This window comes from Lepus europaeus, chromosome 9 (assembly GCF_033115175.1).
Source record: "Lepus europaeus isolate LE1 chromosome 9, mLepTim1.pri, whole genome shotgun sequence".
In the NCBI taxonomy this organism is placed as follows: Eukaryota; Metazoa; Chordata; class Mammalia; order Lagomorpha; family Leporidae; genus Lepus; species Lepus europaeus.
Genome location: NC_084835.1, coordinates 106,408,968 through 106,541,204, shown reverse-complemented (window position 1 = coordinate 106,541,204; position 132,237 = coordinate 106,408,968). Strand labels below are relative to the sequence as shown.

General features: G+C 51.5%; 1 protein-coding gene and 1 pseudogene across 15 annotated transcripts; both read right to left on the bottom strand.

The window, feature by feature from the left end:
- Positions 1-11,047: 11,047 nt before the first annotated feature.
- On the bottom strand, positions 11,048-129,446 carry ZNF532 (zinc finger protein 532). 15 transcript variants are annotated; one of them, XM_062201739.1, is made up of 12 exons: positions 129,241-129,296; positions 128,595-128,725; positions 127,733-128,335; positions 127,534-127,601; positions 76,083-78,445; positions 64,180-64,361; positions 57,780-57,956; positions 47,548-47,710; positions 43,855-44,136; positions 16,066-16,178; positions 14,378-14,525; positions 11,048-13,123 (listed from the first exon to the last, which is right to left on the bottom strand). In XM_062201739.1, exons 3-12 carry the CDS (start codon positions 127,744-127,746, stop codon positions 12,629-12,631), a joined length of 4,005 nt encoding a protein of 1,334 aa, XP_062057723.1. In that variant the 5' UTR covers positions 127,747-128,335; positions 128,595-128,725; positions 129,241-129,296; the 3' UTR covers positions 11,048-12,628. The 15 variants fall into 15 exon arrangements, with proteins under 15 accessions (XP_062057723.1, XP_062057722.1, XP_062057727.1 ...); XM_062201738.1 differs by lacking the exon at positions 129,241-129,296 and having other exon boundaries at positions 128,595-128,771; XM_062201743.1 differs by lacking the exon at positions 129,241-129,296 and having other exon boundaries at positions 127,534-127,643; positions 127,733-127,783; positions 128,595-128,771.
- On the bottom strand, positions 109,639-109,806 carry LOC133767408 (U2 spliceosomal RNA; annotated as a pseudogene).
- Positions 129,447-132,237: the final 2,791 nt, after the last annotated feature.

Sequence of the window (132,237 nt, the reverse complement as noted above, 5' to 3'; positions counted from 1 at the left end):
CTCTCTCTTTCTCTCTCTCTCTTTCTCTCTCTCTCTTTCTCTCTCTCTCTCTCTCTCTCTCTCTTTCTTTCTCTCTTTCTCTCTCTCTCTCTTTCTCTCTCTTTCCTTCTCTTTTTCTCTCTCTTTCTCTCTTTCTCTCTCTCTTTCTCTTTCTCTCAAATATAAAAAAGGATGATCCTCAGACATCTTCAGTTCTTGTCTCTGTCCCTGTCACCTTCGGTCCCACATCCTTGAAGTCATGTGACATTGAAAGTACTCGCTACAGTAGAGTAGTCTGTGCCTGCTCTCACCCTGAGTCATTCAGCTGCCTTCGAAATGAAACCTGAAGGTCTCACCATGCACACGCAGCCCTCTTTGGGATCCTTCCTACTCTTGCCTCTCTCCCATCTCCCAGAGCCAGCCCGCTCCCATGGAAGCCCGGCATATCCAGCCCTTGCTTCTTGCCTCCCCTCTGGCAGACGCCCTGATCTCCAGGAACATCTGTAGCTTCTCTCTAGGCTTCGTCAACAGACACTTCCTCAGGTCCTACCTCAGCAGCTGTGAGCAGATTGGAGGCAAGACCCCATGCTTGCTCTCGGAGGGTTCCAGTCTCTTCTTCCCCCTGGAACACGAGATCGGGCTGAGACCGGATGTTGACATAAAGCAGAGTAAGCAGACGCAGAAGGGAACACGACTCGGCTCTTAAGGGTGTTTCAAAGATGAGACCTGAGAATGGGTTTCCACAGGTGCGCTTGGCAGAGCAAGGACAAAGCTGGGAGTGAGAGTAGATTTTCAGGATCAGGACCAAGGCGAAGGCACTGGGAGTGAGGAGGCGGGAAGCAGTTTGGGCTCATCTTTCTCGCACTTTAATTTTAACTGATGCCTAAAAGTTGCACATTTTTTTTTTTTTTGACAGGCAGAGTGGACAGTGAGAGAGAGACAGAGAGAAAGGTCTTCCTTTTGCCGTTGGTTCACCCTCCAATGGCCGCCGCGGTAGCGCGCTGCGGCCGGCGCACCACGCTGATCCGATGGCAGGAGCCAGGTGTTTCTCCTGGTCTCCCATGGGGTGCAGGGCCCAAGCACTTGGGCCATCCTCCACTGCACTCCCTGGCCACAGCAGAGAGCTGGCCTGGAAGAGGGGCAACCAGGACAGGATCGGTGCCCCAACCGGGACTAGAACCCGGTGTGCCGGCGCCACAAGGCGGAGGATTAGCCTAGTGAGCCGCGGCGCCGGCCAAGTTGCACATATTTATTAGGTACTATGCAATAGCCCAATACCTGTATACACTGTGCACTGTTCAGTACAGGGACAACATAACCATCTCAAACATTTATTATCTCTTTGGTGGAAACATTCAAAATCTTCTAGCATTTTGTAGATAGATACACAGTATATTGTTACCCATGGTCCCCTGCTGTGCAGTAGAACTCCAGAACAGCCTTTTTCTTTTATTTTTTAAAAGATTTATACATTCACTTGAAAGTCAGAGTTACACAGAGAAAAGGAAAGGCAGAGAGATCTTCCATCTGCTGGTTCACTCCCCAGTTGGCTGCAATGGCCAGAGCTGGGCTGATCCAAAGCCAGGAGCTTCCTGGGTCTCCCACGTGAGTGTAGGGGCCCAAAGACTTGGGCCATCCTCCCCTGCTTTTCTGGGCCACAGCAGAGAGCTGGAACAGAAGTGGAGCTTCCGAGACACAAACCAGTGCCCGTATGGGATGCCGGCACTGCAGGCGGCAGCTTTGCCTGCTACACCACAGCACCGGCCCCTCCAGAACTTCCTACTCCTGTCCAAGAACCTGGGACCTGTTCCTCCTCAGTCTTTGCCACCCCTCCCTCGCCTCCGCTCTCCTCAGCCTCTGGGAAGCACCACACTCAACCTCTATGATAATGGTGGCTTTGGATTCCACGCATGACTGATCATGCTGCACTGACTTTCCTGGCCCTGCTTAGTCACTTAATGACCTGCTTATTGTCACAGGACTTGACCCTTCTTATGGCTAGTAATTTTAGGAGAGGACATTTAGCCTAGTGGTGAGGTAACAGTGTCCCTTATGGGAGCACCTGAGTTTGAAACCTGGCTTCTTCAGACAGAAGCTTCCTGCTAGTGTGGACCCTGGGGGTGGGCAACAGTGATGGCTCAAGTTGAATTCCCAGATCCTGTCATTGGCCCAGACCATTGCAGGCATTTGGAAGGTGAACCAGTGGGTAGGACCGATCTGTCTTGGTCTTGCTCTCACTCTGTCTCGGTCAGTCTTGGTCTCAGTCACTTGAGCTCGCTCTCTAGGTCTCTTTAGAGCTTTCTCTCAGGGCTCACTCTCTCGCTCAAGGTCTCTCTTGGTCTCTCTGTCTCTCTTGCTCTAGGTCTCTCTTTCTCAGTCTCTGTGTGTCTCTCTCTCTCTAGGCCAGTCTCTCTCTCTATCTCAGTCTGCCTGTCTCTAGGTCTCTCTCTCTCTCTCTCAGTCGCTCTCTTGCGGTCGCTTGCTCACTCACGGTCACTCCCTCGCTTGCGGTTGGTCTCTCTAGGCCTCTCTCTCTCTCTCTGCCTCCCCCTCCCCCCCTTTCTTGGTGAGTCTCCAGTTTAAAAAAAAAAAACAAAACATCCCATCACAAGTACATACAACATTTTACTCATCCACAGATGGATACTTGGGTAAATTCCGTTTTACTGTCTTTGTGAGTAGTGCTGCAGTGAACGTGGGAGTACAGAAGTCTCTTCAACAGACGGATCTCATTTCCCTCGGGTGTGTACCCAGGAGTGGGATTGCTGCATCGTATGCCAGTTCTGTTTCTAGTCTTCAAGGCACCTCCGTACTGTCCTCTACACTGCATGTCCTAAGTCACATGCCCACCAGAGCATCACCACCAGAGCCCACCAGAGAACCAGTGCAGGTTCTCTCCTCCACCTGCTCGCCAGCCCTTGTTTTCTTCTTTTGTCTCCAATCTAGCTGGGGTGAGAGGGTGTCTCAGGATGGCTTTGATTTGCATTTCCCTGATGAAGAGCGATGCTGAGTGACTTTTCCTGTGTCTGTTGACCATTTGTGTGGTTTCCTTTGAGAAAGTCAGTGTAGATCTATTGCCCACTTTTACATTGGCTCATTTGTTCCTGTACCGTTGAGTTGAGCAGCTTAGATGTTCTGGCTATTAGCTCCTTGTCAGATGTAGTAGTGTTTGCAAAGATTTTCTCCCATTCTCTTTTCTCTTTTGATTATTTTCTTTGCTCCTCTTTTAACTCTGTGAAATTCCTCATGTCTATTTTTGCTTTGTTTCCTGTGCTTTTGGGGTCTTAGCCAAAAAAATAAATCCATGTCCATTCCAACAACTGGAAGCATTTCTACTGTATTGCCTTCTAATAATTTGACAGTTTCAGGCCTTACATTTATGTCTTTAATGCAAGTTGAGTCGCTTTTTGTATAGGGTGAGAGAGAAGTGCCGAGGTTGATTCTTCACGTGACTATCCAATATTCCCTACACCGTTTATTGAAAAGACTGCTGTTTTTGCAATGTGTGTTCTCAACACCTTTGTCAAACTTTTTAAAGTTCCCTTGTACTGGGATGAATGATGGTTTAAGAGGGGATTCGTGATGCTCGCGTGGATGGCGATGCAATTGCTGGACTCTGAAAGAGGTCCTCCGTGAGGGGCTGATCCACGCCCCCAGGGGGAGGAGAAGTTACTGCAGTAGGGCTCATGCACATGTGTCCACCATGGGTGTTTAGAACACACATCCGGGGAAGGAAGTGATGCTGACACCCACTTGAAGAAAACCTAAAATATGTCGATGTGGATTTCTCACGGTGCAAATAGCCCTCTCCAGAAAGGCTTCTGTAAACAGTAACTCTGCTGTCTGCCTTGAAAATCTAATGATGGTGTCTGAAAATCTCATTCAGACTCCAGAACACTTCTGATCCTGGGAGCGGCCCTGGCTCGGTTGCACTTCTGGCTGCCTGTGGCCACTGCCCTGCTCCTCGCACACGTGGGGCTGTCTCTCCATTGTTCTCTGTCCCTGCCACGCCCTGTGTCTGGGGCACCCTTGTCCCAACCCACTTCTTCCGGGGCATCATCCATCCCCTCCTCCTCACTCTAAGTGGGTGTGGCTCTTGGGGAGATTCCCCACTGCACCTGCGCTCTGGTGCGTGTGGGCTCCCCGGGCAGCCTGGCCGCTGCTGCCCGGTCACTTTGCATCTTCCCCTCACCTCCCAGTGCTGCGGACACTTACTTCTACCTCGCTCTCTCCTGCAGACCTGCAGCTCCTGGGAGGGGGGGTGCAGGCACTGTGCTCTGTGGCGCCGCATGTTAAAGCTCTGGCCTGAAGCCCCAGCATCCCATATGGGCGCCAGTTCTAGTTCTGGCTGCTCCTCTTCCCATCCAGCAATGGCCCGGGAGGGCAGTGGAGGATGGCCCAAGTCCTTGGGCCTCTGCACCCTCGTGGAAGACCAGAAAGAAGCTCCTGGCTTCGGATTGGCACAGCTCTGGCCACTGTAGCCATCTGGGCAGTGAACCAGTGGATGGAAGACCTCTCTCTCTGTCTCTACCTCTCTGTAATTCTGTCTTTCAAATAAATATTTTAAAAGTAGGGGTATAAAAACCTAGAGGTTGAACTAACCTGTATACTTACAAGTGATTAGAAGCCTGGATTTATTCCCAAGTCAGTTGCTGATGTCCTGTCACTGAACATAAGGATGATACTGCTTTTAGAGTTCAATGTCAAATATTCTTTTGTCAAATGGAAAAATAAGAGCAGAACCCACCTGCACTGTAATCATTTGTAATCAGAACTATCTGATTGTTTTAAAATACCACCTTAATAAATCCACCTTAATAAATGGGAAGAAGCTCTGCTGTGGCCAGGGAGTGCAGTAGAGGATGGCCCAAGTGCTTGAGCCCTGCATCCCACAGGAGACCAGGAGAAGCACCTGGCTCCTGCCTTCAGATCAGCACGATGCGCCGGCCGCGGCGGCCATTGGAGGGTGAACCAACAGCAAAGGAAGACATTTCTCTCTGTCTCTCTCTCTCACTGTCCACTTTGGCAAAAAAAATAAATAAAAATTTAAAAATATATATATATAAATAAATGGGAAGAAGGAAATCCTACTTCCGAGTTGTGACTGGAGACTGACGATTGTCCCAGCCCCTAAGAGATGACGTTATGCCCAAGCAGGGTTCGAGGTATGTTTATGAAGATGTGTTCAGAGATATTTTGGGCACCTGTGTCATACAAGGCAGCGTGCTGGGCATTATTAAAAATAGGACAAGAAAATAAATAAATGGACCTCATTCCCTGCACGCAGGCCTGTCACTTCCTGAAGCGGCAGCAGTCGGCTGCCTGGGGCCATTATTAATGTCACAGTCGCTTTAATCCAGGCCATCCCGGCCCCTCCTCATTGGGCGATGCATTTGAGAAAACAAACTGGGCTGATGAGTGAGGATCAGCTTGATTGGGGGTGGGGTGGGAAGTAACGAATACCCGAGGCTCTCAGACCGCAAAGTGAAAAGTGGCTCTCGCAGCGAGAGGGCATGGGGACTGCAGATGAGCAGGTGGGCGGGGTTCACAGAGCCGCCGGAAATGCTCCTCTATCAGAGGGCATGCGAATGCCAGGCCTGGACCATGCCGGGAAGCAGCGTGGTGCCAGGAACAGATGGTGACGGGGATGTGGTGCGTGCTGCTGGGGGCTGGGCTCGGGCAGGTGCGTGTGTGGAGGTGATGGGGAAAGGGTCCCCAAGCAGGGGCTTCTGAGCTGGCCTGAAAATGTGAAAAGGCCCTCACAAGAACAACTAGGGGAAGAGCATTCCCCAAGAGGGAACAGCAAGTGCCAAGGTCCTGTGGTGGGGATGTGACCAGCGTGGCAAGACTGAAAGCAGGGAGTGAGGGGTGGGAAGAGGTGGTGGGAGAGGAGGCTGGGGAGGCGGGTCTTCTAGGGCTGGTCCTAGAGATCCTGAAAGGACGCCCTTATATTTACCTTGTGAAGTCTCTTCTAGAGTAACTGACACTGGTGTGTTGTTTGAACACTGTCTTTTATTTTCTAAAGAGAAACACACAAAGTTGCCATGTGCTAGTTCACTCCTCATATGCCTGCAATAGTCAGGGCTGGGCTGGGCCAGGTCAAAGCCAGGAGCCATGAACTCGCTCCACATCTCCCAGATGGGGGGCAGAGACCCAGCTACTCGGCCATCCCCTGTTCCATCACAGGGTGTGCATTGGCAGGAAGCTGGAACCGGAATCTGAGCTGATATGGGAGGCAGACATCCCACGTGGCAGCTGAACCGCTTAGCCAGACACCCACCCGAGATGGTCTCCTGCGGCGTCCCACCGTGACGTGGGCACTCGGTCCAGCACGGTTCAGCGCTTCCCAGAGGCAGACTTGACTTCTCTCTCCTGACCCGACAGGTGGAGCTCTCTACCCAGGCACCACTGTGTCACTGGCACAGGTGCACTGAAATTGTCCCCGCTTGCTTCTGACATCTCTCGGGCATTGGTCAAGCATTGGTCACCCTGTGCCCGGGGGTCAGGCTGCCAGGGGGTCGTGGCGCATGACTTTGTGGCTCCTGCAGTAGGAGCAGGATGTGTCTCGGGCCAGGATTCTGTAGTGGTAGATGTCCAACACTTTGGATGCTGAACTGGCAAAATGAAGACCACGCCCATGACCCCCGTGTACAGATGCACCCTCTGCACTTTTCCAAAGTCTCAGAGACACAGCTCTCTGTGGACACTTTTCATCCTTGTTTTTTAAAGGTTTGTTTGTTTGAAAAGAGTTAGAGAGGCAGAGAGAAACAGACCTTCCGTCTGCTGTGCCAAATGACCACAACAGCCAGAGCTGGGCCAATCTGAAGCCAGGAGTCAGCAGCTTCTTCCGGGTCTCCCACGCGGGTGCAAGGACCCAAGGACTTGGGCCAGCTTCCACTGCTTTCCCAGGCCACAGCAGAGAGCTGGTTCGGAAGTGGAGCAGCCAGGACTCAAATCGCTGCCCATATGGGATGCTGGCACTGTAGGTGGTGGCCTTACCTGCTACACCAGACCACTGGCCCCTCTGTAAATGCTTTTCAACACCACGCCATCTTCTTGGTCAGCTGATCTGCGCCTGCCTTGTTCTTTTGCATAAAACAAATGGTATCATCCAGAAATGACCCATCCAATTAAGCCCAGCTTGATCTAGAGGTCAGAAAATTACAGTTGGGGCTAAACCCACGCTTCGTGGAACTGAGCTGGAGATACGCTACAGCAGACTCTAATTACAGACCCCCGTAGATAAAAACACGGCCTTGCAAAAGAGTGTGTTTAGAAGCAGGTCTGCCATGGCAGAGTAATTTACCGTCTAACTAGAAGAACAGCTTGAGAATAAGCAGCTTGCAATCCAACGGCAAACTGAACGATCAGTTCCCTTAAATAGATGAGACAGTGCTGCGTAATGACTCGGCGCTAACCTCATACGTGGAATTTAGAAAAATTTAGAAACTGGTAAGGAATGTTTTTGGAACAATGCTATTCTGTCTCCTTGAGAAAAAACTACGAGGGAAAAGGTGTCCTTGCAGGTTAGTCCTGGTGGGGTACCAAGAAAGCGGTCAATGTAGATCCCACGTCTTCCGTTCCACCTGACAGCCTGCCCGAGAGAAATGCATGTCCATGGTGAAACGTGAGAGGCTACTGGCTCATTCTGACCCTGCTCTGCACCCCGGATCTCCCCACCCACCCTGCCCTGGCCTCTGTGCCCGAGGTGCTGACGTCCACAGGCTGATCCCGTGGCTTCCTCGTCCTCTGGTCTTTATTTAGCTTATGGGTGGGAGGTGCAGGCAGGAAGTCGGCTTCCTGGTCATCGTCCTCCCACAGCCTCCTGGCACCACTGCGGCTCTGGCGGCGGCTCCATGCACAGCCCCACCCCCACCTCCACACAGCTTCTCGGTGAGGGTGGCTCTTCACTCCTGCTAGCCCCTGGGTGCCGTAGCACCCCGTGGTCCAGCCCACAGCTGTCTGTAGTCCCTTCCTGCACTTTGAAGTTAAACCTCTCCTGGTGTGCTATCTGCAGCCTGTTGGGACTGATTGAAACAAGATGAGGCCTCCCAGGAGCCTGTGCCGCCCAAGAATGCGGCAAATACAAACGAGCACGTTCCTAGGTACGGATCGGTGACAATCATGAATGCGGTATCATCTAGTGGATGTGTCTTTTCTAAAATGTTCACAAAAATCCCCAAGGACTGTACAGACGGGAAAACGCGTGTGAAAACAGTGCTTTGAGCCAGACAGCGCTAGGCGAGTTGCAAGGTCAGCCTTGCACCCCGGCCGCATCCCGTAGGTGTTGGTGTACCTCTATCTTTCTGAACCAATCAACGTGGATCAGAAGCCATGTTGTTTAATTTCTTACATATTTGTGAATTTTCTAAAGTTTCTCCTAAGACCTCTAGTTTTATATCATTGAGGTCAGAAGATACAATTCTGGTTTCAATCATCTTTAATTTGTTCAGTCTGATTTTGGGATCTAACGTATGATCCATTCTGGAGAAAACTTCGTGTGTACATAATAATGTGTATTCCGCTGCCCATGAACCACGTTCGGTCCATTTGGTCTGAAATGTAGTTGAAACTATTTTCTGAATACTCTATCTGGGCACTGTGTCCACTGATGTGAATAGGGTATGGAATACTACTACCACATTGCAGTTTCTCTCTCTCTTTGGGTCTATCACTATAAAAATTGAAGTGCTTTGATGTCGGGGAGGGGTGTGTGTATATATACTTACAATTGCTGTATCTAACTCGATCCTTAATTATATTTGTGTGTGTCTCTCTAGTGTTTGACTCGGAGTCTATTTTGTCGGCTGTAAGTAGCTACCCCGATGCCTTTTGGTTTTCCCCTGCGTGAAATACCTCTCACCACATCATCTTTCATTCTCTGTGCATCCTGAAAAGTGTGTCTCCTGTAGGTAGCACAGAATTGAGTCTTATTTTCTTAAGCTATTACAGGGACTCTATTGGAAAACTTATTCCATTAGGTTCACAGTAATTATTGACAGGCAAGAACTTACCACTTATTTTCTAGTTACTCGGAATGGACTGTTCTTTGCTTGCTGTGTTTGAGAGCTGGCTTTCTTTAGTAGTGTGCCTTGAATCTCTTCTGCTCTGTGCTTCCACTGTAGACTTCTGCGTGTGGTTACCATGATCTTTGCAGGTAAATAAGTTCACGTTGTCGTGTGCCCAAGGCTTGCAATTAACTTGGCAAGAATGTGAGGTGCAGCAAGGAACACACAAACCTTCCGGGAAAACAAGAAGGTGCAGGACCCGTTTTAGCGCAGAATGAACTATCGCTGAGTAGGAGCCAGATGCTGAAGGTAACGGAGTCTGAGTTCCTTCTGTAGAAGAGAGCCACGATGAAGGGCTGCAGGCTGGGGCCTCGGAGTAGCTGGCGCCACGTGTGCCCGTGTGGAGTCCGTGGCGTGAAGAGCTCTCCACGCTGGCACGCTGAGTGAGGGAAGGGCCATCCTGAGTAGTACTGTATGACGCTCTTCCATTTTCCTTCCCCCCCCTCCCACGTGGGCATGGGACACATGATAAACATGTTAATAGGGGTTAAGATACGCATCTTGGCTGCCCAAAGTGCTCAAGAGAAAACCTTGCCGTTGGTACAAGCCCCGGGCCCCTGGCGAGGTGCACCCAGGAGAGCCCCAGGGTGGCTGTGCGCGTTGTTCCACTGACCGGCCAGAGGGGGCAGCCTGCAGGAGAGGTGCGGAGGTGGAGGCAGTGGTCTGTGCCACTTAGGACATTTCCCTTGGCTCATTTTTAAGTAGAATTTTACTGTATTCTTTATGCTTTGCTCTTATTTATTGATAAGCAAGATAAAATCGCCCAGATACTCAGGAATGAAACACAGCTTGCACGTTTATCTGACCGAAACTCATTCTCTACCCTATAGCCATCTCCTAACTTTGATTTTTATTTAAACCTTGAGAAAAATTTAAGAAATCGTCTGAGCTTGAACTTGGAGCTCAGTTCTTTCTCTGCTCCTTCACAGGAAATGCTCTCGGTGCCATTTCTGAAACGCCAGTGACCACCGAAGCCTTTTCCTAAGCCACTCCCACCGCTCTAGGGCAGGTCCTCACACTGTCAGCGTCACGGTGCGCCTGCGTGAGTGGTCTTCCTGTGCTGGTCTCTCGTGGAGCTTGCCTGGCACACGGGAGGGCGCCGCACTTGCTGGCCTCCTTGTGACGGGGTGGGAGCCTGTGACAGGTTGTGGCCAGTGACTGTGAGCATTGAACTGTCATCTCCCTTTGCCACAGGCACTTGTAATTTTCACGATAGGGGGAGAATGGCACTAGGAGATAAGGAGCCGTGCCTCCAGCCGACCCACGAGGGACCGTGAGTGTAAGCAAGGAGTCATGCTCAGCCAGAGATGACTCCAGTCTGTGACTGCACCATGGCCTGACCTGTCCTAGATGCGCTCGTCCACCCTCCCTGAACACTGTCGCCAACTCGCTGGTCTCGCACCTCCGTCCAGGGACCTCCTCGCCTGCCACTTCTCCCCTGAACGGTAAACGGCCCCGTAAGCACATTGCACACACTGCACAGGGCCGTGCCGTAGGCCCAGTGCCGTCCTCCCTGTCGTGCCCATGGTCGGCATGGACAACAGGTGCACAGCAGACCTGAAATCCCAGCGAGGATTTCTGCTCAGTATTCACCGGGGCCAGGACTTTTCCACGCTGAATTGTCCCAGTTCTATTCTCTCTCTGGGCCTCTTATTAAACTTGAATGGGATCTTCTCACTTTGTCCTTCTTGACAACTGGACTGTTGCATGAATTCTGTCTCCTGCTCTCTGAGCTGAACTGCGGGTAAGGCCCTCACGCCCCCTGCCAGCTGAGCCACTCCGACTTCCTTCCAGGGCTGCAGTGTCCGCTACTCTGGATCCCAGTTCCTCCATGTTTGGACCTCTAGTCTGGGAAAGCTCCTTGCTCCTTGTGCATTCAACTGGACCCTGAACACGTTAACTTCATAGGATCGAGCATTTCTGGGCAGTAAAGAGTAGGAAGACTATCAGGTTATCCCAGAAAAGCCCCAGTGCCAAAAACAAACTTCTGGTACTGTGTTTTGCACATACGTTTTATTGTCGCATAGCTGAATATTTGCCAATATGTACATAACCACATAGAGCGAGCACTAGATTGAGAGCAAAGTATTGGGTTCTCATATGCAAAGCCACTGACCGCCTGTGAGGGGTTAGGCAAAGCAGTTCATCTGAGCTCGGCTCCCTTGACCATAAAACGAGGCTCTTCAGACCTGTGTGGCCCACCACACGGGCTTATTGCAAAGTCCAGATGCAGAGACATATGAAAGTGCTATGAGTACAGCTTGGAGCAATACAGGGAACTAGAACAAGTAACAGCAATTGACTTTTCAAGTTGAGGAATGCTTATCCCGCCCTTGGGTTGTACCGATGTCCTGGTGGAGCCGACGAGCGAGTGAGGAAGGGCTGGTTACAGAGAACGGAGGTGCCCTCCTTCCCCGGGGCCCGGAGCAGGACCACCGTGGCTTCCTAAGCATCACGGAGGTGCCAGAGACCCGCCAGCAAGAACGCGCGCTCAGAAGCACAAGGGCCAAACGTCCCACGTTTATTTACATCTGAAATGTGTTTAATACAGTTACGACGGGTGTAGTGCAAACACCTGACAGCAGCAAGACCTTCTGAGGAACCAGATGTTGGCTACAGTATATCATGCAAGGATCTCTATATACACAAGAGGATGTCTTACAAACAAACAGAGAAGTAGAAAACGTGTTCCGGGATAAATACAAGATACAAAATGCAAAAAGAAAACGCCAAACAAACCCAAAAGCACAGCTCTCACCGAGAGCTGCCGCCGAAGGGCTGCGGGAGCTCAGCTTATCCACGGCGGGGGCGCCGGCTGCTGCATTGATACGTCGGTGGCTGGAGGTGTGCATCCCAACTCTTAGGTTCCAGAACATTTGGCAGTAGCACCCACAACAGGAATTGCCAACTGTTTGGACAGCAAAGGGTTAAGTTGACTGCGACTTGTATTTCCTGTCAAGAGCCGGAGGAATACTGGATATATTCTTAGTTGTGTCTCTGTAGTAGTTAATAAATTACGTGACAGAAACCTGGCTGCAGGCAGCTCTGGGTCTAACGACGGGGTTGTAGCCGGGCGTAGTCCAGCCCTTGCGGCTCCGTGTCTCTGTGGGCTCCGGAAGCCAGCCTCGCCCCCTGCCTCGCCACCGCGGGCAAGGTGGCCAGCGGCCGGCCAGCTCCGGCCTGGCGGAGACACGGGGAGGGCCTAGTGTTTGCCGAGACCCGCACTCGCCTACAGGGGATGTAGTGAATTCCAAAAAATTAAAAACACTAAAAAAGGCCTTTATTCTAGCCTGTACGTGGTGAACACATCCAAATCCATAAGGTACAAAAGGGTGGATCTGAATTCAGGAACTGCCCGTTACCAAGAACGCTGTCGTAAAGAAACCGTACAAAAAAAGAACCCAAAAAAACAACGGAAAACGTGTTCCACTAAATACTGATACAAACATGTAACAAAGAGTATAAAAAGTTATTCCTTTGAATATATACAAACTCTGACCACGACCCCGTCCCGGCCTGTGCCCCGGGCGCGGCCGAGGAGCGACCCCGCAGCCGCAGCCCGGGCGAGGCCTCGGCCACGGCTACTTCTCCGCCGAGCTCATTCTTTTGGACTTGATGAAGGCCATGCCGTGTGTCCGCATGTGCGTGTTTAAGGCAGCTTCCGTTTCAAAGGTTTTCGCACACACTTTGCACTTCCTGTCTGACATGGCGCCGTCCGCGGCCTCGTCGTCGGGGCTCGGCTTGTTCTCCTGCTGGGCGTCCTCGCCGGCCCCGTTCTGCTTGGCCACGGGCTGCGGCTCCTTGAGCTTGTGCACGATGAAGAGGTGGCGCGAGAGCGAGACGTGCGACGTGTAGCACAGGCCGCACTCGCGGCACTGGAAGGAGGAGCCGTCCGAGCGGTGCTGGGGGATGTGCTCGTGGAACTGCAGCAGGTTCTCGGTGGTGAAGCCGCACACGGCGCACTTGTGCACCTTAAACACGTTGATCTTGAGCTTCTTGAGCGGCTGCGTGATGGCCCCGCGCGGAGGCCGGAACTCCAACACCGGTTCTTCCAGCTTCCGCTTGGGACTGGGCACCTGCGGGGGAGAACGACACCCGAGCCGAGACTGAAACGGCACTGCCAGTGGCTGACAGGTGACCCGGGCTGGGGCTGGAGCCCGTGGGGGGGCTGGGCCTTCAGAAGCCATGTGTTCCCCCCACTCCCTCCACCTGCCACCCGCCGCCCAGGACCCAGGTTCCCCAGAGTCACTGCAGCCACTGGCACGGCAGCAGGCAGAGCGGGCTGATAGGTGACACTGCGAGGGGGACCAGCCCCAGTGAGGGGAAGTGCTCGGGGGAGAGCAGGCCTGGGTGCGGGGCAGACAGGAGGGCTGGGGCATTGGCTAGGCTGCAGGGTGGGCTGAGACCTGCTGGGTGCACCGCCGCTGCCCGCCCCCTCTCACGTACTTGACTGCTGTGCTGGCCCCGCCTTCCTCTTCAGCTCTCTAAGCCCCGATCCCCTCAGACCCCCTCCCACGTGGCGCCTCTCCTCGCTCTGCGGCTGTCTGTTCTTCCCTGGGCCCAGGGCAGCTGCCACCCCGGCCTTGGCCCGAAGCTCCCTTTGCGTGCTCATGCCTTAACTGCCCACAGAGCTCCGGTGTGGAAAGTCTGCTGGAAAAGGCAGCCATGCCCCTTCCCAGGGATTCCCAGGGACGCGGCACACCTCACCCGGGGGCTGCAGGATCTTGGGCCTTTGCCACCTGCAGCGCCTGGCACACACACCTCGGTACAGGCTCATAGGTGAGAGGGGGCTTCAAAGAAGACGTGAAAAACGTGGACTATCAACTCCATTGTTCCACTCTGAAGTTGTGAGAAGTTTATGCAAGGACGTGAACTTTTGAATCAAAGCCGTCTTCACATGCACTTTTTGAAGACCCCTTATGCTACTGCCTGCTTGAAGCCCACTGTCAGCCACCGGAGCAGTGGAGCACAAACTTGACTTCTACCACTGCCAAGGGCATGAAGGAACCGGTGCTTACTAGGTGGCCCTGCCACGGTGCCCATGGAAACAAGCTAGCTACGTTCATTCCCTCTGGCTAAGAGCAGTTCCCCAAGTCAACATACACTTGGGAGAGCCAAAATCGCACACAAGCCCTAAAGCTGCTGCTGGGAGGCCTGAGAACAGGGCCTTCCGGAGCAAGACAAGAGGCCAGCGTGGGGGCGGCGGGCGTGAGCCACTGCCGTGCACCTCTACACGTGGTCTGAATTTTAAGACTGGAGCTGTACTAAAGGGAGGTGAAGAGAACAGGGCGGGGAGCGGCAATGTGACCACCGCAGGGTCACTGTCTGACCTTGGCGTCCTCCTTTATTCCCGTCTCCTCCTCGTTGGTGGCCTCTGTCATTTCCTTCAAGTCGGGGTCCTTGATCCCGTGCATGAGCTGGATGTGCTTCTCCAGCATGAGCCGTTTGGTGAAGGTCCGCCGGGAGTCCGGGCAGTGCCTGTGCGGCAGGGAGGAGGCCGGTCAGCCCCGCAGCTGGCGCAGTCCCGCCACGCCTCCCTGCCACGCTCAGAGACGGGCTGTCCACACCGGGGGTGCCAGGGGAAGCAAGCAAGGGGGCTAGGACTCGAACCTTCCGGCTCGGGAAGGAACGGGACACTGTGCTCCCCCTAGGAGCAGCCTAATTGGGCTCGGATGGGATGTTTTCTAGCTTAGGTTACACTAGTACTTAATGTCTAATTCCAGGTGGCTGGCGCTTTAAGGGAGAGAATGTCGGGTTTCCAGGGTATTCTCAGCATTTGCGTCATGACGGATGCTCGCCTTTCACGCTGTGTTACCAGTGTCCGGTTCACTGGCCTCACCAAGGCACCAATGCAACATGTGTGCCCAAACTCAAACACATCTGCTTGTGTAATAGATTAATATCATCAGGCAGCTTCCAACAGTTCACGGAAAAACCATGCATGGACTGCCAATTTTTTTTTTTCTTTTTTTTTTTTTTTTGCATGAAAAGAAACATTCCTTCATTTCCATGAAACTTTTTGAAGTACCCTTGGGTTTGTGAATTTCCCTAAAATTTTTTATTTGAAAGACAGAACTTCCATCTACTGGTTCACTACCCAGATAGATGGCCACAACTGGGCCAGGCTGAAGCCAGGAGCTCCATCCTAGGCTCCCCAACACTTGGGCCATCTTCTGCCTTCGCAGGGGAGCTGAATTGGAAGTGGAGCAGCTGGGACTTGAATTGGCACTTGGCCAATAGAGTGAGCTGAGAAAGGGCCACTCTGTCTGCTGTGGTAGGTTTCAGCCAGGAGGCAAAGGGTCCAGCCAAGGACTGAATCCCTGACTGGGCCCTGCAGGGCCTCCCCTGAAGCCGTGAGTAAAACAAGTGGCCTGGCAGCGCTGGCCGGCTTCGCTGCATGTGCAGGGCCCAGGGGAAGCATACCCAAGCTGCCACCTCCTGTAACAAAACACAGGCTCCTCTGGGCCCGCGCCGTGTGCACTGGGTGAAGTTGCCATCTGCAGTGCCAGCATCCTGTAGGGGCACCAGTTTGAGTCCTGGCTGTTCCACTTCCAATGCAGCTCCCTGCTTATGTTCCTGTCTTCAGCCTGGACCAGCTCTGGCCTTTGTGGCCTTCTGGAGAGTGAACTAGCAAATGGAAGCTCTCTAACTCTTTCAAATAAATAAAAACCAAGGCACAGGCTCCTGGTTAAATGACAAGAGCCTTGGAGCCGGCACAGTGGGCTTAGCCACTGCGTGCAGCACTGGCATCCCCCATGGTCCTGCTGCCCTACTTTTGGATCCAGCCACCTGTCTAACGTGCCTGGCAGGACCATGGATGGCTCGGGTCCCGGGGCCCCTGTATCCACAGAGGAGACCCGGATGGAGCTCATAGCTTCAGTCTGGCCCAGCCCCAGCCAATGTGGCCACTTGAGGAGCGAACCAGCAGATGGACTGTCTCTACCTCTGCCTTTCAAACACAGAAGAGCTTCCGCCAGCTCCCCTGTATGGGTCTTCCGGTACCAGAAGCAGGACTTACGAGCAGGTGTAGACTTTCCTGATGCCTTTGTGCTTGATCCTGTTGTGGCGGCAGAGGCTGTGCGACGAGCTGAACGACTTGTCACACTGGCGACACGGGTGTTTCTTCATTTGCTTTACAGGGAGAAAAGAGAAGCACATTAAACATTAAGAATTCTTTCATAGTGGCTTAAATTAAGTAATTATTTAGGAACGTAACTTTAAAAACAATAAAAGAAGGACTAGGGTGACCATGAATGGGCTAATTTTCATCATTTAGGGCTAACACTGCGGCATAGCAGGTTAAGTCACAGCCTACAACACTGGCATCCCATAAGGAAGCTGGTTCAAGTCCCGCCTGTTCCACTTCCATTCCAGCTCCTTGCTGATGCACCTAGGAAAGCAGCAGAGGATGAGCCGAGTGCTTGGGCCCCTGCACCCATGTGAGAGACCCAGAGGAAGCTCCTGGCTTCAGCCTGGCCCAGCCCCGGCCATTTGGGGCGTGAACCAGCAGATGGAAGATCACTCTGCCTTTCAAATTTCTTTTTTAAAATCACTTCTTAAAAAATCTGAGAGGCAGAGTTAGAGATCTTCCTTCCACTGGCTCACTCCCTAAATGGCCCCAAGGGCAGGGGCTGGGCCAGGCCGAAGTCAGGAGCCTCTTGGTCTCTCACATGGGTGCAGGGGCCCAGGCACATCAGCAGGGAGCTGGAATGGAAGTGAGGCAGCTGAGACTTGAACTGGTGCCCATATAGGATGCCAGCACCACAGATGGCTTAACCTGCTTCACCACAATGTTGGCCCCGAATTTTATCATTAAGATTAAGGAAGCTTTCAGAGAAAACATTTTAAAGATTTATTTATTTGAAAGTCTGTTACACAGAGAAGGAGAGGCAGAGAAAGAGGCCTTTATCTGCTGATTCACTCCCCAAATGACCGCAAAGGCCAGAGCTACACTGATCCAAAGCCAGGAGCTTCCTTTGGGTCTCCCACACTGGTGCAGGGGTCCAAGGACTCGGGCCATCTTCTACTGCTTTTCCAGGCCACAGCAGAGAGCTAGATCAGAAGTGGAGCAGCTGGGACTCGAACCGGTGCCAATATGAGATGCTGGCACTGCAGGTGGCAGGCTTAAAGAAAACTTATTCTTTCTAAAAGTTGAGAGGCCAGCACTGTGGTACAGTAGCTTAATCCTCCACCTGCAGCATCCCATATGGGCGCCAGTTGAAGTCCTGGCTGCTCCTCTTCCCATCCAGCTCTCTGCTATGGCCTGGGAAAGCAGTGGAGGATGGCCCAAGTGCTTGGGCCCCTGCACCCATGTGGGAGGCCTGGAAGAAGCTCCTGGATTCGGATCAGTGCAGCTCTGGCCGTTGTGGCCATTTGGAGAGTAGAAGACCTTTCTGTCTCTTCTCCCTGTCACTGTATAACTATTCCCTCAAATAAATAAAAAATTTTTTGAGGCACAGAAAGAGTTCATTCATTTCCTTACCCAAATGCCCTTAATGGCACCTTTTTTTTTTTTTATTTTTTTATTTTTGACAGGCAGAGAGGACAGTGAGAGAGAGAGACAGAGAGAAAGGTCTTCCTTTTGCCGTTGGTTCACCCTCCAATGGCCGCCGCGGTAGCGCGCTGCGGCCGGCGCACCGCGCTGTTCCGATGGCAGGAGCCAGGTGCTTATCCTGGTCTCCCATGGGGTGCAGGACCCAAGCACTTGGGCCATCCTCCACTGCACTCCCTGGCCACAGCAGAGAGCTGGCCTGGAAGAGGGGCAACCGGGACAGGATCGGTGCCCCAACCGGGACTAGAACCCGGTGTGCCGGCGCCGCAAGGCGGAGGATTAGCCTGTTGAGCCACGGCGCCGGCCTTAATGGCACCTTTTGATACAAAAATTTTTGAAATCCAGGAAGTTTTCCAGAAACCTTTTGCAGATCGCTTCTCTGCAGGGGTTTTCAGTTTTTTTGCAGCACCGGGGTGAGAGCTTGGCACAGCCACTGTGATGCTGTCCGGACCACTCCATCCTGCTGTGGGTGCCCAGACTGCAGTCCCAGCTCCCCTCCCAATCCTGCCTTCCTACTATTGCTATCTGCACCTGGGAGACAGCAGAGGATGGCACATATCCTGGGTTCATGCCACCTACATGTGACATCTGAGTTGCATTATGGGCTCCTTACTTTGGCCTGATCCAGTCCTGGCTGCTAGGGGAAATTGGAATGAACCAGCAGATGCAAGATTTCTCTGTCTTTCAAATAATACGAAAGCAAATGAAGGAAAAAATTTTGCACAAAAGTCTTCCATCACCTTTTCAAGCACCATCATATAAAAGCTTTTCTAGAAGGTTTAGTGGGAGGCCAGTGCTGTGGTGTGGCACGTAAAGCCAGTGCCTGCGGTACCGGCTCCCAATATGGGCACCGGCTCAAGTCCTGGCTGTTCCACTTAAGATTCACCTCTCTGCTATGGTCTGGGAAAGCAGAAGAAAATGGCACAAGTGCTTGGGCCCCTGCACCGGTGTGGGAGACCAGGAAGAAGCTCCTGGCTTCAGCATGGCCCAGCCCCGGCTGTCACAGCCATTTGGGGAGTGAACCACCAAATGGAAGCCTTGCCCACCCACCCACCCCTCTGCTTCTGCATTTCAAATAATTTTTTTTTTTAAGTTTAATGGGTAGGAAAGCTTGATTTTTTTCTCATTTAAATGTTTTCCACTTTGCCCAAGACATAATTATGGTAATTCAATGTGGACACTACGAAGTACTTTAGTGGCTTGACTTGAACATCTTTTGGTATGACATGCATAGCAACTAAACAATGTCATATCATGAGGAAATCAAATTTCAGAGAACGGTCAGCCTGTGAATGGAACAAGAATTGGCTCACCCCTCAGTAAAAATAGGGCCGAACAGGAATAAGCTGTCACGTGCAGAAGTGTTTGCCGGAAGAGGTGGATGCACGTGCGAGCTGAGTGGTGAGGGCCGATTAAGAGGACTTTGGTCGTTCACTTGAGCCGTATGCCGTCCTTCTGACGGGTGACAAACCTACTGAGGGGGCTGGGAATCGGCCCTGGGCACCCGCGGGCATCTGGCCACGCCCTCCTCTACTGGGAGGCGGGGCCCCTGCTGCCGGAAGACAGGGGACAGACACCACTGGGTGAGCGTTCCGGGCAGTGAAGCCACACGTCCACGCTTACTTTGTAAAGGAGGGAACATCACTGCCTTTCAAATACAGCGAACCAGGCCAGCGAGGATGCAGAAGCATCTTGAACCCTGGCGAGGAATTTTCTTCGTTAAAAGCAGTGGTACAAGTTTTATTTTTATTTCCTAAGCATATCATCTCAGGGAGGAGGCGGGAGGCGGTGTGGAGAACAAAGCTGCTAACTAGTTGGAGCCTCCAGAGAGACACTGTGCCTGCCTCCATGGTTGTTGCCTTCATCCGTCTGGTTCACAGGGAACAGACCACCAGGAAGCCCTGGGCCCTGCTACCAGCATTTGCACGGTCAGAGAATCAACCGGCCTCCCTCATGTTATAATAAAACTCTAAGAACAGAATCGGGAAGGAACGGTAGTTCAGAAGTATTCAAAACGGGCTAGGTGCTGGATTCTCATACATGAGGTCACCCCAGGCTGTCGGAACCCAAGCATCTCCTCTAACAGCGCCAGTCTGAGCTGCCAGGGGAACGGACATGGAGCTGAGCACGAGCCGGCGACAGGCCCCAGAGAACGGGAAACTGAATTTTTCTTACGGTAAACAAAAAGGTTTACTTTTCTATTTCTTGCTATTTATAATCATTACTATCAAGACTTTAATAGAGAAATGCCAATGAGGAAATCCTTAGCCGCTTCAGAGGGCAGCTTGGCTGGATCTATAATTACTTTCAAAAGAGCTGACCATGTTTAGGAAGGACACCTTGATGAAAACACACAGAAGTGAACCCTGCAATCCCAACACAGGGCTTCAGTCACCGGTGACGACAGCCGGAGGGCGCAGCACAGTGGCCAACTCGACTGCTGTATTCAGATCGCCTCAACAGTGAGCTGCTCCTGTTTTAAGTGCCTCATTTACAGGGGCCAGGACTGAGGTGCAGTGGACAAAGCAGCTGCCTGCAGTGCCAGCGTCCCATAGGGGTGCTGTTGAGACCCAGCTGCTCCACTTCCGACCCAGCTTTCGCTGTGGCCTGGGAAATCAGTGGAAGATGGCCCAGGTCCTTGGGCCCCTGCACCAGAAGTAGCTCTTAGCGTTGGATCAGTGCAGCTCCAGGTGCTGCTGCCAGTTGGGGAGTGAACCAGAGGATGGAAGACCTCTCCCTCCTCCTATCTGTAACTTTGACTGTCAAATAAATCTTTAAAAAAAAAAAAAAAAAAAACCTAATTTATATTGGTAACTTCTGTCTTCAATGTTATGATTTCTGCTACTATGACAGAAAAATGGCCTAAGTAAAACAAAAATGGAAACAGTGTTAAAATGTAAGGGGTCAGGGCTGGCACTGTGACGCAGGAGGTTAAGGGGATGCCAGCACCCCACATTGGAGCCCCACTTCAGATCTCTGCTAATGCACCTGCGAATATGCAGGTACTTAGTCCCCTGCCACCCATGTCAGAGGCCCAGATGTTGTTCCTGGCTCTTGGCTTCTGGCTGTTGCAGCCACTTGTGGAGTGAACCAGCAGATCTGTCACTGTCTCTTAAATAATTTTTGTAATGATTTGTTTGGCCAAGTCACAGAGAAGGGGAGAGAGGTCTTCCATCTGCTGGTTTACTCCCCAATTGGCTGCGATGGCCGGAGCTGCGCCAATCTGAAGCCAGGAGCCAGCAACAACTTCCGGGTCTCCCACATAGGTGCAAGGGCCTAAGCACTTGGGCCACCTTTCACTGCTTTCCCAGGCCATAAGCAGAGCTGGATTGGAAGAGCGGCAGCTGGGACTCAAGCCAGTGCCCCAGCAGAGGCTTAATCTGCTATAGCGGCAGCCACCTAAGTTTTTTTTTTTTTTTTTTAATTCATTTATTTGAAAGGCAGAGTTACACAGAGGCAGGCAGAGAGAAGTCTTCCATCTGCTGGTTCACTCCCCAAATGGCTGCAATGGCTGGAGCTGAGCTAATCCGAAGCCAGGAGCTCCCTCTGGGTCTCCCATGTGGGTGCAGGGGCCCCAGCACTTGAGCCATCCTCTGCTGCTTTCCCAGGCCATAGCATAGGTGGTGGCTTTACCTGCTATGCTACAGAGCCAGCCCCTCCCCTAAATAATTCTTGAAAAGTGAATGACAATAGATTTTTTTTTTTTTAAGATTTTAAGGCTACCTCCCTCCTTCCGGCTCCAATGTTACGGAAGCTGATATTGTGGGAACCAGGCCTCAGAGCGGAAGTTTCTGTAACTAAAATCCAGGGCAGGTGTTGGGTCTAGGGGTTAACAAGCCTGCATGAACGCCTGGGCTCAAACCCAGCCTCCACGCCCGATTCCAGCTTCCTGCTCAAGGAACAGCAGATGTGTTCAGTTATCCGCTGCTCTGCTGAGTATGCTGGCCAAGACTCCACGGAGCGGCAGAGGAGAGCTAGTGCCATCCATCATTCCCCCGCACGCGGCACCAGTACGCCACGCGGCTGCAGCAAGGGCTGGGGGACCTCAGTGATCCTCAGGATGAAGAGGAAGGCGCACCTGCACACTTGACACACTGGGGGTCCCCCTTGTTCCCAGGGAGACGCTCCAAGCCCACCAGTGGAGGCCTGCAACTATGGATAGTAACGAACCCTACAGACACGAGGCTTTTTCCTATGACCTCAGACTTTGACCTTGTCACTTAAAGGACGCACGTGTCCGGGTCTTGTCAGCCTACCTCAACTGTGGGCATCATCACACTTGCACCTTGGGGCCATCAACTACAGTACGGGTTACACAAACACCAGCACTGTGATCAGTGACAGCCAACTTGAAGCCAAGGCAGCTGTGCAGGGCCTCGGGAGTGGGGGAGCCTACACAGCCGCTACACAGGACAAGGGGGATTCGCACTCTGAAAGCTACCAACTGTGTTTCTGGAATCTCCGGCCCCAGCTGACTGTGGGTAACAGCAGAACCTGCAACCAACACTTGCATAAAGAAACTTCAAGAAACCTAAGAAACTCAGGTAACAGGGATGGCAAGGGTAGTAATCAGAGACTTTTCACTATATTCCTTCCTTTACATTGTTCGGATTTTTTTGCTTTTTCACTTTATTTGAAAGGCAGAGAGAGAAGCAGAAATCTCCCAACAGCTGGTTCACTCCCCAAATATCCATAAGGGCTAGGGCTGGGCTAGGCCAAAGCCAGGACCCAGAAGCACAGATGGGGCTCCCCTGTGGGTGGCAGGGGCTCAGCTGCTTGCCCCAGCACCGCGAGCTCTGAGGTGCGCACGTGCAGGCAGCTGAGCTGTGTGTAACCGGTATCGGCTGTGGGCGTCCTGAGCGGGGTCGCACTGCTGGGTAAGATGCATACCTCTCTTTTGTGTTTCTCATTTCCATTTCTCAAGACTTTTGATATTTTAAGGTTCAAAAAGTAGTCAGTGGGCCAGCACTGGGGTGCAGCGTTAGCCCCCATCTGCAGTGCCTCCTGTTTGGAAGCCGGTTTGAGTCCCGGCTGCTCCACTTCCAATCCAGCTCCTGGCTAATGTGCCTGGGAAAGCAGTGGAGGATGGCCCAAGTCCTTGGGACCCTATACCCATGTAGGAGACCCAGATGGAGCTCCTGGCTTCAGCCTGACCCAGGCCCAGCTCCTGTGGCCATTTGGGGAGTGAACCAGCAAATGTCCCTTCTCTCAAATTCTTTCAAATAAATAAATCTTAAAAAAAAAAAAAAATCAACTAACAGATAAAACGCCTCTTTACAGAGTTTACCTCTTCCTCCAAGACAAACCCTGGCTGCTTCAATGCTTGCCCTGGGCCTCCACTCCTCCACTGGCTCCCAGCGCAGAGGAGCAGAGCGTGCCCCCGTCTGTGTCCCTGGCACATGGCACACCCGCGGCACTCTGTAAGCGCTCGCTCTGGGAGCCAAGTAAAGATAACTGAATACACGGTCGGCTGCCAGGGAAGGAGCCGCAGGCGTGCAGAGCAAGGGTGGGACCCAGTGCTGCCCAGAGCGCGGGCACCGTGCACGGCTCAGAACTCAGTCCAGACAGCAGCAGGAGCCGGTCAAGACCGGAGGGAGGTGGGAGGGATGCAGCCAGCAGGAAGAGCGCTCTTCCGGTGCAAGGCTCACTGAAGTCGGTGGTGGGCGTGGGAGGAAGGGCCCAGGGAATGGAAGGAATTCCTGCCCCGGGCTTCCCTTGCCAAGGTGCAGCCACACCCGGCACATCCACAGTGTGGGCTTTCGTTTTCTTTCATTATCAAAGCAAATGAGAGAATAAAGATCACTTCCCATCTCCTAGCAAAACTTTCTTCCCCTTCCTTTTCTGAGTGCAGGAATTCATGAGTCCCTATTTATAAAAATGAGCCCATGTTAGGTTTTCAACTCAGTAGTTTTTCACTTGCAAAATACACACCTGGTGGAGCTGGCATTGATGCATGTGATGCCAGCATCCCATGTGGGCACTCCCTTCCAGCCCAGCTCCCTGCTAATGCACCTGGGAAAGCAGCAGAAGACGGCCTACGTGCTGGTGCCCCTGCCAGCCAAGATGGAGTTGTGGGCTCCCAGTGTCAGCCTGGCCCAGCCCTGGCTGTTGTGGCCATGTGGCGCGTGAACCGGCGGATGGAAGCGCTTTATCCCTTTCTCCCTCCTCCTCTTCAAATAAATACATCTTAAAATACTTCAGATACCTGCATGGACTTTCATGCTTCTACGTTCCTCTAAAGGAGTACAGCACATTCCGCATAAGTGGACCACGATTTCTCTTCTATTAACAATTCAGGTTGTTTCAAATTCTAATTACAGAAATGTCTGGAGCGGACCAGTGCCTGTGTGTGAATTCCGCGAGGTTTTCAGGCTGCCTGGCGCTGCTGGCCCCAGTGCCCTCAGGATTTACATGGCCCCCACTGCCAAAGGGCAGCGCTCGTCCACCACACGGCTGCAGCACCAGATCGGTGCTCGCCTCTGCCACGCAACAGGGAGGATGCATTTCCCAGTTTCCCCACAGCCTCGCGATGCTGAGTGCCCACACGCATATCCCTTGGTCGTCTGTGTTTCTGCAGCAAACTGCCCAACCACGTCCTCTGCGCAGTTTTCCATGGAGTGAGGGCGGGGGCCAGCGCTGTCAGGACAGACGGCGGGGGGCGGGGGCGGGGCCTACGGAGCATCCGTGGTGTGAACGGAAGGCATGGAGGGTTGCAGGAGCAGAACAGGATCGATGGGCACACCATTCCGGCTGGCTATGGTCCAGGCCATGAACCCAGAAGGGAGACCGTGAACAGTGCAAGGGACGAGGCACAGCTCCTCAAGGCAGACCGCTGACCGGGTGTGTGATGTGCTCGGGTGTGCGTGAGGAGAGAGACAGAGGGGCCAAGGTCACTCCCACTTTTCTGGCCTGGGCACCAGACAGAACAGAGTTGCCAAGGATTGCCTGGGAAGCACTCGGGGGAGGCAGGTTGGGGGGTGCAGAGGAATCAAGGGTTACACTGGGTATGTTAACTTTGAGAGGCCCACTGGAGCGCTGCATAGAGGCTAGAAAAGCTGTCAAGGAATTGGGTCCAGGTCAGAGACACGAATCTGGGAGCTGTTAGAACACAGATGGCATTTAAAGCATGAACTGGCTGGGAATTTTCCAAGAGGGAAGAAACACATCATCGCAAACAGGCTGGAATGACGAGAAGGGCTGAGCTGGGCTAGCAGTGTGCTAGATGCAAACCAACAGAACACAGCATCCTGGAGGCTGGGCAGAGAAAGCATCTCGGGAAGGACCCACCAGACAACGGCTTAGGACAGGTCAAGCACAACAACTAAGAAAGCCAGGATCCTGGGGCCGGCGCTGTGGCGTAGCGGGTAAAGCTGCCATCTATGATGCTGGCATCCCACATGGGTGCCGGTTAAAGTCTTGGCTGCTCCACTTTTTTAAAAGATTTATTTTACTTCAAAGAGTTACAGAGAGAGGTAGAGACAGAGAGAGAGGTCTTCCATCTGCTGATTCACTCCCCAGATGACTGCAACGGCCGGAACTGCGCCGATCCGAAGCCAGGAGCCAGGAGCTTCTTCTGGGTCTCCCATGTGGGTGCAGGGGCCCAAGGACTTGGGCCATCTTCTACTGCTATTCCAGGCCATAGCAGAGCTGGATGGGAAGTGGAGCAGCTGGGTCTTGAACCGGCGCCCATATGGGATGCCAACGCTTCAGGCCAGGGCATTAACCCGCTGCACCAAGCGTTGGCCCCTGGCTGCTCCACTTCTGATCCAGCTCCCTGTTAATGGCCTAGGAAGGCAGTGGAAGATGGTCCAAGTGCTTGGATCCCTGCCACAGCCATTGCAGCCATTTGGGAAGTATACTAGCAGATGGAAAATTCTGTCTCTCCATAACTCTGTCTTTGAAACAAACAAATAAACAAACAAAGAAGCCAAGACGCTGGGCTAGGAAGAAGTCAGTGTAGACCTTGACAAAATGCAGTTGATAGAATGGGAAGCCCGAGGCCGGTGCCATGGCTCAACAGGCTAATCCTCCGCCTTGCAGCGCCGGCACACCAGGTTCTAGTCCCGGCTGGGGCGCCGGATTCTGTCCCGGTTGCCCCTCTTCCAGGCCAGCCCTCTGCTGTGGCCCGGGAGTGCAGTGGAGGATGGCCCAAGTCCTTGGGCCCTGCACCCCATGGGAGACCAGGAGAAGCACCTGGCTCCTGGCTTTGGATCAGCGCGGTGCGCCAGCCGCAGCGCACCAGCCACGGCGGCCACTGGAGGTTGAAACAACGGCAAAGGAAGACCTTTCTCTCTGTGTCTCTCTCTCACTGTCCACTCTGCCTGTCAAAAAATAAAAATAAAAAAAAGAATGGGAAGCCCGAAGCAGCCAGGGGAGGGGAATGTGATCTAAGAGGCAGAACAGGCGGCCGCAGGGGAGTGCAGACGGACGCTGGCTTCAGAGGTCCACGGCATGCTGTCCCAGCTGAGAGCTGGGGGAAACTGAAGATGCAGGAGAGCACACAGGTGTGGGCGTGAGGTCCCTGAGCGCTCGACGAGGGGGCCCCGATGGGGGGACACAGGCACCCTCGCGAGGGAAGAGCCAAAGGGTGCACCCCGCACAGTCTGTCCTTACGCGTCACCCAGAGCTCAGACTTCGACACTGTCCACAGCCTGTCTCGCCTGCCTGCACCTGCTTCTCCTAGGATTTCACCTTCCCTCCGGGGCCAACTTCACAGCTGCTGAACACAGGCGGGCCTCCCCTGGCCGGGTCAAGCAGGCTTCGCCCTCTCCGAGGCCCCCGTAAGCCATGCACACTTCGGGCAGCCCCCACCCAGCTCCCGGCGGCCCCTCCTGTGTGTCTCTTGCATGGCCACCAGAGCGAACCCACGGAAACGCACAGCCGGCTGGGTCCCTGCTCTGCTGGCAGCCTACCCAGTGCTGTGTGGCTCTGAGGAGTGAGGCCCATGCGTCCACCTCCCCGGGCCGTCTCCTCGCGGCCTGTCCAGCACGTGCTCCCCACGCACGGCTGGCACCGTGTGCGCTCTCCTCGTCTCGCTGCTGTGTGCCGGGCAGGTCCCTCTCCTGTGTGCTCCCTGTGCCACTGTGGGAAGCCCGCCCTGGCATCTCCCGCCCTCTGCAGGCCCCTGCACGCTCCGCTTCCTGGAACCTTGCACCACTCCATTCTCTCCCTGCAGCACACTGCGCCTCTCGTCCGAGCCGACCTGCCTGGGAGGGCTTTAGAGGCCACACTGTGTGCTACCGTCCTGCTGCTCTCTGAACTCAGAGCACCCCTCTCAAGCACCGAACTGCACCCCTCCTTGGGGTCCCTCTCACTCAACTCCGACACTGGTGTCAGCCCAGCTCCGCGCGTCTGTCGGATCACGCTATGGGCTACACTCCATTTGTACCGTCCCACAAGAACTGTGGTTCAAGTCGACTGACTTTAACAAGCACAAACTGAAGACAGAAATTGAGCACTCCCCTGTAGTATAAAGAAACGGCCTGTTCCGGCTGCAGACTTGGACATTTTACCCATAAAATATACAGACCCAAACCAACCAAAGTGAGAAAGCTGAACGGTCTTTTAAAACGTCTACAGTCTAATGTGTGCCCAGTAACACGGCTTTTCTACAGAATGGAAATGTACTGTGTATATATTACACTACAATAAAATAGTTTCTAAAGATTCACCAAAAAGTTATTAGCGTATTTAAGAAATGAATAAAAGCTGTATTCTCCCGGTCGCTACTTCTTCAGGGTTTTCATGGGGATAATACACCCCATGCTTCACAGGTACTCCAGTTTCTCCATTTATTCATGTCAGATCTCGATATAGTCAGCTTGTGTGCCCAGCACTCCTGCCGTGTGAGCAGCACCTCCCATCATCTATGGTCCATTACAGCACCTAACCCTGCTGACCCAAGCCACCCATGCTACAAGACAAGCAGCCTCCCCCAGAGCTCTGGACTAGGTGGCTCATCAATCTCAAGTTCTTACTTAGAAGGCAACAGCAAGCTCACTGGCGAGACTGCCCAGCTCGTGTCACTCCATCCAAGACCACACCCCCAAGAGGTCTCTGATGGGCACAGCACAGGTCCCACACATGAAAGGCTCAAGTAGCCAAACTTCTGAGTACTGAAAGTGATCACACTTCCAGGCCCCTACCACTCAGAACTGAGTCAGACCGGGAAAAGTCAAGCACAGAGTATAAATTTGGACAAGTGACTGGCGGATGCTTTCTGTGAAGGGCCAGACAATAAATAGGTCAGGTTTGCGGGACTTAGAGTTCCCACCACCAGCCGCTCAGCTCCGCCTGGGTATTTCAAGTGGGGCTCAGCCTGGGGCAGGCGCCGTGACGTAGTGGGTTAAGCCTCCACCTGCAGTGCTGGTGCCTATAAGGGCACCAGTGCATGTCCCAGGTGCTCCTCTTCCAATCCAGCTCTCTGTTAATGGCCTGAGAAAGCAGTGGAAGATGGCCCAAGTGCTTAGGCCACAACTAGCCATGGGGGAGACCCAGAAGCAGCTCCCGGCTTCAGCCTGGCCCTGTCTTGGCCACTGCAGACATTTGGGGAGTGAACCCAAAGACAGAAGATCTCCCTGTCTCTCCCTTTAACTCTACCTTTCAAAAACATGAAAATAAATCTTTAAAAAAGTTTAAGAGGAAAAAAAAAAAAAAAAAAAGACCAAACCCCGTCTCTGAACTTTTTGGTTCTAAGACCATTTGGTCTGCTGCCGACACTACAACTGAACATGCAACAGGGCAGAATGGTAATCAAGGCACCACGAGGGAAGGTCAGGTCCAGAGCAGACCGGGCAGACGAGCACAATGCCCGACCCTGGGGCCGTGAGGAAGGCTGACTTCTTTTTTTCTTTTTTTTTTTTTTTGACAGGCAGAGTGGATAGTGAGAGAGAGAGAGACAGAGAGAAAGGTCTTCCTTTTTGCCGTTGGTTCACCCTCCAATGGCCGCTGCGGCCGGCGCATCGCGCTGATCCAAAGCCAGGAGCCAGGTGCTTCTCCTGGTCTCCCATACGGGTGCAGGGCCCAAGGACTTGGGCCATCCTCCACTGCCTTCCCGGGCCATAGCAGAGAGCTGGCCTGGAAGGGGGGCAACCAGGATAGAATCCGGCGCCCCAACTGGGACTAGAACTCAGTGTGCCGGTGCCGCAAGGCGGAGGATTAGCCTGTTAAGCCACAGCGCCGGCTAGAAGGCCTACTTCTAATACAGGTGCCCCACCCCGTGTGTACCCCCGCTGGGCAGCAGTGCAGTGCAGTGGTGCTTTGGGGTTCCTGCTACCCCATGTCTCGGCTCAGTGTGTACCCACTCCTGACCCTTCGTTCACTAACCCTCACTGCAAGTCCCCCGCAGGCTAAATCCTGACGGATCACTCCTCTCACAGCTGACATCCAAGAAAAAGAACCGAGGAGGGCCTGGGGCGTGTGCAGCCCTAAACACCCTCTCCCCATGCACTTGAAGATGAAACCCCCTTTGCTGCCCTCCCCTCCGGCCCAGGCTCAGCTTGAGCTCACGGGGGTTTGTCCCTGGCTGGCACGGGGCCTTTCCTGCTCCTGTTCCCAGAGTCCAGGCGAGCATGGGGAGGACCCGACTGAATGCATCCTTCAGGTGTGACCTTCAATGCACTTTTGTGCCCTTTCCAATTAAGAAGCAATCTTAAGAGAAATGCATCGTGAAAGATTTTTTTCCAACAATTGCTAGTATTTTATAAAAAGGTTACCATCGGGGCCGACGCTATGGCATAGCGGGTAAAGCTGCCATTTGCAGCACTGGCATCTCACATGGGTGCAGGTTCGAGTCCCGGCTATTCCACTTCTGATTCAGCTCCCTGCTATGGCCTTGGAAAGCAGCCAAGGATAGCCCAATGCTTGGGACCCTGCACCTGTGTGGGAGACCAGGAGGAAGCTCCTGGCTTTGGATCGGCCAGTTCCGGCCATTGCAGCCATTTGGTGAGTGAACCAGTGAATGGAAGATCTCATGCTCGCTCTCGTCTCTCTCTGTAACTCTTTCCAAGAAATAAATAAATCTTTTTTTTAAAAAAAAAAAAAAGGTAATTATCACAGAATAAAAAAATATACAGCCTGGGGGCCAGCACTGAGCGCAGCAGGTTAAGTTACCACCTACCTGGCATCCCTTCTCAGAGCACTGGTTCTAGTCCCTGCTGCTCCACTTCCAATCTAGCTCCTTGCTAATGTTCCCAGGAAGGCAGCAGAGGATGGCCCAAGTGTATGGGTCCTTGCGCCTACGTGGGAGACCTGGATGGAGTTCCTGGCTCCTGGACCAGACCATTTGGGGAGTGAACCAGCAAATGGAAGATTCTCTCTCTCACTGCATGCTCATAGCCCTTTCAGATCAATACGTTCATGGTTTCTTAAAAATAAAACACACTGAAGACTTGAGCAGAATCTATTATTTATTTTCACAAATCAAAAGAGAAAGGAACTGACTATTCCTTTCAAAGATTATCACTGTTTTTAATCAAGATCTAGAAGAAAGCTGTTAGCGAACAAGGGGAGTGGATCAGCGGCCTCGGTTACAATGCCCGCATCCCACCCCCAAGCACCAGTCATTTCTTGGCTCCAGCTCCCAACTTGGGCTTTCTGCTAACACAGACCCCAGAGGGCAGCATGATGGCTCCAGTCATAAGGCTCCTGCCACCCACGTCGGAGACCCAGCTGTGGGCCTGGCCCCTGCAGGCACACAGGGGGTGAACCAGCAGAGGAGCTCAGTCTCCCTGCCTCTCTAAAGAAAACACAGGAGCACAATTAATGTCACCAAAGCAAACACGACACCTGCTGACAAGCTATTTACTCTTTAGTGCCAGCACCTCCCAGCTGGGCACAGACAGCCACCACTGCAGAGTGAGGACAAGGGGTGGGGGTGGGGCACAGGGAAGCCCGGTGCACAGAGGTCACAGAACATGCTGGGCGGACTAGGGACACGAGGAAAAGCCTACTCGGTGAGCTCCTTGCTTCTGCCCTGGCCTCTAACGAGCATGCCCCACACATACGGCGGCTCTAGTCCCCCGTGGAGACTAACCACTGGGATGTGACTCGCCCCAGCCTCTACCACCAGACTGCAGGAGCCTTTGGCCCCGGAACCTGGGCCAGGTGCTGAGGAGCCCACAGTCCTGACCGTGGGCAAGGGCTATGAGCATGCAGAAAGCCCCGCTCTGCGGCGCCTGCGTCCTGAGGCCACCGCACCGTTCCCCACGGAGTCGGATGCGGCTTCGAACCGCCTCTTCCCCTTTGGCGTCGGCAGAGAAAATTATCTTCAGGGTTGTTTCGGGTTTCCAGGCACAATCGCGCTGCCAGCAGGACTCAGGAACACATTCCCCCAAGAAATCACAGATGACGGCCGTGTTCTTGGCCAAGCATGTGACAGGCTCGTCACGCGGTGCAGCAGAACACGAGGCTGGCCCGACCCTGCAGAGCCCAGCCACCACGGCCAGCACTGACTCAGGGAGCCACCGCGGGCTCTCCAGGCATGGGGATCTGACTCCCCTCCGACTGTCCCCACCCCCGCAGGAGCTACACCTACACTCCACCTGCTGGGGTCCCAGGGACACGGAGGGACTTGAGGTTCGCGAGACGACAAAGGAAGGGTTCCGGGGAGGCACGGGTGTGGGTGTGGGTGTGGGCCAGGCAACAGGGTAGGAAGCCGAGGCTTTGCCACCTAAGCTCCTCTGTGCATGAAGGCACAGCCAAGAAGACAGGGAGCCCCAGGCAGCGGCAGCAGAGCCAGAGGAAAGCTGCCCCTCCGACAGCGAGAGGGCCCGGTCCCACGCCATCGGTGACATTAGTAAGAAAGCTGCTCAGGCCTGCACGGCCTGGCTCACCCGCCCAGGCAGACCACGCAGGGCCCAAAACACCCATGTGTCCTGTCTGGGCAGCAGCACTGCCCAGCCTCAAAGATGCTCCTCCCCTGGGCCCCCAGAGATAAACAGGAAACGCCAGGGGCGGGATGCTTTCTCCCCAGCGCCTGCGGGCGAGCACCACCAGCCCTCACCACGGTGTTTGGGAGCACCGAGCTCGCACGCCTCGTAGGGTACAGACTTCTCCGAGACGAGAGCCAGATGTGCCGTACTTCACACGCCAAGATCCAGCTCACCGTCTGGGGCTCCCGCGCTTTAAGTCACTTTCTGATTTCCTATTGAATGAACCTAGACTGAGCCATTCCCTGTTTAGCTGGTAAATTCTAGCCAAATCTGGCCCCTGCCAGGAAGCAAGGTAAAACCAAAGGGCAACCCAAAATCGGGAGGGGGAGTGCTGGGGCACCGTTGGTTAAGCTGCCGCTTACAACAGGGCAGCCCCTATCGGAGTGCCAGTTCCGGTCCCGGCTGCTCTGCTAGCGCTCCTGGGAAAGCAGAGGAATATGGCTGACGTGCTTGGGTCCTGGCACTGTTGTGGGAGACCCAGATGTAGTTCCAGGCTCCTGGCTTTGGCCTGGCCCCGCCCAGGGTGTTGTAATCCTTCCTTCCCAGCAGGGCTTCTGAGGACGAGAGAGCAGGTGGCAGCCAGTGTGCCAGCACCACCATGACCTAGCGGGGTCTCACCACAGGCTTCACTCCTGCCCAGGGAGGACAGTGGGACACAATATGGAACCCAGGTCTGATGGGTCTCTCCTAAGGCCTTTGGCTCTCCTGCACACTTCAGATTTCTGAAATTCCTCCTATGAAGAGTCTCCCAGGAACTACCCAAAAACCTCTTCCCGAGACCAGGGCCTGGCCACAATCCCTTCAGCTCCCAGACACTCCCCGGGCAGACGCCAGGAAATGCAAGGCACTCTGGGTGAAACGTCGAGACTCTGCCATCAGTCACCGCACCACAGCACCACTGACCCCAGCGCAGCGACTCCAGGGAAGCCACCCAGGACGCTCATCCATCCCACGGCACCGGCCACCAGCGTCGCTGTATCAAAAGCAGAAATCACACTGGAGGGGAAGCCATACTCTTGCTAACCGTCCCGCCGCTACATGGATAGCTTCAAGGAGACTAGAACCAAGCGTTTCTGGACTCCAGAGCTCTCTGGCTGTGCATGCAGGGACTGCTCGGCATGGTACCTGGAACCACTGGCGGTGGCAGACAGGCTGCAGAGCCCCGGCTCCGTCAGAGCCTCCCCTAGGCTCACCGGAGAATGGCAGCAGTGTCCCCTGGGCGCCGGCTTCTAGGCACTAATGAGATAATCGACAGGGCAGGACACACAGCAGGCCCCTGATCGACGCCTGCGCGTCATCGTCACCACTCCACCTTCCGACGACAGAGCCACAAGCTGCCAGATGTGTCTCTGAGCTAGATATTCAGACACCAGTCTTCCAGGCGTTTATGTCCTTACATTTTAAAGAGTTTTTCATTATATCACAGAGGACTTCTATAGCACAATACATCGTCAACTACACTAATAAAATACCCATTAAAACACAGTAATAAAATAAATTACAATAAAATTATACTTAATAGAATTATGACACATAAGATTTAAAATGTGTGCTATATGAAGTACACTATCAACATATTTAAAATACAGAATTAAAAGGTACTAATAAAATATCAATCTCAGGGGCCAAACAATGAAGTTCCGAGAGCCAGCAGTGAGAGACATCTCAGCACAAAGCGTTAATGTGCAAACGACGATTTCTGTGCCTCGGGTTTACAAGGTTGCAATGTGATGCAGCCACGTTCTCTAGCGACCGACTGGGACAGAGACGACACCACTGACGTCCATACACTGCCTCCAAAACCTTCAGCAACCACGAGGTCTAAACCAAACACATGGGACAAACAGACGTTTTTAACCTACTGCTCAGCTTCAGCAACACAACTTTGCCAGAAAATCAGGGTCACTCTAAGACAAGAGTTCTACCAGCATGAGAATCTTTCTCAGTACATTTAAAGGCCTTTTAGTTATTTCAGGTCATTTGTGTCTAATGACACCAGGATGAGCTACAAAAAAACAGTAAGAGAATGACAATGAAACCAACTGGGAATCGAGTTCGCCCACCAGTGTCCTCACATTCCTAACTAACGGTTGTTACCACAGTAACACAGGTAGATAGAAATGAAATGCAAACGTGTTTCATCTCTACTCATTTGTTTATCTTTCATTTGAAAGGCAGAGACAAAGGGAGCTCTTCTCTGGTGCACTCCCCAAGTGCCCCCAACAGCCAGTGGGGTCAGGCCAAGGCCAGAAGCCTGGAGCTCCATCAGGGTCTTCCATGCGGGTGACAGAGACCCAAGCTCCTGTTCCCTCCCAGGGCGTACATTCGCAGGAAGCTGGATCTGAAGCAAAGGATATGTGGGGACGCAACTGCTCTGTCCAATGCCTGCCTCCAGATGTAACGTTCCAAAAATTCCTCTACAGAAGTGTCCTGAAGGCTGAGGGGGGAATTGCGCCCTACTCTGTATTGTATTAGCAGGGCTAGGAGCCAGGCTGGGTGGATGCTTTTAAAATGTGTACGTGTATGAAGGGACATCAAAAGCTTTGTGGGAAAATGGAATAAAAGATATTTTGGTAAAATTTTGAAATAGGGAGCTAGCATTATGGTACAGCGAGTTAAGCCACTGCCTGCAGCACTGGCATCCCATATGAATGTTGGTTTGCGTCTCAGCTGCTCCACTTCTGATCCAGCTCCCTGCTAATGTGACTGGGAAGGCAGAAGAAGGTGGTTCACGTGCCTGGAGCCCTGCACCCATGTGAGAGACTAGGATGAAGCTCCTGGCTTTGCCATTTGGGAAGCAAATAAGCAGATGGAAGATATCTTTTCTCTTTCTTTCTCTCTGAAAATAAATCTTTTAAAAAAATAGATCTAGGGGTTTTCAACAAGTTCATGGAAAACGAACATAATAGAAAGGCTATGCATGGATTCTGAAACACACACATTTACAAGCATGGTGCAAGGCGGAGGCGCCCAAAGCCCCACGGTAAAGCGGACTCAAAGCAGGGCTGTTTCCAGCTGGCACCCGTGTCCTCACTAACTGCCAGCACCCTGACGGCTTTCTTCCGTTCACCTGCGTCTCTGCATAAGTTAAAACATTCGTCAGAACAGAATGGACAGAACAAGCCCAGGAGTATTCCAGGGCCGGCGTCGTGCCTCAGTGGGAAAAGCTGCCGCCTGCAATGCCGGAATCCTATATGGGTGCCGGTTCATGTCCTGGCTGCTCCACTTCCGATCGAGCTCCCTGCTAACACACCTAAGAAAGTAGCAGAGGCCTGCGCCGTGGCTCAATAGGCTAATCCTCCGCCTGCGGTGCCAGCACCCCACGTTTTAGTCCCGGTCGGGGCGCCGGATTCTGTCCTGGTTGCTCCTCTTCCAGGCCAGCTCTCTGCTGTGGCCTGGGAGTGTAGTGGAGGATGGCCCAAGTGCTTGGGCCCTGCACCCACATGGGAGACCAGGAGGAAAGACCTGGCTCCTGGCTTCAGATCAGTGTGGTGCGCCAGCTGCAGTGGCCATTGGGGGGGGGGGGGGGGGTGAACCAACGGCAAAGGAAGACCTTTCTCTCTGTCTGTCTCCTCTGCCTGTCAAAAAAAAAAGAAAGAAAGAAAGAAAGAAAAAAGAAAGAAAGAAAGAAAGAAAAAAGAAAAGAAAGCAGCAGAAGATGGCCTAAGTGCTTGGGCCCCTGCTACCCACATGGGAGAGCCAGAAGAAGCTCCTGGCTTTTGCTGTTGCTGCCATCTGGGAAATGAACCAGCAGATGGAAGACCACCTCCCTCCCTTCCTCCCTCCCTTTCTCTCTCTCTGTAAGTCTTTCAGGTAAGTAAATAAACCTTTTTAAATAAAGGGGGGAGAGGGGGAGACTGTATTTCAAGCACTCACACCCAGAATGGAAAAAGCTTCCAGACCTCTGTGAAGAGGAACATGAAGACTGTAAGAACAACCAACCAGGTATTAAATTCTCAGAGAGCGGTTTGGGTCCAGCTGCTCCTCTACTTACCAGTGCTGGAATTCCTGAGATCCACAGAGCTCGTCACCAAGAGGGCACCTCGTAAACCAATGCTCCCCGACAACACGCCAGGAGTGTGGGTGCTAAGGAAGCCACACGAGTCAGGGCCACGGCAGCCTGACGGCCACGCACGCAATCACCTGGGAGCTTTATAAAGCGGGGCCAGCTGACTGGCAGCAGGTGTACCGGGAGTTCTCACTCTCCCAGAGACTGTAACCGCAGCTGCTGGGTTACCTCCCTGCTCTGCTCCTAACCTGGAAGTTCTGCTTCTGTCTACAAATCATATCACTTGCGAAAAGAATGCCCCTGGTAGAAACTTCCAGACTGACTGGCTCCAAATATCCCGTCCCCATAGCAGTAGTGGGCCACTTATGTCACTACAGGTGGCCTCACTCGTCCCAGGGTCGCAGTCTGCAAGGCCACCTTGGCCCTGGGACCCTTTTGATCCCCCCTTTTACAGGTGGGCACCTGGCAGCAGCCAGAAGTGGAGTGACAGGCAGGCGGAAGTCACTGCCACCCCAGCTGGGCTGTCATCTTCCTGTGCCGCGCCTCCCGGGAGGATGCAGTCCCTGAAGACAGCCATCAGAGCTCCCTGAGCCCCTTCTCTCTCAGGTCTCCCCAGCGTGGCTCCCCTCCGCCTGTGCTGGCGTCTCAGCACCCATCTTCAGCAGGGGCAGTGGGCACCGAGCGCACGACCAGGGGTGGTAAACACCACTGGTCATCCTGTTCCCCTGGAGTCACACAGGGACCCCGCTCAGCTCCCTTCATCTGGGGCTTGCTCTGGGCAATCACGTCCAGCACAGGGCGGTGGGGAGGCCAGGAATGGCGCTCCCAGCTTATTCTGCCTGCTGAGTGACACCTGTGTTGACAGTGGGGCTGAATACAACAGCCTTGGAAGCGCAAGCATCTGGGAGAAATGCTCACACCCACAGCAAACCGCTTGTGTGCTGAACGAATCGATGGGCGCTGGGGCACGTGACCGCCACGTGGTCCAAGCCAGCGGCTGTCAGAATGCGGTCCCAGGACCAGCTGCACGAGCACTGCTAGGCCTGACATGCCAATCGTGGGGTCTGGTTCCATCCCAGCCTGCAAGCGCAGGTTTTAAGGATTACGGAGCTGAGTCCCAGGGAGGAGCGTGCTTCCTCAGTGCTCACTCGGCAGGTGCAAGGAATATAGGGAGGCAGCCAAGTAGACAACATGTGTTTTCACCTAATGTGGCCAAGCTTTACCTACTAAAAGTAATAGCCAAGTACTTGATACTTTATTTACTTATTTTTAAAATTTACTTAAGAGGTAGAGAGATAGAGAGCTTCCATCTATTGATCACTCCCCGAATGCCCGCGATGGCTTGAGCACATGCCACACGCTGGACGAGCCTGCGGTACTGAGAGCTAAGTGCAACGTGGGCTCCGGGGCTGGACGAGGTGGGCAGAGCCGCAGCCGTGGGACAACTGCAGAGAGCAGAGGAAGGCCCGCAGGCCCGCTGACGGAGCCCCGTGCCAGTTGCCAAGTCCCAGGTCCCCCCTCGCTCTGCACTCTGCTCACGCGAGACACCTGCGTTCAGAAAGCTGGGGGGAGGGCAGACAGAGCTCTGGGCTATTTTTTGCAATCATTTCTGGAAGTCTAAAATTAGTTCAAAATGAAAATCTGAGAAAATATATTTGTATGTTATAAATGAATTGTACATCTATATCACAAGCTTTATCTCGGTGAGCTGCTTTCAAAGTAAGTTTACCTTCCAAACCCCTCGTGTGCAGAGAGAAAGCCTCTCCCGTGTGCTGTGCTGGAAATATGACTTCACTGGATTTGATCTTCAAAAGAACCGCATGCACTGAGTGTTAGTACTTCCACGCTAGGCTTCTGGAAAATGACGCGGGCCACACCGCTGACGGCTGCTGATGCCAGGGTCCAAAGCCCTGTCGGGCTACAAACCCCGGGCTCCTCCCAAGCTACCCACGCGGGCCCGGGCACGTCTGCTCCGTGAAGAGCCTGACCTCACTGCCTGCTCCGGTGCTTTAGAATCTATCTAGGCACAAACGCAGGAGCGGCTCCTTGACAGCTACCAGGCAGCCAAAGACAAAGACAGCTATCGCGCTCAGCTATGACTTCCAGGATGGCAACGAAAGCACACAACTTTGGTTCTGACTTTGCTTCCAGCTCCCACCACTGCAGAATGGTCCTCTCTGGAACAATCTCAGGTAATATCTCATTCTCATTCAAGAGCTCTTAATTTGAGGTTCATACAGCACCACTTACAGCAACCAAAAAAAAAAAAAAAAAAAACAGGAAGTACATACCCACGTAAAATTACAGCTGAAGTTCAGGTTTCTGGGCTCACAGGTTGGACTAGATATCACCAGGTTAGTGACACCAACAAGCCCATCCTCCCGAGTTTTGTTTTTAGGGTTAGTTATCTATTTGAAAGCCGAGTTCCACAGGCAGCGGGAGAGACTGGGAGTGAGACCTTCCATCACTCCTCCGATGGCCACAATGGCAGGGCCAGGCCGAAGCTGGGAGCCTGGAACTCTATGTGAGTCTGCTACGTGGATGGCAGGGCCCAAGACTTGGTCCATCTTCCCTGGTTTCCCAGGTGCATTAGCAGGAAGTGGGATCAGAAATGGAGCAGCCAGGACCTGAACCAGGGTGCACCTGGGATGCTGGCGTGGCAGGCGGCAGCCTGAGCACTGCAACACAACGCTGGCCCCATCCGTCCAGCTGTATGGTTGAGGACACAGAGGCAGCGAGCAGAACTCCTGGAAGGCCTGGACTGTGACTTCAGCTTGTGTACATTCGTGACTACCACACAGCCCCATTCCTGTCAGCATAAGCTGCTCCAACCCGTGACTGCGGAGACACCCACAAGGCCTGAGCCCCGAGCAATGCAGACGCGGGGCTTCCCTCGGAGGGCTCCACACAGCAGACGGAGCGGAAGCCGGGACGAGCTGGACAAAGTGAGCCGTGTTTTTATGGTTCCTCTGTACGGAATTTCGGTAACAGTCCCGTTTTAGAAAGCTGTAACTTTTAACTGTTAAATTATTTGAAAAAATTTTACTCGATATCAGATTATAACAAATTATTGGGGAAACCTAAAAGCCATTCAAAGTGGACATGGTCTAGTATTATTTTCATTTTTAAAATGTATTTATTTGAGAGGTAGGGAGAGAGACAGACACAGAGAGCACGCACTCCCTGCTCTGCTAGTTCACCCTCCACCTGCCTACCAGGAGCCAGGAACCCAATGCCACGCGCCACGACCGCTGCCTCCCAGGCTCTGCACTGGCAGGGAGCTGCAGTCGGGACAGAGCTGGGAACCTAATCCAGCGCTCCCACAGGCAGCACCACCGTCAACCCCAGGCCACATGCTCGCCTCCGGCATTTTTTAAACAAATGCACTGAAGATGGAGAGAAGCCGGCTCCTGAGTCAGCAATGTCTGTGAATCTGAAAGCTACTGAATGTCTTTAACAGTCCAGCTCTATACAAAATACCTCTTTTAATTAAGAATTTTTCTTGGGCAGACACTGTGGTGTAGCAGGTAAAGCCGCCACCTAAAGCGCCGGCATCCCTTGTGGGCACCAGTTTGAGTCCCGGCTGCTGCTTTTCCGATCCAGCTCTCTGCTGTGGCCTGGGAGTGCAGTGGAGGATGGCCCAAGTGCTTGGACTCCTGCACCCACATGGGAGATCCAGAAGAAGGGCCTGGCTCCTGGCTTCGGATCGGCACAGCTCCAGTCATTGTGGCCATCTGGAGAGTAACCCAGAGGAAGGAGGACTCTCTCTCTCTCTCTCTCTCTCTGCCTCTCTGTAACTCTACCTTTCAAATAAGTAAATACATCGTTTTTAAAAAAAAAAATTTTTTTTTTGGATGGGAGCTAATGAGATAGAAGCTAGAAACGATTATGGAAACATGAAAGGCCACCTAAAACAAGCAGCAGGGAATTATTTTGACAGATTTTTGACATAAACAAACTGAGTTTTCTCCTAACTTAAAATCTTTTCTTCGAATCCTCAAAGTAATAATACCAGCAGCAGTAACAGTAAGGTACCAACTACACTGGGGTTGGCAGAAGGTGCTTACATTATTCCCACGTTATGCTACACCCACATATGTGTATTTTTAAAGTACAATTATGGTCTTGAAATCGAGTATAACCTCACATTCACTGGCTCAGAATGTGCACAGACCGATTATAACACCCGAGGTCTCTCACTGAGTAACCCAGCGTATCTATCTTTCCGGCAACTCGCAGCCTGTCGGAAGGAAGCAATTATGCTCTCCTGAGCCCTTGAGCCAAGTGCAGTCTTCAGTCCTGTGTATCTGCACAGAGTATTTCCAATGTGCATCTCATCTTAACCACCACCCCCACACACACTGGAGGGCACGTGTCACCCCAGACAGCTCTTTCTAGGCATCTCCAGCAGAGACACTGGGGGGGTCCCTGGAGCATGGGGAACCCCCATGTTAAGAAGTTAACTCTGGGGACAATGCTGTGTTGTAGAAAGTTAAGCCTTGGGGCTGGTGCTATGGAGCAGCGAGTATGGGCGCCGGTTCAAGTCTTGGCTGCTCCACTTCCAATCCAGCTCTCTGCTATGGCCTAGGAAAGCAGTAGAACATGGCCCAAGTCCTTGGGCCCCTGCACCCACGTGGTAGACCTGGAAGAAGCTCCTGGCTCCTGGCTTTGGATTGGCTCAACTCCAACTGTTGCAACCAACTGGGGAGTGAGCCATCAGATGGAAGACCCCTCTCTCTCTCTCTCTCTGCCTCTCCTTCTCTCTTTGTGTAACTCTAACTTTCAAATAAGTAAATAAATCTTTAAAAAAAAAAAAAAGCTGTGGAGGGTGGCCCAAGTGCTTGGACCCCTGCACCCATGTGGGATACATGGAGGAAGCTCCTGGCTCCTGATTTTGGCTTGGCCCAGCCCTGGCCATTGAGGCCATCTGGGGAGTGAACCAGTAGATAGAAGACCTTTCTCTCTGCCCACCCCCCCTTTCCCTCTCCCTCTCCCTGTTCTCCTTCCCTCCCCCCACCCCGTAACTCTGCCTTTCAAATAAATAAATAAACCTCTAAAAAAAGTAAAGGGAAAGAAACCTCTCTGGCTACAGTGAGAACAATCATCCACACAAGAACTGACAGCTTCCTAAACAAAGGCTGCATCCATGAGAACAGCCAGCTGGCTGACTAGTGGGGAACACCTGGACGGCTGGGCCCAGGGAGCTGAGCAGAAGCAAGACAGCGCCGAGTCGAGTCAGACACCAAGGTTTGGCAAAAATGGTGGGGTCGGGGCGTGGGGCAATTTAGGTTCCTTGTTGAGCAGGCTTGGATTAAAGCGTCTTGAGTTATGTAAGAAGTCAAAGTGCTCAAGAAGTGGCCGGATTTTGGAGACTGGAATTCAGGCAAGAAACCACAGCTGGGGAGACAGAGCCACAGAGCCGGCCGGTATCTGCACACACCCTCCCCGTCTCTCAGGACGCGTCAGACACGGACTTGAACGTCAGACAGGGACTTGACCGCTGTGCACGGCTGCAAGCATGCTCCTCGTGCAGCTAGGAGAGACTGCTAGAGGCAGACACTGAAGTCAAGACAGAAGCATGTCAGGAGGGGAGCCAGGTGCAGAGGCGCCGACAGCCAAGGTGGCGGCCGGGAGGGCAGGAGGGAAGCTGCTGCGGCATGGAGCTGCCTCGGCTCCCTGAAGGGAACTCAGGCCAAGGACACGAGGGACAGAGCAGAGAAGGGAAGACAGAGGAAAGACCCGAAGCTGGGGTTTTAAAGGGAAGAGCCAGATATTCCGCCAGGAGGGAGGAGGGAGCAGGCCCAAGCATGCTGGCGGGTGGCTGTGGCAGGTGGAGGATCCCGGGCTGACCCTGCTTCCTCACTCCCGGTCAACGCTGGGTGCACTTCTTTCCTTCCCTCCCCCTCTGCCCCTTACTTCACTCAGGAGGCCGGTGAGCAGAACGAGAACTGTAACCTAATCTGAAGAGTCTCATTCCAGAAGGCAAGGTTGCAAACTCCTTCAAGGCGAGACCTACAATCCCATTTCCTCTCTGGCGAACGGCTCCATCTGACTGAGGCGCACGCACGCACGCACACAGGCACACACGCGTCCAGGCCGGAGCGGGCTCTCTGGTTTCCGCAGTGCTGAGTTTCATCCTGCCAACACTTGTGTGGCACGGTCTCCTCCCCTCACAGTCTCTACCAAGGAAGCTTCAGATGAGCAGGATGGAGGAAGCCGCTTTCACACAAAGAACACAACTCTGAAATGCGCCACGAGAGTTTGAGAGAGGAAGCACTGGGCGGCACTGCTCCTGGAGAGCCACCCCGTATTTACCACGAACATCGGAGGTGCTTGTAGAGAGGTCGCGAGCCGAGCCGAGGAAGTGAGCAGGTGCCACACAAGCCAAGGGTATTCTGCACTGCTTTCCACAAGAATGCTGCAGGGTTAGACCAAATACAACAAAAACTTCCCTTCACCGTATCTGATCACTACCACCGAGTCTACACCATCTGGTTGTGAATGAGGTGAAATGTCAGCTTCATGAGCAACTCAATAGGTAGTATAAATAAATGAGGCCATACGGTGATGCCAGAACCCCCAGAGGACCTGGTATACAGCAATCCCAAACCTGTCCCTATGTACTCTACACAGGTCCACAAGGATGACCAGCTTGTTCTACTGGCTTTTGTTAAAGCAAGATGGCTGCCTCTGAAAACATCGTGTGCTTCAATCAATTAATCAGTCTTAGTATCACTCAAGTGGGATGAGCAGGTATTAGGTACCTCAGGATGTGATACACAAAGACTGATGGGGCCGGAGCTGTGGCATAGTGAGTTAAGCCACCGTCTGCAGTGCCAGCATCCCAGTGGGTGCCAGTTGGAGTCCCAGCTGCTCCTCTTCTGATCCAGCTCCCTTCTAATGCACCTGGGGAAGCAGCAGAAGACAGCCCCCGCCTTGGGCCCCTGCACCCACATGTGACACCCAGAAGAAGCTCCTGGCTCCTGGCTTCAGTCTGGCCCAGCCCTGTGGCCATCTGGAAAGTGAACCAGTGGATGGAAGATATCTCTTTCTCTCTCTATTTCTGTTTCTTCCCCTCTTTGTAACTCTTTCAAATAAATAAATAAATCTTTAAAAAAAAAAAAAAAAAGACTGTGGTACTTAGAACATATTATTATCTAAAAAAATTCAACCTGAGTCTAATCAAACTTCTAGGAATTATGAGACCCAGAGGAGCAAGTTAAGCAATGTCCAAAAGAAGCAAATCCAGTGAAGTGAGGAACAAGCTAGGGAATAAACAACCCAATTTTCCCAACAAATTAACAGCATATTAAAGAAAAAAAAAAAGACTACAGGGCAGACTGCATAGGGGAAAAGATTACCAGGGCCAGACACTATGGTACAGTGGGGTTTGTCTCCACCTGGGACGCCAGCATCCCACATGGGCGCCAGTTTGAGTCCTGGCTGCTCCATTTCGACCCAGGTCCCCACTAATGTGCCTGGGAAAGCAGCAGAAGATGACCCAAGTGCCTGGGCCCCCACACCTTTGTGGGAGACCCAAATGGAGCTCCAGGCTCCAGCTGACCAGCCCTGGCCGTTGCAGCTATTTGGGGAGTGAACCAGCAGATGAAAGAGCTTTTGCTCTCTCTCTCTCTGTCTCTTCCCCTCTCTTTGTAATTTTGCCTTTCAAATAAATAAACCTATAAAAAAAGAAGAAATTACTTAACAACCAAATAAATGAAAATGCAGTCTTTTTGGATCTTCAACAGAACAAACCAACTTTGAGACCCCCAGAAAAGGCCAGCAGGGCCTAATATTGTGTCCCATATGGTACTGGGAAGCAGCCTGGCTAATTTTGTTAGGTCTAACAACAGTTATTTCTAAAGCTGGAGGCATACACTTATACAGTATACACGCTGGGACTCGCATCTCTCGGACTTCCCCTGCAAGTTCAAGGCTGAGAATCCTCTTCCCACTACCAAATTCACGGACGAAGCGCACAGACCACAGCGAGGCTACCTGTGCCTTCTCTCCTCCTTCCTTCCTGTCTGTCACAGAGCTGAGCCCTGGTGGACCGGCGTCCTCCGTGTCCTCAGCTAACACAAACATGGTACACGACTGGCTTCAAGGGCTGGGCCGTGCAGATGAAGGCAGTTACCAGCAAGACTACAGCTCGAGGTCGGAAACACCTGGAAATGGCTGTTTCACAGATGTGGAAACCGAAGCCCAGAGACGCGGAGTGAGTTTCGCGGACACAGTGCCAATTCCCCAAAGAGCCGTGCCTTGGGAGGTGTCAGCCTGCTGCCCTCTGCCACGCTCACGCCCGCGGGGACTCACCTTCCCGTGCTCCTTCCTCACGTGGGAAATGTACACGTCCCTCTGCGTGAACAGCCGGTCACACTCCCAGCACGTCCACCCCGGGCTGGCCACCTTCTTGGGTTCCACAGACTTTTTCACTGGAGATGGGGACTTCTTCTCCAATTTCTCTTTCCCATTCATGGACTTGGCGTCCTCTTTGTTCTGATTTGCCGAGTTCTGAGTCGCAGGCTTAATGCTCAAAGGCAAGTTTATGCCCAAGTTGGGAGGCCCTTCAATGCTTTTCAGAGTTCCATGCATAGACTGCGTTACAAACAGAAAAGAAATGGCTGTCACAGACGACACCCCAAACAGGAAGCGCATGTGGACTATCTTAATACGTCATAGACATTTCAACTGGAATTTACATTCCTTCAGACATACTGCTTAAGAAACAACCAAAACATATAGTCAACGTACATTTTGAAAGACAGACAGGAGAATTAACTTTTATGACTGCTGTTAGTTATGTTTCTAGTTCCAAATAATTCTTAAAAATGTACATATTTGAACCATTTTAAAATTCTCTAAAGGAAACCCTCTACACTGCATACAAATTAATCCTGGTCCCCATGTCCCAGGGTTAGTCCCCGTCTAGGGCAGATCTTTTCTGGGGGACATTTTACTTCCGTGTCTGCCCAGATACGTTGAAATAGGCTGACACACCATGAGGTATTTCAGACCCTTGGCTCTTGGATTTGAACCAACATCTAACTCCAGAACGTGAAAGGCTTTCACGTTCTTGAAACACTTGTAATAGTCTTGGATTGGGGGAGCAATTTTCATCTCGACATCCCTCTGGAATCCAGCCCTTGTCACTAACAGTTCCCAGATGTGAACTTGTGAGCACAGCCGACACGCAGAGTCCTGCTATACTACTCGGCTGTTCATTATCTTTAACGTGACAGCCACAACTGCCACCTTCAACTTAAACTCAAAGGAGGCGTTTCAAATCCAAGTGGGATAAATTAATGCAATTTTGATTCTAAAGGCCAGCTCACTTCAGTTTTTGTTTTGTGTTGTAAAAGCATGGGGTCCCCAAAAAGAAGCGAGTGAGTCTCTGCCCCCAACATACAGTCCGTCTCCTGATCAGCACTCGGGCAGGTGACCAGCCTCAATGCCAGCACCTGCACAAAGCCCACCTCCCCCCAGGGGCTTCCTCAGCTCCTGCAGGTCCCAGTCCCAGCCTCACGCCCTCCTGACATGTGCTGTCACTTCCCCAGGGCTAGGGTAGAAGCTGTTGCTCCAACACTCTTCTCCCAGCCGTGCCAAGAACTAGCCAAGCTTCTTCAACACTCCTCCCCCCGAAGGCTCCAGGACTTCCTCATGAGCACAGGGGCGAGGTCTATCCAAAGACTCAACCATGCACTGGCCCAGGAAAGGAGGCCAAGGTGAAGGCCCACAAATGTTCCTTTGCAAAGAGCCAACCTGGAGCAAGACGTGACTTCCTGCGGCCCCAAACCACGTGTCTGCCTCTTTCCCACCACACAGGGCAGAAGGCCTCAGGGTCAGAATGGCCGTTCTCAGAACAGAAGCTGAACCTTTGCATTTTTAAACCACTGAAAATTCAAAGACAAGAAAACCCCAAACCTCCTAATACACTTCCTTGGCTTCCAGGCAAATGCATTTTTACGAACTGAGAGGTCGCTGAGAAGGTACGTTACTGGAGTATTCTACGAGATAACCTTGGAGTACTAAGACATCACAGGAAAGCAAAAACCTGTGCCAAGACAAGAGGGTGATGGCAGGTTCATTCTACTGACACTGTAAATAAAAATAAGAGAAAAAACAACTGTCTCTTTAACAAAAGAAATGCCACTTCTTTCAGGATGATTCTTTTTCCTTAGCTCCTTAAACAATAAAAATTTGAGTAACTGTAATATGAAAGTTTCCTTGAGATGTCCCACAAAGCAAGTAGTGCGTATTTTGGTGGAACAAAGAGTGGACTGGATGAGGCCTGGGCAATCAGAAGCCACCCACGTGTGACTATATAGGCACAGGGACGTGTGTTGCTCCATGCTCTCGGGGGAAACCCACACAGCACAGCACGAGGGAACGTAAGTCAGGGACACTCTCCGTAAGCGGGGTAGCCCCAAACCTTTGCCCTTACCCATGCCCAGACACAAAAGTGCAGGGCAGTTATTTTAAAACGTCTGGAACACACTCGACACGGGAAGCTAAGTGAGTGCTCACTGCCACTTGTTTTTGTAGCACGAAGTTTCAGTCTCATAAAGGTCCAGATAAATAAAAACCATTCTTTCGTCCTTCAGGCCACGGCATTTTGCCACCCCTCCCAGCCCTGGAGACCCCGTACTGGAACCGCGTACTGCTCCAAACCCACTATTAACAGGGAGGACCTGCCACAAGGCCAGTGAACCCACTTCCAGATGCACAGAGGAGTTCCAGAAAGCAAGCAGCCTATAAAAAGCCTCTTAAGAGCAACTTCTGCTTTTTCCTGGCTGGCCCACAGATAGCGTGTTAGAATATTCTGGTCCAATTCCAATATCCACACATTTTTATTAGCAGTTTTTAGTTTATCCTGATCATTCATTACATAAATATTGTCAAAATGATTTCATAATTTTAGCCAAAACATTTAAAATGTCTTAAGAGGATTTTACTGTACTTCAAGTGAGGCCATGGAACACATCCCAGGCATTTCATTCGCCCCAGCAAAAGTCACAACCACTGCCATCTCCAAAGCCTCTGCGAGAGGCCCAGTGTACTTGCAGTAGGCAATTATTCCACATGAACGCAAGCGTGCTCCACCAGGAAGTCTAGAAGATGAATAGTCCGCTCACTTAGCTGAGATCACACGAGAATAATTCAAATGCTTTATTTGCCCTGACCCTTTTTTCATGTAATGCATTTTAAAAAGAGAAAACCTAACAGAAATGGAGCCCATCGTAACAGTGGGTCTCCTGTTTTCACTGTTTAGAAAGTGAGCCATTTTAATCTCTGCAAGCCAGTGGCTATTATCTCCTAATTATACAAGGAATAAAACTGCTTAGCCTATCAGAGTGAAGAAGCCAGGACTAAGCACTGGCCACAGTAAGCTAGCATGTGAATTTTGGTGCCCCTTTTTGCAGTTTGAGAATACAGAGTCCAAACTGGACATTTAGTCATGTCATTAACTGGGCACCCACCAGGTGGCCAGGTACTATGTGATCTCCTAGCACTGCCCAGCTATTTAGAAGTCCATTTAATGCGATTTTAATATAGAAAACATATAAAAAGATCCAGGGACCTCAATTATAATGCAAACTTAACCATTCAAATAATTTCAAGGGAAAATCTTCATTTCCGAAGTACACCAACATATGTATGAATTAACATAATTCATCAGAACCCCTGTCAGTTTCTAAATCCTGCACAACACAGAGTTCTCTAACTTCCCAGTCATATGCAGGAAAAAGTACCCTACCACTTTAGTGCTCTTTTAAAATAATCAAGGCATGCACTTGCTCCTGGTTATGAGCCTCTCCTGGCAGGCAGAACAGACTCCTGGGAGGAGCACCCCGGTGTCCAGCAAACCCACAGTGACAGCAGGTGACAGCAAGTGCGCTGCTCACTGACAGCGGCCAGCATCCACCCATCCCTTGCAGCTCCAACCCACTTCGGGACCCACGACCTGGTCTGTAGTTCATTCAAAGGGCAGGACAGATGTGCACACACCTTGATATGGTCCATCATAAGTTGCTTCTGTGCATATAAAAGAGAACAGTCTGGACACTTGAAAACAGACACCTTCTGGTTTTCAATGTGTTGGTCAAAGTGGCGATACAGCAAGGTTTGCAGGGTGAACACAGTGTCGCACATGGAACACTTATAGATTATTCTAGAACAGAAGAAGTGTAGCGAAATCATGTCAGTCAGCCTCATCTCCGCAGCCAAAGCACTGCCACTTTGCCCTGAAGAACTCAGGAGGCAGCGCACACGAGAACGCACAGCACAGCAGGAACAGTGACTCTCGGAGGCATTGGGCATCACGCAAACGCCACTCAGTCTTCACACTCGGAGTAAAGAAGCCCACGTGTGTTTAGAAACCTAAACAAACGGTCGCTTACGACTCCCAGACCTACCACCGGCACAGGTCTGTACAAAGTCTTCTCAAGCAGGTTACTTTTAACACAGAGCAAAAGCATCCCTATTTCTCTTTTTAGGGATTTTTACAGATCAGACAATCCTTCTAACCTGCCCACATCCCCTGCTGACGCCTGGGCAAGAGGAGCCAGGAGGGGCTCAAAGGAGAAGACTCTCCTGGGCCACCTTCACCTCCAGGGGTTCTGACCCATCCCCCAGGAACAACTCTGGCCCTGGAGCTATGCTTCTGAATCCCAGCTCCAGGGCATCCTGGCCCTGGGTATCTTAGGGGAAGGGCAGAGAGAGTCTCGGAAGGCGAAGGCCGGGGTGGACACACAACAGAGGCAGCACCTGCCTTTCCTACTGCAAAGCTAAAGAAAGTCCTGGAGAAACCACGTCTTTCCTCTCCAGGTCTTTTTTTGGTGTTTATTCACTTATTTTCTCTATTTGAAAGGGAAAGCAATGGGGGGAGAGGAAGAGATCTTCCATGTGCTGGTTCACTTCCCAAAGGCCTACAATAGCCAGGGCTGGGCCAGGCCAAAGCCAGGCGTCCAGAACTACATCCAGATCTCCACGTATTTGAGTATTTGAGCCATGATCCTCTGCCTCCCAGGAGGCAGCAGCAGGAAGTTGGACCAGAAACAGAGAAGCTGGGACTGGAACAGGTCTTCGCCCACACCTCCCACTTTCCAGGTCTTCTCCAAAGCGCCTCTCACACAGCTTCAGGCCTCACCATGTGGCACTTGAAAAATACAGGTGGTCACTTCTCTCTTCCCACCCAAGATTCATAAATCCAATCGGAAAGGGCCCGACAGGTCAGCTACCTCCCCCGGGGGAGAGCCTACATTCCTGCCTGGAGATGGGGGGGGGGGGGGGTCTCGAGGACTCCTCAGCGTGGCCCAGTGTTGGTGCCTGCCCCACGCCATCCCCACACAGGTGCGGCGGCGACATGCCTTTGCTAGCGTCTGAAACAGCTCAGCGCCGTCGACAACCCCAGCATCCACTGACACCAGCGGTCAAACTGCGTGAAGATGGCTTAAGATGAGGTTGCTGACTGTACCAAAGACTTGGATAGGTCTTCATGGAAACCGAAACAACGGATAGGAAGTCAGGATGTGTGAGGTGACCCCAAGTTTCAAAGGGCAGAGAAAAGAAACAGAAGGCATGCAATCGCCATCTATTCTAGAGAAGTAAATATACTCTGCTATGGTGGTGCTTATCTCTATTTCCTGGCTTTACTATAATTACTATAGAGCAATAACACGGACAGTCCCAAGGAAAGAACTGGGATTTGCTAGCTGGGCCGACACTAGACCCCCCACCTCGGTTCTATTCTCCTATTGTCAGACATAGCTCTTTTGTGAAAAGCAGCATGGTGCATGCAATTCACGTTACATTCCTTTGGGAAGCACTTCGGTTTACTCTGCTGTGTTGCCCTAGACTCAATACAGAAAAGGGGGCAGGTGTTTAAGGTGGTTGTTAAGACACCACTTGGGCTGCCCACGCTCCATACTGGAGTGCCTGGGCTCGAGTCCCGGCTCTGCCCGATTCCAGCCTCCTGTTAATGAGTACCCTGGGAGGTAGCGGGTGTCTGCCCAAGTAGTTGGGTCCTTGCCACCCAAGTGGGAGATCTGGATTGCGTTCCTGGGTACTGCAGGCATTTGGTGGGGGAAGGAGGGGACCAGCAGATGGAGGGCTCTGTCTCTCTGCCTCTTAAATCAATAAAATAATAATTTTTTTTTTAAGTAACAAAAAGTGTAAAGCAAGAGATGACCTGCTGATTTGAACATCACACTTAAGGAACCTGAGGGACAGGTGTAGTATCAGGACACCCCCCACAAATTCTGAATGAATATAAAGGGGGAAACGGTGACATCACAGCAGAGAAATCAGACACCACACTGACTCAGTGGCCGAGGTCGGCATCACTGCTGGCGAGTGGGGCAGCTGGCCACCGCCTGTGCCCACCTGATGTCACCACATCTGGGGCACCTGTGCCAAGACAGCCTGGGGAGGGCACCCTGGGGTGAGAAGCCTGGGTTCTCTTCTGGAGCAACGCAGATGGGAGGCGGACAAGGAAATCCAGAATGTGTACCCAGACGGGATCTCGGACAAGCGAGGACAACACTGTCTCCGCAACTGGAGAACTCTGAGTGACATTCATGAACTGGACAGCACCGGGGTGAAGACGGGGTTCCTGACTGGGGGTGGTGCGGTGGTTAATTTACAAATGTCCTTGATGGATGTCATTATGCCCAGTTACTTCTCAATTTGAGAGACAAGAGTGATACAAAGGTAACAGGATGGACCCAATATTGCAGATGGATTTATGGATGGAGGTGGGGCGAGGGTTCTCTGTGATTTTTCCTGACTTTCTGCAGGACAGAGACCCACACAGGTGCTGGTATTTAAATCAGGCCGGTGCCGTGGCTTAACAGGCTAATCCTCCACCTTGCGGCGCCGGCATACCAGGTTCTAGTCCCGGTTGGGGCGCCGGATTCTATCCCAGTTGCCCCCCTTCCAGGCCAGCTCTCTGCTATGGCCCGGGAAGGCAGTGGAGGATGGCCCAAGTCCTTGGGCCCTGCACCCGCATGGGAGACCAGGAGAAGCACCTGGCTCCTGGCTTCGGATCAGCGAGATGCGCTGGCCGCAGCGGCCATTGGAGGGTGAACCAACAGCAAAAAGGAAGACCTTTCTCTCTGTCTCTCTCTCTCTCTCACTATCCACTCTGCCTGTCAAAAAAAAAAAAAAAAAAAAAAGATTTAAAAATTTAAATCAGCAAGGGAGCAGCCCAAGTGACGGTGCCTGGAACCCCACAGATATGGTTGCTAGGGCGAAAGCATGAAGACAGGGCCCCTCCAGGGACAATGGAAAAGTCTCAGGAGATGGCCAGGCAGGCAGAGAGGAGGCACCCACTCTGCGAGAGATGCAGAGCTCCATGTGGGCACTGCAGGCCCAGGGGACAGTGGGAACCCCAGCCTGGCTGTGCTCCCAAGGATGTGGGCCAGGGGAGGAGGTGGTGTACAGTTGGGCAGGCTTGGAAAGCCAGCTCTGCAAAGCCTGGGCCTGATCCTATCCTCAAGACAGAGGGAGTGGCAGGGAACTGTGCTAGAAACAAGCTGGGGTGGGAGGAGGGAGAGGGAGACAGGAAAGAGGAGAGAAAGAACACAGAGCTAAAACCAAACACCCTCACCCAAGAGCTCAAGATCACAGCAACCAAAACACTCCAGAACACAGTACTACACTTGAACCCGGTGCGAAACAAATGAATAAAGGAGTCTTTCTATAAAATGTGTGTTTGATTATTTTTAAGTCATTTGGAAGGCAAAGAGACAGAGACCTTCCATCTGCTGGTTCATCCTCAAATGCTGCCAACAGCCACGGCTGGGCCAGGCCAAGGGAGAGAGCCAGGAAGTGCAGCCAAGTCTCCTGCCTGTGTAGTGGGGACCCAGGTACTTGGGCATCATCACCTGCCTCCCGTGGCGCACGTTAAAATGCAGGAAGCTGGACCCTGAACAAGCCAGGACGTGGATCCAGGACTCTGATATGGGACACAGGCATCCAAGTGCTGCCGTAACCACTGTGTCAAACGCCTCCCCTGAATGAAAGGCTGCAAGCTGTGCCACTGCCGCCTGGATCAGCCCTGACCGGACCCAGCTAGGTACAGAGACTTGGCTCTGCACCCGTCCCCAAACCCCGAGTCAGGTGGATTCACACCACTGCCGGCTCACAGACAAGACACAAAGACTTCCATTAAATCGTCTGCTTGATGTTGAGTGAATCCCAGGGCCGTGGCTGAAAATTCCATTCTCTGCACCCACAGTCCTCTCCTATACCACTACATGGATCCTATGAATCCCATTTCTTAGAAACTTGTACAAAAACTCTGGCTCTTATATAATTCTTAACTTGGAGCACCCATGAGGGAAATGACTGCCCACCACTGGAAAAGAAGAAAAAGTTTATGACAGCACCAGGCACACAGTAAACACCATATAAATGTGTGTGAAATTGTTATCTTGCGGGGCTGGCATCATGGCATAGCAGGTTAAGCCACTGTGTGCAGTGCTGACATCCCATATGGGCACCGGGTCAAGTCTCAGCTGTTCCACCTCCAATCCAGCTCCCTGCTTATGCACCCAGGAAAGCAGCAAAGATGGCCCAAGTGCTTGGACCCCTGCACCCAAGTAGGAGACCAGGAAGATGCTCCCGGCTTCAGCCTGGCCCAGCACTAGCCATTGCAGCCATTTGGAGAGTGAACCAGTGGATGGAAGACTCCCTTTCTCTCTCTCTGTCTCTGTGTGTGTACGTTTGTGTGTGTGTGTGTGTGTAAATCTGCTTCTCAAATAAATAAATCATTTAAAAAAAAAAACACCTTAAAAAGATCATTATCTTGTGTCTCACTTTCCAAACTGAAATGCTGGGGCCATGAAGGTGCATTTTCAGACACCCATCTGTTCTCTAAAGAAAATCCTTGGAGGATAATTTTAATACGGATTGTTAAAATTAATGCACAGGGGCCAGTGCTGTAATGTGGCGGGTAAAGCTGCCACCTGCAGTGCCAAAATCCCACGTAGGCACCAGTTCAAGACCCAGATGCTCCACTTCCAGTCCAGCTCTCTGCTATGGCCTGGGAAAGCAGTAGAACATGGCTCAAATCCTTGGGGTCCTGCACCCACGTGAGAGACCCAGAAAAAGCTCCAGGCTCCTGGCTTCAGATTGGCCCAGCTCCAGCCATTGCAGCCATTTGGGGAATGAACCAGCAGATGGACAACTTTCTCTCTGCCTCTGTATAACTAAGCCTTTCAAATGAATAAACCTTAAAAAAAATTAATGCACAGCGCTTAAAAAAATGAAATCCTGTCATTTGCAACAAAATGGAAACTAGAAAACATCATACTTACTGAAATAAGCCAGTCCAAAAGGACAAATACCACATGTTCTCTCTGATCTGTAATAACTAATAGAGCACCTATCTGTAGTAGTGAGAGGCAATGACTTTGAACTTGTCTTGATTATTGAGGAACAGGTTTTGTCGGTTTTTTAATATTAATTGCTGAATTCTTTACTTAGTACAGAGTTATATGTGTATAAAGTTAACTGAAAATAGATCTTAGTAAAAAATAAGAATGGGAATAGGAGAGGGAGGAGGAAGAGGGGTAGGAGGCCGGATACAGTAGAAAGAATCACTACGTTCCTAATGTCGTACTTAAGGAATACCAACTTCATGCATTTCATAACTAAAAGGTTTCTGGGGGGAAAAATAAAATAAAATAAAATTAATGCAAATCATCTTTGTCATGCTGAGTCATTATATATCCACCTGTTAACCAAATACCCCTGGGGAATTTCAGGGCAGAGATTCATTTGGAGAGGAGACAACTGAACTCACTCTGGACTCACTGCCAAAATGAAGCTTTCTGGGCAAATGTAGGCCCATGACGATTTAACAGGGGCTTGAACTGGGAAAGGCAGCCTGGGAGAGTTAGCGCCACTGCATCACAGCACAGGCCTGGCACCCCCAGCGGAGCTCAAAGTGACAACCACCGGACACCACACTGAATCAATTCTTCAAATTTGGAGTTTTGCCTCCCATTTCAACTGTAAATTTGTTTTAGTTTAAAACACAGTAGTTCATACCTCTTTTTTAGGCTTATACTTATTAAAGAACTAAAGTAGTAAAAAAAAAAAAAAATGTAAGGAGATCCTGGATAGTGGATTGGAGCAGGTGTTTGGCTTAGCAGTTCAAAGACGATGCTTACAGCGCCCACATTCCGTGTTTGAGTCCTGGCTCCACTTCCAATTTGGCTTCCTGCTTATGTGCACGTCAGGGGGCAGTGATGGCTCAAGTACTCAAGTCCCTGTTACCTGCCCACACGGAAAAGCAAGACTGAGTTCCAGGCTCCCTGCTTCAGCCTAGCCTAGCCCCAGGCATCATGAGTATTTAAGGAGCAAACCAAAGATGGGAGCTCTTCTGTCTCTCTGCCTCTCAAATAAATGAATAAAAAAATATAAAAAACAAAATTGACATAGTTTGAAAAAATAAGTTTTGAAGTAACTTGTTCCCATCTACAACAGTGCTCTCCCCTGCTCTGGAGGGGATACTTCGCCAAGAAACCCAGAGGAGGCCTGGACCCTCGACAGCACGGAGCCCTCTCGCTGCTGCCGTCTCGGTCTGAACCAAGCACCTAGCACGCACGGCTGCCCTGACTCTGTAGCTGAAGACACAACAGCAAAACCAGAATGAGCTTCGCTCTCCTTCACAGCTTCTCCTTAACACACATCTGTGCAACCTCACCATAAAAGTCCCCTTTCCGAAGTCAAGGCCTCTCCCTTTTCCCCTTTGAAGGAGGCTCTGGGGCTCCTCTCTGGCACTTCCAAGCTGCCAGCGTCATTCCTCCCACACCTTGGGGTTACCTAAATGCAAACATTGCAACACCCCAAGTCAACGTGATGCCCAAGATCAGACCATGAGACTACAGGGCCGTTAGGGTGCACAGCACGGGAGCCCTGGGCAAAGAGGGGATTTGCATCCCAAACGGGACGACGCAGGAAGATGCGAATTTCATCAGACTATTGAGAACTGCGCGCCATCTAAACTCTGAGTTGCTTATTTCTGGAAGTTTTCACTTAATATACTCAGACCGCAGTGCACCATGGGTAACGGAAACTGTGGAAAGTTAAGTGCAGAGAAGGTGGGCTACTGAGAACTACGGTTTCCACTACTTACATCATTTGCTGCCCTGCGTTTCCAAGTTACAACAACTGTTCTGAACTTCACGCACATTACAGACAAAAGTTTTATTCATTTGCATAAAGACCCAAATAAAAACTACATTCAAAGGGAGGCAAAGGCAAAGACCACCTGAGCACCCAGCATCTTACTATCAAGGACACTGAAGACACAAAATTCACCAATCCCTGTCTTCAGGGTCCTTGGATCCTCCAAGTTGCAATTTGTTTCATTTTGAGGATGGATCCAAGGTCAAAGTAGGGAAACTACTGGAATAAAATTAGTTTAATAGTCATGTTAAGTACACAATCATTTCTGTTACTCAAAATTAGATGTCAGGGCTGCTGCTGTGACTCTGCAGGGTAAGCCACCCTTTGCAACGCCAGAACGCTGTGTCAGAGTGCCAGCTCAAGTGCCTGCTGCTTCGCTTCCGATCCAGCTTCCTGTCAATGTGCCTTGGACAGCAGCAGATCATGGCCCAGATGAAACACCAGGATGGAACTCCCGGCTTTGGTCTGATCCAGCCCTGGCTGCTGCAGCTACTTGAAGAGTGAATTAGCAGACAGAAGCTCAGTCTCTCCCACTTTCTCTCTCCCTCCCTTCCCTTTTATCTCCCTCTCTCTGACATTCTGCCTTTCAAATAAATAAATCTTTAAAACTTTTAAATGTTGGGAGCCAGCAATGTGGCACAGTGGGTTAAGCCACAGCCTGCCATGCCAGTATCCTGTATGAACAATAGTTCAAGTCCCAGCTGCTGCACCTCCCATTCGGCTCCCTGCTAATGCACCTGGGAAAGCAGCAGGAGAGGCCTGAGTGCTTGGGCTACTGCCTGGCTCAGCTTCTGGGGAGTGAACCAGTGATTTGAAGATCTTTCTTTTTCTGTCTCTCTAACTCTGCCTTTTAAATAAAATAAATAAACCTTTAAAAATTGTTTTTTAATGTTACAATTGTTAAACAGTGAAATGTTAAAATACTACAACTATTGTTTGAGGCCGGCACTATGGCACAGCGGATTAAAGCCCTGGTCTGCAGTGCCGGCACCCCATATGGGTACCAGTTTGAGTCCCGGCAGCTCCATTTCTAATCCAGCTCCCTGCTAATGTGCCTGGGAAAGCAGTGGAACGTGGTCCAAGTCCTTGGGCCACTGCACCTACATGGGATACCTGGAAGAAGCTCCTGGCTCCTAGCTTCAATCGGCTCAGCTCTGGTCATTGCAGCTATTTGGGGGGGTGAACCAGCAAGTGGAAGACCTCTCTCTCTACCTCTCTCTGTAACTCTTACATAAATTTAAAAAAATCTTTTTTAAAAAGTTACAACTGTTGATGCTACAATAGAAGCCCTATGTATGTTATATTAAGATTTCAGAATATCATGGGGCTGGAGACTCAGCTGCTCCACTTCCCATCCAGCTCTCTGCTATGGCCTGGGAAAGCAATAGAACATGGCCCAAGTCCTTGGGCCCCTGCACCTGCATGGGAGACCTGGAAGAAGCTCCTGGCTCCTGGCTTTGGACTGGCGCAGCTCCGGCCATTGCAGCCAATTGGGGAGTGAACCATTAGATGGAAGACCTCTATCTCTCTGCCTCTGCCTGTGCCTCTCTGTAACTCCGCCTTTCAAATAAATAAATCTTTAAAAAAAAAAAAAAAAAAAAAAGATTTCAGAATATCTTCCCTGAAATACTCCCCTGATGATGGACTTACGGGAAAACACAATCCCACGGATGTGGACACACCGTCCCCTCACTTACGATGGACCTCACGCTGCCGTATCAGGAATGAAGCCACGGCCCTGAATGCCGTGCAGACACACAGTGAAGAGCTCGTGCTCACAGAGCCCCAACCCCACGCCAAGTCTGTGCCAAGTTCTACACACACAATCTCACTACAGGCAGGCCAGAGTTCCACAGCCAGGGGATGGGGGCTCTGCCCAGCTCCAGCAGCCACATACCCCCCCCCCTCCTCTGTCAAGCTGATCCTACTGCAGGCAGGCATCCTGTCTGCTCTAGTGCACTTCAGTATTAAAGACTCCACCTCATCAAGGCTATAAAGCTAAATTCGTTAACCAGTATCTTAATGGACCTCATCTTATACATATTAAGGGGAAAAGTGTATCCTACAAGAAAGAAACTATGAGGGCCAGCATTGTGACAGTAGGTAAGGTCAATGTCTAGGACACCAGCAACCCATATGGGTACCGGTTCAAGTCCCAGCTGCTCCACTTCTGATCCAGCTTCCTGCTAATGGCCTGGGAAAACAGCAGAGGAAGACCCAAGTGCTTGGGCTCCTGCATCCACATGGGAGACCCAGAAGAAGCTCCTGGCTTCAGTATGGCACAGCCCTAGCCGTTGCAGCCATTTGAGGAGTAAGCCAGAGGATGGAAGAGATATCTGTCTCTCTCTGTTAACTTTGCCTTTCAAATAAATAAAATAAATCTTAAGACAAAAAAAGAAACTAGAAAATTAAAGATGACAGGTTATCTTTGTTTTGTTCACAAGAAAAAGAACAAAACAGAGACTGGCACTGTGGTTCAGTGGGTTAAGCCAGTTAGGCCACCACTTACAAATCAGGCATCCTATTTCAGAACAGCACTTTGAGTCCTAGCTACTCCACTTCCAATCCAGCTTCCTACTAATGCACTTGGGAAGGCGGCAGATGATGGGCCCCTGCCACTCACAGTGGGAAACTTGGACAGGAGTTCTTGGCGCCTGGTTTTAGTCTGGCCCAGCCCCTGCTATTGTGGCCCTTTGGGGAGTGAACCAGCAGGTATCTCTCTCTCTCTTTCTCTCTCTCTCTCTCACTCTGTCACTCTGCCTTTCAAATAAATAAATCTTCTTAAAAAAAAAAAAAAAGGAACAGAACAGGTAAATATTCACTGATGACAAAAGCATAAGTAACAGGTGACATCTGTGGACAGGGACTTTACCTGGGAAGAACAGAAAGGTCTGGTAAGCTCCAAGCCATACCTGAGAGAGCACTGACGTAGGCAGACTTGCATGGTTTCTCACATCTTACATTTTATTCAACAGACCCACTACCTCCTCTATGTCACTGCCAAAGCCGTAGAGTGAGAACGCAGAGTTGGCGGGACTTACTTTGGCTCTCCTATCTTGATGCCAGGGTGCTGTGTGTAAGCGTGGGAGTGTGTACTTGGGGCAGACTTAAACGCCATTGGACATATAGGACACTTGTAGAAGACTTCACAGTGAGAGCCTTGAATGTGAGACTTCAGTGCAGCCACATCCGAGTACACAACATTGCAATGCACACATCTGTTAGGAGAATAAACACACAGTCGTTAGCACAAGACCACTCAACGCGTGTCACTGAACTTATTCTCACGGCCCTTTCAGGCTTCTAAGGGCCCCTTGGAAGCGTGTTCATATTTTGCTTCTATTCATAACAAGTCACGTGATTTTCACACATGCAGAGATCATGATGAGTAACAATACAACTCAAATGGTCTATTTTGGGAGCAACTTAAGGGGGTCACAGCAGGAGCAGGAAACACAGCAAGGCCCAGGGCTCTGAGCACTAAGACTTCCGTGCGCTGCATTCTAAACCGGAGCCGGAAGTTCCCGTCCATCTCCAACCCCAAATGGCACGGGCACTGGAGAGACAGATCTTCACTAAGTCTTAAGCTCTCAACAGAGGCGGACAGAGAGGAGTGAAGGAGCACTGGCCCCCAGGCCAGGACCGCTGTCCCCAAAGCACACTGACAAGGCGATGAACCTGGGGCCGGCTGCTAGGGTGCTGGTCAGCACCCAAGTTTTTTGTCTCCTGGCAAACAAACTTAAGTAGCTTGAAATTGCTTAATTAAAGTAACTTTAAACTTGTGAAAAATCAGCTTCTCTAGAAAAAAAAATGTTTCTCTAGCTAGCCTCCTTACTTTCTGAATTTCTAATTGAGAATTAGCTCATTCCTGGCTCAAATCGAACCCTACCAAAACAAACTTTAAAACCAAGATGTCTTCCTCCCTTATCACATCTTGCTCCCACAGGAGCCCTTGGCAACACTTGCGACGCTTCCATCTGACTGCATCTCCCTTCTCCACACCCTAAAACTACTTAAGGATGGTCTCTGCGGAGACTCCCGGGGGCCCCAGGGATATACTCTGTTATAACAGAAAACACGTTTCCTGGACATGTGCAGAGCTGCCTGGGGGAGGAAGACAGCGCCTGCCTGCAGAAGGCAGAGCCCAGGGGCTTCTTCAATAAATGACACTTGAATTCTCACAACCACCCTCTCTGTAATCACAGAGATGCTTGCAAAGCCATCCAGGACTGTCAGGCTACGAATTGTGTGCCATGTGTAAACTGTGCCACACGTGGGCTCATAATTAACATATGAACATTTTCAACTCTCCCCATGCAGCTCCAGTTCAAGTGAAATGAAATTAAAGGTAAGTTTACTATTGATGCAAAAAAAAAGTTTTCTGAAATCCATGCACAAGAGGGGAGTCTTCAGAAAATTCATAAAAATGCATATGATGGGGGAAAATAAAAGTTGCTTTAATTCTTTTTAAAGCACCCTCCTGTATACTAAAAACATCAAGTACCATTAAGTACCATTAGGAGGCTAGAAGCAGAAACACCTCTAACCCTGTCTGCCCGAACTGCTATTCCAGGCAACCCAGCCACTCACGCACTCTGAACCTAGTCGGGGTTAATGCACTGTGTTGTCTTCAACAGGTTAAAGCTCCTCGTGGGGCCACTTACTCATTTGAAAACGAGAATAGTTGGAATAGACCATTTCAGTGCTTCCCAAGGAAAGCGGAAGGCCACGTAAAACAAGAGTGGGAGGGTCACGAATGAAACAGGGCGCACAGATCACCAGGAACCACAAACATGGGATCATCCCACCAAGAAGGCCCCTCCTACCCTGGCATCAAAGCACAGTGGAGAGTTAAGCTGTCATCACCTGCAACACCAAACATTGGCATCGCATGAGTGCTCCGCTTCTGATCTGGGTCCCTGCTAATGCGCCTGGAGAGGCAGCAGTTGGCCCAAGTGCCTGGGTCCCCAACACCCACACGGGAGACCCAGATGGGCTTTGGAGTGGCACAGCCCCAGCAGCAGCGGCCATCTGGGGAGTGAACCAAGAGACGCAAGATCTCTCTGTATATATACATACATAACTTCACCTTTTGAAAAAATAAATCTTTAAAAAAGAGCAGAAAGCTTCATCCCCCTCAAAGGGCAAAAGACAGGGCTGGCATTGTAGCACAGTGGGTTAGGCGGCTGCCTCTCATACTGGAGCCCCAGTTCAAGTCCTAGCTACTCTGCTTCCAATCCAGCTCCCTGCTAATGCGCCGGAGACAGCAGCACAAGATGGCCCATGCGTTTGGACCTCTGCCACCTATGTGGGAGACCCAGATGGAGTTCTGGGCTCCTGGCTTCAGTCCAGCCTAGGCTCAGTCACTGGGGCCATTTAGAGAGTGAATCAGCAGACGGAAGGTCTCTCTCTTCCTTTCTCTATCATTCTGCCATTCAAATAAATAAGCAAGTATATGACCAAGTACTATGGTCCGGGTATGTGACCCCTCTGAAACGCATGTTGAATCTTTTTTTTTTTTTTTTTGACAGGCAGAGTGGAGCGTGAGGGACAGAGACAGAGAGAAAGGTCTTCCTTTGCCATTGGTTCACCCCCCAAAGGCCACTGCGGCCGGTGCACCGCACTGATCCGAAGCCAGGAGCCAGGTGCTTCTCCTGGTCTCCCATACGGGTGCAGGGCCCAAGGACTTGGGCCATCCTCCACTGCCTTCCCAGGCCACAGCAGAGAGCTGGACTGGAAGAGGAGCAACCGGGACAGAATCCGGCACCCCGACCGGGACTAGAACCTAGAGTGCCAGCACTGCAGGCAGAGGATTAGCCTATTGAGCCGCGGCACTGGCCCATGTTGAATCTTAACACCCAAATTCTTGTGCTGAGAGTGTCTGTAGGCGGAGCCCCTGGGAGTCACAAAAGCGGGTGCCCAGGACTGTTAGTGGCTTCATAAGAGGAAGAGAGGCTGCGTGATGCCCTCCCATCCCTCGACAGAGACCCTACCAGCAGGACACCCTCGACAGAAGCGGCACTGGGACCCCTGTACCTCCAGGTATTCTGTGAGAATAGCAGGGAAGGAGAAAAACACCCGTTCCCTGGAGAAACCAGCAGTGACAGCAATGTAAAGAGGAAGCTGCGGCATCTAACCTAAAGATGGCATTTAAATGGCTACGGCCCAGCATCACGGGGGTGGCAGGGAACCCTCCTTAACGTGAGGGAAGAACCGACTCCTTGTTTGTGAAAAGACTTTCCTATTCCTTTATTTGAAAGGCAAAATGACAGGAGTGAAAGAGATCTTCACCCTCTGGTTCACCATCCCAAATAGCCAGGTCTGAGCCAGGGCAAAGCCAGCAGCCAGGAACTCCATCAGGCCCCCTTGTGGGTGACAGGGATAACCCACTGTGCCACGACACAGGGTCCCGAGAACAGACTCTAAAAGAACATGGGAGAGAGACAGCCGCAACACATGTGCCTGCAGGGGACAGAGGAGGGTCATGCGAGACAGCCCTGGAGAAGGCAGAGCTGGGGGCGCAGCCAGTATCTCACCGCCACCAGAGAGCCAGCCTGGAAAGAACACCTAATAGCCCTCAGGTCCTTTGTGCTCTGCGTTCCAGTCAAGTTTGTTTCCTTATTGTCAGAATATTTTTTTGGAAAACGTTTGCATCATTCAATCCTTTAATAATTCCTCATTTAAAAAAAAAAAAGTTTTTATTTATTTGAAAGATTTAGAGAGAGGCCGGGGGGGAGTGGTCTTCCATCTGCTGGTTCACTCCCCAGTTGGTCATAATGGCTGGAGATGCGCCAATCCAAAGCCAGGAGCCAGGAGCCACTTCCGGGTCTCCCAAGTGGGAACAGGGGCCCACGGACTTGGGCCACCTTCTACTGCTTTCCCAGGCCATTGCAGAGAGCTGGACTGGAAGTGGAGCAGCCAGGGCTAGAACCAGCACCCATATGGGATGCTGGCACTGCAGGCAGCAGCTTTACCTGCTACGCCACAGCAGCGGCTCTAAAAATTCCCCTTTCTTGATGCAGATATATCAAGAGGCAGGAAAACTCAGAAAAATATTTGATTTTTATCAATGTTTCCATTTTACCCATTAATCAGGAACAAGGCGAGAGGCAGAGAGAGCAGGAGGACAGGGACTAGAAACCTTGCACAAGAAGAAACAAGACAGGTAGGGCAGCCACGCCACAGACTCCTCTGGCTACAGAAACACGGAATTGAGAGGGAGAGAGAAACATGGCAAGGCCAAGGCCAAGCCCCAGGCAAAGACCAGACTAAAGACCAGAACAGACATTATTGGAAACAGCAGGGGAAAAATTAAGGTAAAATTTTTTTTGTATCTTCAAAACAAGTAAACATGAACTAAGCTTCTTAACAACCACATAGCCCTAAGTCCAGGGGGAAAATCTGTACTTACCACAAAACTTAGTTTAAAAAAAAAAAAAAAAAATTGAGATCTACAGTTCAAAGCATAAAATTCTAGCAACTCTGGATGAAACAAAAGAAAAGCCAACCAAGGATGGGGTTTCCTTTTTTGGGGGGCAGGGGAAAAGGAGTAGGGGAGTAGGGAGGTGTTTTGCTTTGCTTGGGTGCACAGCTTCTGGCTTAAGTTAGGAAAGATACCGGGAACTGTTAACATTAAAGAAGTCTCCCTTCCTTTGTTCAATTCAATCGAAGTTTACGTTCATTACATGAGAAAAATAAATGGAACATCTGAGGAACCACTGACATCACTGCGAAGCACACCTCCCGCCAGCAGCCTGTGGTGCTGCTCTCCCTGGAGCGCTGCCGGGAACTGGTGGCAGGCGACGCGCCAGGTCCACAGCCGGGGTGCCACGCACAGACAGAATGCAGGAAGGACTGCACAATTAACTGCGGGCAGAAATGGTACAAAAACTCTGGTTTACTAATTTCCAGACCAAAGCTTTCCTATAAGGCTAGATCCCAAACTAGAAAACATTTGTGCATTACAGATCTGGAGGCACAAGAAGAAAATGCAGTTAAGTCTGACATTTTGGTGTTGGAAAATTGGGACAGACACCCAGGAATCAATGACACCATGACCTAAATTTAAAGGAAATACAACCATTAAATCAGGCCAACCTGATTTGTTTTTATAAAGCATCAGAACTGTATCACAGCTTTTAAAAAAAAATTCACTATTAAGAGTCTAACATTAAAGTTACTAAGTGATACACAATGCTAAGATAAATACATAATTCAGACACTGTGTATCTGGTTTTGGGGGAGGATCTTCTTCACCAGGTCAAGATTCAAAAGGCAGGGGCCTGAATTCCAGAAAATCACAAGGTGGAGAATAAAGTTCAGGAAGAGTGTCCTTCAACAGCAGCCGAAGCAGCATGAGGGCTGCTGGATGCTGCGAAGACACACCTGGGGAACGCAGCAGGCAGTGAACAGGGCCATGGATGAGATGTGCGGAGGAACCCAGGGAGAAACCCAGCCTCCGGTGGGGGAGGAGGGACAGTGCTGGCAGGGGAAGGCCCCTTCGAAAGAGCCAGGTCACAAGATGGCCCACCCCTGCATCCTTCGATGGGGGCCACATGAAAGTAACGATCGCTGCACCAGGCCTGTTTGCCCTCGGGGATGGCAAGTGCTGAGACGTGGAAAACGCAAAGAACTCCGGAAGGGGTTTGGAATCCAGCGAGCGGGGCTGGCGTTGTGTGGCGATGCAATGCCGGCATCCCATACGGGTGCTGGTTGGTGTCCCAGCTGCTCCACTTCCCATCCAACTTCCTGCTAATGGTCTGGGAAAAGCAGCAGACAGCCCAAGTGCTTGGGCCCCTGCACCCATGTGAGAGACCTGGGAGAAGCTCCTGGCTCCTGGCATCAACCTGGCCTAGCCTTGATCATTGAGGGAGTGAACCAATGGATGGCAGGTCTCTCTCTCTGTCTTTCCCTCTCTCTATTTAGTAAGTCTAACTTTCAAAGGAATAAATAAATCTCTTAAAAGAAAGAGAGGGAGGGAGAAAGAAGAGAGAGAGAGAGAGAAATAGAGAGAGAGAGAGAGAGAAAGAGAGAAAGCAACAGAAGTGGCCCAAGTGTCTGTGCCTCTGCCACCCGTGTGGGTGATGCAGAAGAAGCTCCAGGCTCCTGACTTTGGCCTGGCCAGTGCTGGCCATTGTGGTCAAGTGGGGAATGAACCAGCAGATGGAAGGTCTCTCTCTCTCACCCTCTCTAACTCTAAACTTTACATGTATATGTAAATGCAGGGAGCAAGGAACAAAAATGTGCTAAAAAGGCTGCGACATCTAACCACAGTGTGACCACAGTGTGACGGCGCGCTTCCAGGGAGGGGCCAGGGACCCTGGACGCAGCGAGGTGACTTCTCCGAGGATCTGTTAATGGAGGCATCACCGTGGCACCCATGTGCACACCACCCCACACGCTGTCTAGGCAGAAGGGCACATAAGTGAACAGGATACTGACCGAAAACCAACTCTCCGCGTGTAGTGCAGGCAGTTCTTGGTGACGTGCGTCTGGAAGTGCACCGACCTGCAGACGGCCCCGCACTCGGGGCAGGTGTAGGGAGATTTGTGCTGATGGATTCTCTGGTGAGAGGCGTAGCTGCACTGGTTAGGAAGCAGCATCTGGCAGACAGTGCAAGTCTTCTAGACAAACCAAAGGGGGAGACAGCGTTGGTCCTACTGAGGATTTTCTAATATGCAAAGCACCTTGGTTAACCCTCAAAATGATTACACATCTCTCAGTCCAGTTACATTACTATAATTGATTATAAGCCCAAGAAAACAAGCTTGAACATCACACATTTAATATGAAACTTCCTGCCGTGAAATAAGCGTAAACTGTACCGTGCAGCCAGGCTCCTGTGAACCTGTGAACCCCACAGACGGTCAACTTTCAGTAGAGCTTCAATAGTGGTACTTTTGCATTTCGGCTCAGTGCAAAGAGGAGGAATTACAGAGGCGGACTTGCAAATTATGTTAGCACATCAAGTTTAACATATTCATGGGTGTATGCGTCTTAACAGGAGTTTCCACAACTCAAATTTTCTTCAAAATAATCAAAATTCCAAATTCCCCATCACTTCAGTTATTTGAAATCCAAAACACAGGAATTAAAAAAAAAAATGGCCACAGCAGTTTCAATGATTGAACTGCCCATAATATGATTTATAATTTAAAAAAAGTTAAACTGAAATTCTGTAGAGTTTAAAATCTGATTACATATAAAACTAAGTTGGGCTGAACCCGTCTTCACAAAAGGCTCTCTCTAGTTCACCACCCAGGAAAAAACAAACTGCAATTCTCACCCCCTTAGATACAGGCACTAAACACAGTGCAACTTTCCAAATCCAAAACAAAAAAGCCTTAAAAGGTAACTATAAACTGAGGGCTAATTACTTCCACCCCAAATAAACGGAGCAGCACTGTGACGCAAATGCGCTGGAACAGCGCAGACATTCACGCAAAAACAAGTATACATGCTGTGTGTCTACTCTCTTCTCAAATACACAACTCATTTTTAAAGTTAAAGAAAGCCTCAGCCAGCGCGGTGGCTTAACAGGCTAATCCTCCGCCTTGCGGCGCCCGGCACACCGGGTTCTAGTCCCGGTCGGGGCACCGGATTCTATCCCGGTGGCCCCTCTTCCAGGCCAGCTCTCTGCTATAGCCCGGGAGTGCACTGGAGGATGGCCCAAGTGCTTGGGCCCTGCACCCACATGGGAGACCGGGAGAAGCGCCTTGCTCCTGGCTTCGGATCAGCACGGTGCTGGAGGGTGAACCAACGGCAAAAAGGAAGACCTTTCTCTCTGTCTCTCTCTCACTATCCACTCTGCCTGTCAAAAAAAAAAAAAAAGAAAGCCTCAAAATACAGATTCTTGCTAGGATTTTAAACATCTTTCATACTGACAACAGTTACAAATATTAAAGTTTTTTTTAATATTTCTAGCTTTTGTATCGAGCTTAAAAATTAAGGTTGAAATTTCTGAGTGAATTAGACTAAAAAAAAAAAAAAAAAAAAAACAGAAAATTCACTTGACAATTTTTCCTTGATTTTTCTCCTGAAAAGACTAAGACCCAAACTCTATCCCTAAAAATGTTTATTATAATCAGAAAATTAGAACATTGCAGGCAGCTTTGATGTGGTGTCCTTTAAAAATAGCATCCTTTCCCTAATCACACATACTTCCAAGGTTCATACACGCCACAGCAAGGAAAATCAATCAAAAGATTCATTAATTACATAAATCTGCATTACCATGGGTAATCATTTGTCTGTCTGAACTAAAGTCCTCCATCTGCCTTCACACATCATTAATTCCAGGCAGCAAATTATAATGTCTGAATCTGCATGAGCATCTTAAAATTGTCTTACAGTTACCTGGGAATAAAATCAGCATTTTTCATACCAAAAAGTCAAAAGCCATTATTTATGTGTGTGTATTATCCACACACATATATATATATATACATGATGTGTATACACACATACTATATATACACATATAGGCAGATATATATACACATACATGATGTGTATATACACATTCTGTATGTATACACTATATGTAGCTATACACACATACACAATGTGTGTATACACATATACTATATATACACACTATATACACACATACATGATGTGCATTCACAATAGTTATATATATATACTATATAGACATACATATAAATGATGTGTATATACGCACATACCACATATATGCACTATATGTAGAAATGCATACATGACGTGTATACACATGCTGTATACACATATGCTATATACACTATGTAGATATACACACATAAATGTGTATATACATATACTTTATATGCACACTATATGTAGATATATACATACACATGATGTGTGTGCACACATACTACATAACATACACTATATGTAGACACACATATGATGTGTTTATGCACACACACTACACATACGCACACACACTGTACATGAGTGCATTAAAAAGTAAGGATTGGCCCTATTCCACCATGAGCCAAGTGGTGACTTAGGTACTCTAAACATAAATACATTCAACACATCATCTCACTTAATTCTCCTAATAACCTATGAAGAAGATAATAGTTCCGTTTCACAGGTGAGAAATGAGGTTTAGCAAAGTCAAGACACTTCTCGTTCAGGGCTCACAGCTAGAAGGTGGAAGAACCAGGACTTGAACCAGGCTGTGACAAATTCTGAGGCCTCTGATGGAGGGTCAGTGGGAGGAGCCGGGCTGGGGGTTACAAAGAATGAACAAACAACAAAAACACACAGCGGAAAACTTTGAGCAAATACACCTAAGTGCCAGGGATGACCACGCTAGGGCAGGATGAGAGGTGAGTGTGCCCCATCAGCTCCTCGGTTACCTGAAGTAATATGATCATACTACTAGCAATAAAAGGGAAAGTGCTAGCATTCCCTAAAAACTGAAAACCATTCTCACATCTCTTCCACCAAAATATATTAACAAATGGTTATCCGTCATAATACACAGAAAGTCACAGCACATTCCTTAGCTGATTGCAATTTCTTGCCTTGGCCACAGGCCCCTCCCCCACCACAGGACTCTGCACCTCACCACCCCTAGCCACTTTAGACAAAGAGGGAGGGGTCAGGATCACAGCCCCACAGTGTTCCGCCATTCCTGAAACATGAGAATGGTCACTGGGTACATGGAGACCTTACCTTGAGCTCATACAGGTGCATGCGTGGTCCCATCCTGTACGTACACTGTGGCTACGCCCACATTTCTGCCTTTGTTTACCTGCTCCCAGGCCACTGTGAGAAACAGCGGGCTACTGCGGTTGTAGACATCCTCCTCCTGGATGTGTGCAGTCAGCCATGGTTTTATCATTGACTCAACCATACCTCCCAGCCTTACTCACTGCACCTGTGGTAGGAAGCCTGTCCTGCCTCTTCCTGGGCCAGCGGTGGTGGCTTCCACAGCACCAAGGAGCACAGGCCCTCGCTTTTCTCAAACGCTTTGAATTCATGATAAAGACGCGCTTTTTCCTGGATTTAGAGGATGCACTGAGCACAGGAGCAGACAAAGACTTTGTTGTGGTGTAGAAGAATCCAGCTATTCTTTTTAATTACTTTATTTGAAAGACAGCGACAGAAAAAGAGATGCAGACAGAGAGAGAGAGATCTTCCATCAGCTGGTTCATTCTCCAAGTGCCCACAGCAGCCAGGTCTGGGTCCCAGCCACAGCCAGGAGCCAGGAACTCCATTCAGGTCTCCCATGTGTGTAGGAAAGACGGAGGAACCGGCGCCACCATCTGCTATCTCCCAAGCACATTAGCAGGAAGCTGGACCAGAAAGCAGAGCTGGGATACAATCCCAGGCACTACAACGTGACATGCGGGTGGCCCAGGCAGAAGCTTCACTCACGGCACCACAACACTTGCCCCTTTCTAATCCAAGAAATTAAAACAGCAAGAGGAGAGGATTTGGAATGCTCTCATCACCAAGAGGGAGGAAATGCCTGAGACAATGCTCACCACTGTAATATCCCGAGTTGACTGTCTGCTCCGGCAACACACCAGGACACATTCGCCAAAGTGCCGCACTGCACCCCAGAAATGCGTACAAACATGTCCATGTAAAATTAATTTTTAACAAGAAAGTAAAGTAGTTCTTAAATCTTAACTCAGCTATGCAAGTTGAGGCCTCTCACCAGAAGACAGAGACAAAGCCTGAGAAAACACACGTAGGTGGCTTTGTGCGTCTCGTGCTGTTTTGCTGATGTCATCTGGAAACGGACAGAGGTTTCAGGCCGACAGGAAGATACACAGCTAACTTCGCTCTGCAGCAGCCTCGCCTGCTCAGAGAACGGTTACCGTGTCAAGCAGCTCTGCCTTTCCAGTAGACCCAGAGCCCAGCGGAAGGTCAGCTGGGAAGAAACCATGGCCTGTCTAGGGGAGATCTGCCTGCCGGATGCCGTCCCGGGGAGCAGGTGTGCGATGGCCCAGCCATGGAGTCAGAGGACTCAGCGTGAGGAACCGCCTCAGGAGCAGGGACAACAATCCTGCGTGTTCCAGTCCAGAAAGGAAGGGGGAGAAAGGGCAGAGGAGCACGAGTGGATACACTGCGTGCCTATGCTCATTTGCACACACACCCAAAGCCGCGCCGCCGTGGAGGTCAGAGTCAGCTAAGTGAACGACTCCCACAGCAGCTCCACAACCTGTCACCAGGGGAATTGCCAACAACACACAGCAACGAGAGAGTCGACCCCAGTCTGTCTCCCAGCTCTCGTTCCCACCCAGCTGCACAGCGAGGACGCGGGCAAATACCACTGGAACGGAAACAACACAAAGCCGCCGCCACGGCAGGACCGGCCCCATGCGGGGCTTCCCAACGTTCGTGAAAAAAATGGAATCAAAGATGAGTTACTTTGGTTCCAAAAAAAAAGTCTTTTTTGAAATACGTGCACATTTTTCCCCATAAATATATATTTCCCATGAATTTTTTTTGGAAGACCCCTTGTATGCAACTTTAGTTCCCAAAGCAAGTTGGTTGCAGTAGTTTTATCTTCAAATCATTCTGCTGCACTCAAAATCCACACTAAGGGTTGGCAGTTAATGAGTGAACTTACAGACAACTGCAGGACCGACACTTGGGGCCTACTCAGATGATCATCGCTGGAAAACAGAGGTAAACTGAGGGCTGGTGACACTGAGCGAGAACTCCAACAGGAACAGTCTGGCCGAAATCAAAACGCAGCACCTGGGAGAGCAGTCCAGACTCCCACGCCCAGGTCTGTTGCTAGTAACAACCTCTGGGGGAAGGAGGGGCAGGGGAGGGTTCTGGTTTCCAGAGGAACTGCTTGGGCAGTTTCTCCTAGGGAAGCAAGTGACACGCACTGCTCACAGCAGCTTACATGCGTGGCATGTGTGCGTGTAGTGCCCAGAAATCCCTGAAACTAAGACAGATCCGCAATCTAGAAACAAGGACCGCTAGAGACACGCCGCCTCACTGGCTTTCCCGAAGCCCATTGGATGTAATCCCAGGGTCCACTCTCTCCTCCTCCACTCCCCTCACTTTGGTACAGTTTTTTAATTTTCATTTATTTGAGAAGCAGAGAGACAGTACCCATCTGCTGTTTCACTCTCCCAAAACCACTGACAGCAGAGATGGGGCCAGGCCAAACTGAGAGCCAGGAATTCGATCCAGGCCTCCCACATAGGTGGGACGGACCCATCTCTTTGAGCCATCGCCGCTACCTCCCCAGTCTGCATTAGCGGGAAGCCGGAGTCAGGAGCCAGGCCCAGGTACTGAACCTGGGCACTCCGAGGTGGGAAACTGGCATCTTAGCCACCCACCTCCCAAGTACATGCGTATGTGATCCTTAAGGTACCTCCAGGTGTAAAACTCCAAGCCTCTTTCCAAGGAAATCAGCATAACGAGGTAGAAAGAATAATGAACCGGCAAGAGAGAAACCCTGCCCTGCATCCTGGCTCTGCCACTAATTGGACATTTGCTTTCTCAACTGTGAAATCAAAGTGCTGATCGCAGGACCTGGACTCTCTGGTTCTATGGCTGATGCAGATTCTTTAAGAAGGAAACTGACTTTAACAGTAAGATGTTAACAGTCGGCACTCCAGTCTGTGCTGTGTTAAATTTAGTCACTGCTTTAACAAGATGTGAAGCCATGACATTCCAATTCAATGAATTATCGATTATCAATTACAGTTGTCAGTGACACTTCGGGGAGAGGAGGAGGGCTTCTCTGGCCTCTCTGTTCAGTGCCACAGCAGGAATTACTAACCAAGCAGGCAGGACGCAAGGTCCCACAGCGGGCAGACTCACTGCCCACAACTCCATTTTTACTGCATGCTTGGCTCCCTGCCTTCTAGAAGGGAAATGATGCACCCCCATCCCGGGCCCTCTGGCTTCTCCTTCAGCGGCCTCCTCCTGCACGGGGGATAAGGAGGCAGGGCAGGCTCACTCCAGCCTAAGCAGGTGTCACTTCCCATCACACACCAGGGTGCAGCGAAACTCCACGCCTCAACTTTGGGCCTGGGGAAAGAGGGCAATGAGGACTTGAGCAAAGCCACCCCAGCTCTTACCAGAGACCTGACAGGGGTCACTGAGCACAGGGCCTCCCAAGGGTGCTCTGTGGCAATGATTACTTCTGTACAGATCACCCACAGGAAGTCACTGCAAGCAGAAGCCAACAAATGCCACCAGTGCCTCCCTGTGGGCCATGGCACACGGGCACAGCCTCCACAGGCCAAACTGTGAGTGCAGGAAACCATGCAAGGAGATGTGGCAGGTGCAGCCACAGGTGTTTGCAGGACAAGAGACCCGGAGAACATGGAGGGGATGTGACATGAACAAGGACTGAAATACACAAGGAGACCAAGTCCAGACACAAAGAAGGGAGGTGGTGACTGAGCTTCAGCCCGAGGCTTGCAGGCACAGAACTGAACCGGAGCGATGCTCCTTCCCCACCGCCTTAGAGGATGAGCTAAGGAAAGCATCCAGGACGGACAGAAGGGCAGACGAAAGTGCACAATGAGGCGACCTCGATCACGAAGCCCCTCCCAGAGCACGGGGTGGCTACCCATGGACCTTCCCTTACAGGGTTGAAACTCCCCGGGCCAGGAAAATGGAATCAAAGTCCCCAGCCCTAATCTTCCCTGACTGCTACAAATAAAACAAACACAAAAGGGCTCGGAAAGGTGGGACACAGAGAGCAGGCTGGCAGGGCCCCGGCATCACGGGTGCTGACTTTCTGTGGTTCTTTATGCCTCCTCTGCCCCAGACTTGGTGCCCAAGAAGTTGGCAACCCAGAAACACCAATGGGCAGAGAAAAAATCTCCAACTTAAGCCTGCTCTCTGTAGCCAAAGAACCCAAGGAGGAGCAGGTGAGGGAGCGAGAAAACTTTTAGGCAGTGACCGCCCACCCCTCCCAGGCAGCACAGAAAGCACGGAGCCCACCTCCACCCATGCAGAGTCCAGGCACAGGCAGCCTTGCACTCTCTGGAGACTTGGTGAGGCGTCCCAACAGCCTTGCCCAGATGGTGTGCAAGGCCATGGGGAAGGACTCCTGTCTGTGCCAAGGGGAGAGGGAGCCCCTGCACTAGGTTCTTCCAAAACTTCCCAGAGAGACTCTCCAGGCCCAGACGGTGCCAACCACACACACTCTTCCAGGGGGGATGCTGCTGGCGTCAGCGTGCTCCAAAGCAGACCAGGATGGGACAGAGAAACCTACATGAATACAGATGCAAAACGCCCCAGCGAGACATTAGCAAATATGATTCACAATATATAAAAAAAGAACTATGCAGCCTGACCAAGCAGGACTCGTGCCACGGAGGCAAGGCTGTTTCAGCATCTGAAAAGTCAACACAGAAAAACTGAAACCAATCACTGAGTTCAACAGTCACAGGATATACAATAAATACATAAAACTAATTGTATTTTCACATTGGCAATGACTATGGGTACACTGAAAAATGTAATACTAAATACAATTGCTTAAAAAAAAAAATCTAACAAAACACGTACAGGACTTATATGATCAGAACCACAAAATGCTAACAGACATCAAAGAAGATCTAAGTAAATGGAGTGTACGTTCATGGACTGAAAGATTCAACACGGCAAAGATGTCACTTCTGCCCCCCGACAGAAAGTCTACCCAATCTGAGGGCATGACAGTCACAGTACAAGTCTGTGTGATGCTGAAAGAGGGACAGACACACAATCAGAGGACTGGAGTGAAGAATCCACACGAACCCACAGAAACAGGCCTCTCTGGTATTTGACAACTAAAGTGCAAGAGCAATCCCCTGGAGGAAAGACATCTTCAACAAATGAGGCTGGAGGAAGTAGACATGCATGGGCAAACAAAAACAAAAACAAAAAAGAACTCAGCCTGGCTCAAAGCTTAGACAAAGACCCACTCAAAATGGATCACAGACTTAAATGCAAAACAGAAAACCACAAAACTTTTAGAAAAAAAAAAAAAAAAAAAAGGAGAAAATCTTCAGGATCCAGGACTAAGCAAAGAGTTCTTAGAGCTGAAACCAAAAGCAAAAGCCCTAAGGGGGAAAATGAAAAAAAATGGGATTCATTTAAAACTCTTGCTCTGCCAGAAACCTGTTAAGAGGATTAAAAAAAAAAAAAAAACAAGCTACAGACTGGAAGAAGAGTGGTAACTATATATCCAACAAAGAGCTAGTATCCAGATTCTATCAAGAACTCATAAAACTGGAGTGGTACTGAATTTGAAAATCAGCAGAGATGTGAAGGACACAGGAGTTTGACCATGACAAGACACTCAGCATGAGCCATCAAGAAGACACAAATTCAAACAACGAGGAATGCCATACACCCAGCAGAAAGGCTAAAACAGAAGCAAACAAACTGGGAAACCACCATATTCCAGAGAGGAGGCAGGAAACTGACCCCTGGCCACCGCTCAGGGCGGTATGAACTGGCACAGCCGCTCTTGACAATGCGGACATGGAGCTACCACCCAGCCCAGCAACCACACCCCTGGGCTCTCTTCCCAGAGAAGTGAAATCTTGGGCTCACACAGAAATCTATGCACAGATGCTCAGAGCAGCTTTCTTCCTAAGAGCCCCAGAAGTCCCTCAATGAGCGACTGAATGAGCCACTGGGTAAGCCACGCATCAGGGACCCCACCTAGCGAGACAAAGGAGCTGGTACAGACGGCCTCCGGCTTTGCAACGCTGTGAAAGCAAGGCACACTCGGCAGAGACCATACCTGGGGTCTCGATTCTTGGAGCAGTGGCAGCGGCGGCCAGTGTAGCCCCAGACAGCCCTGCAATGGTGCGGGGAACCACGGTGACAAAGTGTGCAGTGCCACTGGGCCCCTCTTCAGGCAGGCCAGTGTATTAAACGCATTCAGCTTCTTGCAGGCTTACGCCCACATGTGGGGAGTCAGCTGGCTCTCAAGTTACCGAGTGAGTGTCCAGGGCTGTGGGGGACAATGGGAATGGGGTGGGACAGAAGACAAAGGGCTCTGCCAAGGCCTTGGGACCTGAGATGCCCGTGGTCCGACATCTGGATCTGTAAGAAGACTGCATGAAATATTTTAAGTACGGCTCTCGGAAATGACTTCCATGGTGGAATTTTTCCCCAAGTTTAAGTTCACAGATCACCCAGGGGCCCATGGGCATAGACCTGGCAAACTGGGAAGATCAAATCCGAGTATCTCCTCTTTCTTCTGCTCGTCCTCACAGCAGCCCCTGGCACCACCGCCGCAGCTACCCGATGCCAGCAACATCTGGGACCCAGCCCCACATCCTGGACACAGGCTGGCAGCAATAACCACACATATCCGACTGCCCTACGGGATGCCCACGTGAGACTGGAGGTTGGCTACACGGTGACTGTGGAAGAGGGCACAGCCACTCCTCTGAAAGCCCAGACTCCCTGCTGGGACAGAGGCCAGGAATTGTGGAGGGGCACCCAGACAGGACTGTAAAGAGAGGGGCCTGTGGGGCATCTTGCGTTGCTACTGCTGTAGGACCTGGACTTGGCCATGCACTCGGCTGAAGATCACCCAACACAAGCACTATCTCGGAGAGTGGAGTGGATGACTGAACCGGGCATAACTGGAGACAGGAAGCAGAAAGTGTGGGGAGGTAAGGGGGGGGGGGTGATACACGTTTTGCTTTGTGCTCATCTGGCCTTGGAGTGAATGCATATTCTGCTATGACTCACCCCTTAGGGTTCTGGGTGAAACAGGAACCTGCACATTTTACTGGTCCCAGCAAAATATAAAAGTGACCCCCCCACAAGTGGAGATGTCAGTCTCCCACCCCCAGGGAAAGAGCTTTATCCCTGCTTGACCGTCATGTGGCCACCAAGCCCAAACAGTTAAGAGAGACCCAAATGGGAGGGATGGAGGGAAGGGTCGTTCCCACCTCTCTGTCCATGCCCTTGCTCGTTCCTGGAGCAGGGAGGCACCCCAAAGAAACAGACCCGGCTGAGCGGGGCTCAGAATGCCAGACTAAGAACACACAGGCCGGCAGTCCGCCACCCCTGTCTACCAGTAGACACTGAAGCAAGTCATGGGACAAACCAAACTGAAGAAATGGCTCCGGGCTTTTGGGTTTTTTAACTGCATCCTTTGGCTGTAGCGGCGCCAAGACAGGAGGCCGTCCGAGCACCGCCTGCAGGACAGCAGCAGGAGCAGCAGCAGGCGCTGCCTGGTTGAACCGTGCAGCTGCTCTCCTGGTCCCTGAGCGCCTCACTCTCAAGTGCCATGGAAACACAGGAAACCCTCAAACCCGCGAGGACGTGATCCAAACTCTACTGCTTCCATCTGCTCTAAATTCAAACCCCAGAGAAGACCAGCACTGAGGTACTCTTTGTTTCTCCCCAAACTCAAAACCCCATAAAGAACTGAAGTGAGTCATCGTGCCTGAGGAACTCATCACCAAGAAGTAGCAGGCCTGCGAACCACCCTCAGCTCAAGTGCACAGAACGCTGGGAGAAGCAGAGCCCTTGACGGTGGGATTTGCAGGGAGAAGTCTGACAGCCAGGGTTCACTCACTCAAACCAGCACCCTCTTTGGACTGCACAGGTTTTCTGGTTTGGAAAAATGACCACTTTGATCTCTGTAGCTAGAATTTATTTCACTCAACACAGCCAGGTACTTCCCAACAGCAGTTACCATCCGCTCATTAAACGCATCCATCGTTAGCTACAGCTGCCTCCCAGACAGAGGTAAATGACAGAGGCAAAGGCAGGTGCTTACTGCACAACGCTTTTCACCAGCATCAACCTGCAGCTCCCAAAAAAACAAAGCTGCAAACACACACACACACACACACACAGTCGCCCAAAATGGAGACGGGGCTGCCATTTGCAGCGTGAATTTGCTGTAAATCAGGCTACAGCTGAGTAGACTTTTGGCCACCATCTTCAGTAAGCAAACTCACTGTAAGGGGGAGGGACAATGATCTGCATCTGAATACAGACGACACAGCATCATCAGACAGTGAGCTCTGAAAATCTCCAAACTGTCACTAACAATGGCGACACAGCCTGAGCTGACACTTTATACAACAGCACGACACTGTAAACAGCTCAGTCTCGGACACAAGTACTTAGATCAGAAATGCCAGGACTCAGCCAGTACAGAGTCTACATCTGGCTAAAAGAATCACCTTCCCCAAAAAGCTATTTTGACGCTGTTCCTATCCTGTGAAAGCATTCCCTTCTCTCACATGCCCATGCTTGTGCGCGAGCGAACACACACACACACACACACACACTCCCTAAACTCAGCTCCATCCCTTTAAAATCCACAGCTTCTTATCGAGCACTTGTGTCTACAGACTCATCGCGGAAACACCCCAATGTAAATGATACTCTACTTGTCCACTCGTATCTGCAGCCTGCTGGAAATGCGTGGCCAGCGACGTCTCGTCCTGGAAGACTTCATTACACTCCAAACATTTCAGACTGTGTCTACAGAGTTTGGAGGGGTCTTCATCCAGGGGCATGGCTGGGGTGATGGGTGTGCTTGAAGGAGCAGATATGACTGTCCCCGTGATGCCAGACTGGATTTTTGTTACAGTGTGCGTGCCGGCTCCCGCGGAGCTCTGGACAGTGGCAGAGGAGGCCGAAGTATTGCTTGTCGGAGAAGCGATCATCTGATCTGCTGGGACTGGCTTTAGAATCAGGTGGGAGCACTGCATGACCACGCCCTTCTCCTTGTGCCCGCGCGCGTGGGACAGGAGGCTGCATTTGTTGTAAAAAACGAGGTTCTTTGTACAGTGGTTGCACGTCACTTCGATGCGCACACTACGCCTGTCGTAGTGCTGGGTCAGGCTCTTCTCCAGCGCGAAGGAGTCGCCGCACTCCAAGCACTTGTAGCCCCGCGTCGGTAACGTGATCCCTGCATTGGCGGGAGGACTGAGGTTTGGGATGTAAACTGGGACTGGATTGACACTGCTCAGCACCTTGTTGAAAGCTTCCACCACTGAACTCTGCAAGGACGACACCACCTGGACTCGAGACACCTTCTTGGGTGGCTGCGAGGCTGCCGCGTTGATTATTGCCTGCTTTATTTGCTGCTGAGGTTTGGTTAGCACTTGGCGGAGTTCCGAGGTGGCCTGGGCACCCTGAGGCAGAAGGTTAAGGTTGGCAAGGTGCACAGTCTTTGGCACGAGTTTGGCATTGGCCAGGCTAGACGCTGGCACCACGACAGTTTGCTGCTGGATGGCGTTGGCAGCTTTGATGATGGCGCTGCTGGCGCTCTGGACAGAGGCCGCAGATATGACCGTGGCTTTCACCGTCGTGTTGTTAGCGAGCTTCAGATTAATGACCTGGGACCCCGCTGTCTTCACAGCGGACACGGGGAGGAAAGCGGTGGCCACGGGCTTGATGGTAACCTGCTTGGGGGTCAGCTCTGCGGAGGAAACCGCATTGGCAACCACTGCTGACTGCAGAGGCGCCCTGGGCGGGGAGGAAAGGACGGCGGCTGACGCCGGAGACGACAGCAAGGATGTCACAGAGGCCATCACGGACGCCGTCTGCTCAGAGGGCTTCTTCCCAGAGTCGAGATCCACTTCCGGCAACACCCTCGTCACCGTTCTCTTTATCTCCCCGGAGGACGTCTTAATGGTCTTGATGCGGACCTTGGGGATGGCCGGCGTGGAGCCCGCGGGGGAGGACGGGGACCCTTTGCTGCTGTTCTCGCTCGAGACGCTCCTGGGGCTGTCCGGTGGCTTGAGGCTCGCCTTCTTCGTGCCGTCGAGGAGGCTCTGGGCTTCAGGAGACTTGTCAGCAGCTCGGGGGCTGTCGTTCGCCTCCTTGGGTAGCGGAGAGGACTCCCTGGAATTGGTCACGGCTTCTTTGCTGGAGTCCGACGCCGCCTTTTTGGCGCTCAGGGCGGCGATGGCAGCGATGCAGGAGGACAGCTTGGAGGACGACTTGGTCTTGGACGGCGCCACGCCCGCCAGGCCAGGGTCGCTCTTCTCGGAGCCCAGCTTGCCGTCCAAGACCCTGTTTTCCAGCACCTTGTCCGAGCCGTCCTTCAGCTTCTCCTCTGCTTTCCTGACCTTGAAAGGTTCATAAACACTCAAGTTGATGGAGTTGGCCTCCGTCTCTCGCTTCACAGCTTTGCTCTTCTCTGTGCTGCCTGACGATGCGATTCCAGTTTTGCTTGCGTTTTCCGCCCCGAGGGCCTTTAGCTTGTCGTAGTCCTGCTGGGGAGCTGCGCCCGCCAAGAGGGCGGCCCTGAAGCCCGGGCGCACGTCCTCCTTGTCAGGGGGGTCGTCCACCTCGATCTTCTCGTCCTCATCGAACTCCTCGGCGCTGGAGATGGGGCTGAACTGGCTGAACGCCGAGTCTTTGAGAGCCCCCTCTGAGGTCGGCACGTCCCCTTTCACAGACTTCGCTCCGTCCTTGCTGTAGCTCTCGAGAGAAGACGCCGTGAGGAACCCGTTCTGCAGCCCGTTGCCCGTGGGGTTGTGGCCGTCCTTCTCGGCGCCCTCGGTGGAGTCGATGTTGCGCACGTTCTTGACGATCACGCTGACCCCCACGTCGGAGGACGATGGCGTGTGGGAGTCATCGTCGCCATGCGCGTTCTGCTTCATGTGGCTGTCGTGGTCGTCGTGGCCAGACTCGATCGCTGCTTTGGGGTCGACCATATCTGGGATGTCAAACGCTGCCAGGAGGTCATCGAAGTCCGGGGTCTTCATATCCCCCATGGTCATGAATTTGATCAGGTGCTCTGTTAAACGAACGGAAAAGAGCTCCATCAGCAGTGGGCAACCATGAGAGCAGTTTCCCGGTGCAAGCTACACTAACACAGTGCCGACCGCCAGGAAAGAGCAAGTGCACCTGCATTACTACAGGTGACAGGTGAGTCAGTCCATACAAGCAGGTGCAACCATAGCTTCCAGGGACCCCTCCAGAAGGCGGCCCAGGGTCACCAGCACGGCGCCTACTCTAACCAAAGGAAGCTGATCCAGACTGCCACAGCGAGCAGGAAAAGCAGGTGCTGTACCATAACCAGAAGCTGCCGCTCCTCACCGCATTCGCTGCTCTCACACCAGCCTGCACCAGCCTTCGGTCTTGATGGCATTCAACCACATTGGCAAAAGTATCACTACTACAGGCACGTCGGACTTGGGGTACCACATTAGAAAAAACAAATTGCAATCAAAAGACCAATTACAAATTTCAGTCTTCATCCACCCAACGGCATCCAAACCTGCCACACTGCTGCTGGCCACATCCACTGCTGATGTCAGCTCTACCTGGGACCACGACAAGGAGCGCCCTCACTTTTACCGACTCCTCGTTTTGCCCATTTTGCTGCTAAAGAAGCACTCCCGGGTGAGAGTGTGCAGCCTCCTCGGGAGCGGAAAGGCGCAGCCAGCAGTGAAGATGAAGGCTGCCCCTGGCAGCACTCCCCTCCCTGACCCACAGAGCGCCCCCTCTCAGCACCTGGCCCAGGGCGTGTGATCTTGTCTCTTCTTACCTACTGGCCTCGAAGCTGCCCAATGACAGTCCCTGTGTCATACACCTTTGCACCAGTGGTGCCAGGTCATTACCAAGCCACAAGTCGGGGGCCACAGGCCAGATCCTCTCCAGCTCTGATGGCTCGGGGAGAGAAGGAAGCTCTCTGCAGTGGAGCCAGTGGCCGGGAAGAGAAGGGAAGACGGGGAAGGAAGAGAGGAGGAGAGAGGGAAGGGGAACAACAGGAGAGGGAGGGAGAGGCGGGGAGAAGAGCGGGAAGAGAACGAGGAATCAAGGAAGCAATGTTCGGTCGGCAGGACACAGAGCCGACGTGAGACGACTGTCAGCGGAGGAATCAGCCTGGCTGATGGGCAGCTAACACGCCGGGCCCCTCTGCTCTTCGAGGTCTACTCTTGCTCCGCCTCTGGATCGGCCTTTGTGGTCCCTGCAAAGTTGCCTTCCACATCCTACTGAAGCCTTAATGACTTTCCCTGTGCAGTCTCTGTAAGGCCACGCCTTCCTAGTAACAGCAAGTACACTAGGGGAAGGCAGATTCAGACCCGAGTGCTCACAGCTGTGCACACCCCTCAGGAGCAGCCGGGACCCTCACCCTGCAGCACACTCTGGGGACAGTGCTGAGCACGCCCAAGACTTGTGCTGGGAGAGTCTGCGCCGAAGAGGAAGCAAACACTGAGGGCACATGGGAGCTGACGAACAAACCACCTTCCGCCCACACGCGCGCGGCTCGGTTAATACAGAGCTGAGGAAGGCAACGGCCCGCTGAGCTGGGAGAACACCACGGCCACCGACTGCGGTGGGTGCCGGTGGGGCCACACCGGCGGTAACCACCCCCAGTGTCAACCCTCCACCAAGACGGAGGGCACACGAGAAACGAAACATATGACGCTTCTAACATGACACCGGTGTGAAAGCCAAAGTCAGACCCAGTGGGAAAACCTGGATTATAACTTTCTTCTTAAAATAAAACTGAACATTGAAACTGCAGGCAGTGGGACCAGTGTGTTGCTACCTGGGCCGCCCACATCCCATATTAGAGTGCCTGGCTGAGTCCTGACCACTCAGCTTCCAATCCAGTTTCCTGCGAGTGTGCACCCCGGGAGGCAGCAGATGCTGGCTCCAGGACGTCTACCCATCCGCCCAGGTGGGAGATCCTGACTGGGTTCCAGGCTCCTGGCTGCAGCCTGGCCCAGCCCTCGCTGTTGTACGCAATTGGGGAATGAACCAGCAGAAGGAAGCTATCTCTCCATCTCTCCTCTCTACCTGTCTCTGCCTTTCAAATAAAATGAAAATAAATAAGATTAAAAAAAAAAAAAGACTTATTTATTTGAAAGGCAGAGTGACAGAGAGAGGAGGAAGACAGAAGGAGAGAGAGACAGAGAGATCTTCCACCTGCTGGTTCACTCCCCACATGGTGACAACAGCCAGAGCTGGGCCAGGCCGAAGCTAGAAGCTAACAACTCCATCCAGGTCTCCCACGTTGGCGTCGGGGGCCTAAGTACTTGGGCCACCATCGGATGCCTTCTCAGACACGTGCAGGAAGTTGTATGGGAAGCAGAGAATCCAGAAGTCAAGCCAGCACTCTGATAGAAACACTGTGCTTCAAGCAGCAGCCTAACCCACTGTGAAACCTACCAGCCTCCATAAAACAGTTCTGAAACCTTAAGAAAACAAACTATAGAATACGGCAGTGAGAAGTGCACCTGTCAGACTCTGGATCCGTCTAAGACTCCACCACTCAGGAACTATCCTTGCTTGCCACCATCCTATTAAGAGGCTTCCCACTGCTGTTGTGAACAGAATACTGAGTGACACTGCCGGCAGCAACACCTCCCTTGCTCTCTCTCTCTACCGACCCTCTGGCCAAAGTCTGTGCTCCAAAGCCCGGGACGGACTCCTGAGCACCCCCGGCCCCACCCCCTCACCAGGGCTAGAAAGGCCTGAAAGGTTTTCAGGGCCTCCACCTGTCCAAAGCTGAGACCTGGAGGCAGCTGCTCGGACTAAACCCCTCGCCCTTTTACAGCTACAGGGATTGATGGCCCCCTCTCTTTACGAGCCTGGTGAGAAGACACAGCACAGGGCTACTCTGTTCGTCCCAGAGGGGAGTGAGTGCAGAAACAAAAGGACAGGAGGTAATGCAGACACTGGGCAGGTGGTGGCTACAGGACACACAGCCACGGCCGAGCACCTGGCAGTGCAGCCGGCAGGTCCTGCTGTGACTACCTGGGAGAACACACGACTCCGGCCACCCTGTGCTCCCGTGACACCTAAGGCCCCACCTGATCGGTGGACATGCACACAGCAGCGATGCTGAATCGCTGGGCAGCGTCAGCTTTGGCTCCTTCTGCCCCCTGCAGGAGCAGAATGAAGGCCGGAAGTGCGCACGCAGCCTGCAACGAGCCCTTCACCGGGCAGGAGCAACGCTCTCTCCACAGTAACCTGCCACCTTCTGCGGCCATGGCCCTCTGCCACCTGCCAGCCGAGCTCTCCTCCCCGGGGCAGAAGGGCAGCCGGGGGGGGAGGGGAGGATGGCGTTAGCATCTTGGTTTGCCTGCAGGAAGCCCGACTAAAAGCTGGAGATGCACAGGGACCACCCTAAAAAGCCTGAGTGCTGAGGACAGTGCAACCCGAGATGGCTGAGGCAGGTGGACTCTCCCAGATACGTAATTAACAACCGCCGCTCTCTGTGCCTTCACACTTCTTCTTCGTCTTCTAGACATGGTTTTCATACCCACCATCACACTGTCCTATTACTCTTTCCTTCCCCACATTCTGGAAGGCAAAAGCAAACGTTCCACTTAGAGGGGAACAAAATGTTTAACTCTCACTCCATTTCTCGGTTGTGTTGAATAGAGCAAGATTACGTCAAAGTTTTCTCCGTTTTTCAGCCCAATTCCTAAGTGCTACAAGCCAAAAAATAGAGCCTTTTGCATAAAAACATCCAAGCTGGTGCTGTGGTGCTGTGGCATAGCATGTAAAGCAGCCTGCAGTGCCGGCATCCCATTTGGGCGCCAGTTCGAGTCTTGGCTGCTCCACTTCCCATCCAGCTCTCTGCTATGGCCTGGGAAAGCAGTAGAAGATGGCCCAAGTCCTTGGGCCCCTGCACCTGCGTGAGAGGCCCAGAGGAAGCTCCTGGCTCCTGGCCTTGGATCAGCGCAGCTCTGGCCATTACGGCCAATTGTGGGGTAAACCAGCAGATAGAAGAACTCTCTCTCTCTCTGCCTCTCCTCCTCTCTCTGTGTAACTCTGCCTTTCAAATAAATAAATGTTTAAAAACAAAAAAATTAAAAGTCATAAAAATAAAACTCAGTCCTCTTTTTATTTATTTACTTTTTTATTATTCATTTGAGAAAGAGAGAGGTGGACAGCCAGCCGGCACCCATCCGCTGGGTCACCCAGCCTGCAACATGGAGGGCTGAACCAGGCCACAGCTGCAGCTGGGAGCTGAGAACTCAATCCAGGTCTCCCACACGGATGGCAGGGATCCAGCTGCTTGAGACACCACCAGGTCTGCTTTAGCAGGAAGCCAGAACTGGGAACAGAGCCAGGACTCAAACCCAGACCCACAGGAGACGCGAGCGGGATGCCCTTTCCCAGGCGATGCAGAACAAATCCCAGTGTTTTACCACAACACCGTCGTTCATGTCACTTATACCCGAAAAACTTGTGTTTCTCCAAAGGAAATACCAGTCTTTTCATCTAAAACTAAATCCTATAAAAACGATTTAAAATTCACTATTAGTGCTTGTGCCTAACACACAAATGTCCTTCCACTCAAAGACAATGAAAGTAGCTGAAGAAAAAACGCAAAGCTATTTACAGCAGAGGAAATTCAAAGAACTCAAATCTGTCATATGATTGCTTTATTCTCTCCCATGAAACAGACAAAACACTGCATTTCCTAGCAAAGCCTCTTAAAATTACAGAAAGCTATTCCAGCTTTGTTGACAGAAGTCAAAATTTATCAGGTCAAAGAAAAACCTATTCACCCTAATCATGCTTCTTACACTTCGCAATACAAAACTCTTGCTTTCCAAATTTCCAACTACGGAATGTCAGTGCAAAGGCACATTCTGACCACTGGATCGAACTTCAAATGCTCCCCAAACAGTAAGACATGTGCTTAACTCCAATCAAGGTTTTGCCTCCAAAATGAACATGCAGAAGTTAATCTAACTAATGAAAACACATCAGGTTCCCCACTCAAATGGACCAAGTAACACTTTGCTTAATGAAAATAACCAAACTCTAAAGCCTAACAGTCCTATTTAAAGAAAAACAAATCAATAATTTGACCGTGTTGACATTCTTTTAGAAACCTCCTCTAAACAACGGCAACATCACCAGGTCTGTGGGTCTCTTTTAGGACTTCCTGTCATTATTGTCTAGCAGTATCTGGCCATGGAAGCTCTAATGGTACCTTTTATCCACTGAGCTTTCTTAAATGGTTGTTTATTTGAAAGGCAGGTACAGACCGAGATCTCCCATCTGTTTGTTTACTCCAGGGGCTGGCCATGCCCAAGCCAAGAGCATGAAACTCCATCCAGGTCTCCCAAGTGGACGGCAAGGGCCCAAGTACTTAGGCAGTCATGCCCTGCCTTCCCAGGTGCATTAGCAGGGAGTCAGACTGGAAGCCAGGACTCAAACCGGCACTTGTATGGGACGCTGGCCTCAAAAGTGGCAGCTTAACCCACTGCATCACAGCGCAGGCCCCTCCAATGACAATTTTTTAAGATGTTTCAATTTTCATCAACTTGAAAGGCAGGGGAGGGGAAGGAAGAGAGAGAGAGAACAAGCCAGTGCACAGTCATGGCCATCCACTGGGTCTCTCCCCAAATGCCCGCAACAGCCAGGGCTGGCTTAAACCAATGCCAGGGGCCCAGAACTCCATCTGGATCTCCCATGTGGGTGGCAGGGGCCCAAGCACTGGAGTCACCATCATTACAGACAGAGCACCACACTCATGTGGATGCGGCTTCGCCACACGAGGTCTCCTGGTTGGTTTCCAGCACAGGAAGACCCCTGAGGCACAGGGACCCAAGTGCCAGCCCGCCCCCACCTCTCACCTCTCAGCACTGGTGAGGCCCAACAACACCTCTGCTGTCTGAACAGCCTATGCCATGCAGTCGTGTGCAGGAATGAAGACAGAACCCGTGTCTCGTGGGTTCTACGGGATTCAGGAATCAGCAAATACAGCAGCCCGTCCCCAGACCAGACTTTCCCAGGTTTCAGGCGCCGGATGCATCAGCGATCTGTAGACAAACACCTTGCCCAAGACGGCGTGTCTTCTCCCTCAGACCACACTTCCTGACTGGCACTGTCACAGATGGGAACGCTCGGCTGCTTCTGCAGATACCGCACCGCTTCTCCGAGCACAGCCCTGGGAAACATTTATGAGACCGGCCGCGGCCCCTCCCTGCGCTTACTCCACACCGCCCCTCGGCAGCAGATAAGGGGTCAGCATCGCTACAAGCCTCAGCCTTCTCAAAAGCTCACCCTGCGATGCCTGGCCTACTGTTCCTGCCACACGCCCTGTTGGGTCCAAGAAAGCTCAGCAAGAAGGCGCTCCTTTGTTTTTCCAGCTGCCAACAGGCGCTCCAGAGAGAGGCAGGGGGCAGCAAGGCCCACCGATGGCCCGGGTCACCCTGGGTCCAGATGTCACCCGCAGGGCAGTCAGTCCTTTTTCCCCCTAGTACTGACTCCCATCCTTCCACAGGGAGCCAGGCTCTTGCTCATCTTTCCCCCTTTCCAACTCCACCCCAGCTTCTTCCCTGCAGTTCACTCGAAGACCCTCATCCCCAGGCAGCTCCTTCCTCCACTCCCCACAGGTGGCCCTGCCCTGGGGCTTTCCACAGTGGGCCTAGTCCCCCTCTTCACGGCTGCCTGCCTGGACAGAGGTGGCTCCCAGCCTTAGCCCTGGGACTCTTGGTGCTCTGTCCCCTGTCACTGCTTCCACTGCTCAAGTCCCCTAACGCTGGGACAAACACTGCACCTCCCGGGACCTCCCCAGCCCCTTGGCAGTTGCAGCCACTATTGGGATTCAGGCTATGGGACAGAACCTGCGGACGATGGAAATCTTCCATATGGAGCATGCTTCTGTGCATCCGTCAAAACACTAGGATCTCACGGTATATTTAAAAAAAAAAAAAAAGGAAACAACTGGTGAGGCCCAAAACGAAAAACCAAGCGTAACAAGAGCCTGGTGCTGTGCTGTACCTATGATAACTGTTCACTTCTGACAAGTGAGGTGTAATTATGCAAGGCACCAACCTTAACGAAAGTTACGTAAGCAGCACACGGAAACTCCACCGTGACCGTAACCTTCCTGGAAGCAAAAGCTATTTCAAAATGTCAAGTTGAAAAGGAAAACCTAGGCTGTGTGATACAATACAAAGCAGCAGATCTGGTGATGGAATTGTCACTGTGCATTTTATTTCTATGCCCTGGGGACCTGAGGGGTCCCTAAGGGTTCTGAGCACCCCTGCCTCACAGACAAACAGGCAAGTCAGGGTGCACGCTGTCACTGAGAGCGTACGGCTCCCTAATGAAATAGTGTCCCCTGGCTGGAAACCACACCCTCGGCAGTCCACTGCCGCCGTCCGGCCGTGCTGCCTGTGGCCGTGCTGCAGTCTCAGTCTCCTGTCATCCTTTCCTCTGTCAGGTCCCCATAGACACTGCAGGATTTGTCCCAGCGGGGCTTTTCCTGACTCACTGGCTCCTCCTCAAAGGCAACCTCCGAACTCACAGGGCTCAGACCTTCCCACCTGCAACCCCAGTTCCACCGCCCACGTGGCACTCCCCTCGGCCATCACTTACATACAGCCTGGTCCACCTGTTCTTCCTCCAGGCCCACTCATGTAGGTCAACGTCGTTCACCTTCACCAGGAAGATGCTGAGACGCCACAGGCAGCACCCCACCAACTACGACACGAGGGCACTCGTTCTATGAAATGTGACCAGCTTTTAAAGGCTGAGATGCATGCAACAAGTGCAGGGTTTTCCTGAACTGAACCGACACGGCTTTTTCAGGCAAGAACCCCTACCACGCGAAGGCACACGATACATCTCCCCAAAAAGAGACCCAGCTCTGGCCGTAGGCCATTCTGACCCACAAATACAAATGCAAAAACGATTTCCCAAAAGCTTGCATTCTGTTGCTGGAAGTTAGGCATCAGAGTTATTTTTAGTGCACCTTGCCCCTCAGTTTTATAGACATTAATTAGCTAACGTCAAAGACAACAGAAAGATGCCTTCCTTTCCTATTAGAAAGTCTAACCTTTGTCTCCTGTGGTTTGCTTCCTGGTTGTCAAGGCAGCTTGCTGAATGGACAAATGTGATGCACTTCCTAGTCACGTCTTTTTGTAGCTCTACGAAACAACTTAGCTGGGTGTGCTCTTCTCCCTTGTGAGCACACAAGAGCACGAAGCCTACCCGTGCAGAGCCCTTCAATCGGCATGGCTGAGCGAGCCCTGGTGAAGAGGCTGAAAACTCAGAGTCCCAGCGAGAAGGCACAGGGCCCGGCGGCCCCAGCCACAAGACACAAGCCAGCGCTCATGCTCCCTCTGCTCCCCCGGTTTCTGGGTCCAAAAATTTTCCATCCAAAAAATAAGAATAATGGAATAGGCTGGCGCCGCAGCTCACTAGGCTAATCCTTCACCTGTGGCGCCAGCACTCCAGGTTCTAGTCCCGGTTGGGGTGCCGGTTCTGTCCCGGTTGCCCTTCTTCCAGTCCAGCTCTCTGCTGTGGCCTGGGAAGGCAGTGGAGGATGGCCCAAGTGCTTGGGCCCTGCACCTGCATGGGAGACCAGGAGAAGCCCCTGGCTTCTGGCTTTGGGTCGGTGCAGCGCACCGGCCATAGCAGCCATTTGGGGGGTGAACCAACAGAAAAAGGAAGACCTTTCTTTCTGTCTCTAACTCTCCCTGTCCAAAAGAAAATTTAAAAAATAATAATAACAGCATATAGCCAACCCCAGAGACATGGAGAGGAACTACTGATATTGGGTATATAGAGGGAAGCTTGTCCTAATCAAATACAAAAGAGTAAGCATGAAATTCAAGCAGTGACTGACCTACCAGTGCTCCGCCCCTTTTCATCCAGCAGCCACAGACAGGAAGTGGATGTGGAAAGCAGTCAGGAGCGCACTCGGGAGAAGGGTTTGTGACGGGCTCGTCGCTGACCTGCCCGGCAGAGTCCCTCGCTTTGAGAGGGGAAGCACAGAAGCAACAGGGGCATCACCCTCAGGGGAGGGGGCCAACGGCTCAGCCTGCCAGTCGCAGCCCAGGGGCTGGGGTGTGGGCTCAGCCAGAGGCTGAGGCACAGATGACCCACCCAACACGTCAGGTGGGAGAGATGCTCAAGGAGCAGTGGGCCCATCCTCACCTGAGCTCCCCTGATTCGACAGAATGAGGAATTCACAGAGACGCAGCGTTCACGGCGCGCCCCATGTGTGAGGAGCGCAGCCTCTCGGGGCCGGCAGACGCCGGGGCTCCCTCCTCTGGAGAGGACCGTCAGAGCCAGCCTTCTCCCCAGCCTGGAGGCCCTCACATGGAAGCAATCCAGGAGGCAGCCACCAGAATTACATAACTGAGTTCTGGGTCTTAGTAAAGAAATCAATAATGCAGTGTGGGGACAAAAATAGAAAAAACCCACACATCTATTTATAGACAGAGTCTAAAGAGGAACATTCTTTCCAGTTTGCAGTTTACTCATGGTTAACGGCAAGAAAGTGGCTCCCAAATAGGTTTCCTTACAAGAGACAAACGCAGGAAACGGATTCCATCCTAACAATGTGAACTCAGTACCTCTCCAGTTGCCCACCCTTTATTTAATGGTCTCGAAACTCTGTCTACACCAGCTGGGGGCACTTTCTACAGTCTACACTGCACCCTAACTGGGAGTGACAAATGCAAATCTCTCACTCCCAGCTGTAGGTCACCTGTTTGTTTTGCCTTGATAAAATCAAATGCTCAAAAATTAACTTTCCTAAGTTTTCACTGTCTCCCTAAGGTTCATGAATCTGTCAGAGTCCTGGAGCTGTAATAAAAGAGACAGATCACAGACTAAAAACATCATCTCTACAGCCGGAGTCCTAGGCAGAATCAATACTGGAATTCACACCGCAGAAACAGCAGCAGATTCCTCATCCAAGGAGCCCATTCCTCTGAGTCTGGGCTCCGGAACAGCTGGCAGCGATGAAAACCAAGCTGCACAGAGAGATCAGGTAGGAAAAAGCCAACGAGGGGAGGCAGGAAGGCGAACCCAGCGCCGGTGCAGAAGCCTGCCGGCGACTAGGGTGGGCAGACGCCACAGCTGGGTCCTCTGACCCGTGAGACGCTAGCAGAAGCCCGGTCCTTCTAGAAAAGGCCGATTCCAGGACTGGGAAGGCAATGCACCTAAGGAACCTGGAGAGCCCTGAGAGCCAGAGAGTAAGAAAGCTCTGAAAGGCGCCCAGCCCTAAGCACGGACGGCTACCCTGCTGGGGGTGCCAGGAGCCAAGGCACAGCTGGCGCCGTCGGAGTGGTCAAGTAAGCAGGGCAGCATGGACCACAACCCAAAGTACGAGGGAACTTTCTAAAGTTCCTGGAACTCGAAGGTGAGGGAATGACATTTAGCACAGCAGTTAAGATGCCCGTGTGCCACGTACCACATTGCAGCACCTGAGTTCAGGCCCAGCTCCACTCCCAATTCCAGCTTCCAGCTACTGCCCATCACAGCAGACAGCAAGCGACGGCTCAGGTCCCTCAAACCCAAGATGATGGCTTCAGTCTGCCACCCACAGGGAGGCCTGCATTGCGTTCCTGCCTCCTGGTTTTGGTCAGGCCTACTCCCAGCCACTGCAGGCATCTGGGGAGTGAATCAGCAGACAGGAGTGCACTCTCTCCCTTGCTCAGGCAAATTGATTAATTAATTAATTAAAGTTCATTTTGGTGCAAAAGAAAATTGAAATCCAGGAGCAGGCAATAAGGTGCAGTGGGTCGAGCCCCACTTGAGATCCCTGCATTCCACACTGAGTGCTGCGTCAGGTACCGGCTGCTTCCTTTCACAATCGGTGTCCTGTAAGAAGCAGAAGCTGGCCAAGTGCTTGGACCCCTGAATGGAGCTGAGGGCCCCTGGCTCTGACCTGGCCCAGCCTTGGCTGCTGCAGCATTTGCAGAGTTAACCAGTGGGTGGAAGATATCTCTCTTCCCCCTCTATCACTCTGCCTTTCAAATAAACAAATCGTTTTTAAAATTTTGAAATCCATTAATAATGTCTCCATCATAGGCGTTTTCCATGGACTTTCAGAAGATCCCTTATATAAAATAGCCTTGGATCTACACTGATACAATGACTGAGTAAATAAATAGGGAAGTGTAGACGAACTTGCACAGAATTCCAGGTCACTGATGATAATACTCCACCAGGGGCAGGCACTGCCGTTCAGCAGGCTAAACTGTTACCTGAGACGCCAGCAGCCCACGAGCACAGGTTTGAGTCCCGGTTGCACCTCTTCTGATCCAGCTCCCTGTTTATGTGCCTAGGAAGCAGTGATGGCCCAAGTGTTTGGGCCCCTGCCATCCATATGGGAGCTCTGGATGGAGTTCTAGACTCCTGGCTTGGGTCTAGCCAGACCTACCCATTACAGGCATATGGACAGTGAACCAGTAAACAGAAGATTCTCTCCTTCTCTGTCTCTCCCTCTTTCTCTGTAATTCTGACTTTAAATAAATTTTTTTAAAAATCTTTTAAAAAAAGAAACACTCCATGACAGAACAGCGCCTGCTTCTTTGTGACTTTCTTCCAAAGAGGGGAGGATGGGGAAAGGGCAGTGGAGAACCTGTTAGCGTCATTCAGACATGTGTCGCCTTGATGTGATGAGACAGCAATACCTCTGAGGTCCACCTTCCAACAACACGGAATCCCAGCCTACACAGAGGAGAGACTTCAGGACAAAGTCCCTGGCAAAGCACTCTCCAAGCTGCCAAGGCCACCAAAAACAAGGAAAGTCTGAGAAACTGTCACAGCCAAGGGGATGACTAAACATCCTGGGTGGGCTCCTGGGCGGGAAGGGGGACCTCAGGAGACTCTCACAGAGCACGGACTCACTCTCACAGAGCATGGACTCGCGCAGAAGGAGGTGGTGAACACTGAGCACGCAGGGGAGTGTGGGAGCGCAGATAGGGGAGCTGGGAGGGGCAGAGGTTACATCCTGCAGCGCACTGACTTCCAAGGCTGCTGAGTGAGGAACACAAACAAGGCATCCTTCCTCGAGTGTCTAAACAACAGCTCTGTATGGGAAGAGGCTCCTTTTCCATTTCATCCTCTTAGCAATAAAGCTGCCTCAAGGTGAGTCCCTGGACTGATCAAAATGACTTAGTAGGGGCCAGTGCTGTGGCACAGCGGGTTAAAGCCCTGGCCTGCAGTGCCGGCATCCCATATGGGTGCCGGCTCGAGTCCCAGCTGCTCCACTTCCAATCCAACTCCCTGCTATGGCTTGAGAAAGCAGAAGAAGGCCCAAGTCCTTGGGCCCCCGCACCTGTGTGAGAGACCCGGAAGAAGCTCCTGGCTCCTAGCTTCAGATTAGCTCAGCTATGGCCATCTGGGGAGTGAACCAGCGGATGAAGACCTCTCTCCCGACCTCTCTCTGTCTCTCTCTCTCTCTCTCTCTCTGGCTCTACCTCTCTCTGTAACTCTTTAAAATAAATAAAATAAATCTTTAAAAAAGATGACTCAGCAAGCTTGGCACCAAGGTTTATTAGGAACTGGATTTTCACAAGTTTGCCCTCTCCAGACTTTCTGCACACAAAACCACGAACCACGTCCAGCTGCAGTCTGTCACCAGAGATGACAGACGACTGCAGGGGCCAATGGCAGGCAACAGGACACCTGGATCACTGGGAAACTATTACATAAAATAACAGTCTATTAGCAAACAGCAGCTCCTCCTAAAGATCTGATCGTGCAAACAACATGGAAAGAAATGAACCACCTGCCTCTCTCACCACCTTCATTTCTGGAAGTCAAAGGGCTGCAAGACACAGTCTCTGTCCCCCCAGCTCCCTGCCCACACCCCCACACTCTGCTCTCCATTCACTCCCTCCACCTCCCCTCTGAAGAAGCCAGCTCAAGACCGTCAGGCACATTCCAAAAAGTCCCAGACCCCGGGTCTGTCACTCCAAAACTTAACGGCCTCAAGTGGGAACCACTGTTTCCCAATGACATGCAGCATCGTTTCCCATCAAGTACCAAATCAAACCCACCTAGGCCACAAAGTCAACAAAATTTAGTAATGGCTTACACACAGGACAACAACATACAGAGAACAGATAAAGCAATAAAAGCAAAAAGCCTACCTATTACTACTTAACTTTGGACACACAGGGAAAAAAATTCAGCTGAAAATGTCATTACAACTCTCACAAGGGCAATTTATAAGTGCCTACATGCTCTAAGGTTTAGACTTCAGACTTGTGAATTTTTAAAACACACTCACTGAACAGCCCCATGACAAGGCAGCCACTTTGCTTCCAAGAGGTTCAAGGCTAACTCCTGTGTCTGGATGAGCCGGCCAGCTCAAGCGCAGGGGATGCGCACAGGCACCCACAGCATCTGCAGCTCCTCACGCTGAAGTCACCTGTGCAAAACCAGACTCCTCCCTTCCCGGGCCATTATTCTCTCGGGTGAGGAACTTCCCCTCCAGGTCTTCACTCACGGCACCCTGCCCTCTCTGAGATCCCGCTCTCTACTCCCACTGGGGAAATCTCATCCCCAACACTCCTCCCCGCTTCTCCATCCCCTCCCTCAGAAGGGCCAGCTTCTCCTCACACCCCAGTTGAACTGTCTATCGCTACAGAAGTCCCTGCACCCCCATGCAGACCCTGTCCCAACTCCTGGGCAGACACCAAGAGCCTGCAGCCTGGGACCTGACCGCCGCTCGGCTGTGGGGCTCTACGTATTTCCGGCGGGCTCCTGGTCAGCCAAGTACAGAGAGCCCAGACTAGAGGGTGTTCTACAGGAAAAGCCTCAAGGTCTCATCTTCAAGGTGGAAACCGGCAGGGGGCGACACGTGAAGTGAACGACAGCGAGCAGCACAGGGGGTGCACCAGGCACGGCTAAAATACCATTTCCTTCCTCTCTCTGTAAACGAAAACCAGATTAATTTCTGTTTTTGAGAACAGAAAGGAAGACGCCATGAGTGAGGACGGCATGACAGGGCGGGGAGGTGGTGGGTCCTCGGGGATTCCCAGCGAGGGCACTGGTCCCGCACTGCACGGCATTCAGCTCCAGACCCCACGGCTTTTCCCCTTCCGCAGTCCTGCCCTGGGTATCGCCTTCAGGAGACCACAAGGGTTTCTCATCAGCCAAGGATCTCAGCGTTCCTCCCTGACTCCTGGTGACCTTTCTCAACTTCAAGATATGTGTCTTCCCAACCAAGCACTAACCACGATGGGCGGTGACTGCACCACTCCCGGTATAACCCCGCCTGTGGACACCCAGCCCTGGCACCAGGCTCACAGGAGGCTGGCACGGCGGCACCGGGCAGCGTCACCCCCCAGAGCAGCACCAGGGCCTGCCCCTCAGAGGAGGCTGCAGCGCCCTCAGAATGCATGCTGTGTTTAATATTTTATACACGGCAAGGCCCTTCCCACCTGAAATCCTACCGAGATGGCATTAAAAGTATTTTTTTAAAGACATAAATGAGCAAACACAAGGACAGCAGGTTAGCAGCTGCTCAGAGCTGAAGGGCTGGGAGAACTGGGGAGCAAGAGTTGACAACAGCTGAAGGGCACAGGGTCTCCACCTGAAGCGACAGACAAGCCTGCAGTAGGATGTGGCGATGGTTGCACAACTCCATGAACACACTCAAAACCACCAAACTGTATACTTTGAATAGGCGGCTTGTACGGTATCACAGCTCAGCAACTGCTGTTGAGGGGATAGTGTCTGGCACAGAGGTTAAGAGGCCACTTGAGACCACAGTGCCTGGGTTCAAGTCCCAGCTCTAATCCCCACTGCAGCTTCCCGTTAACACACACTGGCAGGCAGCAAATGATGAAGCCTCATGCAGCTGGGTCCTTGCCACCACAGAGAAAACTCGGACGGAGTTCTGGGTTCCTGCCGGGGGTCGGGGAGCAAACCAGTGGATGGAGATATAGCTCTGGCTTGGTCTACCTCTCTGTTCCCCTTTCAAATAACCTAAACAACCAGTGTTGTGGCATAGCAGGCAGAGCCAATGCCTGTGACACCAGCATCCCAGTGAGCACCAGTGTCCTGGCTGCTCCATTTCTGATCCAGTTCCCTGCCAATGCGCCTGGGAAAGCAGTGGAAGATGGTCCAAGTACTTGGGCCCCTGCCACCATGTGGAAGACCCGGATGAAGTTCCTGGCTGCTGGCTTCAGCCTGGCACAGTGCTGGCCATTGCAGCCATCTGGGGAGTGAACTAGCAGATGATCATGATCTCTCTCTCCCTCTCTCCCTCTCTCCCTCTTTTAAGGTTTATTTATTTGAAAGAGTACACAGAGAGAGGAATGGTAGAGAGAGAGCTCTTACATCCACTGGTTCACTCCCCAATTGGCAGGAACGGCAGGATCTGGGCCAATCCAAAGCCAGGAGACAGGAGTTTCTTCCAGGTCTCCCACATGGGTGCAGAGGCCCAAGCACTTGGGCCATCTTCTACTGCTTCCCCAGGCCATAGCAGAGAGCTGGATCAGAAGTAGAACAGCTGGGACCCATATGGGATGCCGGCACTGCAGGCGGCGGCCCTACCCACTAAGCCACAGCGCCAGCCCCTCTCCTTCTCTCTTTAACTCTGACTTGAAAGGCATATGCTAGATGTGCACAGGGTAGAACACAAGGACAAAGTCAAAGCCAAGACAGGGCATCTGTACAGTTCAGGGAAAGAAGAGACTGGGGCCATGGCAGGGAGGCAGCCGCTGTGGAGGTCACGGACATTCAGTCTTAGGAGCTCCAGAGACACAGGGAGCATGAAAGGCGAGCCGAGCCCAGAAGGAGGAAGTGGGTGGTGCTGAGACCCGGGCTTGCTGGAAATGAGTCCCTGGAACCCCTGACCTCTGTACCCAAGGAACAGGGATTCTCCAGCTCAAAGCCAGGGAGCTGAGGACTGAGAGGCTCCAGTGTGGGGATGGGACCCAGCAGCACTGCGAGCCCCCCTTCCAGCTCCTCTGTTGCTAAGGACAAGAGTCACGTGCGTTCCTCAGGCAGGAACACAGACTAGTCTCCAGGGCAACAGGAGAACCCAGGGCAAAGCTCCAGAAGCTGCCGTGTGGGACCCTCCAATGCAGAGTCCGGCTCCACCAGGAATCAGAGAAGCCCCCAGGCAGGCCTCACAGGCAGGGCAGCTTCTCCCAGCCTCCTCCTGAAGTGACATCCTCAGGTGCCCAGGAAAGCCCCAGCAGGAGAGGCAGAATCATCAAAAATTCTCTTAAAAAGGCAGGAAAACAATGTATAGACAATCAGTATTCTCAGAGAAGAACGAACAGGAAGTTATGCAGGAGCCTCTGCAAACTATAAATATTCATGACTGAAATAAAAGACAAAACAGGTGAAAAAACAGAGTCAAGGACATCAGGGTATTTCTGACAGACGACCTGGGAAAGAAATGCAGACAGCAAGAAAGGCATGAAAACACCAAGCTCCGTCCCGCCGGCCCAGCATCGGGCGAGTCAGGTGTCCGCGAGAGAGAAAAAGCAGAGGACTTCCACAGAAACACCAAAGGACATCTCCCATAATCCATCATCAGGAGCCAGCTTCCGCCTGCTGGGCCCTCCCCAGGCTGCCAAGGACAATTCAGGACATCTGAATCCCAGATAAACAACGAATATTCGTTCAGCCCAAGTGCATTCTGGGTATCTCATAGTCTTCATTTGCTCAATCCAGCACCCCTTTCTACCTCTGATGGCTCTGCACACCACATGCAAACCGGTCCACACTGGAATGGAAGCAACAGCACAGCAAACCCTGCGTGGGGCTCACCGTGTCCCCAGCACACACCGGCTAAGAGGTTTGCAGGTGCAGCTCGAGGCTCCTCACAGCAAGCAGAGGCAGCCCACACTGTCGCCTGTGGACAGGAGGACCCCTGCCCTGGGCCTGAGCTGTGAACACCCCATTTCCCCCAAGTACTAAAGCAGATCGCCTCGGCAGTCTCACAGGAAGGTTTGGTTTGGTTTTAATTTTGGAAACTAGCTGAGCGAATGGGATTCTTGTGGGGGAGGCACCACATGTACAGATCTTGCAGGCCAGGCTCCCCCGTCAACAGAGCTCCTGACCCCACTGCACGGATGTCAGCAGGCTGAGCCCAGCTCCCCCAGCGCTGCTCGACTCCGCAGTGCCACTGGGCTCCTAGCCCAGCACAAGGAGCTTGTGCACAGACTCTGGCATTGAGGGAGGTACCTGGGGAGTAGGCAACGGGAGCCCCGGGTGGACATGGGGACAAGGCCACAGACACAGCTTGATTTAAACCTTTGAAATATTTAGGTATATGGTACATACCTTTTAAATATTTAAAAACCCTTTAAATATTTAATTACGCCTTTAAATATTTAGTCATCTGGTCTCCATTGGTGCTCTTGCCCCAGGCCCCACAAACATTAAGGGCAGACCTGGGAGCCACTATTATTATTATTATTATTATTATTATTTCTACCTAAGACATCAGGCAGGGCAGGGAGATGTGAATCCCAGCTCGCTGCCTCCAGCCCAGGCCTGCAGCCCTGTCTGTGACCGGCAAGCAGGTAATGCCTATGTGGAGAAGTCCAAATTCAGCAGTGCAAGCCTAGAAATATGAAAGTGACAAGAGAATAGGTCAAAAATTCTAATAAATTGCTTACAAGGATCACTGCAGAGTGCTACAGGATTTTTTGCTTTAATCTATATCCACATATGACTAGGATAGAAAAGCACAAATTGTTGAGAAGCGTTTCCAACAACCTTGATTTCACACCCTTCCCTCCACAGATGGCACACAGAGGTCACTCCCTCCTCCTGCCACCGGCCAGCAGTGCAGCAGTGCAGAAAACAATTCGCATTCCCTAACCCCAGCGCACATCCTCGCACCTGCACCTCACACTCGCTGGAACCCTAACCCCAGCGCACACCCTCGCACCTGCACCTCACACTCGCTGGAACCCTAACCCCAGCGCACATCCTCGCACCTGCGCCTTGCACTTGCTGGAACCCTAACCCCAGCGCACACCCTCGCACCTGCACCTCGCACTCGCTGGAACCCCAACGGTGCTCCTGTATTCAGCATGGTCCTTATGGAGTCTACAACCATAACATGGCAAATTCTGCTATTCTCAGAAGAAGAAGATGTTAAGCAACTGAAAACCCCAAAATACTAATTTTAGATTGCAAAATCAGGTTTTATGAATATGCAAGAGAGGATTATCAAACATATTTTTTTAGGTCTTTTCCTCTCCCAATCTCAATGCACTTAAAGACCCTCAGTGGGATCTTCTTGTTAAAACCCGAGGGGGTGGGAGGGGGAGGCTTCCAGCTTTCAATTACTTTTAGATTCTATCAGAAAGCTGCATAGCTTATAAAACGGTTTAATTCAGAAACAGAGGAACGGTTCTGTCAAACTCAGCAAACCTAAAAGCACATCTAATGAAATGTTAGTAACAATCCAGCCTTAGACCAAGACCAATATCAAAGAGAAATTCCAACCCAGAGAGTTTTTGGTGATCTGCTCAAGCCCCGGGGGAGAAACAAAGTAAAAAAAGCAATAAGCTTCCAACCTAAGACGTGGCCCCGGCACAAAACCACAGCTCTTTGAAGAGCCAGTCTTTCATGTGTCTACCCAGCCAGGCCGCCCGTTCTCAAGGGCACAGTCACAAGGGGCTGGGGTCCTGTCTCTGCCCGTTGTGCCTTTTTTCTCTTCTTCAGCTCCACTCAGAATTCCTCCTGTCCAGGGCCCCCGAGGCGCCTCCCTCGTGCTGATTAACGATGCTTCGCTTCAATCCTTCCAGCTTACTGGTCCTTCCACGCGGGGGTACATCATGTGCTACTGGCGTTTGTGAAGTATGTCTGCAGAAGGCCCTGAGGTGGTTTACTACAGTGAGAGACACACAGATGAGGACCACAGTGCCGAGGGAGAACAGAAAGCTGCCCTCTATCCAGAGACAGACAGAGGACGTGCCAGGCTCCTGGCAGAGCCCAGGCCCAGGTGGTGGCAAGGCCAGCTCTCGGAGACCTGCGCTCTGCACGTCCTTGAGGTGCTTGCAACAGCAGATTCAGAGAGAAAAAGTAGACCTGAGGCAGATCAGGGGCTGCAGGAGGACGAGAAGGGAGAGCTGATATTTATTTGGCAGAGCTGTTAGTTCAGGATGGTGAGAACGATATATTGGTGCTTACATATGTACGCCACTGAATTCTACACTTGTGAATGGTTAAAAAGAGAAATATTCTATTACATGTTTTTACCACAGTTTTAGAGAGTCCCGCTGTATGGAACAGTGGAAAGTGGAGCTGCTGGCAGTCTGGTCTCTCACCTGGCACCACCCGCACTGCCCGCAGGCAGATGGCTGCAGGACACCTGCAGGACACCAGCACCTCCAGCCCGGCAGGCCAGGAGCGGGAGCCCCGATCGGCAGCATCTGTCCATTTCTGTGATGTTAGCCCTCCCACCATGACACATGTCAAGATGTCACCAGTGGAAGCGAGCAGAGCCAGCTCTGAGGCGCCACCCGTCTGCAGCACTGTTCCCTAAAACAAGTTCTCCGCATTGCTGTTAGCAGTCCAGGAGATGCTAGGGTCAAACAGCTGAAGAACACTTAAACCAATTTCTGTAGACAAGACTTCCCACATCTTTCTCCAGGCCCCCTCCAACCTGCACTAAGTGAATGTGCGTTTCCAACCGCAAAGACGGCTCACAGTACAATTGCTTCTCCAGAACCCTTCCCCCCTAAGAGCACCTCAGAGGCGCACCACGCCTTTTTGGAACATACTATCTGAAAAAAATCAACCTTTTCACCTGTAGTCAAACACGAAGCAGAGATGGCCAGGCATCGGGAGGAAGACCCGGCCACCAATGCCTTCTGTGACTGGCACCCCGGCAGACAACCCCAGTGGGCACACCAATGTGGGTCAAACCACAGCAACGATTGACACAGAAAAGCCCAGTTGGAGCCTCTGCCAACAGCCCGGCGCCACAGGGGTGGGGAAGGATGGGAAAGGTCCCAGTGTGCTTTCTTTTGGTCTTTCCCAAGGGGTAATCACTCTTCTCTGAGCTCCACAACACTTGGAAAGCTCTGATGACTCCTTAGCTGCTCCCCTTGAACACACACACACACACACACAATCTTAACGTCCATTAGTCTCTAAAAACTTCCCAGGTAGGGAACAGCATGAACCTAGACAACACCGCCAGTGTCCAGGCCGGCTCAGCTGGCGAAATGCCAAGAGGTGCCTGGACACCGAGGGCTCCGGTCCGCTGGAAAAGAAGGGGGCAAAAGGAAGACCAAGGCTGCAGCAAAGCCAAACGATTGATCGCTTCCTTGGGGAAGAGTTAAGAAGGTCAACGCTCACAAAGCCTAGCAAATGAATACCCAAAAGGAACTGGGGTTTCCTGGACTGGAGCAGCAGGAATGGGGCCTTCACTGATTCTAACACCTTTCCTAGACAAAGGCTATTTTCATTGGCAAGGTGGGCATCACCTACTTGGGACTCTACACAAAAGTGTTCTGAAGAATGGACAAAGGATGGGCCAGCAAGCAAGACACAGCAGCCCACAGCCAGCCCACAGCCTGGGGAGGACGCCGCCTTCTCCAAGTGCTCTGAGTGTGCACCCAGAAGGAAAGGGCTCTTGTCTCCCACAACCAAAGCCACATGCAGGAGCCACCTGCTGACCCACCCCAACGTAAACAGCTCCCTCCAGCTTATACCACCAGGGGTGTAGGGCAAATCCTTTACAGAGAAACAAAACATCGAGCCATCAAGTCGCAGAGGTAGCAAGTTGGGTCTATTGTCGGTTCTATAGCCAACTGTCATCAACAATGGGAAGAGACTGCTGGACAGCTAACAACTCACAGAAACTTCTAGTTATTGCTTCCTATAAACCACGGAGCCAATCACCTGAGATACCCAACTTGCCCTCAGTTAACTGAGAAGCATCCCTTCAGACCTCTGTGCGGAACGCCACACACAGGAGTGTTCACTTCATCCGCCAGCCCAGCGGGAAAAGCTGGACCCCTCCTGTGAGCTCGCATCCACGGCTCACTCCCCACTGCTTCACACCCCCACTCCAGGACGCGGATTCTCTGTGCAAAACACTACTCTTCACTGGAGTGCCTGATTCTGCCAACAGGCTGCCATTCGTCAATGTCCCTCCCCTCTCATTCTCAGATGTTTGATCAGAGTCATGGATGTTCTTTGCCAATGCACAAAAGCCGTAGCATAAGCAACAGAAAACAAAAAACGACAAGGAGGCCAAGTCATTAGACAGCCATCTGAGTGCATGCATAGGCACAGGTAGGCAACGTTCCCAGAGTCCAGAGCAGGCGCCCACACCCAGGTCCCTCCACCTGCGGCTGCTCAGAGTCCCCTTTCACATGTAAATTGTAGCATCTTCCAGAGAGAGCTTAAAGCCAGAGCGGTGCTTCAAAAAGTAACCTCTAAGACACACAGTGTTGCCTTTCGCCCATCTGCTTTCAAATTCTTCAGATTATTTGTAATTCTCAGGATAAAAGGAAAGATGAGAGAAAGGGAGACGTGGAAATCGTCTACTCACGCTCTGAAATCTTGACCTCTATGGTTAACCTGTCATCCCATCCATCACCAGGCAGCAGCCCCGCTAGACTGTGGCTAAGTGGCCCCAGTACTTCAGTACTTTTACTTTCACTTTCCCAAAGGAGCTCAGCCTGAGGAAATCTTCCAATCCAAATAATAAGCCACTTCCCCCAGGCAAGGACGGTGTGGACCCAGAAGTTGATCCGGGCTTCCATCTTGCGGGCTGGTGGAGAGGGCACGCTGGCTGGGGCAGGCTGGGGCTGGCTGGGGCGGGCACTTAGCACCACGCTGAGATGGGAAAGTAAATGGCACAATCAAAAAACAGGATGGGTCAGAAAGGAGGACACACAGCCACTGTTCCAAGGTGCCCTTCGTCAAACTCACTACAAATCAATTTCCACTTTGAGTAAAAAGTCTTAAAAACAGATGCAACAACCCAGGCCAAAACCAAGTATTAAGAAACCCTCATAACCTCGCTTATATAAAGCATGACCCACGTTATCTGGAGAGTTAACATGCCTGGTAAGTACAGCGACCCAGGTCCCTTTTAAAAGGAAGGAGAGGAGCTATTTACCTACTGGGGGGAGGGGAACAGGAGAGAGAGGCAATGGAGGGGTGGAGGAGGAAGGGGAGGAGCAGGAGGAGGAGGAGGAGGAGGAGGACAGCAACAACACTGGTTGGGGAGGAGAGGGGTAGGACAGCCAAGCAACTGAAATGCCTTTCATCACATCACATTTTAAAGTTCTAGAAAAGAAAGTAAAAAAAAAAAAAAAAAAAAAAAAAAAAAAAACAGGAAGGAGAGCCAGAAAGGGATTCCTTTAAGCAATTCCAAGCCAGGGAATCCTGGTAGACAGGTACAGTTAAAACTTAAAAAAAAAAGCTTGAGTCATTAAAGAGATAGCAACTACCCTTCCAGCACAGGAACTGCCCTCCAGGTGGATACAAGCAAACCCAGCGAGAAACCAAGCAGGGACAAGAGCACTCAGTTGTATCTGCAAGTTTATGTTGCTCAAGCATCTGCTCCATTTCTGGAAAAATCATTCTGAGTAGAACGTACAGGATAATGTCAGTGCTCTTCTCTTATTCACTATGTCTCGTAGGAAAAATAAAGATTTGTGGATATACAAGGGCACTTCAGAAAGTTTGTGGAGAAAGATTAAAAGATGTTTATTTTGGCATAAAAATTTTTGAACAGACATAGGAGGTCTTCAAAAGGGTCACAGGAATGCATATTGTGAAAAAACTAAGCACACTCTTTCAAAACATTTTTGCACCAAAATACATTTATCTTTTGAATCTATATTTCCACAAACCTTCTGAAGCACCCCCATACGCTCAAGAAAGACAAGTGGATGGGGACGGGGCACCTGGAATGAGCATCCCACCTCACCTGTGGCAGGTACCTGGGTACAAGGCACCTCCACTTAGCTCATTCCAGGGCCTTTGACACCACGTGTGAACCATGAAGCATACCTGTCTACCATGCTTGGAATGAATGGAAAAACCAAGAAAACAAATTATGATCTGAAGACAGAAAAGGATAAAGAAATGTACAAATCATGCATGTTTTCATTTTAGAATGAAAACTCAAAATGAAAATATCTGATTTGATAGTTACAAAATTAGAATACACAGAACACTCAACCACGACAGGTTACAATTTACATGGTTCTTCACTTTCACAGAGCCAACCGATTTTAATACTTGACTTTGATAGTTTGCTAAACTCAGATACAAATTTCAGAATATTCAATTTTCCTCTACCCATGAACTACTGAACAACCATATCCTGAGTCCGCTTACCTAAAACTAAACACTCTCTGAAAACTGTATTATTTGAGCAAATTCTTTTAAAACATTGTTTCCACAATATGCAGCAGAGCATAATCCCAGAAAATCATTTACAGAAAAATATGAAGTTCTGCTCCTCCAATTTTCTGAGAACTAGAATAGTAGAGGAGTAGGAAAAAACTTCTAGGAGGTAGGTATTATAGCACAGTGGGTGAAGCCAACACCTGAGACGCTGGCAGTCCGGGCTGCTCGGTTTCTGATCCAACTCCCTGCTAATGTACCTGGGAAGGCAACCTTTCAAATAAATAGGTAGATCTTCTTAAAAAAAAAAAAAGAAAAAAAAAAAAAAGAACTTACGAAAGCAAAGTGCTGAGCCACTGTGTGGGCCAGAGCCCCCGCCCACAGAAAAGGCGTATTTGTGTCTGATTTCCAGTGCGGGGTAGGCAGCCTGGGCCACTGAATCAGCCGCTTCCTCGGGAAGTGGCACTGACCGCAGTTTCTCCCCGCAGGACGGGGCTGGGCCTCCAGCATTGAGCGAGGCGCTGGGACTGGGAAGAGGACACTGTAACCGCAACCAGCAATACTGGCCTGCGTGACAAGAGCCGGTTTCTGTTTGGGTTTGTGGCTTTGTGGCTTTGTGAGGCAGCCCAGGTGGAAGGTGACAGGACCTACACAGACAGGGCAGCCTGCAGCATCCTCTCTGCCCCGCCTGCCAGACACCAGCACAGCAGACTGGCACGGTGCACCACACCAGGACGAAATCTGCATCAAACAATGCCCAAATTAAGCAACTCTGGTCAAGCCACATGACCCGTGTTTTTCCTTGCTCGAGAGTCAAAAATAGAACTGTGCTGACTTGTCCTGAGAGGGAGGCTCTTGAACGATGAAATATCTACTTACAGAATATACACAGCTTCCAAAAATACCTGCCCTGTGTTTTTCTCTAGAAAACATCATGTAAATTGAAAGGGCAAGAGTGCCCTCAGGTTAGCATTCCAAAAAGATGGAGAGTTTATTGCACCCAGCCAGGGCATGGGGCCGAAGGGCCAGGCTCTGCCCCGCAACCCTGCTGCAATCCTATCACAGAACGAGCCGGCTACCCCCGCTCTGAGAACTGTTGTCTGCTGCAGGCTCGCGCTCGGCCGTCCTGCACTTCATCTCACTAAGGCCTTTTGGGAACCGGGCAATTTACCTGGCTGACCGTCTGTGCAGCTGACTGGGGTGGGGCAAGCACAGCAGTATCTGCTCAGAGCACGGCTTGCCCAAGTACCCACGGCGTTTATGCTCTAAGGCAGGAAAACCTGCTTAGACTATCACAGGACAGTCTTCTAATACCATGCCCACAACCAATCAGCCCTTGAAATCTAGAAATAGAAAACTTGCTCTTTCCATATTTATTTTCAAAGACCTTATTTGCTTTATCTAGAGGATGTGTCATTTTTTATAAAGATTTTTATTTATTTATTTGAAAGGCAGAGTGACAGAGAGTCTTTTATCCAATGCTTCACTCCCCAGAAGCTTCTTCCAGGTCTCCCACATGGGTGCTGGGGCCCAAGCACTTGGGCCATCATCTGCTGCTTTCCCAGGCCACAGCAGGAAAGCAATGGGAAGAGGAGGAGCTGGGACATGAATTGGCACCTTGATACAGAACGCTCACACGGCTGCACCACATCACATGCCCCTGGATGACGTCATCCATCTTAGGTACAGGGGCAATGTCTGAAACAAAAGAAATCAAATCTTCCAAAGTGAAGAACATATATATGCATATATATGTGTATATATATATATGGCAGCATTATTTGTAGCATAGCGAAACACCAGAAATTATATAAATGTCCATTAATAGGGAAATGATTATGGTACATGTACCAAACAGGAGACATCTTTTTAATTCTGGTAAAGTGTGCATAGAGTAAAAGTTCCCATCTGCACCATCTGTAAGTATGCAGGTCACCAGTGTTAAGTACAATTACACAGTTTTGGGTACATCCTCTGTGCTGGCATTAGAAGGCAGCAGGAGCCGGCGCCGCAGCTCAACAGGCTAATCCTCTGCCTGAGGTGCCGGCACACCGGGTTCTAGTCCTAGTCGGGGCGCCAGATTCTGTCCTGGTTGCCCCTCTTCCAGGCCAGCTCTCTGCTGTGGCCAGGGAGTACAGTGGAGGATGGCCCAAGTGCTTGGGCCCTGCACCCCATGGGAGACCAGGAGAAGCACCTGGCTCCTGCCAGCCGCGGCGGCCATTGGAGGGTGAACCAACGGCAAAGGAAGACCTTTCTCTCTGTCTCTCTCTCTCACTGTCCACTCTGCCTGTCAAAAAAAAAGAAGAAGAAGAAGAAGGCAGCAGGCACAGGCGTTTGGCCCAGCAGTGAAGATGCTGCTTGCGAGGCCGCCTCCTGAATCAGTGCCTGGGGTCAAGTCCCGGCTCTGTTCTGATGCCAGCTTCCTGCTAATGCACATTAGGAGGTAGGGGTGACAGCTCAGGTACATCAATCACTGTCACTCCACTGGGAGATGCAAACAGCATTCCCAGCTCCTGCTCTCAGCCTGGCCCCGCCCAGGCGACTGCAGGCATTTATATGGGAAGTGAACCAGTAAATGGAAGATCTCTCTCTCTCTCTCTCACTCTCAAATTAATAAAAAATTAAAACAAAGAAAGTGAGATAGACCCATTATAAGACTAAGATGGAACAATCTAGACCATTAGGGAAGGAAAAGGAAGAAAATCAGATCATAAAACAATATGTGCACTCCGCTAGAGTAAAAAATAAGCATACATTTGTGTTTACACAGATATGTACAACAGAGATCTGTGGCACGGACAGACGCACACCTGGCTTCTGGACAGGCAGTGGCTTCGAGTTTTAACCTACTTCCGCTGGTATCCCTGAAACATTAAAACAATTTTTTTCAGCCGGAGCCACAGCTCAATAGGCTAATCCTCTGCCTGCGGCGCCAGCACACCGGGTTCTAGTCCCGGTCGGGGCGCCGGATTCTGTCCCGGTTGCCCCTCTTCCAGGCCAGCTCTCTGCTGTGGCCCGGGAGTCCAATGGAGGATGGCCCAAGTCCTTGGGCCCTGCACCCCATGGGAGACCAGGAGAAGCACCTGGCTCCTGCCTTAGGATCAGCGCGGTGCACTGGCCACAGCGCGCTGGCTGCGGCGGCCATTGCAGGGTGAACCAATGGCAAAGGAAGACCTTTCTCTCTGTCTCTCTCTCTCACTGTCTACTCTGCCTGTCCAAAAAAAAAAAAAAAAAAAAGTTTGTACTTATATTAATATAAATTTGCAGTTTCAAAATCTTATATCTCCACCAACAGAAACAGGTGGCGGCTTAAGCTTCCCACAAACTCAGGGATGGTAAAAGTCATCTGGGTGATGCCATCAGGATCCTTCTATCCAAGCCCTGTTTCCCCCGGACGCCTGCTCTAATGCCCAAGCCCCGTCTCCAGCCGAACGCCTGCTCTAACACTCAAGCCCTGTTTCCCCCGGACGCCTGCTCTAATGCCCAAGCCCCGTCTCCAGCCAAACGCCTGCTCTAATGCCCAAGCCCCATCTCCAGCCAAACGCCTGCTCTAATGCCCAAGCCCCATCTCCAGCCAAACGCCTGCTCTAACACTCAAGCCCCATCTCCCGCCGAACGCCTGTTCTAACACCCAAGCCCGGGTCTCCCCCTGGACGCCTGCTCTAATGCCCAAGCCCCATCTCCAGCCAAACGCCTGCTCTAACGCCCAAGCCCCGTCTCCCCCTGGACGCCTGCTCTAATGCCCAAGCCCCGTCTCTCCCTGGACGCCTGCTCTAATGCCCAAGCCCCGTCTCCCACCGGCTGCCGGCTCTTTCCATGAAAAGGCTGCTTGCGCTGGCAGTTTACTGATTCATCAGGGAGTTTACAGAAATACTGAAGGGGTCTGGGCTAAACCTGTCACCATCCATAAACCTCGGGAAAATTCACGATAGCCCTTGTTTAATGTGGGTTATTCACATAGCTTCACAATGAGAAAACGACAAAAAAATGTCTGAGCTTCATCACTGGTTGACTATAAATTGCCTTTTTTTTTTTTTTTTCCAAATGAAGCATGCTTCAAAACTAAGAAATTACTTAACCGTATAAACAGTAGTAGCAGGGGCCAGCGCTGCGGCGCCGGCATCCCATAAGGGCGCCAGCTCCAGTCCCAGCTGCTCCACTTCCAATCCAGCTCTCTGCTATGGCCTGGGAAAGCAGTGGAGGACGGCCCAAGTCCTTGGGCCCCTGCACCCACATGGGAGACCTGGAAGAAGCTCCTGGATCCTGGGTTTGGATGGGAATAGCTTCAGCGGTTGCCACATCTATGGAGTAAAACAACAGATAGAAGGCCTCTCTCTCTCTCTCTCTCTCTCTCTGCCTCTCTGTAACTCTGCCTTTCAATAAATATTTAAAGAAAATAAATAAATAAATAGCAGTAGCAAAGAATTGCCGGTTCAAAAGTAAAACCCACACAGACTTTAGAAGCATCCCGCTGGCATTTTACAAATTCTGTGCCTTTTAGCAGCAGCTCCACAACCCTTGCTTGAAGCAGGGGACACATTTCCCAAATTGGAAATGCTGCCTCCAGTGCAGGAGGAGGACACAGAGGTCACGTTCCTGTCGGCTGAGGAAGCCGTCTCCACTTTCTGCCCAGAGGCCCTGTGTCCTGAACAGGAGGCTTTGGCTCTGAAATGCTCCACATCATCGGCGGTATCTGCTGAATATAATTTCATTTTATCACTTTTTAAATTTTAAAAGTTGAATAAAAGGAACATTTTTGGGAAATCTAGCATTAGAAAACACAGACAAGAAAACTAGTAGCTAATGATACCTTATACAACAGTAGTTCAGAAAATTCATGGAGGAGCCAGCATTGTAGACAGCAGGTTAAGCTGCTGCCTGTAATGCCACATCCCATGAGGGCACCGGTTGGAGTCTTGGTTGCTACACTTCCAATCCAGCTCCCTGTTAATGAGCCTGGAAAATCTGAAGATGGCCAAAGTCCTGGGGCCTCTGCACCTTTGTGGGAGACTCAAATGGAGTTCCAGGGTCCTGACTTGGGCCTGGCCCAGCAAGGGCTGTTGTGGCCACTTGGGGAGTGAACCAGTGGATAGATCTCTCTCTCTCTCTGTTACACTGCCTTTCCAAAAAAAAAAAAAAAAAAAAAAGTTTCCCAAAAAAAATCCATGGACAATGGAATTACATATTTTGTTGCAAAAAATTTGGAAATTTATGCATACAGGTGAATCTGGAAAGTATTCCTTGAAAATATGCATTATGAAAAAGCTCAGCATGGATTTCAAATTTTTTACAACAAAATAACCTTAACTTTTCATGTTTTAATTTATTTAGAAAGGCAGAAAGACAAAAACAAAGATCTCCCATCTGCTGGTTCATGACCCAAAAACCCACAACAGCTGGGGTTGGGCCAGCCCTGGACGGGAACCAGGAATTCAATCCAGGTCTCCCAAGTAAGTGGCAGGGACCCAACTACCTGCTGCCTCCCAGGATGCACATTAGAAGGAAACCGGTTGGGGGGACCGGCGCTGTGGGTTAAAGCCCTGGCCTGAAGCGCCGGGTTCTGGTTCAAGACCCAGCTGCTCCACTTCCGATCCAGCTCTCTGCTGTGGCCTGGGAAAACAGTGGAAGATGGTCCAAGTGCCTGGGCCTCTGTACCCACATGGGAGACCTGGAAGAAACTCCTGGCTCCTGGCTTCGGATCAATGCAGCTCCGACCGTTGTGGCCAATTGGGGAGTGAATCAGCAGATGGAAGACCTCCCTCCCTCCCTCCCTCCCTTCCTCCCTCCCTCCCTCCCTCTCTCTCTCTCTCTCTCTCTCTCTTTCTCTCTCTCTCTCTCTCTGCCTCTCCTCGCTGTGTAACTCTTTCAAATAAATAAATAAACCTTAAAAAAAAAAAAAAAAAAAGAGGAAGGAAACCAGTTGGGAATGAGAGCAGTCAAGACTGAGACCAGGCACTGTGTGGTGAGATGCAGGCGGCCTACGCTCCAGCGCCTGCCCCTGAACTTCTCTTTTGCTACATTTTTTCTGTGACCTTTCGAAGCCCCTCGCCCCTCCCCGGGGAGTTCCTGCTTCAGCGAGGCTCATCTGCTTTCTCGCTTGCTTCCCTCCCTTTTGGACTGCTGCCACCCCAGTTCTGAAGTTCTGTTGTTTTTGCAAGGCTGGCAACGAATGGTGCCGGGTCACCAGAGATGCCCCGCCATGTCAGAGGCACTTTGGTAGTCACAACTCAGCCAGCAGGGAGGCGACAAGCATCCAGCGGGCAGAAGTCGGAGGCGCTGCTGCACGTGGTTCTTCAATGACACCCCAGCCCTGCACCGGCAGAACACGGCCAATTTCCAAGCATCACCCCATTTCCTCCCACTAACACCCAGGACACACCTGCTTCCTGGGCCATCCACACCAAGGCCTTCTCCTGGGAGGCAGAGGGGGCCAGTCACAGTCCAGTCCAGCCCAACCCTCAACTCTCTCCAGCTCTCCCACCTAGCAGGGAAGGGTGTGGACACATGGGCTGGGCTCCCTGTGCAGTCACTGCAGCTTCCAGAACGAGAACCCTGGCTGTTCACAGCCAACTGTCACTAGATACCGTGCTCACCTAAAACACATTTAGAATGACGCCACACACTCCTCCCACCTAGCAAAACATGAGCTTCGCCCCAAAGTTACCGCTCACAGCATGCCTGCCTCCGCTGACTTTAAAAGTGAGCACATTGAACGTTCGAGTAGACAGAAAGCAGAACAAAACAGAGGAAAGGAATAATTACACTGTTTTGTCAATCACCATGTGCTATGAAAAGGAGAACAAATACAGCCCTGAGTACCCTCCCCTCATTTTTCATTAACTTCATCAACGACAGCCAACAGCTTAGAATAATGTTTACCCAGGAATACTCCTGTTACTAAACTTTCCCAAACACGGAGGAAGAAAGGGACCTGTACTTAGGAATCTGGGGAAAGCCAGGTTAAAAATGCACATGTACACGCACGCGCGCATGTACACACACACACACACACAAATTTCTTTTCTCAAAGCTTCTCTCGACTCTCAGTGCTGATGGAAACCTCCAACGTGGGTCTTCACCATGGGGACCCAGAGACGAGCATTTGGCCTGGCAGTTAAGATGCTGCTTGGCACTGTGGCATAATGGCTAAAGCCAGTGCCTCCAGTGCCAACATCCGATATGGGCGCAGGTTCGAGTCCCAGCTGCTCTACTTCCGATCCGGCTCCCTGCTAATGCACCTGGGAAAGCAGCAGAAGATGGCCCAGGTGCTTGGGCCCCTGCACCCATGTGGGAGACCCAGAAGAAGCTCCTGGCTCTTGGCTTCAGATTGGCCCAGCTCCAGCCATTGTGGTCATTTGGGGAGTAAACCAGTAGAAGGGAGATCTCTCTCTCTCTCTGTAACTCTGCCTTTCAAGTAAATAAATAAATTTAAAAAAAAAAAAAAAAAGATGCTGATTGGGATGCCTGCATTTCACATCAGATGCCTGGGTTCAAGTGTCCGCTCTGATAAGTGCATCTGGAAGGCAGCAGATGGCCCAAGGACTCTGGTCCCTATTACCCACATGGTACTTGGCCTGAGTTCCCAGCTCCTGGCTTAAGCCTGGCCCAGCCTTGGCTATTGTGACCATTTGGGAATTGGACCAGAGGATGGGAGTTTTCTCTGTGTGTCTAACACAGAAAAATCAGTAATTTCAAGATGGAGATGCAGGATCTGATCCACATTCAGTGCTGGGAGTGGAGCATCAAGACCAGACCTCTCTGAGTCGCACTTGACGCAAGGTTTAAGGACGTCTCTGGGAGTTGGTTTTAGGAAACAGGCGTGCAGTCTGGAGCTGGAGTGTAAGGGCGGGGCTTCCCATCTGTTTCTCTGACAACCCTCATTCCTCGCCCTTCCTGTGGTTCCAGGGCAGGCACACCCTTGCATCATCAGACAACTGAAGGAATGAACAAGCGAACGCACCTCCAAGGAGGGCAGAAGAACAATAATAAAAATCATTTCCAAAGGGGCTCTGCTTGAAATGGAATGCCTTAGATAGGATTACACACTTGATCTCAGCCAAAAGGCCAAGAGGCAATTAGATATGATTATAAATTGCCCATAATGCACACGCACACAGAAACACAGCACAGGAAGAAAGACTGGGGACGGGAGTACAGTATCGCTCGACATTTATGGGCCTGAAGGAGCCACAACCACTCCAGTGTCACAAAGCGAGCAAGAAATACCTCCTGGATTTTAACAATGGGAGAGATATTGGTTGACACAGAAGCAGTGGCTTTGAACCTCAAAGATACCTGAGCCACCAATTAGCTACAGAAATGACAACCCAGCAACCACAGCACAGCGCAGGGGTTAAAAGCTCACGATCTGGAATAACATGAATTGGCGTGAGTCCTGGTTTTTCTCTTTAAAAGTTACCAGATTCTGAGTGATTTAACTGTTTGAAGGTGTAGTTAAGAAGAGCTACCTCTTGGCCGGCGCCGTGGCTTAACAGGCTAATCCTCTGACTTGCGGCGCCAGCACACCGGGTTCTAGTCCCGGTTGGGGCGCCGGATTCTGTCCCGGTTGTGGAGGATGGCCCAAGTCCTTGGGCCCTGCACCCGCATGAGAGACTGGGAGAAGCACCTGGCTCCTGGCTTCGGATCAGCACGATGCGCTGGCCGCAGTGGCCATTGGAGGGTGAACCAATGGCAAAAAGGAAGACCTTTCTCTCTGTCTCTCACTGTCCACTCTGCCTGTCAAAAAAAAAAAAAAAAGAAGAGCTACCTCGGGGCCAGCGCCGTGGCTCACTTGGTTAATCCTCCATGTGGCGCCGGGTTCTAGTCCCGGTTGCTCCTCTTTCAGTCCAGCTCTCTGCTGTGGCCCGGGAGTGCAGTAGAGGATGGCCCAAGTGCTTGGGCCCAGCACCCGCATGGGAGACCAGGCTTCAGATCGGCGCAGCGCCGGCCATAGCGGCCACTTGGAGAGTGAACCTTTCTCTCTGTCTCTCTCTCTGTCTATAACTCTATCTGTCAAATAAATTAAAAATAAATAAATAAGTAAAAAAGAAAAAAAAAAAGAGCTACCTCTCCAAGTCACTGCGAGGATTCAACAAGACAATCCAGGCAGCTGCTTACTAAACATGTGCTCACCATGCGTTACTGTGATATCGAAACAGGCCCAGTGACAGCGCTCAGCACAAAAGAAGCCACAAGGCTGATACTCCCAAACAGGCAGTAGCACGACTACCTGGACACGGCCAGAGCATCCTCAAGGCAAGTGCCCTGGCAGGCAAGCCACCCAGCAAGGCCTTTCCAGCAGCACAGACTTCTCTGACCCCCAGTGATCTGCAACTAGAGCCCGGTGTAACCAAAGATGTCACAGCCCAACCTGAAACTCCAACCGGAATCAACAACACCCCACAGAGGAACAGGACATGTTAAAAATTCTATCACCTAAATCAAAACCACTGAAGTCTAGTTATTATTTCATCAAGTGTCACACTGTTTAAGACAGACTTGCCTTTTGCCACATATGTACCTTTGAGCGACCCCAAACACACATACTCTCAACAATGCTGCAACGAGAGGCCTCAGTGCACACTAGTACCCATGAGACCCCTGACATTGGGCTTGAAGAATTCCCCCAGCCCCCAGCCAAACTGTCTCCCTGCAGTGTCTCAGTCCAGCACTGCTACCAGCATTTACAGAACTAATACTACACACCTAACACAATGGTTCTGTGATTTTAAGTAAACAGAGCACTTTAATATCTATAAATTTAAATATTAATTGATTTTAATATTCATTAATTTATTTGAAAGAGTTACAGAGGAGAGGCAGAAAGAAAGAGAGAGAAAGACTGATCGATCTTCCATTCACTGGTTCATTCCCCAAATGGCCGCAACAGCCAGAGTTGCATCGATCCAAAACCAGAAGCCAGAAGCCAGGAGATTCTTCCAGGTCTCCCATGCACATGCAGAGGCCCAAGCACTTGAGCCATCCTCCACTGCTTTCCCAGGTGCATTAGCAGGAAGCTGGACCAGAAATGGAGCAGCCAACGGGCCAGCACTATGGCATAGCAGGTAAAGCCAGTGCATGCAGTGCCGGCATCCCACACGGGTGCTGGTTCGAGTCCCAGCTGCTCCACTTCCAATCCAGCTCTCTGCTATGGTGTGGGAAATCAGCAGAAGATGGCCCAAGTACTTGGGCTCCTGCATCCCCATGGGAGACCTGGAAGAAGCTCTTGCTCCTGGCTTCAGATCAGCCCGGCTCCAGCTGCTATGGCCATAGGGGAGTGAACCAACAGATTGAAGACCTCTCTCTCTGCCTCTGCCTTTCTGTAACTCTGTCTTTCAAATAAATACATCTTTAAAAAAAAAAAAAAAAAGTAGAGCAGCTGGGACTTGAACTGGTATCCATATGGGATGCCGGCAACGCAGGCAGGGGCTTTACTCACTACGCCATGGTGCCAGACCCAACATTTTAACTTTTTTTTTTTTTTTGACAGGCAGAGTGGACAGTGAGAGAGACAGACAGAGAGAAAGGTCTTCCTTTTTCCATTGGTTCACCCCCCAATGGCCGCTGCGGCCGGTGCGCTGCAGCCAGCGCGCTGCAGCCGGTGCATCGTGCTGATCTGAAGCCAGGAGGCAGGTGCTTCTCCTGGTCTCCCTTGCGGGTGCAAGTCCTTGGGCCATCCTCCACTGCCTTCCTGGGCCACAGCAGAGAGCTGGAATGGAAGAGGAGCAACCGTGACAGAATCTGGCGCCCCAACCGGGACTAGAACCCCATGTGTTAACGCCGCAGGTGGCGGATTAGCCTAGTGAGCCGCGGCGCCAGCCCAGATTCACTTTCAAAAGAACTCCTACACCTTGGCTACTGTACTGAAGAATGATAAAATGCCTAGCCTTTGGGGTCAGAAAGACCAGGCTATGAACACCAGCTCCAACCTGGCCTTGGTGTGTGAGTTCACTTTTCCAAGCCTCAAGTTCCTTGGGAGTTAAATGAGACAACAGGGGCTGGAACTGTGGTACAGCAAATACAGCTGCCACCTACAATGCCAGACCCCATCTGGGCACTGGTTCCTGCGCAGGCTGCTCCACTTCCAATCCATCTCCCCGCTAGTGGCCTGGGTAAAGCAGAGTAAGATGGTCCAAGTGCTTGGGCCTCTGCCACCCACATAGGAGACCCAGAAGCTCCTGGCTCCTGGTTTCAGGCTGGCCCAGCCCTGATATTGCAGCCTTCTAGAGAGCAAACCAGCAGATGGAAGATTTCTCTCTCTCCCCTCTCTGTAACCCTGGCTTTCAAATAAATAAATCTTAAAAAAAAAAAAAAAAAGAAGGCTAAAACGAATGACTTCTCAGGGTTGCTGTGAAGCTGAGCTATTCAGAAGTCAAAAATGGCTAAAGAAAGAGCTTCCGTAGCTGCACTTTTAGGGAAGACCAAGTGTCGCCCTCCAGTCACCCTTCAAGGGTCCCTTACACCCCTGCATCTCACCATTTCGGAGCAAAGCCCGTCCATCCGGGCAGAGAGCCATGCTCAGCGCTTCGGCCCAGGTCTCCTTCTCACGCCAGCCACTGAGCTCCCTTTTGTGGTCAAAAAACCCTATCCCTCTCTTTTTATTTGACAATTCCAATACAACTTACCTGTTTTAACATCCTCTACTCAAATTCAATCCTTCCCTCTTTTCTATTCTTCTTCCCACCTTTGCCCCTAAAATCCAAGTGAGTGTGTCAGAAAACAGTGTCAAAAATTAAGGACACTGGGGCTGTTGTGGCATAGCGGGTTAAGCTGGTACCTCGTATGAGCACTGGTTCAAGTCCCAGCCACTCCACTTATGATCCAGCTTTCTATTAATGTACCTGGAAAGGCAACAGAAGATGGCAGAGTGCTTGGACCCCTGCCACTCACATGGAAAACCATTGTGGAGCTCCTGGCTACTGGCTTCAGCCGGGCTCAGCCCCAGCCATCACAGTCTTGGGCAGCGAACCAACGTATAGAAGACCTGTCTGTCTCTCCCTCTCTGTGAAACTCCGCCTTTCAAAAAAGTACATAAATCTTTTTTAAAAATTAAGAACACAAAGTCAGTTCATTTCTGGGTAGCTAATTTCTGGCAATGCAGTAATGGATTAAAGCAAAGCTACAAACCACAAGCTCAGAACAGTATAATCATGTAAGAACCCTGAGCTCCAGGCTACCGGGAGAACAGATGAAAGACAGCATGAACGAAGGAACACCCTCTCCTACCACTGAAAAAAATCAACAGTTGGCCAGCGATGTCATTCGTACTTATTATCAAGCGCATGTCTCACACAAAAAGGCAGTCCCCACTCTCAATGTCTTTTCTGCCTCCAGGTTGTTAAAACTTAATAAACAAATGTAGCTTACTTCTCATTGACTTCACTCAGCCACTGAATGCGTTTTGCCAATGTCTGAATGAAAGCAGCCACCAGATCTGGCTCTGACAATGACTTTCTCTGGAAAGCACTGCATTTTAAAATGTTGAACAGCTTGACGAGACACAGGAGACGGCTACCTTCGCCCTGCATCTGCCTCTCTATATGGTTCCTACCGTGGCGGATCCTTCCATAGGCAGTTCCTGAACCCACGAGTGATCTGCACAGAAAACCACCATGACCCTCTGGAGGTTGAGCGTAACCCTCCCCTCCAAGCCACAGCTGATGAGAGCAGGACCTATCAGATTGCTCGCTTGAGAACTCTAAGTAGGGCTGAGGAAGAGGTGACACCCACAGCATTTTAGATGAGGACATGGAAACACGTGGGGCAGCCATCCTGGGCCACGTGCATAGGAGGAGGACAAATTCTACCAAGGTCAAGGCACAAAGCAACAAACCAGGACATGCATGGCCTGAGAAGAATGCAGAGCAAGCCGACATCTCAGTTTCTGGTGTCAAGTCTTCCTGGCAGCTGCTACCCGTGTGTGTAAGACACAAGCTCCCTTTTTTATGATGACAGCTTTTTTTTTTTTAATTTTATTTATTTATTTGGGAGGCAGAGAAGTGCCACCCACCGGTTCACTCCCCAGCTGCCTAAAACAGCCACAGCTGGCCCAACGCTGGGAGCTGGGAAAGCGATCCAGGTCTCCCACTTGTGTTGTAGGAACCCAATCAAGTGAGCCATCAGCACTGCCTTCCAGGGTGCACATTAGCAAGAAGCTGGGGAGAGGTTTGAAACCCAGGTGTCCAACGTGGAACACGTGCATCTTAAGCTAGTCATCTGCTCCCTACTGTGACAGCTTGAGCAGCTGGGTCTTGACTGTGTCTTCTTTACCCCACACGAACCCCAACAGTGTAGTCCTCCAGTGCCTTCCCACGTGAATCTTGCCTCCACGCTACACCTCGCCTCAGCCACCCGGGCAAGCAGAGGTCCGCAGTCCCCAACGCACAGGATGGACGTCAGGCCAGGCTGGCCCTGACTCACCCACCAGCTGTCGGGGCTCTGGCTGCTCACTGTCCTCACCCATTCACCTTTCCTCTCGCTGCCCCATCACTGATGGGGCCTCTCCCCCTCAGATGCCCTGATTCCTGCCCTGGTGCGCTCACACACTAACCTGTTTTGCATCCTCGTGGCTCTTCATTCCTGCCAGTCTCCTGCCCGTGTGTTTATTTTACTCTTGCTCTCACAGGTCTACCTGCCTGCTGACTCCTGGCTTACCCTGACACTCGGCATGTCCTGGCGAGCCTTCCGCTTGCTGCATTCTGAACTTGCCCTCCACTCCCATTAAGCCCCACGGATGCACTTCCTTCCTCCAGGGCTGGCCCGACGGCCTTGCCTGTCCGAACATCCAGCTGTGTTCCTAGTCCTCGAAACCCACTCCCTTCCCCTTCCAGCAACCTGACTCCACAGAAGCCACACTCACAGGCCCCCAGCAGACTCCTGCCACGCCAGGCACACCGGATTCTGTACGCAACAGGGAGCTGAGATTCAGTGAGTGATACAGCACATCCACTGTGCCAGCTTCCCGTTTCCCAGAATTCTCAGGGGGCGGTTCTAAAACTCCACCAAGCAGGCGGGCATTCGGTGGCCCCGCAAGCTACCTTTTGGGACGCCTGCCTCCCATATCAGAGTGCCTGGGCTCCACTCCCAACAGCAACTTCCTGCTGCTGTGCACTCTGGGAGGCAGCAAGTGACGGCTCAGGTGCTTGGGTGCCTGCCACCCATGTGGGACACCGGGATGGAGGTCAGGCTCCTGGCTTCGGCCTGATCCCAGCCCTGGCTGTTGTAGGCATCTGGGTGAGTGAACCAGCAGATGGGAGATCTGACCCTTTGCCTTCAAACAAAATGAAAAATAAATAAAAAGCAAAAAAAAAAAAAAAGAGAGAGAGAGAGAGAGGGTAGGAGAAGAATTCAACCACGTTTTCTGTGGGAACAGCTTTCTTGCAGAGATGGGAAAGCTACATTAGTCACTACCAGATGCCACTGTATTGTTATCGCTGATTTAATCCAAGTGCCTTTCCAGAGGAAGGAACCTCACTAAAGTCTTCCAGCACCTCTCGTGGTTCAAGCACACACGATACCCACGCCTTCCCACTTCCTAGTTCGGCCCAGCCCCAGGCCAACCTGAACAGCTTGGCTCGGCCCAGGAACTCGGTGGCGGCTGCCCTCCCTGTGTGCTGGAGAAGCAGTGGTGAGAACGGCCACTTCCCAGCACTGCTCACGAGCTGGCGCTGAAGTCAGAAGTCACCTCCATTCCTCGCCCGGCGTGGGAGCAGAATACGGGGCAGGCTCGCAGTTCTGAGGCCCCACCTTACGGGAACTGAATCCCGAAACCAGACACTGCCACTAATTCCTGTGCTGGTGAAGGAGTGACAGTATTGATGACAGGGCACTCTCACAGGGGCTCCTGCCACTCATCCGCTGGATCTAATCTAATACTAAAATCACTCGGGCAGGCGTGCAGTACAGCAGTTAGGATTCTGCTTGGCGGGACCAGCGCTGTGGCATAGCAGGCTAAGCCTCTGCCTGCAGCACCGGCATCCCATATGGGCGCCAGTTCCTGTCGCGGCTGCTTCTCTTCCGATCCAGCTCTCTGCTACGGCCTGGGAAAGCAGTGGAAAATGGCCCAGGTCCTTGGGCCCCTGCATCCTCCATGTGGGGGACCCAGAAGAAGCTCCTGGCTCCTGACTTCAGATTGGCCCAACTCTGGCCGTAGCAGCCATTTGGGGAGTGAACCAGCAGATGGAAAACCTTTCTGTCTCTCCCTCTGTCTGTACCTCTACCTCTCAAATAAATAAATAAAATCTTTAAAAAAAATTTTTTTTTAATATTCTGCTTGGGATGCCCACGTCCCAGATCCAAGCATATGGGTTTGCGTCTCAACTCTGCTCTCCGTTCCAGCTTCCTGCTAGTACACACCTGGGAGGAAGCGGCTGAAGGCTCCAGTAGTTGGGCCCCTGCCACCCACACCCCACCCACCCCATGGGAGACTCAGATGGAGTTCTGGGCCCCTGTTTTCCATCTGGTCCAGCCCTGGCCATCATAAGACATTTGAGGAGTGAACCAGCAGACGGGAAATTCCTGTCCATCTCTGTCTTTCACTGTCTCTCTGACTTTCAAATAAATAATTTCCAAAAATATTAATTATTTTCTGTCATGGACTATTAGTATCTGGAGGTGGAAGAGATCAAGACATCAAAGTTGAAGTAATGCAAGAAGTGGAATATACCAAGAATCCAATCAGATCCAGTGTACCTGGAAATCAGTGTTTATGCCAGAAATGGGCACCTAAGACCAAGAAACTCCATTCTGACCCTACCTGTGCTTGTTGCTGGCATCACAGGCCAAGTCAGAGGCCAGTCCCTGCGAAGCCAGGCAAGGCTGGGAGAAAACAACACGGACCTGAAAGCAGAGAGGCAGCAGGTCGAAGATCAAGGGCAAAAGTTGAGACCCTTGCTACTCAAAGAGTGGTCCATGGCCCAGCAGTGTCGGCATCACCCAGAAGCCAGCTAGGGATACAGACTTTTTCAAGATCCCCGGATGTTCCCCATAAACTAAATTGTGAGAACTGCTGTCTAGACACCAAGGGCACCCCAGACTTCTTGGGGTGACTGGTCCAGGATACCAGCAGCAAAGAGCAGCTTTCAGAGGGGAAAAGGTGGGCAGAAGCAGTGGCACGGGGAAGAATTTCTTTTTTTTTTTTTTTAATTTTTGACAGGCAGAGTGGACAGTGAGAGAGACAGACAGAGAGACAGAGAGAAAGGTCTTCCTTTGCCGTTGGTTCACCCTCCAATGGCCGCCGCGGCCAGCGCGCTGCAGCTGGCGCGCTGCAGCCGGCGCACCGCACTGATCCAATGGCAGGAGCCAGGTGCTTCTCCTGGTCTCCCATGGGGTGCAGGGCCCAAGTACTTGGGCCATCCTCCACTGCACTCCCGGGCCACAGCAGAGAGCTGGCCTGGAAGAGGGGCAACCGGGACAGAATCTGGCGCCCCGACCGGGATTAGAACCCGGTGTGCCGGCGCCGCTAGGCAGAGGATTAGCCTATTGAGCCGCGGCGCCGGCTACAGGGAAGAATTTCTAAGCCACTGGGCCCTCATCAGTCACCACAACCTCTCTCTCAGTGAGGCTAATTACAGTGTACAGAGGACATCCAGAGAAAGGCATCTACCACAGGCAACCTGCAGCACTCATGGTTCCCTCCACCAGCCTTGCATGGCTGTCTGGCCCCGGGTTCCAGAGAAGAATCAGGAACTCCTGGAAGAGAGTCTGGCTCAGCCAAGGGTGAGTTGCTCTAACAAAGGAATGAGAGAAGGACTCACTGACATCAACAAACATGAACACTCGGGGCACTGGAGAACTGCATCGCTCTATTTAGACATCCAGCCAACATTCTAGGCCACCACTGTCCAACAAACATAATGAAAGCCGGGTATACAGTTTTAAATATTGAGGCAGTCACATTTCAAAAGAAGAGGAATGAAAACAGCAGGCGATATAAATTTTAATTAAAATTTTTTTTAAAATGATCAACAACATATCGCATGCATCTTCTAACAAATCTCAACTAGAACTAGTCACACTTCAATTGGTCAGTGGCCAACCATACGGTAGCTATTGGCCACCCTTCTGGACAGAGCCACTCCAGACATTAAAGAACTTCCCATGGGTCCTTGGACGCCGTCTCCACTCCACCCCGCATCTCCCCCGGCCCGGCATGCAGGCACTGTCCTGCAGATGCAGGAAGCACAGGGTCAAAGGCAGAGCACAGAACACAGGCACTTTGCTAACCCCAGTCACAGTCATGTCTATTCTGTTTGGAACCCGAGGTGGGGAACCTTTTTTCTGCCAAGGGCCATTTGGATATTCTATTTATAACATCATTCGCAGGCCACACAAAATCCTCAACTTAAAAATTAGCCTGCTATAGATTTAATGAATTTAGAGTCTTGCCTACGGTCCAACCCAAATGATTTCGAGGGCCTTAAACGGCCTGCGGGCCACACACTGCCTGCCTCAGTTTAAACCTCAGTGAACACCAATACACAGATAACCTAAGGTACAGCTATTCACTAACTGGGCTGAATTCTCCCAGAGGCAGAGTCAAAGCACAAGATTATGACTACAAAATCCAGACAAGGTTCTCCAAGTACAAATGAAAGTAGAGCCAAGTAGTCCTGCCTACATTTCACTCACTTCTAACCAGATGCAGGGCAAGTGTTAATGTGGCCCTACAGACAGACAGGAGACAGATGTGTTTTTGTGTCTTCAAGTGGAAAACAAATATGCACCTGTAAATGAGGTAGGCAGGACAGGAGACACAACACTGTCCCAGACAGAATAAAACAGAATTCTGGGTCTGAAGCACTTGAAACAACACACAAATATGCTTTGGAATTTCAGCAGCTTGCCCAAGCTCCCACAGCAAGTTAAGTGGCAGAACACAGGTTTCCATCTACCACTGAGGGTTGGGCAAACAGGTTTACATCATCCAGAACTTGGCAAAAACAACCAAAAATCTCCAAGAGTTTACCACCCAGGCTTAACCGGACCACTAAGCATCATCAATTCTCAAACCACCTCTCTCTCCTATTCTAATGTTAAATCAGCAAAACTGCCAAAGATAATCCTATCAGTGAGTACCCATGTAGGCTTGATTTGATTGACTTATGTTTCATGTTCACAGCGTACAGTGATTATAAATGTGAGCTGAAGGGGCCGGCTCTGTGGCTCAATAGGCTAAGCTTCCTCCTGCTGCGCCAGCATCCCATATGGGCACCAGTTTGAGTCCCGGCTGCCCCTCTTCCAATCCAGCTTTCTGCTATGGCCTGGGAAAGCAGTGAAAGATGGCCCAAGCACTTGGGCTCCTGCACACTTGTGGGAAACACGGAAGAAGCTCTTGGCTTCTGACTTTGGATGGGCTCAGCTCCAGCTGTTGTGGCCATCTGAGGAGTGAACCAGCAGATGGAAGACTGTTTCTCCCTCTCTGTGTATAACTCTTTCTCTCAAATAAATAAGATCTTCCAAAACAAAATAAAAAAATCAACATGAGCTGAATTATATACCATCATAATACATACGATAAATTTTGGAAGGTGGAGAGGAGGAACTGATGGAAGCAGTCTGGGCCTAGAAGCCCAGAGCTGGGTTCTTGTTCCAAATCCACTATTAACTACCTGATGACCAGGCCCCTGTTTGGGCTCCTTGTGAAATGCAGAGATAGTTATAAATATCTGGATATGTCTAGCTGTGATCCTTTACAACAGAGGGCTTTGAATTTTCTAACCTATGAAGTTGTTCAACAATCCAACTCTCCCTACTCAGATCCCTACAAAGAATTTGTCCTTCAAAGAAAAAAATTATAAAACCAATACCCATTACTAGTCTCAACAATCAGCCTTTGGAAGGCGGAGTTTTTGTCCCAGAAAGAAAAAGCAGATGTTGAGTAAACAGTTTATGACTCCAATGCCCTGATCGTTATCTTTCAGCCTGTACGGATTGCTTAAAATGCCTGAAGTCCTAATTACGTAAAGTTGTAATAACTGATGGGAAACCAAAGACAAAAATCTGCATTTTCAGGCCCTAAAGACCATCAGCCAGACAGGATCCTTGGCAGGGAGTATGTGTGATAGCAAACAGACCCACTCTGCACTTGTCTAAAAGTCACTTATTTTGGTCTCTAGATTTAGATTACACAGAATTTGCTCTCCACCCTTGTTCTGAAACAGCCAGAATGTAGAACTTCCTGCCTGTAGCTGATTCAAAGAATTCTTTAAACTATTTATTTTATTTACCTAATTTACTGTTGGATTATTTATTTAGCTTTATTTAGTTTATTTACTGTTGAATTTTTCTCAGCACCACTTTCGATTTACTTTTTCTCCTTAATTTTCTTTTTTTTTTTTTTTCTTAAGATTTACTTGATTTATTTGAAAGGCAGAGTTATGGGGGAGCATCTTTTATTGTTGGTTCACTCCCCAAATAGATGAAACTACCAGGGCTGGGCCAGGCCAAAAAGTCAGGAGCCAGGAGCTTCACCCTGGTCTACACGGGTGGCAGTGCCAAAGCTCTTGGGCAATCCTCTACTCCTTTTCCCAGGTGCGTTAGCAGGGAGCTGGATCGGAAGTGGAGAAGCCAGGACTGGTGACCATATGAGATGCCTTCATCACCATTCGCGAGTTCAGAGGCTGTGGCCAGGGTCTCTGTCTGTTTCCAGCGGGCACCACGGGGACAGCAGTACACAGCTCATCTCACTGTTTCAACATTAAATGAAGTAGCACAAGCGACTGCAGAGATCAGCTACTGGCACCATCTTCTACCTTCTGCAAGTTTGGCCTCCGATGTTCTTAACAATGCAAAATTCTTAAGTTCCTCCGCCACTCCTCCAACCCCCCCCTGCCCCCCCGTTTATGGTTTTTACCACATAAGCTACGATCTCAGGGGATCCCAAACTCCACCTCTTTTCCACCTTTTGTTTATCATCTCTGTTCTATGTGAATTACTCGTAACCCCTACCTCCAGCCTCACTTGCCCTGCTACACTCCAGACTGTCACAGCCCACAGGCAAAGGACACCTCTGCAAGCAACAGAACCCAAACCTGAGCTCCACAGAGCAAGCCCTTCCGCCCCACTTCTGCCTTCTGAATTTGCTACCTGGAAGGCAGAAACAGACAGGCCCCAGAGGACCTCACACTGCACCTGCAGGCAACCTCACCTCCTCCTCTCCATCCCCAAGCCAGTCAGGCTCCTCCTGGGCCCTAAAGCAGCCAGCACCCAGACTCGAAGCCCTGGAGTTTCTCTCCCAGGCTTCTGCCAGGGTCCCTTCATTTGCCCTCCCAACCCCAATGATGCTGCCACAGGACCTTTGCAGTGACAGCCAACTCTTTCTGCCTCCTCACATGGACCTCGCAGAGGGACTGTCATCCGTCTGGGCCTGGCTGCCTGCTGGTGGCATTTCCTATGTCTCCCACAGCCCAGCAACCTCCAACTGTCGCCACCCACTGCTCCGCCTCACCCACTCTCGCTGGGCTTTCCCGGGCCACGGAGAAGATACTTCTTCAACGGCTCCCCCAGGACACCTGACAACGGGCAGCCCATTCACACCCCCATCACAGCTTCCGTAGGTTTCCTCCCTTTCCTCCCCAGTTTCCTTCCCTGCTGTACTCCCAGGCCTAGCCCGATGCCTGGTGCTGAGCCAGCACTCGGCAAGTGTCGGTGAAATGGCTAAAATGATCCCCAAAGGAACACAGCTTCCCACTTCCTGTGCTTTCCTCCCTCTCCCACCATTAACTCCTCATATTATTTTTGAAAGATTTATTTATTTGAAAGTCAGAGTTACATAGAAAGATGAAAGGCAGAGAGAGAGGTCTTCCATCTGCTGGTTCATTCCCCAACTGGCTGCAATGGCTGGAGCTGGGCCTATCCGAAGCCAGGAGCCAGGACTTTTTTCCAGGTCTCCCACACGGGTGCAGGAGCCCAAGGACTTCTACTGCTTTCCCAGGCCATAACAGACAGCTGGATCAGAAATGGAGTAGCCAGGACACGAGCCGGCACCCATATGAGATACCGGCACTACAGGCAGTGGCTTTACTAGCTACGCCACAGCACCGGCCCCAACTCCTCATATTTATTCTTCTCGACCCTGGAAACTCTTCTATCCTAGGGGCCAGGGTTGTGGCGCGGCAGATTAAGCTGCTGCCTGTGATGCTGGCTTCCCATATGAGCACCGGTTCAAGTCCTGACTGCTCTGTCTCTGATCCAGCTCTCTGCTAATGCATCTGGGAAAACAGCAGCAAAAAATGATCTGAATGCTTGAGACCCTGCTACCCACACAGGAGACCCAGGCGGAGTTCCAGGCTCCTGGCTTCAGCCTGGCCCTGCCCTGGCTGTTGTAGCCATTTGGGGAGTGAACCAGTGAACCCCTTCTCTCTGTAACTCTGCCTTTCAAATAAATTAATTTTTGAAAAACAAACTATTCTATTCCTAAAAAAAGAAAAAAAAAACTGCTTCAAAAATCTCCCTTCTTCATTGCTTTGACAGTGCATTAATATTTTCACTTCCTTAAAAGATATAAAAGGTGACTATCTTATTAAAGCACCAATATATCAGCAGTCAATAAATCAAATCATAATTAAGAAGTTGTCTACACATCACCAAGATTTCCACAGAGATCTTAGGTATCACGTTCCACAAACGTCAATTTCATTATTGTGTGGTGTTTTATTGAACCTGAGGACAAATGTAAAAACTAAACTGCCAAGTGTTTCTTGAAGGCTAAAAATAACTGCTGTGAGAAATAAGGGACATTGTACCACCCGGCAGTTTTTTGTTTCCACTTTTGGCTAATTCCGATTAGTTCAGGGTTATAAAGCATGTCATCCCATTAGGGAGCCTTCCATTACCACGATCGCGTGTGTCTTCAGACCACGTTCACTGCCACCTCTGTCGCTGGAAGTTTCAACTGCTGTTGTCGGGGCTGGATCTTTCCTGTGAGCTATGCTGAGCTCCGTGTATCCTCACTCAAAACTCTAATTCTTGGGTGGGGACCCCAGGATGCAGCCATCTCAACGCTAAGTATTTACTTATGCTCACGTGCAAACCTGTACACAAATGTCTACTGCAGCTTCGTTCACAATCACCAAAACTAGAAACCCCACGTCCTTCAGCCGGTGAACGGATGCACAGTGAGCACCAGTACATCCTGGGGGTGGGGGATCCACTCTGCAACAAGAAGCCACGTGGATGGGGCTGCTGCCCGCGATGCCAGCATCCTGTGTCAGTGCTGGTTCCAGTCCTGGCTGCTCCACTTCTGACTCGGGTTCCTGCAAATACATCCTGGGAGGCAGTGGATGGTGCCTTGAGTGCTTGACCCCTGCCATCCACACAGGACACCAGGACGGAATTCCAGGCTCCTAGCTCCTGCTTGGCCCAGCCCTGACTATTACAGTCACTTGGAGAGTGGACCAGCAGGTAGGAGATCTCTCTCATGCCGCACCCACTTGCTCTCGCACTCTCTCTCTCAGTAGATAGAAAAAAAAAATAAATAAAAATAAAAAAAAAAAGAGCCAGGTGTGGCTACTCCACACAATAGGCAGAAAGCTCAAAGGCACTTTGCAAGTGAAAGAGGCCATTCATCTGACTACTCTGGACAGGACCCAGCCAGAGGGACAGAGAGCAAAGTCTGCCAGGAGGAGGGTGGGAAGAGCCCCGCTGTCAAGGGACAGAGGAATATTTCTGGCAAGACAGAACTGTCAACTGCGTGCCAGATCCAAGGCCCGGCACATAACCAGGGCAGGGCTTCCACGTGGCAGCTCAAGCCACCAATTGGGGCACCTGCATGCCAGACCACAGTGCCTTGGTAAGGAGTCCCAGCTACTCCACTTCTGATCCAGCTTCCTGCCAATGCACATCCTGGGAGGCAGCAGATGACAGTTCTAGGGCTTGGGTCCCTGCCACCCACATGGGAGCCTGGCTGGAGTTCTGGGCTACCAGCTTCAGCCTGGCCCAGCCCTGGCTGCTGCTGGCACTTGAGGAGTGAACCAGCAAAGGAAGCTCGCTCGCTCTCTCTCTCTCTCTGCCTTTCAAATAAAAATAAGAAAAAAAAGCAAAAAATTGTAGAGTAAACGTTATGATACGTAAGATAAAAAATAAAAAGGTTAGTTAATTCTTTAACCATGACTTGGCTGAAGATCATCCGTAAAACACAGTTAACACAGAGGTGTGGAATTCTGTAATGGTGACCGTGGCTGCTATGGCTCTAGTCCCCAAGTGCCCAAGTGCCGGGTGGGAGGAGGTGCTCGGGGAAGGGGGAAGGAGCAGCCCCAATTGTTCTGCAGTACTTTCAGGTTCTGGCGGCCTGGCCCGTGTCAAGGCAGTCTCGGCTCCAGCTGCGCAGCCAGACGCAGTTGTCCCAAGGACGAGGAAAGGTGACTTAGAACAGACTGAACGCCCAAGCAGCCCAGCCCAAGGAAGCTTTTCAAGGCAGGAAGCAAGGGGGAGGGTCCTACTCAGAGGGAACAGCTGAAGATCCTCCTGGTGTTGGCTACCTCCTCCCTAGAGCTTCCTTAAAAATGCGCTGAGGCGGGTGGAGGCAGGCTAGGCTCAGTTCTAACAGCCCTGGGTCCGATGCTCTTTCACATGGAAAGAATGACTCCGCATAGGCAAATGATAGAAACAAGCAAGGGTTCAACACCCAGTTACACTTTCTTTCCAGTGTGCTCTCCTGCGCCAAAACCACGCATTCCTGCTCCAGGGGATGGCCGCAGGCCGTCCTGTCCTGGGAGACCGAGGCTGCCGCAGGCGGTCCCAACCAGGCGCCAGGCTCCAGGTGCGGCTGCCAGCACACAGCACCGCGACAGCAAGAGCCAGGCACAGGGCCCCGCCCAAGTGTGGGTGCCACCCTGTTCCCCCAGGCTCTCCCAAGAAGGAACCTGCCCCAGCTTATTCTCCCTACTCCCCCATCACATTCCCAACGCCAGCAACCTCCTGTCTCCTCTCCCCTAACCCCTCTCCCCTCTCCCGGGAGACCTGGGCCTGCCACATTGTTAGACCTCAGCGGGAGATGAGATCAACACCTGAGACAAACCTCCGTCCGAGATGAGCTCATGCCCTGCCGCCCTGGAGAACCAGCTCGGCAGCCTTCGGCCGCATCTGCAGCTGGAAAGACTGGCCTCCATGCAAAACGGCTGCTATTTCCAGGAGACTTCTGGGGAGCGGGGAGGGGGAGGGGGAATAACAAAGCTGACAGCCACCAGGAGAGTAAACCAGAACATTCCAAGGCATCCAATGCCTAAAAAAGGTTTTTTTTTAAACATAAGTCTCAAGAAACGGTCATTGCGAGGGGCTGGCTTGTCAGAGTTAAATAAAAACCACTGACTCTGGCAAGGCAGGAGTGCAGGACTAAATGACTGCGCAGCGTACTGCATTAAGCTAATGCAGGTTTATCACGCTGGCCATCTGAGTTTTAGTTGGCACCAGAGAAGCAGCCGCCGCCTATCATGCAACATGGATTCGGATCTGCTTTGCAAGCATATTTCTGCCACAGTCACACGCAGCACCTCTGGCAGTCAAAAATGAGGCAGAATTGAAAAACCAATTTCAGCACAGTGATTTGTAAAGAATTTCGTTCCATCGTGTAAGCTTTTTACAGGTATACCCATCCGAGCCTACGTTTACGTCCATTAAATACTACGTCAAGTATTCCAAGCTAACCACATGCCCTCCTGTTTCCCTTTTGCCAGTTTTGTCCCACTGGATGATGTTCTGCAGCCACATGAAAAACACTTTAACAATAAAACCCTTACATACTTAACACCCTTCTGGCGGATCCCCGGCCCACCCACTGCCAGCACGCCGGCCCGCCCGCCCTAAGATTTCTGAAAAGCCTGCATTCCACTGAGCAAGTGGGGAGGGGGAATTCTTTTCCACCCTGTCTCCTCTGGGCTCCTCTAGACTGTACTTTGTACCAGAGCAGTAGAAAGGCACAACCGGCTCATCTGTTGCTGAGATCATATTGGATGTGATTCTGGAGCTACTGGTTTCCTGTTTGGGGAAGTTGCAGTTCTTTTCCCCAGGAACCCCAAGGCAAAATGTTTCTCGTGTTCCCCTGGTAAGCTCTCGCAGCCTTTGTTCTGCACTGTGCTCCACTCCTGCCTGCCTGCCTCCCCTCTCTCCTCTCAAAGCCTCAAACTGCCAGCTCAGATCTGACTGCGATCCTTTCAGGCTCCAAGCATTCCCTACCATCCGGTAGACAGGGAAGCTCTGGGCTGGAACAGGCACCTTTTTCATGCACGAAGCCAGACTGCCCGGTTCCCTCCTGTGCTACATTAGTATTCCACAAAGAATCCAATGGCCAACTCACCGTCAGCGGCCCCCAAAATCAATAAAAGGCATTCCACCACTTCAGGTGAACGGCGGCGGGAGAGAGCAAGGTAGAGGGAAGGTGGTAAAGGAACAAAAGGCGAAGGCTCCTGGAGACTCCTCACATCCTGCAAAGGTGGCCGGGCAGCCCCGCGCCGCCTCACGGTCCCAGGGAAAATGCTACATGGGTACTGCTTCCGTCCGAGGCACAACAGCAAGCACATTCTCACAAGGCCCTGACGCCTACCATTCTCCCAACTTCCTGCTTCCCAGGCCCGAGTCTGCCCGAAGCCCAGACACATACTACTTAATGAAGGCATTCAGATTTTTGCCTCGATTAGCAATGCCACCAGAAAGTCACTCTAATCCCATTAAACCTGGCTAACATAAAGAGTATTTCTTCTGTACTCTCAGCCCCATTTTTCTCTCCGGGGTACCAATCCACTGTTAGCCTGCGCCTGAATGGCTCTGCGAATAAATATTTAAATTCATGCTCAAAATAGCATATCTCACCTTGTGAACCTTGACCCTTTGGAAAGACTTTGGACCAGTGTTCAGTTACTGTCACCCGGTTGCATTCTCTGCAAATATGAAAGGGTTAAAAGCAGCCCCAGTCAACAGGCCTACAAGGAAAAAAAGAGAGAGACAGCATGTATGGCTAACAGCATCACTGGAATGCATTTATGCTCATTTTCTAGAACAATTCTGTTACCTTTTGGCCTTCATAATAGTCAGAAGTATCCCCAACACCCTTTAGTAGCTTCTAAAAGGAAAAAAGCACAAAACAGAACATAGCCTGCGAGAGAAGAAAGGCATGCAAAGTAGCATTCTCCAGCAACACACAAGCTACCATCACAAACCCACCAGTTCATTTTGGTTTGGTTTTGTTAAAAACACAGAACGGCGAGAGAGACTGCATAAACCAAGTGTCCCCACCCTGGCAAGACACATTTTTTTTTTTTCTCCTTTCTTTCTCTCTCTCTTTAATAAGGGTCATAAATCTCAGCTCCTTGTCCATCCCTTAAGCACAAGAAAAAAGGCAGGAAAAGCCCAAGTAACCTCAGATCCTGCAAACCTGCACCTTTTTTTCCATCTTCTCTACACAGTCTTTCAGGGCTAAATTAGTCACGTACCAGTGCTGTGTGGTGTCTAAGTGTGCATTCACATACTGTGTTGGGATGGAACCTTCCTGCACGCGCTCTGCTTTTGGCTGCCATGAAGGGAGGAAGCTGCTATCCCACTGTAGTAGCTCAGTGACTGCATTGTGTTCAGGAGCTGATCTGCCTCAAACCAGTTTCAGCCGGTTCTGGTCACCCTACATAAAAAAGCTATGGCAACCCTCGCTGAGTTGCCAACAAGTCCCTGAAAATCATCAGCCCAGGGGGGACCTCGCTGGGGGTGGCCTCTCCCTGTCGGGTCCCCCAGAGGCGGGGCAGGTCGTCGTGTGTCCCCCCCCGCTGCCCTCCACGCCACCGCCCACGCAGGCCAGCCCAGGCTCACCTCAGCAGCACCCCAGAGCCCCTCAGGGCCCACCCCCCGCCCCTGCAGCCCCCTCCTCGCCCTCGCCCACTTACCTCCCACAACCCGGCTCAGATCTGTGTGTACGTGTGTGTCAGTGTGTGTGGCTGACAGGGAGCCCCCCGGAAGGCAAGCTGTGTGTGTCTCCTCACCCGGGATGCGTCGGCTGCGGGAGCCGGCCTGGCCTCTAGCAGAGTGGTGCCGGCTTGGTGACCAGGCTCCTCTCCGCCTGTCACCCCCACCCCACCCAGCCCCCTCCTCCCTTCCGTCCCTCTGCTCGCTCTCCCAGCCCTGTCACCACCACGGCAGCCCCCCCAGTCTCCTCCTCCTCCTCCTCCAACCTTCTCTTCTTTCAAGCACCTGGGAGGGGGAGAAGCCCACATCCCCTCACCTCGGGGAAGGGAACTGGGGCCGTCTGGGGCCGGGGCGCGGGGGGCAGGGGCCCGCAGGCCTCCTCGGAGCGCCCGGCCCGCGGGGCCTAGCCGGGCCCGGCTCGCCCTGGGCCCCCCAGGCTCGCTGGCGGCGGCGAAGGCCGGCGTCCCCAGGGCCAGGGTGGGACAGGCCGCCGCCGGCGGGCCACGGGGCCTGCGCCTCACGCGCTCGCCCGGGCCGCCGGGCTGGGCACGAGGGCCCGGCGCCCCCGCCTCCCCCGCGGCGCCCCTCCCTCGCCGGCCGCCCCCAGCCCCGGAGGCGCGCACCCACCCCCTCGCCCGGGGTTGGCCCTCGCAGCGGTCAAGCCCGGGCGTCCGGGCCGCAGCTCGGATGACCTTTGTTCAGCGCGGCGCCGCCGGCTGGGCTGCTGCTGTGGCTGCTGCTGCTGTCGTCGGAGCGGCGGCGGCGGCGGCGGCTTCCATGTTACGGGCGTGTCATCTGCGTTCCCGCCGCCGGGGTCTGTGTGTGCGTGTGCGGTGGAGCGGCCTCGCCGCCGCCGCCGCCGCCGCCGCCGCCCGGCCCCCGGCTCCCCGGCCGCCGCCGCCGCCGCGGCCTCGCCGTGCGCCCGGCCCGGGCCCCGCGCCTCCCCGGGCGCCGCGCTCTAGGCCGCGCGGCGGCGGCGGCGGCCGGCCCGCCACGCCGGGGCCTAGCGCTGGGGGTGCGGGCGGCGGCGGGGGCGGCGGCGGCGGCGGCGGCGGCTCGGCCCGGGCGGCGAGCGAACAAAAGGGAGCGCGGGCGAGGGGGAGGGGGCGGCCGGTGGGGGAAGGGAGGACTCGGGGAGAGGCGGCGGGAAGCCCCGCAGCCGGCGGGCGCCGGAGCCCCGAGCCCGGCGGCTGCGGAGAGGCGCCCCGCAGCCCTGCCAAGTCTCGCCCATACGGGGCTGCCGGATCGCAGCTTCGCCCCGGGCAGCAGAGCGGGCTGGTGGTGGCGAGGGGACGGAGGGAGGGCTGCTGGGCTGCAGACGACGCTGCGGACTCGCACCCGGTCCTGGCCACGGCCCCCAGCCGCAACTTACTCGAGTGGAAGGAAGCAAGGCCTCGCCAAAGATGGTTGCAAAAGACCGTGAGCCTCTGAGCCAGGATCTTGAAGCCAAGGTGGTGGTGTTTTGTTGTCCTCGTAATGGTGGCAAATAAGTGAGAAGAGAACACGCTATCTCCAGCTAAAGGAAATCTGGAATTCTCCCCGGAGGTGGACGAAGGGGCTCTCCTCTGGGTAGTTAGTGGCTTGGAGCCCTTTTCGCCTTAAACCGAGCCACAAAAGAATGGAAGACACCCCCTGGGGTGGGGAGAAAGCCCTGGTGAAAAACACACACGTTTGCTTTCAGAGAAAAAGCCACTGGGGCCAGATTGAAACATGGCATGTTCGGTTCGTGGAGGGCTTTTTTTTTTTTTTAATGGGGGAATGATATTGAGTAAACAAGATGTAATAGCTGGATCTTTAAATTCTAGCAAGGAGACGACGGGCGTGCAAATAGAACGAGCACAGAGTGTACGTACAGCAGGTGGTCGTGGTCCACAGCCCAGGAAAATACAGACACAGACCCGCTAAAGGCCACCAAGGTGTGTGCAGTGCTAACCCATTCCACAAGGACACAGCCTGGGATCCCAGTCCACGTAGCACTGCTATTTTTCCCAGCCCCGCGTCCTCCTTCCTATACCGTTCACAGACCGGCGAGCCGTGGAAAGGTTTTTAAAACTAGAGAGAGAAACCCCCCATGTCAAGCGGATGGTGCCGAGATGGAAATAGGACAAAATGGAGAGACCTGAAAAAATGTCACTCGCCTCGGACCCCACTCCGAAGACACATTACCTGTGTAGCAGTGGAGGCTCCGGGTTTTATTTTAAATTAGGTGGGTTAGTTAATGTTTGCAGAGTGTGCTGAGAAGTTTTTTAAAAAAAAAATCTCAGTAAGCTTCTCTCTGGTATTAACTTCCATGGAGGAAGCCATTGTTCTCTGTGCTAGGGGCACTGCATGATGCAAATGGCGAGTAGCTTTTTTATTTATTTATTTATTTTGCTGTTTAAGACTTTTCGCACAAACAGCCCAAATTATTGCCTCAAGAAGGGTTGCCCTTAATTTTAAGCACCAAAAGTGTTTGGAGCGGCACGTTAGTTGGAATACTATTTACATATTTACACACTCTCAGACCTCGGTGAGCTGCAAATTTCGCCCGCCCCAGCATCATGTTTATCTGTGTTACAAGGTGATGAAATGAAACGCTGGTCATCTTGTAGCCCAAAAACAGTGCCTGGGCTCTTGTGGGTTGAGTTCCTGCTTTACCTGGGCTTGATTTCATTTGAAAAGAAGCCCCCTTTTTGTTCCCTTCCCCCCAACGGTAGGCCTTTATTAATATGCATGTGAAAACATTCCGTGCCTTGAAGAGCAGACAAGGATCTGCTCATTGGAAATCTTGATAACTCGATGCGTGTTTCAATATACGGAGTTTCATCCTGTGCAGACCAGAGAAAATCCCAGGTTTCATGGATTTGGAATCTGTTTACTTAAAACACTCTCCGGCCCCTCCCCCCATCCCCTGCTCGTGAGAGCAGCAAGCCCCGCAAAGCAGCGTCTGAATGGTGCCAAGAGTTGTACTAACAAAAGTGAAGGCTGAATTGCTGATCATAAAGTCTTCAGCTGCACAAAGGCCTCGTGGCTTCATAAAGCCAAATACTTTCGGAGCGGAGCTCTGTACAAAGCCCCATGTTTTGCTCCAGCCCCGGCTGGAGGAAATTTGGTTTAAAAGCACAATTCATCATCTGCGCAGGTATCATTGCATCTGCTTAGAAATACCATAAGCAACGAAAACGTAAAAGATAATGATTTCCTGCAGATGATCTCCATTCTGTTTTTCACAAAGAGGATTTAGAGAAAACCCTTGGCCAGGTAGACCAGTAGTTAAAGGTGACTCACCCAGCTTAGTCCATTTTGCAAAATCCTTGCATTTCATAGCTGGGAAAGACAGCTTTTATTCTGTTGTGTTTGTTTTTTTTTTTTTTTAATGGACACCACCCCTTTCCCAAAAAAATGAATACAAAAAGACTCATTCTGTTATTCCACATCTGTGAGGCTACCTCGTGCACTGCTCTGCTTTGAGCAACAATAGAACCAGTAACTGCAAGAATGAAATAAAACGATTATTTGAGAGTGGTAGATAGGGAAGGGCAGAACAAAGGAATCATAGGATTCAGAGGCCAGATGGAAACTAAAGGAATTCCAACTCCTTTGGGACTGCGTTGTTGCTCTTAATGCTTGGTTTTTCCAGCCCTC

Excerpts from the sequence above, each read along its gene's own strand:
- ZNF532 (XM_062201739.1), bottom strand. Across the intron at positions 14,526-16,065 it reads AGGAAAGTCTACACCTGCTC|GCACTGCCCGGACTCCCGGC; the intron begins GTAAGTCCTGCT and ends CCTGCCGCACAG. Across the intron at positions 13,124-14,377 it reads GAATAAAGGAGGACGCCAAG|GTGCCCAGTCCCAAGCGGAA; the intron begins GTCAGACAGTGA and ends TCTCCCCCGCAG.